This window comes from Amblyomma maculatum, chromosome 1 (assembly GCF_055883805.1).
Source record: "Amblyomma maculatum isolate TAMU_Amacu chromosome 1, ASM5588380v1, whole genome shotgun sequence".
Lineage (NCBI taxonomy): Eukaryota > Metazoa > Arthropoda > Arachnida > Ixodida > Ixodidae > Amblyomma > Amblyomma maculatum.
This window is the reverse complement of record NC_139344.1, coordinates 431,136,274-431,251,359: the sequence shown is the minus strand read 5'-3', so window position 1 is coordinate 431,251,359 and position 115,086 is coordinate 431,136,274. Positions and strand designations below refer to the sequence as shown.

Genomic DNA, 115,086 nt, shown 5'->3' with positions numbered 1-115,086 from the left:
TGCCATTGTGCTTGAAGGTTTGTTAGGGGTCCCTTTATTTAGGAAGTCCTCAAGAATCTCAGTGGCATAAATTGCTTTACTTGAACAGGTACACATCTTGTCGAGGCTTCGTAAAGGAAAGACAGACTGCAGACCTCGAAATAAACTCTCTATCATCACTAGGCTTCAGATAGTGGTCGGCCAAAATAAGTGAGTAATACAATAAAGATGTAGCACGGAAAACACGTGCAGCACACAGGCTTACACAGAGCAGTGAAAAAAGTGCAACAGTGACGAGCGGGCTAGTTCGGTGTTCGTAATGAAATCGTAAGCAGCGCGAAAGACGAGGACGCAGATAGAGGACACACACACTCAGAGCGCTGACTGACGATTGATTTTATTTATTATCTAGTTTGTTGTTCATGATAAAATAAAATCAGTGGTCAGTCAGCGCTCTGTGTGTGCGTCTTCGTCTTCGTCCTTCGCGCGTTTAAAATTTCATCAAAATGTTTGTTGACGGGAAGATAGCAGCGTTGTATACGGCGTTGTCACACATAACAGCAAATGTCTGACGTCTGTAATACTGCCGTCACACAGTCTGTACATTGTTATTTAAAAATATTTTTCAACACCACTTGATGTCGAGATGTTGAATATTAAAAAGCTGTTGTTCGAAGCGGCGTTTGTTCAAACATTGATCTGCCTCTAGTGCTGACCAGCTTTCTTTATAATAGAGCAATGATTTTTGTAAGAGTAGGATGATGTTACTGTCCTAAAGGCTGTCGTTTCGAGCTGTGGCAAGCCATTGGGTGCTTATCTTTCTTTCTTGCTGTTATTCGCTTCGCAAACTTAATAGACATGCACATCAGAAGAATAACTCGAATCAAAAAGATTGCCTCAAAAGCTCCGCTCTTCAAAAACTCCGGCTTGCGTGCCGGCGCTACCGTCGGTATTATAAGCGAAAATTCATAAACATGCCTTTGGCAGGTTGTAGATGGAAAGGTGGCAAGGCTGGGCGCTTTTCAGATGGAAGGGCTTATTACGTCACGAGACCGCTTGGCATAGCCCGAGCTATGGTTTTATTGCGAAAGCTATACTATTCGCACTTTCAAGCCTTCGCGTGGCCTGGGCATTACTTCTTACGCACGTAACGCTGTGACGTCATAGCCCACGTGACACAGTGGCTGGCAGGAGCTGCCAACTTGGGTGTCTCGTTTCATATGGGACGATTATGTCAGTATCAGCCTGCTAGGACCCTGACATAAACGTTATCCCTATAAGCCACTAAGGCACGTTCATATGGGTTGGTTAAAGCGGGGCTTTATTTGTGGGCAGAGGAAGAAGAAAAAGAGAAGAAGAACGCTCGGTCACCCGCAGCTAATGCTTTCGCTCAATATTTGGTTCAGCAGCATTGAGCCCGCGTAATGTTTACACTTGAGATGGGGAGGGTCAGGTTGGAACCAAGCCCTTCATGACTTTTGAAAACCTGGACAAAAGTACTTCCAGGCTACGTAGGCACTTTCGGCATAGGCACTACGCAAACACTGTCTAGCGGTGTTTCGTTTAATGTTTTGCTTATTACTGTATGCTAGTTATTATTTGTGAGATATAAAAGGCACAGATAAGAAAATTAGGGATAAGTCAAGTTGCACAGTATGTATACGAGCAAAGATATGTCACGAGAACAGTGAGACGCTATCGATTACGGTGCCATGCCGTAACCTTAAAGACGGCACTCATGTGTATCGGAAATTTTTCGCATTCCCGTGTAGATTACGTTTCTTCCCTTCTCCTTCTAATACAACTGCTGGTGCAGAATATTGAGACTTACTCGTCATAGATTTATCTGCAGTAATTTTAACGATACCGGAATATCGGCCTTTACTAACATCGTGTGTGAGTTAAGTCATAATCTTTTGAGTAGTACCTTACAAGGCCGATAATAGCATTGTCATGTTATGCTGACAATGCGCAAGACAAAAGACAGAGAGTGGAATGGCATTGAAAATGTTTATGCGGCGGCATTCGCGCCCATGAAATCACTTAAGTAACTTGACTTGGCGGTAGCAGCTGTCACGAAATCGGCGCACATTTTCATCAAGCCGGTACGGCGCGAGGCCCGCGCGGCGTCGCGTGGAAAGCATGGAGAGAAAAGCCTCCTTCCCCGCGCGGGAGAGCGCGTAGCTTTGCACGCGTTGCCGTCACCCTCTTTCCCATTGCCCGGGGAGGACGGTGGATCATCGGTCTGGAATACGCCAGAAAATTTCAGAATTTTCTATGGGACCTAGCCAATGACGACGCGCGGCTCGACGGGAGGAAGAGAGAGCACTCTAACCAGCGAAGCTAAGTGTGTGTGCGCGCTAGCTTTGGCGCGTGTTAACAGACAGACGCGGCGCGCCCTATTTAAAGAGACCGCGCCGCTCGTGCAGTCAGTCAGTTCGTCAGTGGTTGCGGCGGCGTGTTCGCCAGTGCTTCGGCTGGACTCCCGGGGATCACCCGCTGCTGGCAAACCCACGGACCTGCAAGGGAGCGGCGCTCGTCTCGTATGGCGTCCACATCGTGACTCTTGAGGCGTCGGACTGCAACAGTGCCCGGTGAACAATTTGGTGCTTGTTTATGTAACTCTCTCGTGTTTGATCTGTTGTAATGCCTCTGTGTTATTGAATCATTCTCTAGTTGCATGCTTAGCTTTGCATTCTTTGAACCTCTCGTCTGTGCATTTCAAGTGATCTTGTGTATTCCTTTGTATCGTCTCTTGCTGTACATAAATTGTGTTTTGTTTGTTACTTCTGACTCCGATCCTTACTCTGGCTTGAACCGGCGACAGCTGGACACCAAACGGCCACCCCCTTCTGTCACTACACGGTTGTTTAATTCCGGCTGAGCTTGCCACGCAGGTCGAGGGCATCTCCTTTGCGACCGGAACAGCTACCCCTACTCACTCTAAGGGTGTCTGGGAGTGTGCGCACCGTTAAGGGCGCATCGTTAATAATCCCTCCATAATTATTAACGGGTGACAGCAGCAAAGGTTGCCTTCGAACTATAAATACTCGTTGCGCTCGTCAGCGCTCAAAGTCGGTGAAGAAACATCTAGATAGATCTGCCAGGGACATCTGTACACAGTGACGTTTGTACCATCCTATTTTCGAAGAAGTAAATAATGAAAATCTTTACCTGCATTACTGACTAGCATCAGTGATACTATTTATTAAAGAGGTTCTTACAGCGTTAATAAATTGTGTACTGTGTTTGTGCCCAATAACCGACTTATACTATTTTGGGCTCCATTTCATAATACTGTTCGTAGTTATAAATAAGAAAATTGCTAACCATAATAGTTTCGCCTTTGGTTTTTTGTATGGCATAAATTAGGCGTTCTGGTGTTATTTATTGTTGTGAATTATAAAATCGAGAACAATGTACTATATTGCATACTGGATTGCAATACAGCTTGATTGTGGTTGTTGGCAGCTACATATATATATATATATATATATATATATATATATATATATATATATATATATATATATATATATATATATATATATATATATATATATATATATATATATATATATATATATATATATATATATATATATATATATATGGTTTGGTTTGTGGGGTTTAACGTCCCAAAGCAACTCAGGCTATGAGAGACATATATATATATATATATATATATGTTATAAGATGCGCGGCTGTATATCTCAACCGCAAGCATAAAGATATGTAGAAGTATAAAGAAAACCTGCCGCACAGAAAAAAATTGCGAGCTAATGAATGCCAGGCCTAGCTTTTTCTAAAGCAGGACTGCATTCGTGCGGCAGTTCAATATATACTGTGTCTATGCATTCAAAAAAAGCAGCTAAAGCAGGTTTGGAAAGACTTCAATATAGCTCAAATTTAGCGGTTACGAGTGCTACTTGAAATGAGCGCTGTCATACTTTCCAATATGTGGGATTACATGGCCACTTACGCCCCTTATCGCTCGGTGGGAGGCAACTGTCATGCACCAGTTTCACACCTTTCAAGTCTGTAATTGTGGCTACAGCCTCTTATAATCACCCTGCGATCCGAAAGGGCACACGTAAGTATACCTGGATTTTGTTCCTCACTGTATTGCGCTGCGACACGCGAAAGTGCATTGTTGTTCATGTGCAGTTCTTTAGTATCCCTGGGGAGCAAACATCCCCACCACAGTTGCCTTGAGGGCCAGATGAATGAAACATTGATAGTGTGCTGTCATTACAGTCGAATGTACTTCAAGAATCAGCGCCCGGGCTGTTGCTCTGTCAGCAAACTGCGCAAATTACTACGAACACTGAATGAATAGAGCATGACTCGGTATTTGCCTCCAACCAAGAGGCTACGTGAAATGTAAGACACCTAAATGTGTAGGTGCAGCGGTACTTCAGAAAATGTGCAAAATCATCAACAGAGAGGTGGCTCATGAGTCGAAAACCCGGGCTATCATGTCCAACTAAGCTGGCCAAGTCGGCATTGATCCATACGATACACCGAGCAAAAAGTAACTAGTGCCAATTGCCATTGTTCTGAGATTTAGCGATAACTGTGGTGAATTAGGACCTCTGTGAGCAGAGAGAGTAAATTATTGGACTGCTAGTGTGTGCTTTTGTTACAACGTATGTAGAATGAACAGAGCGTTACCTGTACAGCAAGGAAATACATATTTTTGCGCCTGAGTCGCTTATGAAGTTCCGGGCTGCTTTCCTTTTGTCGGCGCTCTGATAACGCGTTGCTGCGAACGAGAATGCTTTTATTTCGCACGTAACCGATTATAAAATTTATAAGATCAAAAGTGGTCTGTAGTTCGGAAACTAGCATGTACGGAACAATCCGTCTGCAAGAAACCTACTGGATGGCTTGGCTTCGCTTTTAACAAGACACTTACATAGACTGAAGCTGCAGCATTCTCGAGGAAACCGAAAAAATTCAAGGCGCACTTGAGCTCCACCTTTACATGAATGACGCCACCTCATTGCCTACCGAAGATCCCTGCCGATGTTCACAGTGTACATGCACTTTGCAACTGGTTTGATCACCAAACTTGATTTGTGCCTCAAATATCCAAAATACAGTCGCTAGCTACCGCATATTATGAAAGACCACTCAACTAAAATATAAAATATATAGTTACCCTTTAACCGCCTTATGGCTGAGAGGGTCAGTTAATCAGTGAATAAACAAATAAAGGATGCCAAACGTTACCCAAGCCATGCGAACGTGCCTGCATGGCCTTCGGAAGTACTCCTAACTAGACCACGCCAGGACGTTCGTATGCGGTTTGGGTTTATCAGGGATTCACGTCTATCCATAGTCTTAATTTGGTGTTTGAAGGCTCTACCCTAAATAATATTTTGGAGATAACAGATGCAAAAGATTGGGATTAATGATTAGGCATGTAGAAAAATGCATGTATGCGAACAAGATTCAGCAAGCCGAGGTAGAGAGAAACCATTAATGGCTGTTGGAACGTGCCTTTAAAGCGGGTCTTCTATTTTATGTTTTATTGCACGTCCTATACTATTGAAGGATTTTTGAACATAATAACTTAATAAAGTTTTTGCAGTGCAAGGCAACAGTCAATCTAAATTAGGATTGGATTTTCTTTGTGGAAACGCTAAATGCGTGAGCTGTTATGTCTGAATTGTCTATTTTGGAAGTGTTTATGTCTCCACTGAATTAGTGTTGTCTTTTTCACTACCACTATTAAACGCAGACGCAAGTGAGTGTTCTGTTAAATCTCACTCAGTGAAACCGACATGCGAAAAAGAATGTCTGACAAGGCACTTGTGTGATATTTGTGTGTAGCCTAGCTAGATGCAAATGCTGCCGCTAGCATTTACAATTTGGGCAAACTTTAGGTATTCCGTTCGAGCTGCCACATTTTGTATCAGTCAAGTACTTCCAATTCATAATCAGATAGGTATCGTGCCATAATGAGATCGTAATTTATAGTTATCATTCCTTACTGCGCTGTGTTGTGTTCAACAATATTTTGCCAAGATGCAAATATTGTGAATGGGTTACCCTATACCAACTGCTTAGTGCGTATACTGTGCGACGCTGTTACTGTTCGTTTGGAAATTTTTCTTCCAGTATAAATGACTGCATATCATCAAGACAGCATATGCCTTATGACAAATTTGATTGAATGCCTGCATTGGAGCAGCCTTTGAATTGGCGCCGAACCTGCTTTCCATGGCTGACGGTATTCGTGAAAGCGCGCTCAGTTAGGAAAATCACACTGACGAGCAGTATTTCAGAGCTCATGCATGACTAGAATAAACTAGTGTGGAGAGAGGATAAAATTATATCAGTTTAATGATCTTAAAAACGCAGCGCATTCTTTATGATAACTTCCGGTCTACTTAACAATTTCGCTCTTGGCTACATTTGGTCCACTGCGCAGGCAAATTGGGCACCCTGTGGCATAAGTGATCTAGGTAACCCTCTTTCTGATACGTATGAAAAGAAAGCATTCTTCTGTCTGCCAATTTTCTTACAAGAATGAGATGGATTGTTCTGCATGTGGCAAGCCTGTACTAACGTGGAGAGCTTCATTGTATGGAAGACCTTAAAACCAGTTGCTTGTTTGATTTGGTTTATGAGGATTAATTTACCAAAGCGACTTACGCTATCAGAGACGCCGTAGTTGAGGCTCCGAAAATTTCGATTACCTGGGGTTCTTAACTTTCACTGATATAGCAAAGCACAAGGCTGCCTAGCTTTTCGTCTCAACCGAAACACTTCCGTTGAGGCCGGGATCCGACCCCTTACCTTGGGAACAGTAGTCGAGCGCCTTCACCACTGCGCCAGCCGGCGTGGCTTAAGGTTGTTGTAGCTCGGTGAAGGAATTCAGGGACATAACCGTTTGTTGGCGTGTTTCGGTGGATGATGGCGAGTTTCCAAGTAAGGAATTTCAAAATGTCAATTACCACTGACTTGTGGGAAGCTCCGTGAATACCGAATTATACTGCCTCATAGAGGATAAAAAATAAAATTGAAGTACGGCAGGCACTGTTCACGTTCACGTGCGTTTCGTAAGCCGCTCTCAAGCATTATTAGATTGAACTTAGAAAACACATTGCCTCTTTGGTAATGGTGTTTCATGGGAGATTGAAGCATGCCGATCGGGTTGAGAAGAACGCAGAGGGCTATGGAACGAAAAAGGTTGGCTGTGGTTCAGCTCTCGCTAACACTAGTGGCATTGAGAAAGCAACGGCTGCATGGCTACGCTTGTGGCCAAGCGAAGGGTCGGATGCATCAGTTCACTCACCGGTTTTAGATCATTTTTTGCCCCAGCCCGTCGCGCACAGAACGCATTCTTTCAAAGTGGTTCGCGAAGTGGCGGTGAGACTCTCGCCTGGCTGACCCGTGCTCGCCCATTTTTTGTGCAAAGTCTGCGCGCAGACCACCTTCCACGTCTCCAGGTTCAACGAATAAACCAGCCAAAGCCCTCTTCCTTCTTTTCTCAAGAGACGTGCAGCGCGTTCTTCGCCCTTTCTTCTGCGCGCCTTCTCCTGATGGTTTCGTTGCGCCGGCCATTTTGGCTACGACATACGAGTGCGGAACGAAAACTTAGGATGCGGGCGAGTGAGCGTTGCATCGAACAAAATCAGTGTTTCGTAGAACGCATCAAATTTCACTATCGTTTAAGTGGTGGTGGTAAAGCCATTTATTGCGTCTAATTATGGGAGACACTTAAGCTCTACATTTAAGGGTGTGATGCGATAGCGTAGGCTACCAGCCCACATATAAAGCCCGCTTTAACCAAGCCGTATGAATGTGCCTCAGTGGCCTTTAGGGGTAATGTGAATGCCAGGGTCCTAGCAGTCTGATTCTGACATATCCCTCCCATGTGAAACGAGACACCCAAGTTGGCAGCTGCTGCCATTTGTGGCTACGGCAAACGAGCATACGCGACGAGCCGAGCTGGCTGGTGTAGTGTTGCTGTTGAAAGAAAATGGTAGGGGTAACGTTTAGAGATAGGAAGTGTACAAAGTGGGTCAGAAAAATAACTCAGGTTACTGATATTCCAGTGGAATTCAAGAAGAAGAAATGGGCATGGGCAGGACATGTAGTGCGAAGAGAGGATAACCGATTGTTGCTTAGGGTAACCAAGGGAATTTATTTATTTATTTATTTTATTTATTTATTACAAGTTCCTGTTGCGCCCGAAGGCATTATTGCAGGGGGAGAGATGACAAGTAATCTTGCTGGGAACGCCAGTGATAAAATACATAAAAATGAAGAAAATAACAGGACACAAGTGATAATGCGGAATGAAAAACATGCATCTAAAGGGGGCAACTGCGCGACGAACAAAGTGATGAAAACACTCAAAAAACAAAGTAATGAAGGAAACACACGCAAGAGAACTGGGCGTCAGGTCACACATCCGATAAAAAAGCCCGAAATAAATTTTCAGTGCAACACTCAGTGATGCCAGCTGGCAGCCGGTTCCACTCATTGATCGTCAGTGGAAAAAACGAGGTTTTATACATATCTGTCCGGCATTTTATTTCGCGGATCTTCCACTGATGATCAAGTCGTCTAGACAAAAAGTGAGGTTGAAGCAGGTACCGGTCTTCTCAATGCTGAACTTTCCAAAATAAATGCGATACATGACCTGCAGTCTGAAATGTTTTCTGCGGTGAGCTAAAGATTCCCAACCAAGATGATGTTTAATAGACGTGACACTAGATGAAAAATTATAATTATTAGACACAAATCTGGCAGCATTATTTTGGACGCGTTCGAGCATGTCTGATAAGTAAATAAACTGGGGATCCCATACAGGGCATGCATATTCAAGAATTGGCCTTATGTAAGTGAAATACAGGAGCTGCTTGACATTTGACTGCGCTTCGCTGAAATTACGCTTTAAAAAATTAAACATTCTGCAGGCTTTCGATGTAATATGCTCAACTTGTCTCGTCCACGTAAGGTTAGAGGTGAAATATACGCCGAGATACTTATATTCAGAAACTTTTTGCAGCGGAACATTATTTATTGAGTAGCAGGTCGGTAGAGAGGAACGCTTACGAGTGAACGAGACAAGCTTGCATTTTGAAATGTTCAAACACATTTGCCATTTTGAGCACCAGTGCTGGATAAGATTTAAGTCTCGCTGAAGTTTTAATGCGTCAGAAGAACTTTCCACAACATGATAAAGCACACAGTCGTCAGCATATAGCCGAACTTGGCAGGTGAGGTCAAGAACAATATCATTAATAAAAATGAGAAAAAGAAGGGGTCCAAGGACAGACCCCTGGGGCACACCTGAGGAGACGTTTACGGAATCGGAGTTACAACCGTTAATTACAACACGCTGCATGCGGTCCTGGAGATATGAATGAAGCCAGTCGAGGATATTGGGATGCAGACCAAGGCAACGTAACTTATGTAATAAAAGCACATGAGGTACAGAATCAAAGGCTTTTTTAGAATCCAGAAATACACAATCAATTTGATATCCGTGGTCAAAAGAGGAAAACAGATCATTACTGAACTCAAGTAACTGGGTGGTACAGGAAAAACCCATTCTAAAGCCATGCTGAACTGGCGTAAAGAAGTCATGAGAGTCAAGGTGTTTCATGACTGCACTGTAAATTATATGTTCCAATGTTTTACAACACACGCTAGTCAGAGAAATGGGTCGGTAATTAACAACAGACATTTTCGAACCGCTTTTATGCACTGGGACAACATTAGCATTTTTCCAGTCATTTGGCAAACATGCCGAGTTAAGCGATGTTTGGAACAAGGTGACTAAATAATGAGCAATTTCGTTCGCACATGATTTTAAAACAAAGGTTGGTACACCATCAGGGCCGCTGGCGGAGGCGGCCCTGACGTTATTAAGCAGTTTTGAAACACCCTGATAAGTAAAAACAATTTCAGGCATGGTTTCTGTAATAGATTCACGAGTGTTCGGAAGTTCACCGATGTACGCTGGCTCAAAGGCAGACTTAAAATATGCATTAAAACGGCAGGCTTTATCACCATTAGTACTAACAAGGTCACCATCAACGTCTAAGTTTGGGATTCCGACTGGTTCGCGTCCGTTGTGTTTCAGAAACGTCCACAATTCCTTGGGATTACTACGCAGTTTAGAACCCAGATTATTAAAGAAGTTATCCTTATGAGCTTTAATTTCAGTTTTTAGTGTACTGCCAAGGGCCCGAATTGACTGCAATACAGCAGGGCAACGATTCTTTTTATACGATTGAAAAAGGCGATGTTTTTTCCTGACAAGCCGTCTGATTTGTCGCGTGATCCATGGTTTGTCGCGGCGCCGCTTACCAGAAAGAAGTTTTGTTAGGATCTATTGATCAATTAGGCTGCCCAATTTATTTTTGAATACCTCCCAGAGTGAAATGCAGTCTAAACTCTGACTTAGAGTAATAAAATTGGGAAGGAAGGAAGCAAGTTCGTTATTCATTGATGTATAATCGCCCCTGGTAAAAACAAAGACTTTCCTAGGGAGACCTTTTAGAATTAAATAAGGAAAATGCCTAACATTAGCAACAACACAACTGTGATCACTTATTCCTGGTATGATAACAGTGCCGCGCACTACCGATGGTCGGTTACAGAAGAGTAAATCTAACACTGAAGATGAGTGCTGAGTTTCCCGAGTAGGCTCAGTGACGTACTGATATAGATCATTAGTAGTAATTAATTCACAAAAAGCCAAAGACAATGAAGATTGATTCGTACGAAGAGGTTTGTAGTCAACCCATTTGAAATCAGGCATATTGAAATCCCCGCCAAACAGAAAGTCATTTTTTAAGCCAAACAAGAAATCGGACAGTGATCTGAAAATGTCAGGGTTGGTAGTGGAAGGGAAACGGTAGACGGAACCAATAGTCAGGTCCCTTCCATTGCTTAGGCGTAGGTTACACCACACTGATTCGCAGCCAAGTAGGGGCGCTGTTATTGCTGAAGAACGAAAGCATTCCTCAACTAGCAGAAATACCCCTCCACCATGCAAGTGTCTGTCGGTCACGACGATACACGTTATAACCAGTTGGGAAAACTTCCGGGCTCAGAACGGAATCATCCAGCCACGATTCAGTGCTAATTATAACATGAGGCTTAACGGAGGAAACATGGGCAGCAAATTCATCAGTTCTATTTTTTATACTCCTGCAATTCACGATGAGAATTGTCAATTCAAAATTTGATGATGCCGAAGGCGTACAATGAAGATCAGGCCCATGCTGGTGAGCGGGCAGTTGTCTCCCTTTTTGCTATTCCCTAAGCTCAACAACTCGGTCATGTTCACAATCATAGACAAAGCACTTTTTATTTACGAAAAGCTTATCAAATCGCAACTTCGAAGGAAAAGCCTGATCACGAGCGTATTGTGAAAGCTTGAAACGTGCCTTTCTAACCGCAGGCGTGAAGTCTTCGCGCAAGGCGAACTTAGTATCCTTGAGCCTAAAACCACATGATAAGATATTGTCCTTGACCTTATAACTGCAAAATTTAACGACAATAGGTCGGGTTTTGCCTTCAACAAAGCGACCTATTCGGTGAGCCCTTTCGATACTTTCAGAAGGAACATCTTGGAGAAGAAAAGAGGAAAAGAAAGCGCGCACATTTTTTTCAGATTCAGACCAACTCTCTGTTGCGGAATCTTTTAGACCTAGAATAAGCAGGTTATTTCTGCGGGACCTATTGGATGCATCTTCAAAACAAGCCTTAAGATGCGCAATATCGCTGGATAAGGTGTCAATACAGGGTAATGCATTCGAAATACGAGCATTTGCAGTCTGCCGTAAGGAATGCAAGTCGGTCTCTAGCGCAGAGACACTGCCCAGGAAGCCTCGCAAAGACGCACTTGTAGCGCTCTGCTGTTGTTTGAGCATGTGGAGTTCCTGGACAAACTGCGTCTGACGTAGGTCTAGACGTTTCAATACTGCGTAAATCCCAGCAATAGCTTCGCTATCCGAACTAAACTGAGGAGCATCGTAATCGGGACCTGGGTTGCTCTCAACGTCACCAGATAATAACAGTAAAATTTGGCATAGGAGAGCATGACCATACTTCCACATAGCAGCACACTTTTTCATACCACAAAGCAGGCCGTCGGGGCACGACACCGCAATAATCCATCGATCGGAACTGCAATAGCATACAGCGGGAAACCGGTAACCAACCTGAGCAAGAAACAGCGGTGAGATGCGCTCACCGCTGTTTCTTGCTCAGGTTGGTTCTTGCTCAGGCACGACATCGCAGCCGCCATGCGGGCGGCTGCGATGTCGTGCCCCAGCTGGCTGGCTTGAAACTGACGAATAAATAACCGCCCCTCGAAGATAGTGCTGCACGTGCATCCGTGTTGCCAGATCACCAGCGTAGTCGGAGCCAAACTGGGAGGCAGATGCAGAGGCGGGACGCAGCAACTTGCTATCGAAGCATCATCGGCAACAATTGAGCTGAGGTTGAAATGGATAGGCGCATGCTTGAATGCCTCATCCAGTGATGATGGATCCACGGGAGACCAAGAGAAGAGGACGCAGGACAGCACCTGAGCAAGAAACAGCGGTGAGCGCATGGCGGCAGCGATGTCGTGCCCCAGCTGGCTGGCTTGAAACTGACGAATAAATAACCGCCCCTCGAAGATAGTGCTGCACGTGCATCCGTGTTGCCAGATCACCAGCGTAGTCGGAGCCAAACTGGGAGGCAGATGCAGAGGCGGGACGCAGCAACTTGCTATCGAAGCATCATCGGCAACAATTGAGCTGAGGTTGAAATGGATAGGCGCATGCTTGAATGCCTCATCCAGTGATGATGGATCCACGGGAGACCAAGAATGAAAGCGCAGCAGGGAAGGTAGAAAATTTGGTGGGCGGATGAGGTTAAGAAGTTCGCAGGGGTCAAATGGATGCAGCTAGCACAGAACCGGGTTAATTAGAGAAATATGGTAGAGGCCTTCGCCCTGCAGTGGCTATAGTCAGCCTCATGTTGATGATGCTCGAGAGTATGGGCTCCACCTGCAAAACAAAAATGGCTGAAAATAGTTGGCCACTCCTATATAATGCATTTGGCACTCGCTACGCTTAAGCACGCATAATTTGTTCTTAATGACCCATATTGAGTTTTTGGAATGAAGTTTTTGTACAGAGATTTATAATTTTTGGGGGGCTTAAAAATCGCACGAACCATTCTTGTGTGTGTTACTGCGGTGAAATCGTGGCTTTACAACTATTGCCAGAACAACTTTGCTAGCACAAAGGCTTTACAACTATTGCTAGCTAGCCTTTGTGTCTGGTACAGCCAGGTGTAATGGGGTGCGAGAGGCGCCTTTAGAGTGTCTCGTTGAAGAGAAACGGGCGTCGAAGATGCAAGAAGATGCACGAGATGTGTGACCATATACCAATGAAACAGCGGAGCCTCCCCGCAGTTATATACGTATATAGCTATATGGTGAGAAATAAGCACCAAGGAAGAGTACACAGAGTTTTTATACATAATTTCAGAGAAAAACAGAACCTATATAGGCCGCATCTTGCCACTGATGCAAATTTAATACTAAAGACATGGGCTGTCAGAAGCGAATGTACTCACTCATACCAAGCTTCAACATAAAAAGCTACGCTGTGTTTATACGTCGGCCTGTATCGTACGATCAGTACATCACCGTACATTTTTGTTTTTAATACTACGGCCAGGCAGTCGAGAGCGTAATCAATGGAGCCAACCTTTACACGCAGTATGCGGAAATATGCAAAAATTCAACAAAAAAGACCGCAGTACCTTTTCTGAGGGCATAGAAAAGAGACGCACTGATTGACAATATTAGTGGCGCTTTGTCCCGCTCATGACCGGTCCTCCGCAGCAGCTTGATAACGAAGATCACTGTAGCCATCAGAGTCATTTGTTTGTTGATACAAAAGCTTCAGCGACCGTGCCATCTTTCCACCCCTGAACCTGTGAAGCACTCTTCAGTGCTTATCGCCTGATTTCTGTGTACAGCCACATACAGCGCTTGGCACTCATTTTAACTTGTTCCTGAATACGCCGAAGACCTCTTAAGATTGGACTATAATAGATTTTATCATTTCACGAAACATAATTTTCGTTTCAGGGCATGTCACAGTTACAAAATTTACTTAGAGGCCTCTTCCTCGGCGTAGTTGTGGTCGATAAACATGGCTCATTTTAATCTATAGTACCCACTCGTGTGTGACAGCAGCTACAAAAGTGAACACCTGCGTTTTTTAATGCCCTTAGCTTAGAAGAGATTCAAAGAATTAATTTGGTCTAGAGAATTGTGGAGGCTAACGCAGAAAATATGCGCTTGTGTATTGTGTGTTCATTGCGGGGACAATAACACCTAATTTTCAGTAGTGGCATGGACAGTTCAAAAAGAATAAATTATGAACCCATCATTCTAGGTGTGCCCATGTGAAAAACCGCTCATAAATTTAAGCACTATTGCTTAAATGTATATTACTAGGATGATAAATAAAGCACAGTTAAAACCAGCGCCCCTGATTTGTAGCGCAGTGGTATGAAGGTACTTCAAGTTATGTTGCTGGTAACAACAACCAAACCTCTCTGTGTGATGTAATTGACCGTACGCATGTTTTGCAAGAGTGACTTCTAATGAACGTATTTTTTAGATAACATTAATTTGTCGTTTCTTACAAAAAGGCGGCACTTTTGGCATTTTAGAAATAATGGTTGAGGGAAGGGGAGTTAACTGCATAATATGTGCTGAAGTGCATGTGCGAGGCAGAATAAATAATGGAACGTATAGTCAATTTATTCCACTTTATTTCCAGTATAGTGCAAATTATGGGGGGGGGGAGCAGGCACGAATCAAAGCAACACACTTGACCGCCTGGAGTGTGCGGTGCCCAGTCCTGGTAGTAGTACAACGCTTTTGCCAAAAATAAAAATTAAAAAGAAATCAACTGTAGTTTATCCACGGTACACTTCGTTCTGGTCTTATGGCCAAAGTGTATGGGTATAAAAGTGTTTTTTGACAGCCAGTATTCTTTTAGAGGTGCATCTCGTTTGGAGCGGCATTGCTTCTAGTGCGACATTTCCATATATGGCTCCTAAAATCTCTCAAATGTACTTTCATTAACATTAAACCTCGAATATGTTTCATTTCATCATATTACTACTATGCTGTTCTGCAATGATTTCTCCTGATCACTTATAATGCTCGGCAAGGCATACTTAATTGCATGGCTACACAATATGTGTGGTACTTACAATCAGAGTGAACGAAAAGAATGAAAATGAATCATACGCAAGAGCGTTGGAACCGAAATACAATCAGCGGAAGCCAGGGGTTATCAGCAGGCTCTAGATTCACGGGTAAGGCAACTTTGAGGCATTTGATTTAGCTAATAATGCTTGCGTGAACAAGGTGCCCTACATAATGAAGATTGTGAAAGGCGCTGAAATGCAAAAATAAAGGAAACTTGAAGCGGCAGTCAGTGCAATGCGATAAAAAATACTCTGGATAGGATGAACAGCTGAAACTATCCAAGGCATATGCGGCCGAAAAGCGCCTCTCCAACGATGCGAGTAGCTACCCCTGCTGAGAGCCTGCCTGCCTGTCTGCTCACGGTAGTGGCGGAAGTCACTGGATTTTTCTACAATCGTATGCTTCGGTCCTAAGCTTGTTTTGTGCTAGAAGAGAGGTACCAGAGAAATGATATGTTGTGTTTTGTGTAAGTTAACTTCTTCAAAATTCCTCCGCAATTCTGAATTAGGAATGCCATATTTGCGTGTCAGAATGGAACAATGAAGTTATTTCGGACCCAGTGAATCGGCCCTTAATTGCTTTTAGTGGATCAAAGGAGTACCGCCATCTCTGCGACTCCGAAGAGATATCTTGATACGTGTGTTTGCGTCATCGCTGGACGTGTGTTCACTCTGCACGAGGACATTTGCAAGGCCTTGATTCGTGGGAAGAGGTCTTAGATCCTGTTGACACTGGGGGCTGCTTAGCCTGCTTAGACGGTAATGGGGCAGCATGAGATTCTTCCACCTGCGTGAGGATGGGCCTTCTACAGCCCCGCTGTCAGTGAGCTGGGCAGGCGCCGAAAGCCGGTGTGATGCATTGCCTCGAATTAGCCACAGCAAAGTATTTGTGAAGTTAGAGAAAACTTGTTAAAGGTTGCTATGTTCCTCGCGTTTTCTGGATTTTGGACAGATATATTTTGTGTCTTCTTAAATGAAATTATTACTTTCTCTTTCTCCCATAATGAGCAGGATATAAAATAGGCCGGGTGCTCTGATCCGCAGTTAGTGCAGCGTGGCTCTGCTGTACATCTCAAAGGTGTAGTCCTTTGAAGAGCATTTCGTACAGGATTGGTGACCACAACTTTGGGATCGGGGCCAAATTTTGATATTTGAAGCCGAGACTGGGGTATCGGATATATGGATGCACTAATATTTTTGCATATCCCACTGAAATTCATTCGAGCACTGTGGAGCAGGTGAATATCAGGACAAGATGCTTGGTTTGTATTTCTTTGTTTTCTTTTCTTTTTATAATTCTCTGAACTTTCTTGACATTTTGATTAGCAAGTTCATCTTGCATTTCTTCTTGGATGAGTTCTATGAAATCAATATATGAGATGACACTACGGACTGTATTTAGTGACCTATGTAGTTTGGTGGAAACTTGCATGTCTCCAAATGACTTTATGTTAGATTGATTGGTGATTTAAGTTTGGACAGTTGGTGTCTGTCATTCAGGTCCTGAAGATAATCGCCTCTAGTACGCTTGTAGACTTGTACCTGTTGCCTAAGGCTTTTTGAGGCATTTCGCAACATATTGTTACATTAGGCGGTGTATCCACTGATATCTGCATAAGGACGGAAGAAGAAAAATCTCGTATGTTTTGGTGAAGACGACGTTCGAGCAGTGTCGATTGGTGCCCGGTTGATGCTGCTGTGTTTCTGTGTACTGTGTGCGGTGTCATCTTGGACTTATCTTTTGGCCTTACCTTGCCACGTATCATCTTGGTGGAGGTGATGAAAGATCGCCGTGCGCACAGAATAGAATATAAGAGCAAAATAGCATAGAAAAAGCTGGAGTTGCGCAATGGCCGCCACCTACCTGGGCTCATAACGACGTCAGCAACGACCACTATGACCTCCGAGGCAGCCCCTATCATCGCAGCAACATCGGCTCAGCCAGTGGTACTCACAAAGATCCGCCACCCTGCCATCTTTAATGGCGAAGACAAGTCGGACGTTGACGACTGGCTAGATGAGTACGAGCGCTGCAGCAGAAACAACCACTGGAACGCGATCATTACGCTGGTGAACATAATCTTCTATTTGGCGGGAACAGCGCGGACGTGGTTTCAAAATCACGAACAAGAGCTAGCTAGTTACCTGGGAAATCTGTAAACGAAACCTATAGGACTTCTTCGGAAAGCCGATTGGGCGGGCTCTCGCAGCAAACACAGAACTTTCCACTCGCACCCAATTCGCCAAGGAGTCCTATCTTGCCTATATTCAAGACGTACTTTCGCTTTGCCGCAAGGTGAACAGCTCCATGCCAGAAAGGGACAAGATAGGGCATATCCTTAAGGGTATAGCGGATGATGCGTTCAACATCCTCTTCTGTACGGATTGCACTACCGTCGACTCGGTACTTCAAGTCTGTCGAACATTCGAGCAGGCTAAACAACGCCGTATCGTACATCGCTTTGACCGCCTTCCAAACACAGCGGCTACATCATCCTGCGCTGACCTGCCGCCTTTGGAACAGCTTTCTCATCCAGCGAACATCACTCGGATCATCCGGAGAGAACTCGAGGCCTTGGCATCCGCACCACTCACGTCTCCGCCACCCGACGCCATGGCCACGATACAGGCCGTTGTTTACCAGGAACTTGCCAAAGTCGGCATCTCCTCCAGCCCTGTGCCGCCACCGTCACCAACGCACCCTGTTCCTGTAGTGGCTGCTGTTACCGCCAGCCAGGCTTCCCCACGTCACTACCTTAGCCTCAATCCTGCAGAGTGGCACACCTCAGACGAGAGGCCAATTTGCTTCAACAGAATGGCAAAGCGGGCGAGTTGGTGATACATAGTTTAAAAATAAAACAGCGCAAAACACACAGACGAAAGAATAGAAACAAACACCACAAGCGCTGCTTGCTTGCGCAATTTGCTTCATTTGCTGTGGCGCCGGCCACACCTAATAATAATAATAATAATAATAATAATAATAATAATAATAATAATAATAATAATAATAATAATAATAATAATAATAATAATAATAATAATAATAATAATAATAATAATAATAATAATAATAATAATAATAATAATAATAATAATAATAATAATAATAATAATAATACTTATTTTTCCTTTACTACAGGGAAGGGAAAGGAGCAGCCGCTGAAAAGGTGCTTCGAAGAGCAGCTTGACGGGGCGGCTGCCCCTGCATATAACGGCATTTCACAGCAGAGAAGTAACGCCGACACAGTGAATAAACAATCAATGGAGAAATAATTAGACTACAAAAAACACTAGGTAAATCAGGAAAAATACATGAATATAAAACAGAAACGCCGCAAGACAGAACACCTAACTTAAAAATATGTATTTATAGAAACATTTCGCGGATTAATTTAATGGCAGGAAGAGAGAAATGATGACCGCTATTAGTAAAGTATTGATTTAATATGGTAGGAAGCCTGAAGCGAAGCATCTGCCTGCCATAGTTCATCCGGCACGCTGTAACGTGCCAAGGCTCCGGGTTACGGGTGTCGTATGTGTTTATGTTGTCTTGAAGCGCTGCAATGAGTGTTAGTGTGTTGTCCTTTTTACTGATGCCTTGTTTATATAATCGCAAAAGCCTGTAGTTATACAAAGATGTTACTTTAACTATTTTTGGCTGCTTAAATATTAGTCCTGTATGTTCGAGATAAGAAACTTTAATAATATTTCTTATTGCACGTTTTTGAAGGAGTAGTAACTTTGTAATGTTTTCTGCTGTTGTTGCCCATACTAGCAAGGAGTAGTTAAGAATAGACGAAAACAGTGAATTATAAAGCATAATGTTAATAGTAAGTGGGAATACACGGAAATGTCGGCGGAGAGAACCTATTGTGCGTGATAATCTGTGGACTAAATATTTTATGTGAACGTCCCATGTCATGTGCTCTGAGAAGTACACGCCTAACGTTTTCACAGAGTGAGCAATTTCTATTTTCGTGCCACTGAGTACAAGAGAAGGCAGCTCGAATGCTTTATTTCTGGGATGGAAGAGAACGGCTTTTGTTTTACTGACATTGAGGTTTAGACTCTTTTGACACGCCCAGTGTTCAATTTTTTCCAAGGCTATGTTAGCCCGACTAGATAGCTCTATGCCTGAGTGACCAGAGAAAAACAGACTCGTATCATCAGCGTAAATAATGTGTTTTGCAGATGAATCTATAGAAACAAGATCATTGATGTAGAGAATAAAAAGAAGGGGGCCTAAAAGAGTGCCTTTTGGAACTCCCGATATGATTGGCTTGACTGTAGAGGAGGAACCGTTTATTTCAGCATATTGTGTCCTATTGGCTATGTAGGAAGTGTTAAAGAGTAGGCTGTGCCACGTATGCCATACCTGTCTAGTTTATTGAGTAAAGTTTTGTGGTTGATGCTGTCGAAAGCTTTCGAGAAATCTAAAAATATGCCCCCAAGACGAGTTTCTTTTCTTTAAAATTAGTTAATATATACTCTTTTTGAGCGAGAAGGGCAAGCTCAGTAGATCTGTTTTTCCGAAACCAGAATTGAGCGGGGTTTAAAATATTATGATGATTAATAAAGGAAGTAAGACGAGCAAGAATTAACTTTTCAAATTTTTTTGAGCAGGTAGGCAGGATAGATATTGGGCGATGGTTGGAAAGGTCGTTTTTATCGCCTTATTTGTATAATACTGTGACCCTCGCCGAATGCATGTTATGTGGAAACACGCCTTTTGATAAACATAAGTTGAAAATATGTGCCAGGCAGTTGATATATCAAGAATAACAAATTTTACTAGCATTATCTGAACACCCGCGCTATCCTCAGATTTGCTATTGTTAAGACTGTTGAAAGCCGCCACCACCTTTCCCTCTGAAACTGGATTCCAAAATATTGTTGAGTTATTGCGATAATAGTTGAGCGGTACTTCTTCGCAAGATGACGAAGTTTGGGCAACAGAAGTGAAAAAATCATTGAAAGCGTTATCGAGTTCATGTCGCTCAACCTCTATACCATCAAGAATACGTTTGGTAATTGGTTTTCTTATATGCCCTATGATAGAGTTCCATTTCTTCCAAGTCACCTCCGGGTTATTCCTCGAAAAAAACAAATTCTTATGATACAGTTTTTTTGCAGCTGGAAACTCTGTTGTCACAATGTTTCTGAAAGATTTGAAAGCTTTCAACGCATCAGGACATTTCGTTATTGCCGTACCCGTGCCTTCCTAGCCCCTCGCACTTATTAACCCATATCAATATAATGGGAAAATTTTCCTGGCTGATTTTCCTGGCTGTTCGCTGTCACAATGTGGTATTTAGCATGTTGATTGTGAAAGCACTAAGAAAGACAAGGACTAAGGTAAAGGACAGAGACACGAGCGCTGAACGCTTGTATGTTTTTTTTTTACTTATTTTTGCCTTTCTTTGCGTTTACGTGATCAACATATTAACCCAACTTACTCAGATGAGCCTATTAATGGTATTTACGGAAAACTGTTGTTTCGGGGTAAAATTCTATAGTGACATTGGCCCATCCTCATTTCAAAGGACGGTCATGCTTACAAAATAGAGCGATAAAAATATTCTGCTCGACCATAGTGGCAGTCACCCACTACACAACTCAAATAAGAAACGCAGCAAAAACTTTGATATGAGTCATGCCTATGCCAGCCGTGCACCATGGCAATCACCCTATATGGCATAATAGAGCAAGTAAGCAATTGACAGCTGGCTAGTCTGTCATCACGCACATTGAAATCGATTGTATCGGTTACTCTCGGGCTACCAGAGCTGGACTTCTCGTTTTTGTAGCTGACCTCCCAGGGCGGCGGTAAAGCTGTGCTGTTTCCGCGTCCTTCCGGAAGGCTAACCTCGCTTCCTTAGCCCTTTTTTGATCTGCTTAATAAGGAATTGTTTTCCAACTCTGGAGGCATAACTGTTGGCTCTATGTCGGGCATTTCCGCGCCAACTGCCCTCATCCATCATCTTCCGATCAGCTTCATGGCGTTCCGCTATTGCAATTTCAATCGCGCGGTGCAAATCGAGCATACTGCCCTGAAAATGACCGCATCCTCTATATTTAAACAATACAATTCTGCCTGCAGCTCCTCTAACCACGCCTGTCCTGCTTTCAAAATTAGTCTTTTATCCATTTCCAATTCCTTTCTACCATCGAGGTATCAAATGAGAATATATCCATGCACATCCACGCACCCTTAAAACTGCCCTACCGGCTCGAACGAAGACATAGACACGAACAATGGGACCAGAAAAACTCACAGTTTTGATGTGTTGATCGCCTTTGAACACTCTCCAGTGTTGTCCGCCGCCACCTTCTGTGAAGCCTGCGATGCGCTGCCGCTCGCCTCGGGCCTTGGGTGCGTTGCCGCCTACTTGCGTAGACCCGCCGCTGCCCGACGCGCTGCGCTTCCAAACCGGCTGCAGTTCTGCGTCTGGTCCATTCTTCTGGTCCTTGCTGCTACAACTCCTGGTTTCCTTTGCTGTTGCTTCTTGCTGCCCGCCCCTGGTCCATCCAGGTAGTCGATTCCTTGACTTCCTGTAGTCTTCACTCCTACTTCCGCTCTCTACCGTGTCTCCTAATTGGCTAGTAGAGACAATCCTGTCAGAGTGCGCCAGTAAAGTTCCTTTGTTGGTTCTTATTCTCTTATAGACCAGGGGTTCGCCGATAGAGACGCTAACCGTGTTGCAGTGAAGGTTCCTTGCGCAAAAGGCGGCCCGTTGGAGACAGTATGTATTGAAGACCTGAGTGCAGGAGTTTGCAAGAATAACTGAATATTTATATACACGGCAAATGTTTACAACATTTACATCAGAGGTACAAGTTGGAACTGGCTATCAGGGAAGTATTCCCATCTCGGCATAGCCGAAGATGCAGAGCATCTTCCTAGCCCAGAACGCCGGACTGGGCCCTCGGGCTCGGTTTTAACCACCTGAGGGCCAGCCCTAATTTACATAACGGCCAATCACAACAAACATCAACCTGATTGGTTCGTTGTGACGTACAGCTCCCACTTGAGGACTAAACCCTCTCTCACAAAAAAAAAAGGAAAACCGAAACTCCTAAGGTCACGTCCTTCCTACATTCCATGGTACACCTGGCCGTTGCAACGTTTGAGTAAATGAGTACCGTTGCTACAAAAAAAAAAGCAGAAAAGAGCGGTCAGCGGTTCTGCCGCTGCTCGCCTGTCGTCCCGAGTGCAGCGCTTTTGTTGGGTGCTCGCCACCGCATTCTATCAGGTGCTGGCGGGAATAGGCGTCTCACCTGCGACTGCGGAGTCCAGACGCTGGTGTGCAGAGCGCTATGTCTCCCTCTTCGGACACTCACTGCCTGTCATTCAGCTAAAGTAACGAACACCGCGCCTTGCGACGCCCTTTTGTCTGCGCACCACCTGCGTCTACTCATGCTACGAGAACAATGAGGAGCTGGGCTCATGGCCACGTACTTTTCCCGACTTTCCGCGCTAATTCGTTGTGCCCGTCGGTCCCTTAGAGGAATAATTACTCATTGTCATCCACCGGAGCGTAGTCATACGGCTACAAAGGAAAGCTATACAGCTTTCTCAGAAACTTCGTAGTTAAAGAAAAATGCGACCATTCCCACTTTTGTATATATTAATCTGGATGCGCGACGATCTGTTTCAGAACGATGACATTACAAAATTGAAGTAATCGGGGAGTAATGGTCATACGGGCGAACGTTTTTTTTTCTTGCTGATATCACTGGACTGTGAATGGCAGAATATTTCTTTATTTAGCAATTCCTGATACATCGGTCTATTTTGTGCATATGTTAGACTTTTTGGACCCAAAAACGAAACTGTTCGTTCTAATCAGCAAGCAATATAGAATAAAGAAAGACAGGTGATTGAAGATTGCAAATGCCTTAAAATTCAACAGAAGAAGAAAGAATAAAGACGAAGTTGAAGGCAGCCTTTGGCGCATCACCCTAGGAGGAAAGTAGATACGTATGCGGGTGGTCTATGGCCATCAACGATGGTGCAATAAGACGGAGCACTACCGAATCAGGAGCATGCGCAACGAACGATCGCCGGAAGCCTTGAAGGCAAACTTTTGCTTCTTTCTGTTGACCCGCTTTAAAGGGACCTCAAGACTGCCCTCTAATTCCCCACGATGGTTGATATCAGAACGGGCCTTTTTTATGTTTGTTCTTGCATGCGAATGCTTAACCATGTCATAAGAGGAAAAACAAATGGCTCGTGTTTCCAGCATTACTCTTAAAATACCTTTTGAATCACGAGCACGTGCTTAAACGATCTTCCTTGTTTTTATTACAAATAGCGTTGAAAGCCTAGGCAAAAAGACTGCATCCATCCGGCTTATCTTCCCCACAGCAGCATACACAGTCAGTTCCCCTGGTTCATGTCCCTGAAGATGTGTACCTAGCTAAGAGCCTAATGCATTCTTACTTCTTTCGTTGTCCACACGCCTGAAAAATGACCTCTGATCAGTGTAGTGTGCAGTGGTCTGCGACTATATCTGGTTCCCCTATCTTCGCCATGTAGTATCTGAGGCATAAGATAACTTCTCAACCGCCAATAATAATGGAACTACAATTACGTGTTTTTGCTTTAAAGCAAGGAATATTTAAAAACTGGAAGGGCTCGTAGGCATAGCAGATGCCGACCAGCTCTTCGTCAGCAAGGCAGCAGTTATTCTGGAAGGCGTTAGTAGAAGGGTGAGAAGTACTTTATTCTAATTATAATGCAGCGATTTTTCAAAGAAACGTCTCATCTGCTTGTCTGCGTCCTGATAGCCCATGAGCCAGCGGACGAAAACAAATAATCATCGGTTATAATTTCATGTGTAGTGAAAGTTACCAGGCTCAACGGTTTCGTTCTCACTTTTATTATGAAGTCAAAAGGATTCTGAGAACATCATGATGTCTTAAGAAATGGAGACAGGGGCTCACCTTTATTTTGCAAAGATTTAATGTTTTAGAAGGGGTATGAATTCTCTAATGACTGTGAAGCAGACCTTCCAACCTGGTTACTTTTGGCAAAGACGGCACAGCAGCTAAACTAGGCAAGTGTTCATAACTTCGTAGCAGAAAAACAAAATGTCCTGGTCCGGGAACTTTAACTCTGAAAAAGCTACAGAGCTTTTCTTCTTAGCCGCATCGCGACACTTATAGGGGATGCCGACCAATAATCTTCCGCTTATCGATCAATTCGTTCTCTCCCTATCATGTGCAAGCCTTCCTGGTTAGCTCAGTTGTTAGAGCGATTGCTGGAAAATCTGTGGTTCTGATTTCGCTTTCTGGAGCAGTACAAAATATTAAGTTTCGGAGAAGCTGTGCAGCCTTTCTTCGTAGCCGTATGATGGCGCTGAGGTAAATGCCAATGAGTAACCACGCCCTTATTACAAATTCTACTCCACATTTCGGTTTTGCTCTTAACTCTGGACATTATGGCGGACACTTAAGTTCCGGCTTTAAAGGTATCACTCGATAGCGTAGGCCATCATCCGACCAATAAAGCCCCGCTTTAACCATATGGGATCTGAGCACGCCTGCGTAGCCTAGGTCTAGAGTGTCTCACTGGGCATTCAAGAGCACTGGAAGGTTGATTGTTCTTCCATATTCCCATCTCAAATGAGTAACCAGAGTAGGCAGCTCTTCCCAACTGTCTGGTATCTTAGGCTCTCTTTGAGTCGCGAAAACCGTCGAATAATTTCTGTTCGGCTACGTCCGCTGCCTTGACTAAGCGCCGGCTCAATGCTCGTAATTTTCCGCTCACATTACCGACGCCAAGTTTCTGCATAGCGTGCCCTTTAAAGGTATCGCTTTGAAATCGCGGAATAAAAAAAGCGGCGTTAAAGGCGTTATCGCACTCACACTTAAGGCGATAGTTCAGTGTCCCTCTGCTTTTTCACCGCACTTTCTATAGACGCAATGAGACGTTCGATAATAATTGTTCAACTACGCAGCTTCAGGCCTAATATGGGACAACACAGTTGTGCCTGCTTCATATTGGAGAGGAAGAGAGCAATATAATTTAAAAGAGAGGGAAAACAGCGACCGTCCGCTTGTGTGCACGTTTTTGACGCGACGTTTTTCAACTGCTCTTTTACATGCTAAGAAGTACAATTTGTTTGACTTTTTCTTTCTTAAGCGTTACTATTTTGTGCTCTTTTTCGTAGACCAGTAGCGTGAAACCAGCTTCGCCATGCCTGAATTGCGTCTGCGTGAGAACTTCGGGAACGTCACTCTTAGAATTACTGGCCACCATGTAAGTACGGGCAAATATTTTGGATGCACATTAATCCTTTGCGATTACATGGCAAAAGTGTGATATATATATCTGTTGAGAACTGAAATATGTGATCCGGAGTGCAATCATAGGGTAAACTAGAAGGTCAATGTAAACTACCAACCGGAAGTTCCCGATGGTTTTTGTACTGCCCTGAGTACTAGAAACAAATCAAACACACCCAAATTATTCTTTGAAAAAAATGGGAAAAGGGCACTGATTCATACGCCTGCTAGGGGACAATCGCCGTTCAGTGTTCAGCGCCGCATGGTTGCCAGCGCATTACCTGCTTCAAATTCTGTATTTTGTGAGCTTTTATTTGTTAGTAATTTAATAAAGTTTCTATTTTGTATATGTCTCTGCGAATAACTGGTATGACAGAAATATGCTCTTAGTCGAGTGAATTTCAGGAAGAGACAAATTTGATCTACAGAGTGGTAGGGTATTCACGCTTTCTTACTTCTATTTTAAAATTTGCTGATGAACGTGCTTAACAAATTGGATATTAGGACAATTAGATTTTTCACGTGCATTTAAATTGAATTTAAAATGCTTCCATGCTTCTGGTATGCTCCAATTTCAAATGATTGTGTGAAAACCATTAGAGAATTTATTATAATGTCTCCGGCCTGGCGATTGAGGCCAGCTGCACGTTATGGCCATTCTATTTTGCTTTGTTTTGTGCTCACCTGTGAGGCTTGCAGCGTATCGTGTTGGAAAAAATGTTTCCGCCTCTTCCACGCTATAAGTCTTGTAATAAACATTGATCATATTTTCTGCGCGTAATATGCGCCTGATATGCTTGTTCCAAATTAGAAAACACGTAAAGTCGCTATTGTGTTATGCAGCAGTATATATCAACAGAGCACTAAATTAAGTGCACCCAGGGTCACGTGAGCAGCGGTGGAAGTGACACCATTGAAATTTTATATTACGCAACTGTGTGATTCTTTTGGGTGTAATAATCCTATTAAAATTCAGTAGTTTTATGCCTAAAAGAACTTTGCAAGTGCACAACCTTTCTCATAACAAACTGCCGGGCTAAATGCCCGCTGATCGTAAGTCCTTCATTTTTTGCCATCAAAATCTCATTGGTTTTCAAATTCATTACAGCCTTCAATATTTTGTTATGTGGTAAATGACAGGAGGTTTTCCCACATCACTTCATGGAGGTTCTTGTGATGACATTGTAATGTTGGGACTCTCAAACCTAATTTTTTTCTCTTCATATATACTCTTTTGTATACTGATATTTGGGGTGAAGGTTTAGAAGTTTGTTGCCACTATGAAACCGTGAGACAATGTATAAAAGAGAGAATCCTTTCAACAGGAAAAGCAGTACATCTGCAACGTCGCTTTTGAAAGCTGCCAGTATTATGGCCGTCTCACATCGCAATAATAACACTATGATATTCTTTACTAGTAGTAGAAAAGAGGGCAACAGTCTTTATAAAAACTCTCATTTGAAGAAAATAGGGGGAAAGGGTTGAAACATTAGAGAAAGGAGCATTTTAACAAAGGGCCTTTTTAAGGGCCGCATTTTCAGCAGCGACTTCTTTACTGGTACCAACGCTTCAAAATGGCTTTTCAAATATCACCTGCAGAAGCATCGACAATCGTAATTACGGAAAACGCTGGTTCTCTTATGTTCAGCTGTTCCGCGACTGTGCGTGCATTTCTAGCAGTCTAGTGTTTTTTATCAGTAGCCACCGTCAGCTGTCATGCCTGGAATTACTTGCCATAACTGATACACATTCTTCCTCCATTTCGATTTGCATAACATATATTTTGCTTTTATGCCCAGCCGAATTTGCTGTCATGTTGCCTGAATTTAGTAGATTGGTATGATTTTCTTGGAACGCTGCGTTGCCTTCGATATTTTATATCATTTTCTTTAGTTTCAGTGTATATGCAGGATAAGTGAGTGAGAATAAATTTCAGAAAGGAACGCCTAAGGCGGTAGAACAACTGGTAGTCGCAGAGCTATCATAGTTCTTCAGCAGGCAATAAACTGCCGACATGTGGGTGTAGATGCAGAGGACCGAGTAAGGTCTAAAGAAAATAGGCAAACGTGCTAAAAATAAAATTATACAGAGGGATAAAACGCTGGTGGTCAGTGGTGTTTACAACATCAAAGCGAAATCGGCTTGCGAATGCCGTGGTTAACGGCTCTGGATTCATTTAGACCACACGGGGTTCTTTAACGGGCAATTATATTGCGCTGTATAAGAGTACTTTTCACTTCGAATTCATTGCAACGCGACCGCCGTAACCAGGCTCGAAACAAGATTCCTCAGGCTGAGAATTCGAGCACCCTAATCATTCAGCCAGCTTGGCGTGGCCAGAAAGGATAAATTATTGCGCGCAAGGCCAAGGCCAGCGAGAACATTACTACTATGCAATAGATATTGAAGGTAACATCGCCTTTCTAAGGAGCTCTAACAGTGGCGAATGTGATCGGAGTCTAGTAATTGGGAACATGATATAGAATGGTTCTACATCCCGCCAGCAAAGGAAGCTGCCAGGAAACCGTTACCGGAGGTACACAGTGTTAAAGAGACTCATGAAGATAAGTAGAACAGCGAATATTAGGGATGCTCGGTACATTTTCACCAGTGTACGCATGCCTCACTAACTTCGTCGGACCGGAATCTTTCAAGAATGTTAACGTTCTCTTAATTCAAGACAAATGGTATTTCAAAAATATGAAAACCTGAAAAGGAACAGATTCGTAGTCGCTGCCGAATCTTTCAAGAATGTTAACGTTCTCTTAATTCAAGACAAATGGTATTTAAAAAATATGAAAAACTGAGAAGGAACAGATTGGTAGTCGCTGCCGACAAATGATTTAGTAAGGCGCTCATAGAAGCAGGCTAGGCACAGATTTTAGTCAAAGCAGTGGTTTTGCTGGTTTCCTGAGAGCAAAATGTTTTCACATTAACAATCAGATAGTATAGAAACGCACAGAATATAGCCCACCTATTTACCTACGAGATATGCATAACACATCCGGCATTTTAGAAACATGAGAAGTCAAGCAGGCATTCAGGATGAGGGTGTATTATCAAATCAGGGGAAGTGGCGGCAAGTATTTGGTTGGTAAATTTTAGGCTGCGCTTTGAAGGGACAACCCGACAACAGCCTTCGGTCTCTTTGAGTGCTTCTGCAGAGACGAGAAACTCCACACGACCTACATATAAACTACAACTCGCAGTCAGCAATGCAAGCGCGTCTGCGTAGAAAAAGAGCAGCTTTCCTGGCTCGCAACCCTAGTCTCAATGGCCCTAGCCGTGCATAAAATTCTTGAAAATTAACTTTTGGTGGATATGCGTCGCAATATAAGTTCACGAAATATGGGACATGCGGCAACCCTTAATTAGCATTACGTATTACGCCCTATTAACACACCATGAAAAAGACGCATATGTATGTAGATGGAGGTGTCCACATGCCACGGCAATGCCGCAGTTGCGTGGACGCTGTCTGTTTCGCTGAAGGGTACGATTAAAAGATGTAGCATTAAAATACCTTCTGCTCCTGCACACACCTATCCTATAGCCGCCCTTAGATAAAGTAATCAGTTTCCAAGTAGATCTGGAATCAGGCAAGCAAACAAGATCGCTCCTGCACCTTACAAGGCGTCTTCACGGGAGGCATTCAGGAACGTGAAGTGGAAAATGTGGGTATGCATTGTATTTCGAATACCAGGTACCACATAATACCTGAGTATTTTGTTGTCGTTATTAAATTTTGTTGTTACTGTTTTTTCGGTGGAGTGAATGAATGCAAGTCACGTAAAATGTTTTACTAGGTGCACCCCCTCCCGTCACAAATGTGCTGCCCCGCTTTCAACGTGATGTTGGAAGCTGCGTTGGCCCCTCACTTCGAGTTAGTCACCTTTATCGTTGCATTTCTTGAGAAGACAGTGTGCAGCGCTATCGCCTGTATGCCTCGTATTTCAGTGTATTCCTTTTAAAAATGACGTGAAAAAATCTACTTAAGGGCGACACCGACGCAAATTTCGGTTGGCACTTTTTAGTCCTCTCTATCAGTTAACAACGCTATTTCGCCCATATAGTGCATTGGAGATATTTTGCCTAGTATATTGCCAAACATTACCCTAAATATTTGAGCGAGGTATGGAATACGTTGAATAGGCGCACATTACACCAAATAATAAGCGACAGAGCTCATTTAGCTGGACACCTACCGATTTATTTTGCAAGCTTAGACTGAAAGGAAAATACCTTGAATACCTCTATTTATTTAATGCTTGTTCACATTTCATTACTTGTTCAATACTTGTTCACAAGCACGAACTAGCTCATCTTGCAGTGACCGAGAAATAAGTATCTTGAAGTGGCATGGGGATGCGTGGAGGAATGCTCGAAAATGACGAGAGACAGAGTAGTGGGAGCACGGCGTTCGTATTGATGTTGTGTTGGCATAGGTGGTTTGCTAAAGTGATGAAGCAATCAGGCAAATATAATATATCCTTATATATAATAGAAATTAATTTAATTTTCCGACTCGGTGCAAACCTTGGAAGCTTAGGTGGTGTTTTTATAGCGGCGAAGTTGAAAGGGTGTAAAAAGTTGAATAAATAAATTGTACTGCATAGTTTTTAATGGAATGAAGGGTTCTGTTAGGGTTAATTCGATTGAACCTCACATAGAGCAAGCTGTCAATGTTTAGGAACAGGGTAAGAAACAAGAAAAAAGCGGACAGCATTGTGAAAGAGGGGACTAAGGGCTCGTTTCATTTTAAATACGAGAGAGGACCCGAAAGTAAATTTCATTTGTTTTCACATGAATATTTTATTGCCCGAACAAATACACGATGAAATAATGCAATGCATGTTTGCACTAATTTTCGACATAGTCACCACGGACATGCAGACATTTTTCAAAGCGTGCAATGAGTTTGAAGAACCCGCTTTGATAAAAGTCGGTGCCCGGCGGTGATACACTAAAGCCACAGAGAGCAAGCTCACCCAAGATTATATTCGTCGCTTGGGAAGGGGGAGACTGGACTACCCGGCCTACAGCCAAGATCTTGCTCCATCGGACGTTCACCTGTTTCTGGCATTGAAAGCACTACCCTCTGGACGTCACTTCCAAAGCAGTGCTGAGGGAGAGCAGGCTGCACGACCGTTCCTTCCAGCGCAGGATACCGACTTTTACCAGAGTGGATTTTTAGATCTCATTGCGCGTTATGACAAATGTCTGAAGTCGGTGGCGGCTATGTCCAAAAATATTGCACGGTGTACATTTCATGATTCAATAGAGTATTTTAAGGGGGGGGGGGGGGGGCAATAATGTTTTAGTGTGAACATAAATGACGAAACTTACTTTCGGAACGTCCCTCGTATAAGCAGCCAACGACACTTTACCCTCATTAGTAATATTCTCTACATGGGAGACTTACAAAATAATATGGGTGATTATTATTCTAAATTTTTTCTTCTAAAATACATTTACAACTAATGATGAATAGGGGTTTACTTTGGTGTAGGGAAAGACTGACATTGAATAAATGAGTTTAGATACGTCCTCTTTGATTCAAATCAACTAGATAGCGCACTAATTTTCGATAAGTTTAAAATCCCAATATATATGGTTTACGTCTCTACTGCTAGTTCAGTTCCGGTGTGTGACACAATCGTCAGTCAGCAATTTTACAGTTGATGACAGATTGCATAGGATGTAGTTTATATAAACAATAAATAAAACAGGTTTTATGGCAATACGTTGTGGTTGTTCTGAGGGTGCATGAAACACGGTAGAAGAGGAGATATTTCACCACACAAATTATTTGCTGTTTCTGGCAGCAGGGTTTAGCGAGATAAATACAAAGAAGATTCAGGCGCGATAGTTTTGTACCCAAACTTTATGAGAGATTTATTGAAATTTATCAAAGTTGGTGGAACGTACGATTACGGTCACGGTATTACCTTCACTTTAATTTTCTTACCCATTGAAGTTAACTGGGTAAAGAAAAAGTCTTTTCAAGAATTAGTGTTGATAGCGGTTAAAAGGGTCGGCATACTGCAAAAGCTTCATGATTTACAAAAAGTGGCAGGCGGTGTTATTTAGAAGTAAGTTCCGGAATACAAATTACATTCTAGGTTTTCCATGATGAAGGAGAACCAGTTGTTTCTCTTGCTTCTCAGTCAGGAATTACGATACTGGTGTCCCAAAGCGACTCAGGCTATGAGAGACGCCGCAGTGGAGGACTCCGGAAATTTCGGCCTCCTGGGGTTCTTTAACGTGCACTGACATCGCAGAGCTCACGAGCACTTTGCTTTTCGCCTCCATCGCTCAAGGATGAAGATGAAGATGAGGAGGAAAGGCAGGGAGGTTAACCCACAAAAGCAACCGGTTTGCTACCCTGCACTGGGGGAAGGGGATGAGTGGATATAAAAGTTGTAAGAGAGGGATAGTTGAAGTTAGCACGGTCACATAACAGACACGCCACATCACATCACTCCATCGCTCAAAGCAGGAGTTATACAAAGCGCTGAAAATTTGCTAGTGTATGTCGCGAGCATGAGATGAGAACATTAGATAAATCATCGTTGCCTTTCCGGGAAGGTGACGAGATAAAAAAGAGCAAATGTTAGATCTGTGCTTACAAAACCACTTTCAGATGTTTGCTCACATGACGATATTACCGATCATTCCATGTCATTCAAGAGAATTCGAAGGGGCCAAAAATTAGCAAACGTGAGCGCGTAATTATTGGCACTATTCATTGAGAGTATCGTAACAACACAATAGAAACGCCAGTGTTCGGAAGTCGGTACCAAGAACAGAAACCATTAAGACGATTACCAGCGCCTCCACGGGTCAGTGGTTAAGGCGCCCGACTGCTGTACCTATGGACGCGGGATCGAATCCTAGCATAGCAAGGCACCCGTGTGCTGTGCGATGTCAGCGCACGCTTAAGAAGACAAGGTGATCCATATTTCATGAACTCTTCAATTCGATGCCTCTAATAGCTTTAATGGCTTTGTGAAGTTAAAGCCCATAGCTAAAACCAAATCAAACTAATGAGGTAATGAGCGCCGGATTGAGCACGGGTCCCGAACTACATTTGTCGAGCAGCTGGTTAAACTATCCTGAGTCGTTGTCTGCACACGCCGCTTAGCCCTTTCTCGTGATCGCGATACAAAATACCGTCCTTAAGGAAGTAAGGAGACTTTTTCAAAGTGAGTAACTGAAGAATTCAACGAAGTTTCTAATAGCATTCAATTATTTTGTGGTGTTTATTACATGCCACATCGGTCTTGTTAGGGTTTATGGGGTCTAATGTCTAGAAGCGACTAAGGATTTGAGAGGCGCCATACAGGTCAAAAACGTACGACCTTTCAGTTTCTTTATCGTGCACTGACATTACATAGCACATGGACGCCTTGGTTTTCACCTAGATCAAAAAGTGGTCACCGCGACCGGGATTCGGTCCCACATCATTGGGCAAAGTTGTTGAGTGCCCTAACCACTGCACCACTGCAGCGGCGAAGCGCATAATCGATTTAATTTCAACCAAATGCTTTGCGTCTTTGTGTAGATGAGGGGGGCATATTTAGCGCAAGTTGAAAGCATGACGTGCTCTCTATAGCTACGTAATTTTTATAACATTGTCAATTCTGTTCGATAATTCTATTGGCGAAATTATGAACAAATTATGAACCCGACCGATCTGTCGATCTTCCGTAGTTATGGCTGAACATGAACTGGAGGTGGCATGCAGGATTTTGTTTCAGTACGCTTCAGGTGTGTTATGGAGCGTTCATTATTCGTTGCTGCAGGTGGAGATTGTTTTGTGCGCAGAAATTGCAGAGTACGAAGCTATTTTTGCATCTTTCCTCGATTGTAATACGGCCATTGCATTCAGCATTTGATCTTGCCCCATTGTATGCATAGTGGAACACAGTAATAACTGAACAATTGCCGCGACTTGCTTCGGGGTTGTAGCACTTCAAGTGCACTGAGTCTGTCATATTGAAAACAAAAAAAAATGCTGTGGAATGTACAGCCGGAGTACCGCATCCTAGACGTGCACCGCAGGTCATAAATTGTGGGTATCCCTCATATGCAACGGGCTTCCGGTACCGCACGAGAGGGCGTGGTCATGTCAACTTTTAGGGGGCTTCGCAATCAATGAAAAGCCCTAAGACTAGCCATAGTTTCTTGGTTTATACTGTGAGTTTTGTTGCCTTTGCCATGGTGGCGCAGCAGAATTCCAAAACTAGATAACTATTCAGACCCTGAGCCTTTCTTAGGAAGGGCTTAGAGGGAGCAGTTCAATGGGCTGGGTGGTCTGAGACGGAACAATACACCTCTTATATAAAGCAATGCGTTGAAGAAGGGGATATACCTATAAAAATGTGTGGAACATATGTAGAAACAGATGTAGTTTCGAAACATTGGGTAAAGAAAAGAAGCTGTTGTCTGTCGTGAATTTCGAAATGATGAGAATAAAAATGCTAAGATTTGCTATAATGCCACATTCTGCCCACAGATGCCTCCTATGTCGGCGATAGTGACGCAGCCCGATGGCACGCCGAAGTTTGCCGGCATCTCAGGGTTCATGTTCGACCTTGTTGTGCAGGCAATGCGATTCAAGTAAGGACCCTCTCATTTTTTTCTCCATCACAGCAAGGACCTCACGCCTGCTTAATCATTGTATATCATTAGAATATTCTTTAAAAGCTGAGGGACGTTCTTATATGATGTAGAAGAAAGGCAAATACACACATAGCATGAATACTTCTTAATTTTGCAAAAAAAAAAAAAAAAGAAAAAACCTGATGGGTTCGAGGAAAGAAAATCTTGCCCCAATCACTGCAGCATGATATATCCTGGTTGCAGGAAGTATGTGAGAGTGGAAGTGCTCAACATTAGGAAGTGACATTAATATAATTTGAGGAATCATTCATAGGCGCCGTAATATGCGGAAACACAAAGAGGCGTTCTGGATAATGATGGCGATTTGCAGTGTTTTAAAACATATTGGAGCTTCATAGCGAGGAAGTGTACATCCTTTCATTATATTTATTTATGAAATTGACAAGGAAAAGCATGCTAGTAACCTGTGTTATCTAGAAAAGAGGTACGATTAACATGTGCGTTCTCCATTACTTTACAAGTTGTTTTAGTTTGTGTCGCATCAGGACCATAGTAATATAGAACAAGTTGCCTTACACTTTGGGATGAATGTACCAATAACATATAATTGCTGTTGCGGGCACTGTCATTGGTGACTTGTGAAACCACATTATGAAGGATGTGCCTTGTGGTGTAAATGTATAAGCATGAGAAATGTTTCAAATTTGCTTTTTCACAAAAATATCACACGAGTGCTGTTTCAATTCCATTAATCTGCAGGTAAAATGAAGAATATTATTAGTTACGGAAGTCAAAATATTATCTAAGGAAAGAAGCGCACCTCAAACGGCACAAAGAATGGAAAATGCGTATACAACACGACGCTAACTAGCAACCTACAGCGCTGGTAAATCTTGTTCCTCCTAAACCAGAAGAAGAATCATAAAAGCAGAAGGTTTTTAAAGAGAACAAAAAATCAGAAAAGAAACGATACACCAGAAGAAAAGAAAGGAAAATAAAGGAACAAATAAGAGAAACGCCTAATAACAAGGCCAGCCCAAACCGCAAAAGAAAGAAGCGAATGGACTTGAAGTAATATTTGAAGGCGGCATCGTACAATTTTCAATTTAAAGTTGACTATAACAAAGCGGAGATATATCAAAACCATTGAGTCAAGGTACGCTCCTTTTCAGAAACAATTATTGCACTATACTCTATTTAGAAATTTATTACAATTAAAATCATAAGGGTACGCACGAAAAACTCGGCCGGCCTTTTCTGAAAAGAAAATGTGCTGTACGAGAAACTTACCTACTGTGGCCGGCAAAGAGAAGTGTGGAAGATTAACATACTGTGGACCTGCTTATGCAGTCCTTTATAAGAGCATTAACGAACCATGTCTTCGCTTTGGCTTCTTGTCGTTCGCTAGCACGTCCTTATCATGTGATTTACGGTGACGAATCGCATTGATATGCACATTGTATTTTTAGTTTTTATTTATAGCGACTCGGACAAAAAATTATTACGGTAACTTGTAAAGAATTAAATTAAGCCTAATATTTGTACGTCGTAATTTTGCTTTTAAGCTTATCAGCTTCGACATAGGTCCAGTACAAAAATAACTAGCAATTTTGTTGAGACCGCCCACTAACTAAAACATGCGGGCTACGTAGCTATTAAAATTCAGCGTTGCTTCTGTATCTTCCCTCATGAGCCGTTCCAGGATCCGACACTAAATCAAGACGGCATGTTGAGTTTACTAATGAACAACATCACCATGACTTTAAAAATGTGCGTGCGTGCATGTGTGTGTGTGTGTATGTGTGTGTGTGAGAGAGAAAGAGAGAGTGAGTGAGTGGAGTGTGTGTGTGTATGTGTGTGTGTATGAGTGAGTAAGTGAGTGGAGTGTGTGTGTGTGTGTGTGTGAGTGAGGGAATGGAGTGTGTGTGTGTGCGTGCGTGGGGTGTGTGTGTGTGTGAGTGGAGTGTGTGTGTGTGTGTGTGTGAGGGAGAGGAGTGTGTTTGTGTGTGGGTGCGTGCGTGTGTGTGTGTGTGCGTGTGTGTGTGTGTGTGTGTGTGAGAGAGTGAGTGAGTGAGTGGAGTGTGCGTGTGTATGTGTGTGTGTATGAGTGAGTAAGTGAGTGGAGTGTGTGTGAGTGAGGGAATGGAGTGTGTGTGTGTGTGTGTGCGTGGGGTGTGTGTGTGTGAGTGGAGTGTGCGTGTGTGTGCGTGTGTGTGTGTGTGTGAGAGAGTGAGTGAGTGAGTGGAGTGTGTGTGTGTGTGTGTGTGTGTATGAGTGAGTAAGTGAGTGGAGTGTGTGTGTGTGTGTGAGTGGAGTGTGTGTGTGTGTGTGAGGGAGAGGAGTGTGTTTGTGTGTGGGTGCGTGCGTGTGTGTGTGTGTGCGTGTGTGTGTGTGTGTGTGTGTGTGTGTGTGTGTGTGTGTGTGTGTGTGTGTGTGTGTGTGTGTGTGTGTGTGTGTGTGCGTGTGTGTGTGTGTGTCAGTTTCAATGTCTGCTCGCAGACCACAGCAGAAGCCTGCACAGGGGAATCCGAGGTATACAGGGGACGAGTCCAAGAATCGAGTAGGGCTTATTAAACAGCACCCCGCACCAGTACACACTTCGCCTCTATAGCATATACCTCCGTTATTCCTCTCCGCGTTACTCACCACAACCGTGGCGATTGGTTTCATTGAGCGCCAATTTATTTCATAACTGCTCGGATGGAATGTTTCAAAACGCTATCCACATCCTACCTGATAGCTTCACGAAGGTTTTAGGACGATGCTTGCACGAGTCTGTAGAAAACCGAGCGTAAAGGAATCTTAGGCTGAAAACGTTTGTTGTATGTGAACGCAACATCTTCCGCGATTCTGCGCAGGTACGTAATCAAGCTGCCGCCTGACTACAGCTGGGGGGCACGCGACGCCCAAGGACGCTGGGCTGGGCAGTTCGGCATGGTGGTTCGCAATGTAAGTATATCTGTTTTTGCAACTTCTCTGCGTACATATTTCAGAACGTCCTACACGTAGAATACTGAAGCAAACGACAAATACGCCAACCTCTCGCAGTGCGCTATACAGTTTCAAAAATGAGGTCTAAGGTAATAAAATACGGCACCTAATTGCTTCGTTCATGTCCTTAATGTTCTTTACTTTCTGACGAAATAGCGGCAAGTGTGTTGTTTCCTTTTTCGGTCCGCAGGGCATAGCTGTTCTGCCGGTTTTCTTATCGGTGGTGTTTGGATGGCAATTTCAGTTTAGTTGCTCAGGTGCCCACTAAGAAACAGACATTTTGTTATTCAGTCCCGAGTAACAAAATGAGCTGTAGTGGTTTGTTTCCGGAGTCGCAGACAACAAAGCCCGGGCCTGCGCGGCGGTTACGAATACGTCGATAAACGTGTCAGGTGTGTCTGCAAAGCACACAGCCGCGCCGCCTTAAGTTGTGATTTTTGCCGCTGCCCTAACCTCATTGCGCTAATCTTCTCTAATAGCGACTATATTATACTCATTTAAATCGGCACTGAAGGTAACTGTACCCAACTGCGGGCCGTGCGTAAATCTAGATCTCTTGCTCTGTTAGCGCTGCTCCAGCAGCAAAAGACCCACTTCTGGCCGAGAAAATTATATATAAAAACGGCCGCGCAGCTCGATTTATATTCATGACGTCATATTCGAAAACACAATGCACTGCCACCGTTGTCCTGTGAATGGCATAAAAGCGTAGCCACCGAGATCCACCACTGAAAAAAAAAAGACGCAAACAATGCTTCGTACGTGCGAAATAAGCGATTCATGAAGACACGTGCATTCTGTTTTAATAATAATCAAATGTCTTGGCATTCTTCGATTAGGCTTGTCATGTTCACCATGTTCACACTCTCGCCTGGTCAAAATAATCCCCCACGTCTTTCCAAAGAACCCGGTCAGCAGAAGTCTTGGCAATTGAGTGATGGGCTGCCGCCTCAAATGCGAATGCATATTTCCTTCAATGAGAGGTGGTTACTAGGCTCATAAGTGATCTATGCCATCTACTGGTGTGCCTTAAAGGCACCGGGAAAATAAAATCATTTGATCGATTAACATACTGAGATGAAACGTAGCGGCTAAGGAAAGGGGTTTTACTTAGGCGGAGAACAATGCTAATGTCTGGAACGGAAAATGGTATACCTTTAACGTTAAGAGAGAGGAAATGCGTAGGATGGGAAAGGGAAACCACTCGAGTTAATCACATTCTAATGGAAATTACGAAGAAGAAATTGGCATGGGCAGGGCATGTAGTTCAAAGAGTGTATAACCGATGGTCACTTAAAGTAACAAACTGAATTCCAAGGGAATGAAAGCGTGGCAGGGGGCGGGAGAAAGTTAGGTGGGTGGATGACGTTAAGAGATTCTCGGGGATCAACTGCATTCCGCTAATACAGGAGTGGGTTAATTGCACAAGTACAGGAGAGGCCTTAATAAAGCAGTGGCTATAGTAGGCATGATGATGATCGCTGTACGCCATTCCTTCAATTCTTCCGATTACATGTGAGATAAACACTGTTAAGCGGATAGCCTTTAAAGGCTCATGCTGTCGGCCTTTGTTCGTCCGGTCGCACTATACCTGTCAATGAAATGAAATCATCACCCGAAACCGAAACTAACGTCATCAGAAATATAAAAATCTGGTCTTTGCCAGGTATCGAACCTCCATCCTTTGAAACCCAATCGAGCACTTTAACCAACTACGCCAGGCCCGGGATCATGAAGTGCACATAATTTTCTTTGTCTGCCGTGGAGACCAGAGTTAAAAATAAATATTTAAATCCTGTCTCCATCAGGAATCAACCTCCATCCCTCGCATCACCAGCCGAGCGCTTTAATGAACTGCGCCACGCCAGCATTGTGAACACACATATCATAATTCGCCTTGCCTACAGTGCGGATGATAGTAGCAATGGCAGTGACGCTGCATTTAGCAATAATGGCAATGATGACATTAGCAGTGATAATAACGATTCATTTATTTGATAAAGATAATAAGATAACGGGAGCAAGCGTGATGCACCGCGTGCATTAATAACCCTCTGACATTGGCATTTCTGCAGTATAGATTTCATGGTGCTTTTGGGTCTTTTTATAAAATGAAGGTCTACCCAATTTATTGGTGCCTTGTGAACAGTTTCGATCACAAGATTCGGAAAAAAATCAGTCGAGATGTCACACAAATTATTTTGACCCGTTAACGTAGAAAGACGGGCTAGTTGGTCTTGATAAGTAGAGTGCATATTTTTTCAGCGCAAAATTAAAGACAGGACTCTGTCTGTCTCCTGTTTTAGTCCTGTCGTTAATTTTGCGCTGAAAAAATATGCACTCTACTTATTTTGACCTCTTTCTCAAAGTCATGTCCACATCGTAGCCCACGTGCACACAGGCTTAATTCGCGGCGAAATGCGGTCCACATATGCATCACTGGCGGTTAATAAATATCGAAGTGTTTTGCGCTCTAATAAATAAAGATGAAAAAAGAGGGAACACGCAGTAAATGTGCGTAAGTGCTAGAAATTAAGGTGCAACCGAACATATGCTTAGCTTACACAGCAAAATGAGCCTCCAAGCTCTTCGCGAGTGCTGTGATTGAATAATGCCGTTATAGGAGAATTATGCATCTCACGACCAATTTTCTAACCCGAGCGCTAGGCTATGTTTATTTTAAATTTTAAACTAAACCCTCAAAATAATCTTCAAGGCTACATCGATCCCTCCGCAATGAATAGGATCTATGCTTCATACCTAAGCTTCAGTTGTGGTAAGTACCTTCTAAACGGGGCTATATGTCGCAACTTGCCGATAAATTTAATTAGATAAACATGTAGATCCACCGACAATATATGATTACGGGTCTATGGGCTCAATTCCGAATGGTTACCCTAAAATATCTGAAACGAGGTTCTTGCCACCGCCGAACATCAACACAACGACACCCCATCTCATTGATAGAGGAGAGCTGACCAGGTGTAATCTTAAGTATTTACACACATCCGTAGTTACACAAGTGAAGCTCTAAATATTGGCTGTGGTATAGCTCTGGTTAAATCGGTTGAATTGCTTGAGCAATAATTCCATGGCGGCGTTTATGGTTCAGCATGTAGTGTACCTCATGGTGTAGCTGAGATGTTTAGCTTTGAGTAAAGTCATGGCAAACAAATGAACGGCTAGTTTTTTTTTCCTTCTGTGTCCAAGCCTGTGTTCGTGTCCATGGTCCCCTGGCAGGAGTTGCCAACTTGGATCTCTCGTTTCCCATGGGGCCGTTATATCAGAATAAACGTGCTAGGACCTTGGCAACCAAGTTACCGCTATACGCCACTAAGGCACGTTCATACGGCTTGGTTAAAACGGGGCTTTATATGTAGGCTGGCAAGAGCTGCCAACTTGGATCTCGTTTCAGATGGGGCGGTAATTATGTTAGAATCAGCCTGCCAGGACTCTGGATTTCACGTTACCCCTATAGGCAACTAAGGCACGTTTATACGGCTTGGTTAAAGCCGCATTTATCTCGGATGCGGCTCAAGGTCATACGTGGCCCTTCCCGGGGCTAAGCGACGGGCTGAAAACTGGCGCAGTACTGCCAACGCAATAAGAAGTGGTAACTCTGATGAACATATGCCAAACCATATTAAGGGCTTGTGACTGGATGCGCTGTACATGTTCGCAGGAGAGCGACCTGCTGGTGGGCCCAGTCGCACCAACTTATGACCGGGCATCGGCGCTGGAGCCGCTACCGCAGTTCTTCTATGCCGAGGCCATACACGGCGCAGGCCTTCAAGACCCGTACATCACGAACGTGTTTGGCTACGTAAATTCGTTCGACGTCGACGTAAGTACAATTGTACGAGTGTTGTAGAAAATTTAAGCATTTGGCATCGGCAGAAGTGGTTTTGTCGCTTGCTATCGCAGCCAGATACCAGTGAGTGCTTTCCTTTTTTCGAAAACACAAGAGAACCTACAGGGGGAAATGCGGAAGCCTGTGTGTTGGGCTGCTTTTGTGACACTGTATTCCTTTTTGACGACTAGACCCCTCTGTACTTCTTGGCGATTCTTTTCACTCTTTTTCATATTTGCTTTTTCTTTCACTCATTTTAGTCCATGTCTTGATAACATCATCGCCTTTTGTGCAAGTATATTTGAGGATATCTTTGTCACGTATATTGATGATACCATACTCTTTTCGAGCCATTCTGGTCATGTGACGTTCTCACGTGACTTCATGACATCATCAATTTTGCAAGCCGTAATGGTTATGTGACAGCCACATAGCTTGATGACGTCACTGATTTTTGCAACTCTCCTGGTCTTGCGCGTTTGTCGCGTTACTTGCAGACCACTTTTTGCAATTCATCGTGGTCAAGCCACTTTCACGTGATTTGATGACGTTAACAATTCTTGGAAGTAGTCATGGTTATGTGTCTTCCTCAAAAGAATGGACGGCTTCAATACCTTTATAAGAGTGGTACAGGCCCTCTGAATTAGTCACTGGCTTGATGACCTCCTTGCCTTTTTATTTATAACATGCTGTTTCCCTATTTTGAAAACTAACCCATTTCATATGACTGCCATGCTACTAATAGTGTCATCACATTCTGCAAATTATAGTCGTCATAAGACTATCCTAATGTAGTGGTGATCTCATTGAGTACTCATGATTGGATTTATTTAAGTCAATTGATTAAAGATCAGATACTGATCTATGACAACACGAATCGCACTTTTCCATTAAAAGCAAGAAAATAGTCTCAAGTGCCCCCGTATCGTTCCGGTGTACTCTAGTACGCAATGTCTTCGTCCTTTTTTTCACTCCCTTCTGTACTAGAGGGGACATCAACTGTGGCTTCATTTTCCTGTAACTACAATGCTACAATATTATAATACTATCAACCTTTTTGGTGTTTAACACTGCAGTTCGTTTCTGCTCTTTGCCTGCAGCCGCAAAAGTTACTAATTAAGAGTAAAAAAGAATGAAGGCATAATACTGATCAATATTTTATTCACTGCAAAAAAAGGATAATTTTCAGCACGCTACACTCATCCATAACATGCAGCATAAACTCTGTCGATAATGCCCGCTACAGAAATGCATTGAGGTTATATCAATACTTGATAGGGCGCCCTCCTTTCCTTTGGAGATCTTCAATTCTCCTGGGCAAAGATGCATAGGGTGACTCTGCTATGGCGGGTCTCCTCGAATGCTATTCCATTCGGCTTCTACCGCTTGTCGCAATGTTTCTGGACTCGCTGTGTCCGGATGCATGCGAGCCAGGTTAGCTTTGATAATCCTCAAAGGGTTTTCAATTATGTTGAGGTCCGGATTTCGCAACTTCAGCTGTGCAATTCCACCGCTGTTCAGTTATTCCTGCACTACAGATGCAGTGTGTAGAAGGCACCCGTCCTGTTTAAAATAAAATCAGCCGTCCGGGAAAGGTCCATTAATAGCATATGGCAGAAGAATGGTGTTACAAATTTCTACGTAAGCTTCAGCTGTCAGTCACCTCGGAATGCGGTACAGCGGGCGAAGACCTGCGTAGCTGATGGCACCCCACACATTCACCGAGATGCGTCCGCTGGCAGTAAAGTTCAGGACGTTTTCCTCATGTACCTTCCGGAAAATAAAAATAAAAAAAATAAAACTTGAAATGTTCAAAAAGCATGCGCATTCCAATCTTCCTATTTTACCGGAAGCTTCCCATACAAAAAATTTCTATGGTCAGCTATAGAAAAAATTTTGTATGGCAGGCTATACAAATTTGGCCCAAATAGCTATAGCCGCTTCTATGGCTGTCTTTAGGTTTTTGTATAGTCTGTTCTATAGAAGTCTTTAACTTGTTCTATGAACTTATGGCTTCCTATGCACTGCAGTCTATAGCATTTTCTATGGTCAGGTATAAACTTTAATGGTCAGCTATAGAAAATCCTTTGTATGGCCGGCTGTAGAAATTTGGCCCAAATAGCTATAGCCGCTTCTATGGCTGTCTTTAGGTTTTTCTATAGTCTGTTCTATAGAAGTCTATAACTTGTTCTATGAACTTATGGCTTCCTATGCACTGCAGTCTATAGCATTTTCTATGGTCAGGTATAAACTTTTATGGTCAGCTATAGAAAATCCTTTGTATGGCCGGCTATAGAAATTTGGCCCAAATAGCTATAGCCGCTTTTATGGCTGTCTTTAGGTTTTTCTATAGTCTGTTCTATAGAAGTCTTTAACCTGTTCTATGGACTTATGGCTTCCTACGCACTGCACTCTATAGCATATTCTATGGTCAGGTATGAACGTTTATGGTCAGCTATAGAAAATCCTTTGTATGGCCGGCTATAGAAATTTGGCCCAAATAGCTATAGCCGCTTCTATGGCTGTCCTTAGGTTTTTGTATAGTCCGTTCTATAGAAGTCTTTAACCTGTTCTATGGACTTATGGCTTCCTACGCACTGCACTCTATAGCATATTCTATGGTCAGGTATAAACTTTTATGGTCAGCTATAGAAAATCCTTTGTATGGCCGGCTATAGAAATTTGGCCCAAATAGCTATAGCCGCTTCTATGGCTGTCTTTAGGTTTTTCTATAGTCTGTTCTATAGAAGTCTTTAACCTGTTCTATGGACTTGTGGCTTCCTACGCACTGAAGTCTATAGCATATTCTATGGTCAGGTATAAACGTTTATGGTCAGCTATAGAAAATCCTTTGTATGGCCGGCTATAGAAATTTGGCCCAAATAGCTATAGCCGCTTCTATAGCTGTCTTTAGGTTTTTGTATAGTCTGTTCTATAGAAGTCTTTAACCTGTTTTATGGACTTATCGCTTCCTACGCACTGCACTCTATAGCATATTCTATGGTCAGGTATAAACGTTTAGGTCAGCTATAGAAAATCCTTTGTATGGCCGGCTATAGAAATTTTGCCCAAATAGCTATAGCCGCTTCTATGGCTGTCTTTAGGTTTTTCTATAGTCTGTTCTATAGAAGTCTTTAGCCTATTCTATAGTCTTATGGTTGCCTATGTACTGCAGTCTTTAGCATTTTCTATGTTCAGGTACAGTCATAGACAATTCCTTGTACGGTGGGCTAGAGATAGTTAGGCCAAAAAGCTCTAGCCTGCTATAGAAGTATGTAACCTATGGACTAATTCTGGTGTTATGAGGTATTGCAGTCTTACAAAATATTCGCGGGCGTGCGCGTGCGCACGCGTGTGTGTTTATGTGTGTGTGTCATGCTGTATATCTTCGGACGTTTATTTTGAATTCGATGCCTAAATAACTGAAAATTGGCCAACAGTCGCCCCACGACTAAAACCATCGTGGGTCGGAGGTACTCACCGCAGGCGTACTTCCATGCGGTGACAGTGCTCCCACCAGTTATACCAAGATTGTGGCGCAATCCATTTGTCGTACAGCATTGCGGTTGGTGACATATGGTTTCTAGTTGCATACAGCACACAACTCTTAGTCAAGCCAGAGGGCAGGTCGTACGAGGGATTCGAACCGACGGTATATGTACCTTCATAAAAGGATGTACGCCTACTGGTCTATAGCTTTTGGTACATACATTATTCTATAGCCAGCTAAAACAGGTTATATGGCTTGCAGTCTGTAGTTTTAGAGGCATTGACATTTCTATAGACTGCTAAAGATAACTGTATGGCTACCAGTCTATATCTTCGGGAGCATACACTTTTCTATAGCCAGCTAAAGCAGCTTATATGGCTTGCAGTCTGTAGCTTTATAGCCATTCAAATGTCTATAGACAGCTAACGATAACTGTATGACAAATAGTATATAGCTTTAGGAGCATACACTGTTTCATAGCCAGCTAAGGAGCTTATATGGCTTGTAGTCTGTAGCTTTAGAAACATTCACATTTCTATAGACAGCTAAAGGTAACTGTATGACTAGTAGTCTATAGCTTCAGGAACATACACTTTTCTATAACCAGCTAAAGCAGCTTATATGACGATGACGCCTGCTTAAAACTGGGTAATGAATATTCAATCTTAGGTCTCGTTGCCGTTCCTTTATAATTTACCAGGGTAAAAAAAAATCAAATATTAGCATATTTGGTTGTTTTTTATTGTCCCCATAGCATGAAAACAAAAACCACCATCTGTTCCGGCTATTTAGACCTCTTTAAGGTTATTAATTTCGAAAAGAGAAATTATGCAGTTTCAACTTCTTTGCCTCTACTAAGCAAAATAAGAAAAGGCATCGCGCAACAAAAGGAAGACCCTCCATCACCTCTAACCACAGGATTTCTCTCTGCGCATCTCGAACGTTCAACTACTACATGTGGGTTACATTGCTATCGCGCGGCGCAGGCTTCTCATAATGTTCCTTTTTTTTTTCTGACTCAGACACCATAAGATGAGTAATCGGCACACACAAAACTAGACACTCCACGGCTCACTCTCTGTTACCTTGTCTAAAGGTTGAAAGCCTGACACGTTCCGTGCTCGGCGCACAGGAAGGGCAGTTTTGACGCTCGTGACAGAGGAAAAAAATTTTGGCTGCATGTGTACACATTTATGATTAGCTAATTTTCTGTACCTACGCAATACCAGGTGAAGCATTCGGAGAAATTATTTCTAGATATCCTCGCTGAAATCACTGACGCCTTAGAAAGTATTAGCTGCAATAGTATGAAGCAACTTTGCTCTGCCGCCTCTGGGTTAGTGTAGCATTCACCGACTATTATTCGTTTCTGATAGCTATGGCTAATAGACCAGCACGTGCAAGCTGCGGGTGCTACGAGACTATAGCCCCATGTTTCTTGTGAGTGACGCACATACAGTGCCGAAAGATAGTCTCTCCGACGTGCGCTAGAGCGTCTAGGTGGACGCACAGGAAGGAAAATTCTACGTACCTAGCCTCGGCGATAATCGACGGTAAAGACCTCCCTGCGCTGCTCCACTTCATGAGAACTACGGGCCTGCTCGATAGGCTGATTGTGCCGCACATTATACTTACTTCATAATCCTGTAACTCCCTTTTATCCTTCACTTTTATATCCACTAACCCCTTTACTATCTTGCATGGGTCATGCCCTACATGTTTGTTTAACGTTTGTTACTTACGCAGGCTCTAAAATTATTTTCTTTACTGCAGGTGTGGATCGGCCTATTCTCTGCCATGATGTTTGTCAGTTTTGTGCTGGCCATGATCGACGCGAGTTGCCGCTGCTCCGAGCTGGCTTCCAAATACTATTTTGCATTCCTCGAACTCTTCGGCATCTTTCTCATGGAAGGTACTGGAAAACTTGTGGCTAATAATCATTTCCGCCCATACTGCATCCCAAATGAATGATGGAAAGGTGATAAATTTTGTTTGAATTTTCCATGCACAGGATACAACCAATAATATTCTTAAGTACCATAAAAGAGGCCTATTGATTTCAGTTCAAGAAATGTCTATATTCCAAATACCTATGGTCTTGTATCTGCTGTAGCAAAATAGTCGAACAGTGTTATATACATAGCCTTGACACTTTGGAGAGCCTACCCCTCTAAGCTTGCGGAAAACAACTGTCGATATGCACTAATGGTGATTCGATATCTGGGGTTTAATACTGGAACTGATGTGAAAAGTCTATTGAAAATGCATTCTGGGAGAGTGCGTCTAGAATGCAAATAAGGTAAGCAGAACGCTGACTTCATGCATGAAATGCTTGAGCTTTTACATGGAAAGTGCAATGTGGTTGTGAGACATAGGAGACTCTGGGTTATTATTTGGGCAGAGTAATTCAGAATTGTGCATTCATATGAGTTTTTGCGAAACTGAGGTGTATTGACCTTACACGTAAGCGAAAACGATGTAGACGAATCATTTCCCCACAGATAGCCTAGCATGTGATTGTTATTTTAATTCGAAAGAAATGTATGTGACTGCATTGGCAACGAAACACTCTGCTGTCTGGTTTGTAAAAGAATGGTGACTAATTCTACGAAAAAAGCATTCAGATTGTCGCTAAATTTATCAAAGAGGTTGCGGTAACCATAGGAAAGCGAACGGGCTAAAAATTTTGGTTAAGTTGGGACCAACACGAATGCAGCCTAGAAACGTCAAATTGCGTGAAGAGCACGCTACAAGAAAACCAAGAAGGCTCGAAGGTGCAAGAATAATGAACTTAACCTACTGACTACATCCAGTCAACAAAAGTGACATTCACAGCAATATTTATGAATGGTGATTGGTTGTTATAGAGATGTCGGGTGGTAGTGGCGTTATACCCGTCATCCTTTCCATCGGACCGGAGTACGCCTCGAGACCAATCTAGCGAGAAACTCGCCAACCAGTCATTCATAATGTCGAATGGGCGACAAATACTTTCGCACTCACAGAAGTAAAAAGTCTATTTGATTTCCGTGGCCCCTACTCCACAACCTCCAGCGTCGGCGTCGTGAGCGAGCACTCATTGGCATGGCTCTTGCAGGTGGTAGTTAGACAGTTGGCAGGTGAATTGCTGTGCACTAACTGGTCGTCGAGTTCTGCAACGTCGCAAGACCACATGGTATGACCGACTAGATAGGCCCTACCAACCATGAGATCGCTTTCTCATCGAAATTGCTTATGGTTCTTGGTTGGAACGATCCGTCAACCTGGACAGGTGTCTTACACATGAGTGTTCAGGTTAGATTTTTAGGCTAAGTATCGCTAAAAGAGCTCACTCATAATATCAGCGGTTAAATGAATGGTTTAAGACGATATCTTGCAATTGAAAACGTCGTTGCAGCACAGTGGCGCAACAGCGGCGTGGCGGTCACCGCTCAAGCTGTTGCCTGATACTCTGCGCAGGTGTATCGTCGTCTCCGACCAGCTTATGGTTGGCGGGAGCAGGAGACGACAATGAGGTTTCATAAGTGCTCACCCAAGCTTTTGCCATTGTCACGTCCAATGCCCAGGGTCATAGATGCCTTTCTTATTGTTACGTAAAGATTCGTTATGCTTGCAGTACATTTAAAAAACAGCTGTAACTGACATAGCAGCTAGTAGCACCACGGAACCATCCTCACTTCATCGTCGTCTATAGGCCTTCCGCGAAGCTAGGGCAGGAAACATTCCAACCTCGTCTCCTTGCAACATGCCCCCGGCGGTGTAAGCGCCATCCCGGCGGTGTAAGCGCCATCCCGGCGGTAGACTGGCAAAGTAGACATTTTATTTATTTAAAATACCCTAAGGGTGCAGATGTACTATCGGGGACATAAGTGCCCAGGACGCGGCTTCGCCTGCCGGAGCGCGAAAAACTGCATCGTTGCGCCAGCTAGTGGCAGTTCACCTGGTTCGAGATCAAGGAGGAGCGCATGAGCACCCTAGCTAGCACGTAAGCATGTACTGACGGTGCCTTCACTTGAGTTGCTCTTCACCAATGAGGCGGCCGCCAGATGCCGCATTATGGGCATCGCTGTGTTCGTTTGCTACACGTGCTGCTGGCCAGAATGACAAGACACTTGTCATGTCGTTCGTCAAAAGGACGCAATATTTTCTTGAACAAACCTGCATTGAATGAATTGCTGTTTTTATTCTTATTGTTTCCAACGGCGACTCTCTTCGCAGACAACCGAAAATTAGTTTTATGGAATGAGAAAGTGGTACACGCCCCCTTTGAAACCCTTATCGGTATTTAATAGCGCAAGATTTAAACCCACGAAATGTGCCGGTCAAGAGACATTGGTAGCGAAAGCTTTTGCAAGACAGTCACTGCTTCTCAGAGATGGCCCCTCCTATTCCAATTGAAGAGATGAAATTAATTGTGCGCTACTTTGTTGGAGGTGTGCCTCAAAGAGAGATCGCTCGGCTCACTGGCCATTCGAAGTGGGCAGTGACTCGTATTACAAAGGCGTTCCGTGATGAGCAGGGGCGACTTACCGACGCTCCCCGTTCTGGACGGCCAAGGGCAACTGTCGACGAGACAGATCTTATAGCGGGTGCCGCAGTCGCCGATCCATTTGTGAGCGCCAAAAGCATCAAGAAGGAGCTATCCTTGGATATCTCTTGCAAGACCATCAAAAGGAGACTGCATGAGTGCGGGCTTAACCATGTCGCTGCCCAGAAGCCCGTTCTCAGGGAAGCACAGCCACAGGCAAGGCTTCACTTCGCACGTACACATGAGCAGTGGAGTTCTGCCGACTGGTTCGAGGTCATCTTCGCAGATGAGTCTACCTTTTCGACAAGGTGGGACCAGAAGCGGCGCGTTTGGCGCCCCATGAATTGCAGGTATGATTTACAGTCCTTTGCATTACTGTCACATAGAACGAAAAAAAATTATCTGCCATTCATGGTACCAGAATCATTGTGGAGCTTTCTCAGTTCCTTTAGTTTTTGTGAAGCTTTATCTATTCATTCGCAACAGAAACTCGCTTTAAATTCATTCATACGCAAAATTGGCCTGTTACTGTATAACTATGCTGCTCTATAAGCACAAAAAGACGAACAATCATATTTACGCCTTTAGATCAATGAAAATATTAGCTATTATAACCCACCAAAAAAAAAGCTCGAACTTTGCTCAGTTTTCCCACTCTCGCATATCAAAAAGAAGATTACGCGCAAAAATACATGGACAAAAGAAGTAACTCCTTTGAGGCGCACTAACCCACTTTTTGCAGGATGAATGTCCACCACCTAGTACAGATTACTGCTCCCACTTCACCGTTTTCTTCTTCTCCTTCATGCAGGTACTTGCCGGAGTACACTCAAATTGTCCTCTCTAGTGGGCGCTGTGCTGTTGCTGTTTGGGGAGTCATAAGCAAGGAAGGAGTGGGGCCACTTGTAAGAATAAGTAGTCACTTCGATGCAGACGCCTACTGCGAGATCATAACAACCACACTTGTGCCGTATGTTCTTGACGGTCCGTTTCAAACGGGTGCTATCTGCTGCAGCAAGATCGCAGCCCAGTGCACACTGCCCGAAAAGTGAGCGCAACGCTTGAAAGTCACAGCATACCCGTGCTGGAGTGGCCACATAATTGCGCCAACATGAACCCAATTGAAAACGTTTGGGGCATCCTCAAAAGGAACTTGCTGTCAAAAAACCTCGGTGGCGCCACAGCAGACGGATTATGGAATGCAATACAGCACGAGTGGGAAACGCTGCGTGAGCATCCCAAATGCATAATCCGCCTTTACGAGTCAATGCCTCGCAGACTGCAACAAGTCATTGCTGTGGGGGGAAAATTTTCAAGGTATTAAACCAAAGCCACGGTACTTTCTATAGCTATGCTGAGCATGCCAAGACACTTTTGTTATTAGGCGAATAAAAAGTTTTATCGCCCCTGACTGAATTTTTTCCTCATATCTAAGGCATGAATTAAATATATTTTTCTCAGTCGGAAGTAAACGTGATGGTAACATCATAGTTACCAAGGAAAAGATAGAATTTTCAAGACATTGGCTTCCAAACTCGCTGCTTTTTAAAATTGAAAACAAAGCATCAGACAAAAAATCACCTAACTGAAGCTCAGTAATTTCTATACAACCGTTGCGCCCAGTTAGCGACAATCATTGAGAATGTGTGTGTTTTTTACTCACGAAATATAGAGCCGACGCTCGTATGAAGCTTTAACTTCCCAGAACAGGGAAGAAAACCACTGTTACAAACAATAATAAAAACAGCCTGCCTAACAATGCACGTTTCTTCAAGAGCATGCGTCCAAATGGCAAAAGACATATGACTAGTGCCTTGTCATTCTAGCGCAGCAGAACGTGTAGCACACGATCACAGCGATGCACATATTGCGGCATCTGGCGGAAGGCTCCTGGCTGAAGAGCAACTTGCGTGGAGGCATCGTCAGTACATGCTTACGTGCTAGCTAGGGCGCGCATGCGCTCCTCCTTCATTTCGAACCAAGTGAACTGCCACTAGATGGCGCAACGATGCAGTTTTTCGCTCTCCGGCCGATGGAGCCGTGCCCTGGGCACTTCTGTCCCCGATAGTACGTTGCAGAGGGGAGGGGCGCATACAGGATATATATATATATATATATATATATATATATATATATACAGATCAATTAAGGGGAAATGAGGGTGCTCGTTATAATACATGAAGGAAAGAAGCCAAAAGTCGGCGAGGCCTAGGAAAGCGTTGGGGGTAATACTTTATGTATTTTTTAAAATCTTTACTTGGATAATCACAGAAATTAGTAATGTAATCTGTTAAGGGGAAAGATAATTAAACACAAAGTCGAAGAAAAAACAACGTGCCGATGGTGGGAACCGAACCCATGACCTCCGAATATCGCGTCCGGTGCTCTTTCCAACTAAGCTACATCGGCCGCTGTCCCCCCTGCTACTTGCTTGGGTATTTATGTTGTCTGTATACGAACCTTGAGAGTGTTCACCAGCGCCACCCTCAACCATAGCGGTGGACGTAGAACGTCCTTTGTTACCGCCAGCGTCACGTAGAACGTGATCAAGAGCGAGGGCGAAAGCTGTGCTAGAACCCTCTTACGCTACCGATGGCTTCAAGACTGCCAGAACCGAGACCACGGTAAGCTACAAGCAGATCAATTAGGGGAAATGAGGGCGCTCGTTATAATACATGAAGGAAAGAAGCCAACAGTCGGCGAGGCCAAGGAAAGCGTCGGGGATGGTATTTTATGTATTTTTTTAATGTTTACTTGGATAATCAGAGAAATTAGTAATGTAATTTGTTAAGGGGAAAGATAATTAAACACAAAGTAGAAGAAAAAAGGAGCCTAGTGTTTCGATCAGGTACCGGATATAGTCTGTGCAAAATGCTACAGTGACACGCGCGCCGCAAAGCATGGAAAACACAATTCAAATCTCACTCATGCTCTCCTTTGGGAAGCCAGCTTCCCTGTTTCCTGCACTGGCCCGACGGGCCACAGCAATGACGTACGTACCGCGAACGACGTCCATTGGTCCGTCTCGCTGACTGACGGGAGAAGGATGGGTGTCTACCGCTCGCTGCGCGCTTTTCCCTCGCCACGGACAGACTGAATCCAGCGGCGCGCGCTACCTCGGCCGTTTATTTTTTTTTCGCGCTCGCGGAGTGCCACGCCCCACCTCCCGCCAAACGCGGAGGAGGAAGGGGAATTTGTCTTGCGGAGGCTAGACGACCTCGGGCAGGAGAGCGAAAAACCTTTGCGAGGGAACGGAAGGAGAGAATGACAGAATCGGGTGATTGCGGTGGCTGTAACTGCGTTATTAGTTACTCTTTTCAAAAACATTTTGCGGCCTTGCGTTCTAGGGGCGAGGTCTCACAGTCACCGGGGAAGAAAATATTTTCGACCGGAGGGTGGACAGTGGGCCCTTAATGTGCGGTTCAAGCGCTCGGTAAAGCCATTAGTCTGGGGAAGGTACGCGGTCACAAGCTTATGCTTTCTAGAACATGAACGCAGGATGTCTTCAATAACTCGGGACAAAATGTAGCGACAGCGGTTGGTGAGTAATTGGTGAGGAGCGCCGTGATGCAGAAGGTCGCTGTGTAAAAGAAAGTCAGCGACATCTGTAGCGCAGCTCATGGGTAAAGCTTGTGTGCTGGCAAAGCGTCTGTCATAATCGCTTCTTACTGCGAAGCATTTGTGACCTGACCGTGTTGTCGGGAACGGGCTTAGAAGGTCGAGCCCAACACTATAAAACGGATCCACGGGCACGTGGCCTGCTAGTGGCATCGGCCTCGGTTTTTTTCCTACACTGACACGTGTCGGAAGCTGCAATATAGCACCGGATGCTAGAGTGTAGTTCAACCGACTCTAATACTGGACTCAATAAGAGCCCAGCATTCGAAATCAGCTAGCCGCGTTTCCTTTCGTACTTTGCAACTACCCCGCCATTCTAGTTGGCGTCTTGATGAAAGCGACCTGACTTGTACACGACAGTGTAGGAGTATTCTTAAAGGCCTAGGAATAAATAACCAAGATGGCCGGATGGATCTCTCAGGGATGACAGCCAATAAAGCGCGTGATGGGCAATGACAACTGAGATAGAATGGCCGAATAAGATGGGACTTTAGGTGGCTAGCATATTCGATAACGCGGTCTTCGCCGTGGTAGTTTTGGGTCAGCCCTGCACCGATGTCATATCCGCAGGCGTCTATTCGAACTTCTGTGGAAGCTGAGGGATCGAAATGAGCCAAGAGGGTGGGAGACGTCAGTGGAGGTATAAGCGTTTAAAACGCATCTTGCTTGTCAGGGCCCTACCCAGTCGGAAAAAACTACAGAAAATTTTCTGATGTAACGACAGAATTTCTGCGTAGTTTTTGACGGGAAACCTGTTGTGACAACAGAACATTCTGTAGTAACATCAAAAATTTCTGTAGTTACAACAAAAAGTGCTACAGAACTACAGACAACAGAAATATACTACAGAAAAACCACAGAACTACAGATAAATCTGATGGTTACGACAGAACTACAGGATATTTTGTCGTATTTTTGACACAGTTCTGTAGTTTTTTTCGACTGGGTACGTGAAAGCGGCGTTGTTCTTTAGGTCGGTGAGAAGACGAGCGATACGGCCCACATCTGATAAAGCTGCGAATGTAAGAGCACAGGCCTACAAAGCTGCGCACATCCTTCGAAGGCTGGGGCCGCGGAAAGTCTTTGATGGTTTGCATTTTAGCCGAATAAGGTCGTACTCTGGAGGCATCAACATGTGTCCAAGAATGTTGAGTAGGCGGCGACCAAACTGGCGTTTCGATGAATTGAGCTGTAGGCCGCTGTACGGAACGCACTGAGAATACTGATGCGGCGATGAAAGTGCGAAGTACAGGTCGGCGAAAAAATCACGACGTTGTCGAAGTAACAAAGGCAGGTTGTCGTTTTAAATTCGCGAAGAGATCCCATCATTTGTTCAAAGGTTGCCAAACGTCATTACTTACAGTGGTACAAGCCATCTGGTGCGACAAAGGTTGTTTTTTCATGGTCGTCGTCAACAGCAATCTACCAATACCCGGATCGTAAATCGCGAGAAGAAAGGTATTTTGCTCCATGGAAGCAATCTAGGGCATCATTGATTCTGGGATAAGGGTAGGCGTCATTTATGTGATGCTGTTGAGATGACAGTAATCGGCGCAGAAGCGCCAGCTTACGTTTTTGTTTTTAACCAGAACGACTGGGGACGTCCATGGGCTCGTCCAGTTTTCGATGATATCTTGAGCGCGCATCTTGTCAAACTCAGTTTGGATTATCTGACGTTAAGCACCGCATACGTGATAAAAACGGCGATGAAAAGGAGCGGCGTTGCCAGTGTGCATGGGATGCTGCATAAAAGCGGTTACGGCTAAAGGGTGCAGATCAAAACCAAAAATGTCTGAAAGATGCCAGCAGATGGCAAAGTGCGTGAGTTGGTGGAGGAGAAAGAACGTTAGCGACCGTGTTGGCGTAGTCTTGCAGACTGAAAACTTCAGAGAGCAGTCGATGACGATGGGAAACCGGCAGTCATAACAGAGAGATCACGTTCATTTACAGAACAATGTATCGCGAGCGAGATGCCTTGAGGGAGGGGCTGGGCTAGCGACGCAAAGTTCACAGCAGGGAGGCTTGTTTGGTCCGTGGTGATAGTAAGGACGGTATGTGCAAGGGCAACACTTCGTATGAGGGGTTGGTTGGTGTGTGGGTTTTACCGTCCCATAGCGACTTCAGGCTATGAGAGGCGCCGTAGTGGAGGCTGTTGTGCCTGGCCAAAGCCGCCCAGAAATTCAGCCGGACGCCAAACTTCTTCGGCGAGCGCCTCCTTCACAAACTCTGGATACTTCTCTGCAAAGCACTAGTGCACTGGAGGCGAGCCGTACCAATGGGAGAGAAGCGACGTGTTTCAACATGAGCTGAACGTCCAGACAGCACGGCGCGCCGTGGCCCTGACGGTGAACCCCTTCTCGCCCCGCGGCATATTTGAAGCGAGAGCGCAGCAAGCTCTCCCATTGGCCCTGCGAAAGTGCTGCCGTCGGATTGGACCATTTTGAGCGTCAACGGTTCTCGGCGACGGAGTCTCAAGTGCTTCCGTTCGAGACTCCGAGTGTGAGTTCGTCACGAGCGTCCATCGGGAGCAGTTCGCCCCCTGAGAGTGCGGACGCGGCGGAATCTCCCCGGCCGTCGCTGCGCGAGAACAGTCGCGTATGGCTATGTTAGTTTTCGGCCCCAGAGCCGAACTCGTTGTTTAAATGCCTGTAGATAGTGTATAAAGCTTTTTCTTCATCTCACCAACGCCGACTCGGATTCATCGCTACCGCCTAAGGAGCTGACAGCCCTCGTTCACGAAACGGGTGACGATCGCTGCGTTACCAACTCCTTGGCACAACCCTGTTGACGGTGGGCTACTGTGCGATAACCCCACCGGCACAACAAGGCCTCCGGAAATTTCGACCACCTGGGGTCTTTAACGTGCATTGACATCGCACAGCACACGAGCGCCTTGCTTTTCGCCTCCACCGAAAAGCGGCCGCCGAGGCCGGGAATCGATCCCACGTCCTTGGGAACAGTAGTCGAGTGCTGTAACCACTGCGCCATCCCGGCGAAGTCTTCATATGAGTGGTGCATCAGAGTTTGGGGTAACGATATAGTGCCCATGAGGAATAGGGGGTACAGAGCAGAACGTGGCGTACGTTGCTGCTTCAGGTGGTAGGCGGACAAAGCCGACATTAGGAAGTATCGTAAGTATCCTATCGCAAGAAAGCTGGCTTTCTGAGGAAGATGGATCTTCAGCGAGGAGCTCAACAGCTACGTTCATGAAGCGGCTCTTCTCAGCAGCCGTGGGCGCCTAAAAGGTATCGATGTTGTGGCGGAGGAACGTCGGTGTTATTAGGGCAGTGTCCTCAAAGCTGAGTACATAAGCCACGTTTCATGCCAAAATGTCGTCATAAAGAAACATCTACAACTGCTGATTGAGTGCGAGTGAATCAACTTAGGATGTCTTCGCTCGGCATGGTGCAGCTTTAAGGCAACAGTATTTCCTGCACCCAATTTCACAAGTTTAATCGCCTCATGCACAGCCGTGACTGCAAAGCGGACTAGACGATGCGCTTCCCTTTCAAATGGTCCATGGTGCGTAGGCGAAGCACTCTTTGACTCAGGTGGGGTTCACTAGCGGAGCTCCTGGTATCTTTCCTAAAGGGTCGCTGGCATCCCAACTACTAACGTTGAGGAACGGCCAATTTCAGACTTCGCGATAACATCCCTCTCCTGAATTTCGGCACCAGAAGGACCGCAGACACCTGGCTGCGTTTAACTGCTTTTATTAGCACTACCCGACTGCCAGTATTATTCTCCTCGGCTCTCAACACTTCGAATGTCTCCAGGAACGTTCTAGATATACCTTCCTTTAACTACATTTTGGTTGGCTAGGGTTCAATGGAGGGACAAGATTTGAATATTTGGTGCGGGTCTAGGCTGCAAATAAAAATTAGCTGGGGTTTAGCCTTAGTTAAACTCGGTAGGCTGCGTAAGCAAAACCGAGGTAGCTTCCCTCTCTGTTCCTCCTCTTCCTCCTCCTTCTTCCTCTTCTGCGGCGCGGCGTAGCTACCGACCGGGTCTACCCGAAGGCTTGAAGAGGGGTCCCGTCTGCGGTCGCTCTAAAGGTCAAATGTGGCTAACGGCCGTCGTATTGCTTACGCAATAATAACTCATGAATTAAATTTAGTTCCAGTAAAACAGTTTTATGGCCGTCGCGTGGTCACGACGGAAAACCCGCTTGACCTCGAACAGCCGAGGAAGAAGCAGAAGAAGACTGATAACTTATGCTCGTGCGTCACACTCTTAAAGGATGAGCTTAAGTGTCCCCAATAATGTAGCACCTTACACTGATAGGGCGTGATAGGGGAATAATGTACCAGGCAAAAGAACCTTCCGCCGTTGCTATCGCAATTCAACAAGGGTTAGCCAGAGTTAAACCACAACTAATAATAAATATAAAAACCTAATAGTCTTTATTCCGCTTCGTGCGCCCCTGTTCCGGACCCAGTACGCTCTCTTCACTGCCCTCGAAGTTTTACACGCTAATATTCCAAAAGTCCATCTACTATGACGTAGGTCGTCTGAACGTCCGGATTCGCCTAACAGAATTTTGCCTGCGGGGATACCTACTTGCGCATCTTCGCGTGGAGTGAGTATCTTATTCCTGAACCTGAACGCGCCAATCTGGTGGTGCGCAACTAGCTCTAATGGGCCTTACGTAGTTACGGTGTCAGCACGGGCAGCTGTGGAGTGAGCCAGGTTTGGACTGAAACGCAAGTCTCCAAAGGCTGAGTTAGTTCAGCGCACAATGTGCAGTCCAGGGAGACTGCCACCCCCGTTATATATATATATATATATACATACATACATACATATTATCAGCTTTTTCGTTGTATGATTGGCCAGTTAAATTCCTCCAGCTTGGCCCTGTAAACATGTCGTTTCTAACGGTCCCTTTCCGAAAAGGAGAGCTTCGTACTAGCTTCCATTAGGCCGAGATTAAGGACATTAGCACGCATTTACACGGATCTTTTCATTAAAAGATATTTTCAGCAGAAAGAAGCAGCGAACACGATCATGTGCAGTGAAATCAAATCGGAACATATAAAAGAAGCTGCGTCTTTTTCCAATTGTACGAATTTCAAACATCAGTTTTAGAAAATAACCAAGTCGAGGTTTAAGATAGCTTGAAATGCCGGATAGAGTGTGAAGCGTCCGATTTCACCATGAAATCTAAATATGCCTTCAAATTCGCTCAGAACAGAAAAAGGACAAACTCTTGGTTTTTTTATTAACGTAAAATTCTGCTGCAGGAAAAATGATAGAGTTCTTCAATTATCTGTGATTTCTTATTCATTAAGTCCAAATTAAGAAACACTTAGCAGAAAGAAGATCCAGGTAGAACGAGAGGAAGAAGATGGATTACACAGTAGGAAAGAGCGCTGAACAAGGGTAGAGGGTCGGAAGCCTCACTTCGTAGGTCAAGACAACGTTCCGACAAGTCCACTTGTCGAAACAGTGGCTCGAGCCACAAGCAGAAGCTTTCCCCCTCTACTCTTGTTTAGAGCTCTTTCATACTAAGCAGAAAGAAAACTTTTGTGTGGATTCATTCTGCTGCGATGGGCATGCCGGCTTCCACCATAAATGCAAGGACTTCAAGAAAAACAAGTAAAAAAATTTTGAAAACACAGTCAGACATCTCTAGAAGGAAAGCTGCCCATCTGCGATGATAGGATATAACAAACCCCCGCCGTGGTGACGCAGCGCTCGACTACTGCTCCCAAGGATGCGGGATCGAGTCCCGGCCTCGGCGGCCGCTTTTCGATGGGAGCGTAAAATCAAGGCGCCCGTGTGCTGTGCGATGTCAGTGCACGTTAAAGAACCCCAGATGGTCGAAATTTCCGGAGTCCTCCACAACGGTGTCTCTGATAGCCTGAGTTGCTTTTGGACGTTAAATCCAACAAAACAAACCAAACCATATAGCAAAAGCTTGCCAAAAAGAACCTCAGCAAATCAGCTGCGAAAGGTCTTCCGGAATGAGGAGCTCATCAAATGAATTGATATTGCTACGCGATGAAGACGTTAGCCTCCGGCGTTAGCTTCCGCGCAACGGAACTCCGTAGCGGCCGCCTGCTTTCCTGCCCAAAGATGCCTAAAGATGTCCCCATACCAACGGGGGACTTGCCATCGGTCATCTTTACCATCCGCGCGATCCTGGCAGTTTCACTGGTATGGGCACTACGGGCGTGGACGAATGGATACGGAAGTACGAACGTGTGAGCACCTATAATTGCTGGGATCCGACCCTAATGCTAGCGAATGTTGTTTTTTACCTTGAGGGCACTGCGCAAGGCTGGTAAGAGACTCACGAAGATCAGCTCACCAGTTGCGATACTTGCAGAGAGAAGCTCCGCGAACTCTTTGGAAAGCCCCTTGGTCGAGAGCTTACAGCACAGCGAACCCTTGAGACCCGTCTCCAGACAGCTACTGAGTCATACGTGGCCTACATCCAGGACATCCTCGCCCTTTGCCACAAAGTAGATCACAACATGTCGGAGTCCACCAAAGGTGGTCATATCGTGTAGGGCATCGCAGACGATGCATTCAACCCAACCTGCTTATGTACAAAGATTGCAACACCGTTGATGTCATCTTCAAAGACTGCCGCCGTTTTAAAGACGCCAAAGTTGTCGCATAGCCCACTCACTTGCCCGCCTTCCAAATACTGCTCCGACTTCTTCGTGTCAAGATTTTCCGTCCCAACATCAGCGAACGTCGACCGAAAATGTAACCCGTATCTTCCAACACGAACTCGAGGCCATAGCTCCCACTAGCTTTGCGCCAGGTTTGGCCGACAGCCACCACCCGGACGTTCCCCTAATTCAGGCAATTGTCCGCCAAGAGCTCGCCACCTTAGGACTCAACTCAGTTGCTGCCGTCAGCCCGCCCACTGTCGCCGCCGTTCGCTCAGTTTATCCTGGCCGACTTGCTTATAACCCTGACGTTCGCAACCTTTATTCTGTCCAACATGGCTATGTTGCCCAGCGCCGACGCAATCCGGACGAATGGCGGACATCTGATAACCGACCTATTTGTTTTACTTGTTCCTGCGTCTGCCATATCGCCGTCTGCCATATACCCGTTATTGCAGAAATCGTTGGTTCCAGCCACAAAGGTCCCGCCTGCCACCCTCCTCTATTTACGATGACCACTCTCGTCCATTCCCACTCGTCACGATCCTTCAAGCACTGCCGCTGATACCGAGTTTTCACGCCTCAACCGATCACCCTCCCCCCCCCCCCCCCCCCCCCCCGCCGTCAGTCCCTTTCGCCCCAGCGACGTCGCTTTTCAGCTTTTCATCTCCCAGTCGATATGGCCGCTCGCCGACAGAAAACTAGGCGCTGCAGCGTCTAGAGGTATATGCCGCAATAGGGACCGCGATCTGAAATCCTTGTCTAGCTCTTCGTGCACACCGTAAGGAGGGAGGAGGAAACAACTTTATTTAACGCATTTCATTAAGCGTTAAGAATGTCCTGGGCCAGGGTCACCAAGGCCAACTGATCTTGAAGCTGGTGAGAGGCTAACCAAGCCCGCCACGTGAGGGGAGGAGGGTGTGGAAAGTGAGGAGATTGGAGGGCGACAGGGCATGAAAAGATGCAATGCTCCAAGTTTGCATAGTGTTCTGGGCAATTTGGGCATGCAGGGGAATGTGGTATGCGTCTAAGAATGCGGATTTGCGTGGTAGTGAGAGATTTATCAGGAAGAGGAAGTGTACGGAGAGTTTCTCTAATGTTGTCGTAGCCGTAATTTGCTCACCGTGCTCGTGGATGGCACAGCCGTTCTAGCCCAGATTGATACCTGTGCGCTAATTTGTCATGAGCCCAGAACTTCATACTCGCTTGCGAAATGTGCTGACCCCTGCCCGTATACCTGTTGTGCGTGTTGAAGATGGAGCAACGTCAAAGGACATTGGCTTGTGCTCTGCCAGCGTAACAATTACTGGCTGCCATACTACCGTCCTCTTCACAGTTCTACAGCATTTTCCTCGCGACATCATTCTTGGCTTCTACTTTCTTTCTGACCATGCAGCCATCATATACTGTGGTGTCGTTGAACTTGACCTGCCCTCTACTTTCGACCCACCCTCTCGTGGTGTCGACTTTGTCCGCCTGCCACCTGAAGCCGCAACTTATGTTACGTTTTGTTCTGTACCCTCAATTCACGATGGACACTATATCGTTACCCTAACCATTGATGCTCCCCTAACCCGGCGCATTGCCCTTGCTCATACAGTCGTCACAGCGAGCGCGAACCAAACATGCCTCCCTGTTCTGAACTTTGAGTCGCAAATCCAGCCCCTCCCGCAAGGCATCTCGCTCGCCACTTTGTGGCCTGTAAATGAATGTAATATCTCTGCTGTGACTACTGGTTTAACGCCCTCCTCTTACTGCTCTTTATCTGTTGAGTATCCAATCTCCAAGCCTGCGCCAAATGATCGCTCCGAGCCTTTCTCCTTCACAAGCTCATGCACTCTGTCGTCTGCTGGCATCTTTCAGAGACATTTTTGATTTTGATGAGCGCCCATTGTCTCGAACTGCTCTTGTGCAACATCGCATACACACTGGCGACGCTGCTCCTATTCATCGCCGTCCTTATCGCGTATCCGGTGCTGAACGCCAGGTAATACATAATGAGGTTGACAAGACATCGTCGAACCCTCGACGAGCCCTTGGGTGTCCCCAGTCGTTCTGGCTAAAAAGAAAGACGGCAGCTGGCGCTTTTGCGCGATTATCGCCATCTCAACAGTATCCCTAAAAAGGATGTGTACCTTCTCCCCAGAATTGATAATGCCTTAGATTGCCTCCATGGAGCTAAATACTTTTCTTCAATCAGTTTACGGTCCGGGTATTGGCAGATCGCTGATGACGAGCAGGACCGTGAAAAAACAGCCTTTGTCACACCACTTTAAAGTCATGCCGTTTGGTCTCTGCAATGCACCGGCGACCTTTGCAAGAATGATGGACTCCCTTCTTCGCGGATTAAATGCACAACTTGCCTGTGCTACCTCGACGACGTCGTCGTTTTCTCGCCGACCTTTTCTTCGCACCTTGAACGCCTTAGCAGTATACTCAATGTATTCCGTACAGCTGGCCTTCAGCTCAATTCATCAAAATGCCAGTTTGGTCGCAGCCAGCTCACCATTCTTGAATACAGTTGACGCCTCCGGAGTACGACCTGATCCGGCTAAAATTCAAGCCGTTAGAGACTTTCCGCGTCCCCAGTCGTCGAAGGATGTGCGCAGCTTTGTCGGCCTCTGCTCTTACTTCCACCGCTTTATCAAAGATTTTGCACGTATTTCTCGTCCTCTCATCGATCTACTTAAGAAGGATAACGCTTTCACGTGGGGCCCTGACCAGCAAGGTGCGTTTTCAACGCTTATAAGCTTACTGACGTCTCCCCCTGTCTTGGCCCATTTCGATCCCTCAACTTCCACTGAAGTTCGAACAGACGCCTGCGCATATGGGATCGGTGCAGTGCTGGCTCAACGCCAACATGGCAACGACCGTGTCATTGTATATGCTAGCCGTCTTCTCTCCAACGCGGAACGCAATTATTCGATTACTGAGCGCGGGTGTCTCGCCCTTGTATGGGCTGTCGCTAATTCCGACCTTACTTATTCGGCCAATCTTTCTCAGTTGTCACTGACCACCACGGGCTTTGTTGGTTATCATCTCTGAGAATCCCTCCGGCCGTCTTGGTTGGTGGGCTTTGCGCCTTCAAGAATACTCCTCCAACGTCGTTTACAAGTCGAAGCGCCTTCATCACGATGCCGCTTGTTTGTCCTGCTATCCTGTAGAGCCGCCTGATCTCAGCGACGCAGAGGCGATTCCCTGTGTGCTTCGCCCTTTCCAATCTCGCCAAGATAGCAGGCGAGCAGCGCAACGACCCATATTTAAGAGCCATCATTGAAGGCCTGGCATCTGGAAGAACAGATTCTTCTCTCCAGCTTTTTGTTGTACTGGATGGTATCCTCTATCACCGTAACTATCATAATGACGGTTCTCCCCTCCTGTTGGTTATTCCCAAAAATCTCCGCTGCTCTGTTATTCAAGAACTCCACGACTTGTAAACAGTTGGCCATCTCGGTGTGTCTCGCACTTACGACCGGGTACGGCGTCGTTTTTTTGGCCGGGACTATACTGCAGCATCCGGCACTACATCGCAGCCTGTGACACGTGTCAGCGCAGGAAAAACCCATCGCGGTCACCAGCTGGCCTTCTCCAACCTATTGACGTGCCCTTAGAACCTTTTTATCGTGTTGGGCTTGACCTTCTTGGAACCTTCCCGAGGTCACGGTCGGGTCACAACTGGATCGCAGTGGCAACCGATTATGCAACACGCTATGTCATCACCCGAGCGTTACCCACGAGCTGCGCTACGGATGTCGCTGACTTTTGTCTGCACAGCGTCATTCTCCATCACGTCGCTCTTCGTCAATTAATCACCGACCGCGGTCGCTACTTTTTGTCCCGAGTTGTTGAACACATCCTGCGTTCATGCTCTACGAAGCATAAGCACGCAACTGCGTACCATCCCCAAACCAACGGTCTTACCCAGCGCTTCAACCGCACACTTACAAACATGTTATCTATGTATGTATCACCTGATCACCCCGACTGGGACCTCACGCTCCCATATGTGACCATTGCTTACAACTCTTCTAAGCACGACACGACGGGTTATTCACCCTTCTTCCTGTTCTTTGGCAAGCTTTACCTTTGGACACGTTGGTTCCGCCTGCTGGACGCCCCATAACTACCTACGCACGTGACGCCATTGCGCATGCCACCGAAGCGCGCCAAGTAGCCCGTAGTCGGCACCTCGCCTCTCAGACGTCTCAGAAGACTGCCTACGATAGGCGACATCACCACGTAGCCTATGACCCTGGGTCCTTGGTTCTTTTGTGATCTCCTGCACGCGGCATTGGTCTCTCGGAAAAACTTTTCTCCCCCTACAGTGGTCCTTATCCGGTGGTGCACCAAGTCACTAATGTGACGTATGAACTTGCCCCTCTTGTGCCCGCGTCCTCCTCCTCTCGCCCCACTACTGACATTGTCCATGTTTCGCGCCTGAAGCCATACATATCCATGCGTTCTTTACCAGTTTAGCGCCGGGACGACGCTTACACCGCTGGGGGGTCATGCTACGTGATAACGACGACGAAGTGTGTCCTCTTGCCTCGCGGAAGGGACAAGGTAAAGAAGTGGGACTGGTTCCGTGTTTCTGCTCACTACTGTGCCAGTTCTAACTGTGCTGCAAAAATACTGTAAATACATCGAGTTTCCATGTAACAATAATAAGTATAAAATGATACTACTTGCGGGTGGTTCCTCTACCCGAGGTAGACTCAAGACACACACACACAGCTGGCCGTGGAAGCAGTGTCTTCATCTCACTGTAGAGGGGCATCCATGCACATGCGGGGGGTCAGGGGTCGCAGTCGTGAGAGCTGCCAGGCAGCGGCCAGCGGTAGATACAGGAGTGAAGAGAAGAGGGGCCACGGCGTGCGCCTTCCTTTATATCCCCCGTGATGGACCGGTTATCCCGGAAGGAGTGGGGAGAGAGACGAAGTAAAGGGGCGGCGCATTGGTAGCCGCGGGAAAAGCGCTCTTTTAAAATAAGGCTGGCGCGGTCCCCACATCCTCCCCCCTCTAAAAGTCCGACCTGAGATCCGACAACAGCCGGGGCATGTCCTAGCCCGGGTCGGCATCCAACGAGCAGGCTTGTCGCCTGGCTCTGGCGGCATGTCCGCCCAGCTGATCAGTGGAGCAGCGCCTCAGGCGCCGTCACCAGCTCCACTCAGCTGGTCCATCAGACGACAGGGAAGCAGCAGGAGTGGCTGGACAGGCAGATCCCTTTCAGGCAGTGGCCATTTCCTCGGGGTCACAGCGCAGCAGGGCTGGGCCTCGCACGCGCCCGGCAGCGGCCCGGAGCTGCTCCTCCACATAGCTGTCGACCCTTTTTCACGTGGCGTCGTGCTGGATTCACGGGACCCCGTTGCAGCAGGCGTTTCCGCGCTGAGCACACCTAGCTTCCTGAGGCCCGTATTTTAGCCCTGGACAGCGGTCTCAAAGCCAGCCTCTTTAAAGACGGCCAGCATGGCCGCGCTGGTCACAATTATGGGCCACAAAACACGACAAACTAGGGGGTGCCCCCGTTCATGTGGCCCCCTTGAACCGTGTGCCGGGTGGGGTTTTCCGCACCAGCGACGGTGTTCCTCTGGCTGCTGCAAAATCTTATCAGAATGCATTCTGAAAGAAGCGAAGACGTTAGAGGAGGTAGTGCACTACCTTGGATAAGATTGTAGCGTCGGGCAGATCGCAGCATCGCTTTGAGCTTCCGCAGCTTCGCAGTTATCATCCTTGCGAGGGCGGGAAGCTTTCAAGTCTGCGCCGCGCACCGACTGGCGGTTTCACCGCTCGCCAACAACCGCAGCTGGTAGGTGAGCGGCGTAGTCCGTGCCGTGACTTTGAACGGTCTAACCTACATGTGGGCGAACAATGCGGTGAAACCACGCGCTGCGTTACTAAGCGGGTGCGTTCTTTTCAGTACCAGGTCTCCCGTGTTGAAAACGACATAACGACGACCTTTGTTGTACTGATCCGCCTGCGCTATGCTAGCGACATCGAGGTTTTCACGAGCGGTGCGCTGCGCTGGCTCAAGGCGCTCGCGGAGCTTTGCCGCATACTGCGTAAGCGGAGGGGGAGCGGGCCCCGTCACTTCAAGTGGGGCGTCCTATAGCGGAAAAGCGAACTCTTTCCCAAAAGTCAAGTAAGAAGGTGCATACCCACCGACCTGCTCACGGTTTGTCTAGTGGCGAATGCCAGTTCGGACAGCCGTGCGTTCGAATCTCTGAGCTGCTCGGTCATCGCATACTCTTAACATTCCGATTCACTCTCTCAATTATGTTGCTGTGAGCGTGGTAGGGACTCGCTTTTTTGTGGCGGACTTGAACCGCCTGACAGAAATCCACAAAGGCTTTGCTTATGAAGTACGAAGCATTGTCTGTAATCAGCTGGGAAGGGAAACCGACACGAGTGAATTTCTCCAAGAGTTTCTCCCAAATTCTTTCTGACACAAGCTTCCTCCATCCGGAATAGCGGTTTGTTATTAAAAGGATATATTGGTTTCAGCGCGCGGAGCTAGGGAGAGGTCTCATGATGTAGCACGTGAAGACTTGCCAGGGATAGTTGATAACTACCGGCTTCATCATGCCAGCGCACTTCCCCGCCCGAGGCTTGGCTACCTGGCAAACAGGACATAAACGGGCGTAACCCAGCACATCCTTTCTCATACCTGGCCAAGTCGCGACACGGCATAACTTGTCATAAGTCTTGCTGCCGCTACCATGGCCTGCCAGCGCTGAGTAATGAAAGTACCGAAGGCATCGTTTCCGCAACCTTTTTGGCACCACGACTCGGAAAGATGATGCAATCGCCTCTTCCTCGTCAAGTTGGGGGATGTAGCGGAGCAGTAAGCCATCATCGTCACCATATACGCGTCGTTCTTGCCGTCAGCTTTACCGAGGCAAGCTGCACTATTCGAAAGCTCTCTCAGCGCCCAGTGGCATACACCGTCTGCTTTCTGGGCCTCAATCAGCTCTCTCTTAGTGACCGCTTCTCCCCAAGACAGATTTATTTATGCCTTGCTTCTTGGCAGGCGAGCAGTCGCCGCAACCAGCTGCTGCGCCTTCTATCTCTCTCGCAGTACAGCGCGGGACCTCTGTCCGCCTCCTTTATCTCTTTAACTAAGCAGGGCGCGACACTCTGTCCGCCCTTTCCTCCTCTCTATAAGCGGCGACCCGCTATCAGCAATGCTGGATTGCGCCTCCCATGCGCTTCTGCCAGCCTTCCATGGTGCGCGCGATAAAGCATCGGCCACCTTATCAATGCGGCCCGGCGGTACTAAATGGCGTACGCGTAACATTGCAATGTCAGCGCCCATCTCGCTAGTCTGCCTGCGGGGTTTTTCAGCCTCTTTAACCACGAAAGTGCCTGATTATCTGTCTGCACGGTGAAAACCTCTCCGTCTAGGTAGATGTCGAACATTGACAATGCGAACACTATCGCCAGGCATTAAAGTTCGGTCAGGGAGTAATTTCGCTCCACTGATGTGAGCGTGCGACTAGCGAACACTGCAGGGCGCAGCTTTCGCTCGTGTTCCTTCAACAAAACAGCTCCTGCACCGGCATCACTAGCATCTGTCTGAAAGACAAATTGCTTTTCAGGTCAGGGAGGCACGAACAAGCGGTATTCGCTATCGCGTGAGCCAAGTCAACAAATGCGTCGTTCTATTCCTTGCCCCAAACCCACTTCGAGCTTGTACGCAGCAGCAGGTTCAACGGCCTTGCTAGCGCTGAAAAAGGAGGGATGAATTGCCTACAGAAAGCAACCACTGCCGAAAACCTTTGCAAGCCTTTCACGTTCATCGGGCAGGGGTAGCTCAGAATTGCCCGCAGTTTGTCATCGTTCGGTCTCAAAATGCCGTCATCAACCAGAAATCCCAACAGGTTCACTCTGTTTGATGCCAACTGCATTTTGTGTGGGTTGATCGTTGGACCCGCACGTCTCATTCTTTCAAGAACGGAATTCAAGTGAATGAGGTGATCTTCGAACGACTGTGAGAATATCACGACGTCGTCGAAGTGCGCCATCGCGTAGTTTAACCTTGCATCCTCCAACACGATGTGCATCAATCTTTTGAACGTGCTCGGGGCATTTGACTAGCCAAACGGGAGTCGAATAAATTCGAAGAGCCCGCGAAGGCTGGTGAACGCGGTTTTGTGAATGTCACCTTCCGCCCCCTCAATCTGCAAGAACCCTCTGCTTGCATCCAGGACTGTGAAGAACTTTGCGTTCCCTAACGCGTACATCACACCCTCGATCAACTGGAAAGGGTACGCAATTGTAGTCGTCAGTGAGTTGAGCTTTCGATAACCAACACACAGTCTGACCGAACCATCATTCTTTGGCGCTAGAACCAGTGGGGCCACCCAGGGATTTTGTAAGGGTCTTATCGCGCCGGTATCAGTCATCTCGTCAAGGGCGCTGTCAAGAAGCTGTCTCTTATGCGCGCTTGACAGCCGCGGGTGACATCTGAAAGGGCGCGCATCTTCTTTTCAATCTCGTGCTGAAGCACCTCGGTTCTGACCGATTTCTCAGTGAAGCAATCCGAAAACGCCTGAGAAAGACGCGATATTTGCTTCTAATGGACAATCTTTCAGCGTCGCAGGGGAGCCATCTGCCACACAAGCGTGGACACTCGCCCGCTGGGCGGTGCATTCTTGCCAGTGTGCGCTAACCAAGGGAATAAGGAGGGTGAAGGAGCTGTAGCGATAGCCATAATCTCTTCCCAGAATAACTGGTATGGCTAAGCCGGGCAGGTAGACCAAGCGATGCCTCCACTTCCTGCGTTTAAAGAGCACCATGAGACGCACTGCTCCCTCCGCTTTTTCCGTCCCGGCTGCTAAGCTCAAAGGAGTTTCGGCTGGCGTAACACGGATGTTATATCTACAGCAGGCCTCGAACACGTCATCACCGATCAGTGACAGCATTGAGCCCGCGTCAACGAGTGCACTGCAGAGTAGTTTTGATCAGCTAACCGCACTATCATAAAAGGGCTTGAGCGCGACAGCCTCCTTGCGCTCAACAGGCGAGGGGAACAAAAGCCTCTGCGCCGCCGGTGCGGTCGCCCGGTGACGCGGCGCGGTGGTACACTCCCCATTTTTCGCAGTAGTTACAGCGAAATTCTCTCGCCGACGGCGACAGGGTGGTGTTACCAATTATCGCCGCCGGCGGTGCGCCTTTCCCTGCATACGCCTTGCAGGGAAAGGCGTATGCACGTGGCCCGACTGGTTGCAAATCCAGCAAAGCCGATTGTTTACCTGCCGCGCGGTCGGGGGATTCCACGTTTTACGAAGCGGTTGGGGACGTCTTTCCTCCCTCTCCGCGCCTACGCGGACGCCGCTGACGAGCCCAGCTTGACGCCTTTCTTGCCCTACCGTCATTACATCTGCGACTCTGGCGCGCCGCGCGAAGTCTTGGGCTCCGGCCCAGGCGTATCGCGGCTGTGGCCTGGGCGGGTGGCCGGTAGCGCAATTCAGCGAGTAAATCCGCCTGCACTACCTTCGCTTCCTGCGCTAGGGCCTCGAGTCTTGCAAAACAATGTCCCCGTAAATACGGCTTGAAGCGCAGATGGCACTGCCTGATCGCGCGCGCGACCTGATCAAGATCGGTTGTCGCGGAATCTGCTCTATTTGAGAGCTCTTGCCTTGCGCGTACATGCTCGAGGAGGCTCTCCTCTAGGTGCTGTGAGCGTAACGCGAGCTCCTCAAGCATAGTACGCTCGTAATCGGGCGGCAAGAACTCGGCGCGGAAGCGATCAGTGAAATCTGCCATCGACTGGAAGGCCGGCTGGCAGCGTCTCCTTCGCTCCGCGCTCTGAACAAGTGCTACGGGAATTACCTGCGCTAGCACAACGTCGTCTAGGGAACCCAGTGCCGTCTGATAATCCTCGAGTTCTTGTAAGAACTCGTGGACTGACTTCCCGTCCCTGTAGCCAGAAAAGGAGGGAACCTCTACATTTATCCGCGGACGCGAGACTCGCCACAGCTGCGGCATGGTTGGCGCTAGCCACCGAATCGAGCTGACGGGTGAACACAGACAGCATTGCGATCATGTGCTGCATAAGAGCGGCTGCGTCGGGAACCTGTGCGGGATCTGCCCCTTCCCTTGCTTCACTCCCGAATGCACCGGCATCCGAAGCGGTGGTCCTATCTTCCACGTCTTCCCTCGGTGGCATTTTCACTCAACAACTAAGGCCGGCAGGGAGGTGCAGAAGATCTGCACGCGTACGACTATCGCCTAGTCCGCGTCAGGAGGCTAGTCACAAAAACTAATCGCGGCGACAACACTTCGTAAAACTAACATACGCAAACAAATAAAAATTAAAAAAGAAACCACCCGACACTAAAAACTCCCACACATAACCCAACAAAAATTAAAACAATGTACAAACACCAATATACTACATTCCGCCTCATGCAAACACACGGTAACCCTAAAGTCAAAAAGGCGTCGCGCCTATAACACAAAACAGCGGCCCGTCGTGAGCACGTCGGCAGAAAAATTGTGCACATGGGTGCTAATTCAGCCCCAGTTGGGCTCCATTTTGTGGGCGATTCCCCTGTCCGAGGGATAAGCAAGACAAACACACACAGCGGACGGTGGGAGAAACGTCTTTATCTCACTCAGGAGGTGCGTCCATGCAGATACCGGGGGTCTGGGGTCGTCGCCGCGAGAGCAGCCAGGCAGCGGCCAGCGGGTCATCTAAGAGTGAAGAGGAGAGAGGCGACGGTGTGCGCCTTCTTTTACAGCCCCAGCACGGGACCAGTTATCCCAGAACGAGCGGGGAGAGGGAAGGATTAAAGGGGCGGTGCATCCCCACATACTTTAATCATTATAATTACACAGGAAATACCAATACGTTACCGGAAGATTCAACGTGCTCACTTCTTCAGTTTCAAAAAGCTTCAGGGTTACTGAAAGTTGATGGGCCAGGAGAAAGACGAAACTGACGCTCTGGCACCCGAGCGCTTCAGGAAGCATAAACCAACAAATACACACGAGGAAGTGGAAAACGCCTTAAAAAGGAATTAAAAAAGAGTGTTGAACAGCCGCAAGCCTCCCGTCTCCGTGCAGGCAACCAGGAACGAATTTTGACTGTTGAACATGAAGCTTACCATTTTGGCTGTGGTTTGCCGTGGCCATCGATTTTCTCGCTTACCGTCTGCTCTGAATAGATGGAGGCGTACAATCTGAAATAAGGACCTTTTCCTTGTTCCTTACATTAAAAACATTTCTAGTGGTTGAACTTTCCCCTGCCCTCCATTACAACGTTGTGCATAGAATGAGTCTCATTGGGGACTTTAAATCTTTATATCTTTCGGACCAATCCAAACCTGAAAAATCGCGCTGCTTCTTTTAAAGGGACGCTAAAACACTTTTTCGAGAATTTCATGAGATGCGTTAATTACAGCATGGGACACTTCTAGACTAAGCTCATGAATCAGTTTTAGTCTGCCATTAAAAAAACATTGGGGTTTAATTCTGGTTAACCCTAGTTGAATTGCGATAGCGACTGCGGAAGCTTCTGTTGCCTGCAATATTATTCCCCTGTCACGCCCTATCAGCGTAATGTGCTCCATTATAGGGGACACGTAAGGTCATTGTGTTCTTGTTCTTTTTCTACGCCTCCTCATCCTCGGCTATTCAAAGTCAAGCGTGGCCTCTGCCGGGACTACGCGAAGGCACGAAACCTGGCCCAGTACTGCTATGCAGTAATATATATATATATATATATATATATATATATATATATATATATATATATATATATATATATATATATATATATATATATATATATACTGCAATTAACTATAAAAGTCATTTCTCGAAGCTGCGAAGAAATGCTGAGAAAATTTACGATAACACTAGCAAAGGTGACGATTCAAATTGCATCTGCTTCCCCCAATAGACGCTATATGAATAATGCTTGGTCGTCTAGCAACAGAGCAGCCGCAGCTTCCGGTCACCATCTCGGTGTAGCCGAGCGGCCGCCTCGTCGACATGTCCTAGGTTGTGCCTGCTTTCTTGCTAGTGGGTAAAGCTGCCACGAATATATTGATAAGAATTTCAATAGCCACGTTTCAGCCTTTGATCTGCTTGTACGACTCATCTTTCTTCGATTGCAGGCCTTTTCCCGTCCTTTAATGAGCGACAGCATGCTTTCTACCGCATCTCCTGGTTTGCTTGAAGCATATCATTGACTATGGCAGGACTCGACATAGTGAATGGAACTAAAATAAGCCTCAGCCCATCTTGTTCTATGTAATGCACACATTTAAAAACTGGTTCAATCTTCGCGCAATATCATCTCCGTTTATTCCGAAATTTTGGTAAGGTAACGAGAGGCCATTTTACGCTGTGTGCACACATGTGTTAGCAGGAGCAACTTATGTGGCGCTGCATACTTTCGGTTGTGGGATTGAGCACACTTCAGACAATCATTCGCGAGCCTCGCCCTGCAGCGTAGTGCTAATATCTCTTTAAGTACGTCATGCGATGCCCATCGTTATTTCAGCCTCGAATTAAACAGAGACCGGCGAGTTTATTTTGTTTAGCTTAATTCAAGGGCCATATGGATATTTTTTGCAATATCGCATGCAACATCTCAGTTGTTTCTCTGATTTAGGTCCTAGTTGTGATTTCTTAAAGACTTTACCAACTGCCTTGAAAAGCCCGCTTTACAAAACAGCATGCGACATCTGCTCTTTAATGTCCTTCCTAGTTAATTTGTTGACTATACCAGGTTTGCGCAAACAGCGAACTGCTTAGTGGCGAGGCAAGCGATCGGCATTTGTCGCAACACATATAAAATTGGACGGCTTAAAGAAGCAGTTTCAGCAAACAGTTATACTTTTAAACGTGTGTCTCGACTACTGAAGTTACCGTGGACAATAGAGGCTTTACAAAAGTTTACGCCATCTAGTGAAAGAGACAAACTTTGCGCGGCGCCCATGTTTTGTTCTGTCCGCCCGCGCCTCCCATCGAGTGCGCTGTCAACGTGCGCCTTCGTGGAACCCGTACTTGCACCGCAAGGTGCATTGGAATGATCACAAGCGATTGTTTCATTTTTTTAACATCACAGCAGTCGCTGCTAGCACCAAGCTCTATTCGGAATGATGCCAGCATGTTGCTGTGTACCCTTCTGCAGCAAGCGCACCGTCGTAGATGCGAACGGAAACAAGGTATACGCGTGTATGCGACCGCTCGTTTGCAATCCTAATCGGCTTTACAAGTGTCACTTGTCTCATGTAAAGCATTACTGCACGTCCCTCTGACTAGAAGCTAGCTCACAGAACGTGCTATCACCTAAAACATCAAGGTTGTTCTGCGTGCTATGGAGGTTTGTTAACTTCAAGGATAAGCTTATGTTTCGATGGAGGACACGGGAGAAGGAGCAATGCATGTATACCGAAAGCTATAGTTCAAATACGTTCTTTGAAACCTTTTGTACATATTTTGCATTTACCATTGTGTATTTGATGTAAGACAAGGACATGATTACCGAAACTACTTTTCACAGTCGTACGAAATCGTAGTGCTTGGTTCAAAGAGCAATACGGCTGTCTAGTGCGCCCGAGGTGCTTGTTTCACGCTGCAAAAGCGGCTGCCAAACCCGCGGCGCCTAGTAAAGCAGGAGAAGATGACATCCCACTAGTGTGTTGTAATATGCTCACGGCCAGCCCGTTTCGAAAGGTATTATCACGTGATAATGCATGCGAATTCCGGTCCGCGGCCAGAGCGCGCAGCTCAGGTTTGCATTCTGTGCCTTCATTCTTGCCAGTGCGGCCGATAAAATAACGAAGTTTGCTTTTCACTTTTGTGCATAATATCGAGTCGCCCGATGGTTCGCTAATTGCAGCTACCTGAAATTCAGTTGATTTTGTAAATATGCCAATTTCTTGTTTATTCCCTCTGTCAGATAGCAGATATTTGAAGCCTTAACCTCATATGAAAGTGCTATCATGGGAAGCTTCGAGGAACTCGGAGGAAGAGGAACTCGGCTGAAACGAAAAGAAATTTGGAAAGTCAACTAACATTACTGCGAAGTGTCAGTGCTTGGTGCAACTGGCGGTATTCAAAAAGTGAGAGTTATATTATACAATACTGTTATAAAAGATTAGGGGGACACATAAACTCCGCCGTTAAGGGTATGACGCGATAACGTCTCTCTCTCTCTCAGACACACACGTTTTCTTTCTCCCTTTTTTGAATTTTTAGCTTTTATTTATTATATATTTCGGTTACATCTTTCTTTATATTATTTAATGTTTTATATTCTTATACACCAATACTCAGGGTAAGCAAGAATAGCCTTTCCATTCTGAGCAATTTGACCCCTTTAAACACATTCTTCAATTATTTCAATTAATCAGTTATAGATTCTAAGTTTTGTTCATTAGCATCACCAAGTAAAGTTTTTCCTTCTGAGCACTTTGTCACCTTTAAACCCTCAATTTCCAATTTTGTTTTATTTTTCTTGCTTTATTTTATCAATTGGTCAATTAATTACAAATATTTTATTATGTCATTATCGCCTATTGCACATCAATCTTCACTCACTGGAAGCAGAAATTACCATGACACATTTTTCTTTCTTTTTACGCAACTCCCGATTATTTCCGAGACCCGTGCCAATAACTGCGTCGACAGCATAGGCAGGAAAGAGCTAAGCGCCATTCCGACTAAAGTCAAATTACGCACGATTCCTTTATCTCAAAACAAATTGCATCCTCGCTCATTTCACCAACAAGTATCCCACTGGTAGCAGTGGGATGAGCGACAGTGAGGCGCAAACCAACTCGCAATCGTCTCTCATAGTCGTTAAAGTAAATAGCAAAGGCACACAGAGAAAAAAAATCTGCGCATTACAAAACTCTAGATATTGTACCTGGATACGGATGACGCTGCGCGGATCGACGAGGGGCCCATGCACGACTCGTAGACCAGTTTGTAACCGCTACGCCTCGGCTGTCAAAATACGCTACTTGGCTTCGCTAACAGACACCGCCAGGGACAGAAGAGAGGTCCAAGCACAGCATACTAGGTTACAACATGAAAAGCGGGGACAGAACAGCGGGCGCTGACGGACTGATACGAAGCGAACCAAAGCGAAAGGACGGAGCGAACAAAATATGGCTACTAGCGCGGGATCAGCGTGCCGCTCATGATTGCCAGACTTACTTTTGCGAACCCTCTATTACAAAAGAAATAAAACTAAAGCTGGTCAGCACGCACGACCATAACCACAACGGGATTAAATCAATATAAAATTTAAGATAGGCAGAAAGGAGAATTTTCCTTGGCAGAAAAGGAAAAAAAAACTTAGACAAGGAAAAAGGGGAGAGGATGTGTACATCTAAGCTATAAAGGCGTTTGAGATCAGCGTTAAAATTTGTTTTCATTTTGTTTTCATTTTACAAGTAAATGTTCGCCCTCTCTCTTCAATATCTGTGTCAATTTCATTTTTTTTTACTACTGCTTGATAACTTGCACTTTGTATGGTGCGGTAGGATGGACTGAGATAGACTTAATAATATCAGTGTCAAAATTTGGATGCAAATTGGCTATTACTGAATGAAAGGAGAGGTGATGGCTCAGTTATACAGTCGGTATTCATGGCACGAATAAAATTTTATTTACCCTTTCTAACGAACTTAAACCGTGTGAATAGAGATTTCACGAACCCTGAAAAAAATTAAACGCCGCTCATCAGTTTCTTAGCACTGAACACGTATCGAACTAAGCATAAACCATATCGTCATTATAAACGTAATTGCTCACCACATAACCCTTTGAGGCTTTTGGCTGGAGCACCTGGTGCTTATGAGCCCAATTTGCCAGTACATTGATTACTTTTCTTCGTGGCCGGACTGCAAGTTTGAGCAGAATAGAAAAAATAAATGTTTCAGTGGTGCTTACATGCGATGGAACATATATGCTTTGCCGGAGATTAATTAACATGCTAGCTGGCTCTTTTTTTTTTTTTTTTGCTTACTTATAACAAATAACATAGTCTGCATAGTATTTTTAACTCAAAAGGCCTGCAAAGGGTTGTGGACAATCAGCGAGCGCAGTAAACACTGTGAACTTGACGTAGTATTTATACGTTATAGCTCTATATGCGTTTGGTGAACGTTCGGGCACATTAAAAAAATAATAAAAGCAAAATTGGTACGTTTTTGGTCCATACATGCATTGTACCGTTCTTGCAGAGTGCATTGCGGAGCGCAAAATTGGACCGGGAATTAATTTTTTACACAAAGCATCGCTTGTGTAGCCCCTAAGTACAGTTGCCCATCGCAGGGCTGCGGTTTGGTAATGGCGGCTGAGCCAACTTGGCGGACGCGGTTCTCGAAGCGCTAAGACATAGTACTCAGCATTTCAGAAATATTTTATTCTAGTCACTGAGCCACCCCGGCGGGACAGAGCAGTGGTTAGGGCGTTCTGCTACTGTGCACAAGGATGCGGGATCGAATAGCGGCCTTGACAGCCGCTTTCCAGGGAAGGCGAAATGCTGCCCGTGTGCTGTGCGATATGAGCACACGCTAAAGAACCCCAGGTGGCCGAATTTCCGGACCTCTCCACTACGACGTCTCACAGCCTGAGTCGCTTTCGGACGTGAAACTCATTAACCAACCAACTAACCTTTTGTGAGTCACCCGATGCCGGCAAGCAATGCCTCGTGGCAGTTAAATTCTTTGGCGTTGGTTTTTTTCCTGACTATAATCTCTTAGGTGTTGGAAATGCATCACCTCCGCAGATGAAGTGTGCATCGCTGTACCTACTCCGCGTGCTCCGGTGAAGTCTGAACGTCGAAATAGATTTTTTGAACAATTACAGCGTCTACTTCAATACTGGCCCAAATCGACTAGGCGTGTTTACCATCAGTTTTCAAATATTCGATTCCTTTAACTCACCAAAATTCTAAATCGCTTCAGCTACCATTTGAAGGCACCCAATATATGTTACAGCTGTAAGATAAAGCGTCGTTGTTTCATTAGGTCACTTCCTTCATGTGTTCTTGTTTGTGCAGCCTCTCCACGGATCACCATAGGCTCCGCCAAGCGTTGGCTCATTGGCACCTGGTGGCTTGCTGTGTTCGTGCTGGCCGCGGGCTTCACGGGCCACATGAAAGCTAGCCTTACAATGAAGGACTTCCGTCCGCGTATGGAAACCCTGCGCGACATCTTGGAACAGAAGGAAGTGCTGCCAGTCATAATACGGGGAACTACTTTCGAGGAACGCTTCAAGGTAACGTGCGCCTGCACATCCCACACCACGTTCCCCTGTATTGGAAATGGAAGATCCGGAATCAAAATTGGCTCTTTTTGTTTTAGTTTATAAGGTTTAGCGTACGAAAGCGACTCAGGCTATGAGAGAGGCTGTAGTGGAGGACTCCGGAAATTTCTACCGCCTGGTGTTCTTTACGTGCACTGACATCGTACAGCACACGGGCGCTTTGCTTTTTGCCTCCATCGAAACGCGACTGCCGCAGTTTGGAATTGAAATTGGGTACAGAAATTCCTCAAGACTGGGTCAGATGACAGAGAAGATAGAAGATTTCATTGGTAACTAGGGGGAAAAGATTATATATTAGCCGGCTAGTAAACCCTCATTTCGTCTGAACCCAATACCCTAATAAACAATATACATTGTAAGGTAACAGAGGACATTCCAAGCCATGGGAGACGTAAAAAACGTTGTCTAAGGTCTGGAGACAGTGTAGGGTTAGAAAGCCTAGGGGGGCAAAAGGGTTCGAGCAGAGGCAGGCCGAAGTAATTATATGTGGATGTGCGAGGATATCGTGAATAATTAAACACGTTTGCTTCACGATGACGACAATACCGTGCATTCGAGAGCTGGATAGGACTAGCGGTGCACCTAACAGACATTTACCAATAAAACAGGCTGTAGTGGAGAACAAGAAAGAGTAGGAAGGGGAATGGAAAGCAAAAATTCTAAGTTTCTGCACTGGCTGCCTCTTTCGGCATGCAAATTTTACTGCACGCAGCTGGCGATGGTTTCCCAGAGTGGTACTTCTTTAATCAAGGTTCATTTCCTTGTAATATTTAAGCCCTGAAACCGATATACATATCCAGGATAAGGGAGTAATAACTTATTTTCATCCACCTAAGCGCATGCATACGGCTACAAAGGAAAGCTCCCCGGATCAGGACGAATTTTTCTTTAATTACGAAGGTTCTGAGAAAGCTGTATAGCTTTCCTTTGCAGCCATATGACTGGGTTTAGGTGGGTGATAATGCGTAACAACTACCTTATTAGAAATTTATTCCACCTTGGGAGTTCCCCTGAAATATTTGACTAACATCATTCCCAGTTCAAGTTATAGATCGATTTGCGCTCGCCCTACCATCTGATCTGCTAGCCGTCCTGGTTAGCTAAGTCGGTAGAGCGACTTCCCCGGAAAGTCGGTGATGCCGGGTTCGATCCCTGGATCAGGACGAATTTTTCTCTAACTAAAAAGTTTCTGAGAAAACTGTTAGCTTTCCTTTGTAGCCGTATGACTATGCTTAGGCGGATGACAATGCGTAATTACTCCCTTATCCGAAATCTACTCCACCTTGGGGGCTCCCCTAAAATATTTGACCAACATACATATCAAGCTTAGCGGTAAAATTATATTGCTATTTACCTGGCATTCATGTTCAGACCTACCATGCTAAAAATATTTCAAAGCAGCACATGATCATAACGTATAATAAAGTATTGTCGTTGTGGAAAGAATAAGAGTAGGGTTAAAATCAAAGCTGCGATTCCTAGAAATCTGCCTGAGTACTACAAATAGACGCCAGGTTGTGTTAGAAGAGGAAAGCATGTACCTGTATCCTGACGCAATTGGAATTCTATATATTTATGTTCCTAAACGCTGCGACAGACATTTGGAGTGTCATCGAACAGAACAGTATCGGGTTTGAAAGTCACAGTATAGAACGCCATGTTGCGCCACCAACAATACCTTTAGCACTGTCCTCCACTACGGCGTCTCTCATAGCCTGAGTCGCTTTGGGACGTTAAACAGCACAAACCAAGCAAAACTAATACCTTTACATTTCTGAAAAATGTGAAGAAGACAAGAAAGAGCTCCAACTCCTGACTAAATTGAAGCTTTAGGACTTGATAAAAACGATGTGGCTTATGAAGCAGAGACATTGCAGTTCACAAGACGATTTTAGCCGACAAACGAGGTCAGTGGAGCAAGTTATGGTTTTGCCGGTTTACTGCGCCAGTTTAGCACGCAGCCGCAATCGAATCACATGGAATAGATCTAGCCTGTGATAATCTTCTAACTTTTTGCAGAACTCAAATGACGTCTACCAGCGCTTGATCTGGGCGAAGTCGAACCGCCTCGGTGGAATAAGGCCCGTCAAAGAAGTCTTCACCAAGGAGACATTTGACGACGTGCTACAGTCAAAGAAGGTATCAAGTTGAGCTTTGATAGGACATGACCTGTGCGCAATGACGATTTAAAGCATTTGTTGACACTGTAAAATTCAATTATGTGCACAAATTTCAGGCTCCAAGACTGCATCTGACGACTGGACAGTCTACGGCGCAATGAGGCCTGCATTTTACTCTTTTAGAATGCAAAGCTACAGCTGGGTATCTTTGCAAACCAAGTATATGAAAAAAATTAGAGGTCTATCAACGCTGCTAAATCGAATGTGGAGCAAAAGCGGCTGCGGAACGAGAGTACCCAGCTGCGATGCCGACAGCTTGCAGCTGCGTTTCGATGAGGCGAAGTGGAGAAGCGTCCGTGTCCTGTGAGAAGTCAGGGCATGTTGAAGATCCCCACGCAGGCCTACCATATTTTAGTGCAGCGGATTTAGGGATATTTACTATTCTGCATGTCGTTACAATATAGCTGTACCATCTAACTTTAAAAAAAAACAACACTTGTAATGATTGTGTACGCCCCAAAATTGCACCTGAAAAAATTACTTGGATCCTTCCGTTTACTGTGGATTTTAGAAGGGCTAACACACCAAATCGAATTCAGCTGGCTGGCATTTACTAATTCATGACGTTTACCAAATGCGGCAAAAAAATAACATTTTCTGCAAACACTTTGTTTCCTAGATTTCGTAACCATATCGTATATATAGCGGCATCCGTTCATGAGAAAAGTGACCATAATACTAGACTTCATCGTAAAGTTGCAAACAATTGCCAAGCTGCCGCTTCACAATTCACCTATTCTCCGCCGCAAAGCAAGCTGTATGTTTCTAACATCGTTTTTGTTTAAGGCATAATCTGCGCTCAAAGAAACTGACTGCTAAAAATGGGTTGACAAAGAAGACACTCACACCTAGTGCGCTCCTCGGTCTGTCTGTCTGTCCTTCTATCAATCTGTAGGTCCGTCCGTCCGTCCGTCCGTCCGTCCGTCCGTCTGTCTGTCTGTCTGTCTGTCTGTCTGTCTGTCTGTCTGTCTGTCTGTCTGTCTGTCTGTCTGTCTGTCTGTCTGTCTGTCTGTCTGTCTGTGTCTGTCTGTCTGTCTGTCTGTCTGTCTGTCTGTCTGTCTGTCTGTCTGTCTGTCTGTCTGTCTGTCTGTCTGTCTGTCTGTCTGTCTGTCTGTCTGTCTGTGTCCGTCCGTCCGTCCGTCCGTCCGTCCGTCCGTCTGCCTGTCTGCCTGTCTGTCTGTCTGTTTGTTTGTTTGTTTGTCTGTCTGTTTGTCTGTCTGTCTGCCTGTCTGTCTGTCTGTCTGTGTCTGTCTGTGTCTGTCTGTCTGTCTGTCTTAGAACGTCGTATTTGAGTGACACTCATATGGAATCTTAGGCACATCCTAGTTTAGGCTGCTGAACGTTTGGAAATAAAGCGACTTGATTCCGCATACAAACAGCATGCCTGATAATTCGCGATACGTAACAAGAGGTAGTTCATTGTCAATTCTGTGCTGCACCTAACCCTCATGGTCGTTTGTCATCAGATTGTTATAAATATTTCTTAAAGCCGCTTGATACATAGAAGGTAAAGAATATCTTCCTTGTATAACCTCTTATCGGCACTTTTTCAACTGCTGCTTCAAAGCGTTTGCTATTCATAAAGACCTCTATTGCAGCTGATACTCACAGAAATGTTTATCAGAATTTTCGTTCATCTTTCAAAATAAGACACGCACTTGCTTCAGCGCGTCTCTTTATGTGTTGTGCTCTTTTTCCGTGCGACTCCGTGCTGTATTGGCCGAATTCAAAAGAGTTTCCAATTCGGTGGAAACAATGTCCCGCGCACTGCACTACAACGTAGCCTAACTGTAGCCACCATAAAAAAAACACCAATCAGGGGGTTAAGGTGCACGGTTGTAAGCACCCTCGTCTCACGCTTCAAGTCCCTTAATGAGCGAGTTGTGAGCAACCGAATAAACACAGCCTGTGTTCTGTAAATTGACTCCATAGACTGTTTTGAGCCTAATCACGCAAGATGTCATTAGGGTAACGATATTTTAGTCAGTGATCATTTTCCTTCGGCTGTTAAGGCAGATTTTTCGTTGTCTGAACTTTCCACGTTCTGAGGCAAAATTTCTCTTCATATCAGTGATGCATTATTCTGTGGTGACGTTTAGCAATATATATTTATTTAGGCGCAAAAAAGGCAATACAGAAGACAAGAAGGACAGGGGGACTCCGTCCGGTCCTTCTTGTCTTTGGTACCATCTTTTTTGCGCTTAAATATCGATGATCATGAAACAGCTAGACCACCCCCCCCCCTTTCCAAATCTATACTAAATTTTGCATTGAATCCTTGTACACTCCGCCTACATTGCGGTGTAAAGGACATTATCCCTACTCCCACGATTAGAAACGCTCCAGAACTACTAAGTAAAATCAGTGGCGTAATAAGAAAGAAAGCTACATTTGAATAAAACCATTGTTTGCACTTGTTTACGTGGAGCAGGTAGTGTTCCTGGACCAGACGCTGTTTTATACCGCCCTGGAAAGACTCTACGCTACAGAGCGCCCAAAAGGACATTTCTACGTAGGGCAGGAGATAACCATGAACCTCACCATGGGTATGTGGATCAAGAGGGACTACCCCTTGTACCTGCGCAAGGCACTTCACAAAAGGTACACAATGTTTAAACCTTTTTCTAATGGTGCTCAGCGCTGGCGAGTTCAAAATAGCCTCTATGCAGAAATATGTGGCAACTCCCTCACACAATTTTTCTTTTGTCTAAAATATTGCAATCTGTGGACAAAGCAGTGTAGTCAAGAAGCGATCAGTCAAACGAGAACAAATACAGGAAAAATAGACTTCAGAGCAAATAAATAATTCTCAACGATTACGTAACTTATTCATGAGAGCAGCTCATTGGCTCTTTCAGCTTTTCAATAGGTCGAGGCAAAGAATTCCAGCAAGTATGTACAAGTACAGACAACCTTTAGGCAGAAGGTTCGCAGTGGCGAACGGCTACGGCTATGCGTTTCGTCTCGGGCGGTGCACATATCGAGATCTGCCGCCATTTATCCGGCGCTGTGATTGCCGCTGCACAGAGGTGGCATTGGAGGATGCGCGCTGAGAGCAGTTAAGTTATCGAGTGGTAGCTGGAGGCAGCGCAGAGCCCATAAGAAACTTGCGCGACGAGGAGATAGCAGCCACTGACATACCGCTGGCGCCGTTAGCGAGGCAAGTCAACGGGGCTCTGCGTTTCGGCTTAGGATGTACGCACCGTGATCCGCTGGTGCCGAGCCGGCTCTGCGGCAACAGAACACCGTCACCGCCATGGAGGAACAGGGGAGGGGGGTTTAGACGCGGGAGGGTTTAGGGAGAGGGAGGGGGGGAGGGTGCACGCAGCGGCAAACGGTGGCAGCAGGAGTGCGCGCAGCAACGGAGAACACGAAAAGGAGGAGGATATACGCAGCGGCGAGCAGTGGCGGCAGCAGCGAGCACTGCCCTGGCTGCGAAGCGGGTTACGAAGGGCGACGCTGACGGCGACGACGACACGAACGCAGGCACGGGCGCCAAGGAGCTGTGCCCTAAAACGCAGATCAAGAACAGTTTTGTATGTCTAAGGAGAACTAAGAGAAGACAGGAGTGACAAGAAGTTTTCAGAAAATGATATCCTTCCCTCACCTAAGTAATTAAGTAAATAGACATGTAAGCGCCAGGCACAAGAAGCTAAGTGCAAGTAAAAAGCTTCATGAGCAGCCCAAACTGGGAACAAGTGCATGTCGAGTAAAATGAATCAGGACACTTTGTACGCTCCCGAAAACAGTAAAATAACCATGGAAGGGTACCAATATGCGAGGAAAGAATGACTTTTTAAACTCGGTAACATCACACACTGTTAAGACGAGAATATATAAAGTGTTTACTTGAGCAATACGCTCATAAAGAAGAAGTAGATAAAATATTTGCGCGTAAGAAGTGCAGCGTTAGCATATAGCCAGGAATATGTCTACCTATTTGATTCGTAAGGCACGGGCTCATGTCATTTCTAGTCTTACTCAGCGAACCTCAAGCTCTATGTTTCATCCATTTCCAAAGCACAGCTTGCTGCACCTCCACATCGTACTGCCCACTAGAAGAACAAAATTATTATCAAGGGTAAAATCGATAGGGAGCTATACACGTGAATGTGAAACTCAACAGCCTGTGCTCATAATCATGTTCAGCGCATCCCGTTGCATGACCACATGTTCTGTTTTGCGAAAAAATGTATTTCCGCCGCGCACATCCTCACCGAAAATGTTCTAAACGCGCCGGTTTTCTCTTATAGGATCCGCTTCAGAGCCGGCGCAGTTGGCCCCGGGCAAATGCATGCACCGAATGTAACAGCTGATGTTTTATTGTGCGCCCATGAGTTTAATCTGTGGGGCTCGTGCACCGCAGTATCTGCTAGCCATTGAAGAAATTTATCATAAGTGTTTTGTTTTATGTCTCTAAGTTCAGTCAAAGATTACTGCTTCTATTGATGACTGATTCGCTGAATGAGCCACTCTTTCATTTGCCGCACATTGTGGGGCGACGTAAGCTGATTTTGAACCCCTGATCAAAACGGGTTTTAATAAACCTGCAGATGCCGCTGGATCATCGAATCTGGACTGCCGGAGTGGTTTCGCCAAGGCATTCTCGAGCGGGCTAAACGAAAAAGCGAGAGCGGTTCAACGACTGGTCAATCCTTCACCTTCCACACAATTCGGGTGGAGGACGTGACAGGACTCTTTTACCTGCTTTTCGCCTGCTTCGCCATTTGCTCTGTGGCCATGCTGATTGAGTACTTGGCGTTCTTGATCAGCAAGTCCCGCTGTTGCCGGCGCCGCTATCGCGCACGCTGAGCGACGTCGCTCCCTGATCCATCGATCAAACATGCACGTTTAGTGGAGAAAGTAGAGTCTAGATGTTTTTTTTTCTGGTATTTTGTCAAACACGTTAAGTGCATTATAGCGCCACGAATATGATGCCTTTTTAGCATGTGAGGCAAATTAATTTCGGTTTTGAAAACCCGACAGCAAGAATTTATTTATAGTTGCCTCACCTTACGCGCCTAATGCAGCGGATTCAAGCTAGCTTCATGTGCTTGGCCTCCCATTTGTTCATCTCTCACATCTACCTCCTACTTTTTGCTGTAGAGGGGGAACAGGTTACTAAAATGTCCATTGGATTGCTGGTCTGATATCAATCTCGCCATCGTTTAAAACATGTAATTCGTATTATTTTTCACTCTGCACCGAAACGCACCCACGAAAGGATTGTGGCCATGCTACATACAAGAAGCTTCCAGTGGAGAGAATATAAATGTAGAGACGAAGAGGCCGTCGCGCAATAGTAGGCCTCTATATAGAGTGATTTTGTGCTGCCCTTCATTTCAAGCAGTAATTGTAATGTGTAAAATTATTCTACTTAATCCTACCCTTAAGAAAAAAAAACACAAGAAAGGGGAGGTAACGAAGATAACTAAGTTAAGACAGTTTGCTACCTCCGCACTTAATAACTACTGAACAGATATTTTTCCTATATATCATCGCCCTCTTACTAACTCCAGGTAGTATATGTAGAACTTATTAGCATTGCCACCTCACAAGCTAGGAAAGACCACTAGAGTCAGAAACAAAACGTAGTAAATGTAGAATTAGCTACAGTTGCTAGATCTCAAACCTGAGGAAGACCAATAGAGCCGTAAGCAAAAATCTCAGAATATTTCCTCATTATATGTGTAGTAAATGCTTTCGCATACGTAATGCGTAATATGCTCCCATCGTTTCTAAACAAACGAGTTGTTTCATAGCCACAACACTCTTTTTGCAAATATATTGCCTTTTTCTGCATTCTATCATACACGTAATACTTCATTGAACACTTTATCTTGCAATTGTCTTGATTTTGCACCAGCTCCTTCCATGTCTGATGCGTTCGGCTTGTATCGTAGTTTGTTGTCAATGCCTTGTTTAGGGGAGGTGAACCCCGCAAGCAATGTTACATGATTTTTGTTTACGTTTTTCAGCAGCTGCAATGTTGATGTTAGAATAAATGATAAACATGTCCTGCTAGGATCTCAAGGATCAGGTGCTATTGTGTCTTAAATACGCGGGGCGAGTGAAGGAAGAGGAGGCAGAAATCGAGAGTTTGTGGTGGGTTGGACATACGTGTGTCCGTATGTGTGTTGTGGAGGCGGGTTTGTTTAGAGTGGTTGAAGACGCCTGAACGAGTGGCAAAGGCATGTCCTGTCAGTGCGGAGTGGTCATGCCAGGAGTGCTTGTTCACCGTAAAACTTTCAAAGGTTCGATGCCTGCCTGAAAATTACTGGATTCAGCTTCAACCAGTGGACGTCCCGCCAGAAATAGATGAGCGGGGTATTATAAACCTGGTGTTTCTGAGAGATGTCTCGCGGAGTGACTCCCAGGAGGGAATTGACACTATTTATAATGTGGACTGGCTTCTGATCTGATTTTCCTGATGAATCCGTTGCAAAATAATAAAAAAGCTCCTGCTTGCACCACATATATATATATAGCAAGCAAATAGTCAAATGACTATAAAGGAATGAAGCTGTGAGCCAATTAATAAGTTTGAAAAAAAAACAGAACCCAAAAGAAATTGAATTATGTACTCTCATAACTTTTTTTTAGCTTTTGGTATGTAAATGTTTATTTTCATGTTTGCTGGCTATCTATTTTTTCTTGTTGATGTTCTTCCCTCTTTTTTCTTGTTTAAGATCTTTTTTGACTAACAATAAAATATTAGGTTGGACTTGTCGCATTCAGGCACTTCATAAAGTTTGCCAGTGCTGAAAGTTTGTATTTAATTTGCTGTTGCGAGGGTTGGAAGCTTGAAAGTCCTCGTGCTTCATTGTTATCAGATGCCTAGAAGCTGAATGTGCAATGACTCAATAATAATATCATTTCTGTCCCCTGCCCCCTCTCCGCCAAATTGGTTATTGCTTTCCTACTCCCACGATTTTTCCTTTTTCTTTCCTCTTTTAGAAGTTTGTTGCACTATATTATTATAAATAAGACTCTTATATTTAGATGATTTTGCACCGGCCTTTATTCTCTATTTTAAGTTTATAATTGAACAAATATTCCTGAAAATTAGGTCCATATTCGGCATATGTAACTAAGAAATTTGTTCAAGGTAATGACTGTTGACTTGAAAAAAGCAGCACTAATGAAGCCCTAAAGCGAAAAGAAGTTAATTAGCTATATAGGGTTTAGAGCGCATAAACAACTCTGGCTATGATGTGCCAAGCACAAGGTTAGAATAAATAACAGAAATGAGCGCTGATGGCCAACTAATTATTCTTAACGGACAAGAGGGAAGCAAGGATGTAGAGGCTGAAAGGAAAGGTAAAATGGAAACGATTGATAGGGTATCCTGAACTGTTCTCCTATTGTGGATCATTTAATTTATGCAGCAGTAGCCGCACATTCTTAGACATTGGGAGAGATGAAGTCCACTCCTTGCTATTGGGAGGGGGGCAAGCTTAAGTCTATAAATCAGGATGGGTTGAAGGAGTAAAATCAACTGCTGTAGTCTTTGGGATAAACGATGATCCATCTATTTTTTGCAAGATGTTGATGGGACAAACTCCAATCTAGAAAGATTTGAAAGAAGTGCTGGAGTTGAGACGACGAAGTGGAGGTGAAGGCACACATGTCGTCTTGTAGTATGCGAGGAGCTCTGCTGTATTCTAGGAGCTCGCAAGCCAATTCCCGCGCAGCGCCATGCGTTTTCTCGAGCAAAACAAGTCTTTGCAAGCTCTGACGCTTTTAACGCTAAACCAAACAGCATGGTTGCAACATGCGTAGCATACAGAAGCACAAAACCATTTGAATTCGTCACTGGTGATCATATTTCATAGGTGAGCATTAAAGCCGCTCTATCTTTAGTGAGCATGATATAGCTGTTGGCACGACGTCTGTTTTAAGCGATAACAGACTCCAATACTCCTAATGGTCACGAAACTCCCGCAGTCTACTACCCGCAGTCTAACGGTCTCGCAGATAAAGGTGTTCAAGTTGTGAAGCGCATAATGAAAGAAACAGATGATGCAGGAGACGACTTCTGGCTAAGCCTTCTAGCCTACCGCTCAACACCACTGGCCGATGGTCAATCCCCTGGTGAACTTCTTCAAGGGAGGCGCCACGATCTAATATTCCAGATTTCGGCAAAATCACGGCCACTGACGTGGTGAAGCATCGTCAGACATGCGAAGGGCGGCCGTTGCCACAACTTGCTAAAGGTGACATGGTGCGACTAAGAGATACGACTTGGTCACAGAAAGGGAAGATTGTTGGACAAGCTGCTCCGAGGTCATACCACGTCATGACTGAAGATCGTCGTGTTCTTCGACGAAACAGGAGACACCTGCTTCACACTGGCGAGAAGTATGCTGAAGCAAGTGACGACGACACCGACAGCATCGGTAGCAACACCACAGCTTTCCAGCACTGACACTGCTACAACACAGCAGCCCTCTTCCAGCCCACTTCCAGCCCATGGTGCCACGCCCTCAGCTGCAGTCACCCTTCCAGATCCAACCAGGACGACCACCACTCTCAGAAGATCGACTCGCACCATACGACCACCACAGCGTCTTTATTATGATGCTGCTTTTAATCAATTAACATGAACATTTGCTTTGATCTTGTGTTAACCATGGAAGGATGTATCAGGCTTGTGTGATAGCCTGATGACGGAGCACATGTCATGCGCAGTGCGTGCGCCGCGCTATGGAAACCTATAAATACGATGGCCATCAATAAACATCCGTTCTTCTTGTTCTGGCCGTCTTGCTGTCGAGTGCCTTCCTGTCGATCTGATACAAATTGAGTTATTTCTCTGACCCACTCTGCACGCTTTCTATCTCTTAATGTTACCCCTACCATTTTTCGTTCCATAGCCCTCTGGGTTGTCCTCAACTTAAGTAGAACTCTCTTGGTTAGCCTCCACGTTTCAGCCCCATAGGTGAGTACAGGTAAGATGCAACTGTTGTATACTTTCCTCTTGAGCGATACCGGTAAGCTGCTAGTCATAATGTGCGAGTGCTTGCCAAATGCGCTCCATTCCAATCTTATTCTTCTTGTTATTTCCTTTTCATGGTCCGGATCTGCGGTTACTACCTGTCCTAAGTAGACATATTCGCCTACTACTTCCAGTATTTCGCTACCTAATGTAAACTGCTGTTTCTTCCCGAGGCTGTTGAACATTACCTTAGTCTTCTCCATATTGATTTTCAAGCCTACCTTTCTACTTTTCCTGTCTAGGTAATCAATCGTTATTTGCAGATCATCCCGCGAGTTGCTTAGCAAGGCAATGTCATCAGCAAATCGCAGATTACTGAGGTATTCTCCATTTACCCTTACCCCTAACTGCTCCCATTCGAAGGCTCTGAATAATTCCTCTAAACAAGCTGTGAATAGTACTGGGGAGATTGTGTCTCTTTGCCTAACACCTTTCTTTACGGGAATTTTGTTACTTTCTTCATGCAGAACTATGGTTGCTGTGCAGCCTTTATATATTTCTTCCAGCACTTTCACGTACGGCTCGTCTACCCCCTGATTTCGCAATGCCTGCATCACCGCCGAGGTTTCAACTGAGTCAAATGCTTTTTCGTAATCTATGAATGCTAAATATAAGGGCTGGTTATATTCCGAGCATTTTTCTATCACCTGATTGATGGTATGAATATGATCGATAGTAGAGTACCGTTTCCGAAACCCTTCTTGATTTTTTGCTTGATTGCAGTCTAAGGTTGTCGTGATTCTATATACCTTATACGTAACAGTAAATACCTTATACGTAACAGACAGTAAGCTGATCGGTCTGTAATTTTTAAGGCCCTTAGAGTCCCCTTTCTTGTGAATGAGGATAATGTTTGCATTCTTCCATGGTTCCGGTACCGTCGATGACACCAGGCACTGCGTATACAGGATGGCCAGTTTTTCTAGCACGATATCCCCCCCGTCCTTCAGCAAATCTGTAGTTAACTCATCCTTTCCAGCTGATTTCCCCCTTTTCATAGCTTCTAGTGCTTTCTTGACCTCGTCCTTCGTCACTGGTTGAACGGCGTCCCTCTGAACCACCTTTTAAGTACCTAATAGCTAATTCAGAAATTGCAGCCGTAACCACATATAAATACCTTGGCCTTCACTTAACACATGATCTTAAGTGGACATACCACGTAACTCAAATTTCTAAAGAAGCAAATCGAGTTCTGGGGTATTTTCGGCGAACACTACGTCTAGCACCACCATCGTTAAAATCACTAGCCTATGTAACATTTTTACGGCCCAAACTAGAATATGCATGCGCTATTTGGGACAATAATCAACTTAATCTTTCTAACACGCTAGAAGCAATACAAAACCGCTCCGCTAGATTCATCTTCTCTGCATATTCTTATCATGAAAGCGTAACGAAACTAAAATGCAATGCTCATTTATCAAATTTAGCTAACCGGCGTAGCATCGCAAGACTATCTCTTTTTCATAAATTCTATTATCATCTTTCGCACGAATCTGTTATCATCTCTGCATACCGCATCTCCAGCCGCACGAACCACGAAAAGACAACCCATCCTCCGCAAGCCCGTATATCTGCGCGATGTGGAAAACCAGTTTCCTCCCCCTTCGCCGCGACCGACCACGTGCACCACCCCAACGAGCTTCATGGCAGCGCCGGCTGGGAGAGGAGGTAAATACCTCCCCTTGGGGGAGGGAGACCAGCGATAGGTGCGCCACCAAGACGTCTATGCGGGTTCCCGCGAGAAGACGAGAGGGAGCTTCTGGATCCAGCCGGCAACAAGAGCGGTCGTCTCCCGCCGCCTCTCCTCCCGGCAAATGCTGGGGGATAGCGGGCACGGAGTACGCTGCGCACACGGGAGGACCCGTTGTGCACGACCGACCATCTTCTGGTTCCCAACGGCGAAGCGACCGGTAAATACCGCACGCTCTCACCGCCTCATGCGGCAAACGCCGTGGTATGGCTTCGTCCAATGAATGCGGCGCGCACGGGAGATCCCGGCCGCCATATTCACGGCGCGTTCAAATGTCCGCCGCCGAAATCGCATCCCCATTCCCTAGCCGGTGAGTCAAAAGTCATTCTTATGTAGCCTTGCCCCTTCCAAGGAAAACCTTGTTGATGTATAGCTAGCCGGCATGCTCTGTATTATTTGCAAGTGCAACAAACAGCATTCGAGTAGTAACACTGTGTCGCCCCCGTCCTTTGCCCTTTGTTCCCCTCCGCGGGTCGCTAGCGAGGACGCAGCACCCGCGGAGTGTCGACGGGGCGGAAGACCGTTCCCCCTTGAACCCCTACAATGGCGCCCAACTGAGCTAGCCGGGCTAGCTCAGTCCCGAGACCGGTCAGCCCCGCCAAAAGGCAGGCGATTGACGCGGCGCTGCAAGAACTGATCGATGCGGGCATTGTTCGCCGCTCTTCAAGCCCCTGGGGATTCCCAGTGGTGCTGGTCCCCAAAAAGGACGGTAGCTCACGGCTGTGCGTGGACTACAGGCGACTGAATGCGGTCACACAAAAGGATGCATACCCCTTCCCGAGCGTGGACGACATTGTTTCGAACCTCGGCGGAGCGCGGTATTTTTCTACTCTGGACGCTAGCAAAGGCTATCTCCAAGTAGAGATGCGACCAGGCGACGAGTGTAAAACGGCGTTCACCTGCCACAGGGGTCTCTACGAATTCGTTACGATGCCCTTCGGTCTGTTCGGAAGTCCGAGCACCTTTCAGCGGCTGACCGACCGCGTACTGGAAGACGCCAAATGGCATCACGCTCTCGCCTACCTGGACGACATCGTCATCTACTCCCGCACGTTCGAGGAACACCTCGATCACCTCCGAGACTTTCTGGGAAAACTCAGAACAGCAGGTCTCACGCTGAACCCCGCTAAGGCACAGCTGTGCAGGGCTGAAGTCAGTTTGCTCGGCTACCGCGTTCAGCGAGGAAAAGTAGCCCAGGACCCTGACAAACTTCGCGCTATCCTGGAATTCCCGGTGCCGAACGATGTGAAGGCCGTGCGCCGTTTTCTCGGCATGGTGGGCTACTATCGCCAATTCATTCCCAACTGCATCCGCCTGCAAACCCCTCTAACAAAATTATTAAGGAAGGCAGCCCCGTGGGAATGGGGAGAAGAACAGCAGGCGAGTTTTCGTCAGCTCTCGCAAGCCATCGCCGATACCGCGTCACTGAAACTCCCCGACCTAAATAGGCCCTTTTTGATCCAGACAGATGCCTGTGATTTCGGAGTGGGAGCAGTGCTCCAAAAGGAGGACGAGAAACTGCGCCCCGTGGCCTTCGCCAGCCGCGCGCTGACGCCGGCGGAGCGCAACTACTCAGTGACGGAGAAGGAATGCCTCGCTATCATCTTCGCGCTCCGAAAATTCGAGATGTACGTGGAAGGTACAAGGTTCACGGTCGAAACCGATCACATGGCCTTCACATGGCTGACCCGTTTACGCGAGCCGAGCGGGAGGCTCGCGCGCTGGGCACTGACGCTACAGCGCTTCGAGTTCGAGGTGCGCTACCGGAAAGGTGCCACAAACGTGGTCGCCGACGCGCTGTCGCGCGCGCCGGTGAATGACCCGTCCCCAGCCGCGGGAGAGGAGGCGCGGCAACTTCCCCGCTCGTCGGGAAAGGAGGGCCGAAAGGAGAAATTCCTGCCTCCGGAGCACGCGCATCTCGTGGCAGCGAAAACGCCGATCGAGATTGCATTCAGCAGGGAAGAGCTTATCAAAGCTCAACAGGAAGACTCGTATTGTCGTGAGATGGTCGCCAGTCTGCGTGAAGAGACGGACCAATCGACAACCGCTGGTCGAAGAGCGCCCAGAATCCGCGGAGAACGCGGTAAGCGCGAGCTCTAGTGAAGCTGGTATTGCTGCGAGTGAGCTGGAGAGCTTCCTGTTGGACGCTGATGGAGGTTTGCTGAAATACGTGCCGGGCAAAGAAGACTCAAACGAGTGTTTCAAAGCCGTCATCCCCGGTCAACTGAGGCATGCTGCTTTGCAGCACTATCACGACGCAGACGGTCACGGAAGCGCACCAAAGACATGGAAGAAACTATGTCGGCTCACTACCTGGCCAGGAATGAAGGCTGATGTATGTAAGTACGCACGGACCTGCCACGTCTGCCAAGAAAGGAAGCCGCGAGGTGGAAAACCACCTGGCCTGCTCCAACCGATCGTGAGCACAAAGCCATGGGAAACTGGGGCGTGCGATCTGATCGGACCGCTGCCGCGCAGCAAAAGAGGGCACAAATTTGTGTTAGCGGTGACATGACACTTCAGCGGAATCGCTGAACTCTATCCGCTGCGAAACGCCACAACGAAGGAGATCCTGACGAAGCTCTCAGGATTGTTCTGTCGCTACGGGTTTCCGGAGAGGCTAATCACTGACAACGCCTCGTATTTCACGGCGAAAGTTTTTCGTGATGCGTGTGCCGCAATGGGCGTACGGCAGCAGCGAACGACGTGTTATCATCCGCAGTCAAATGTTACCGAACGCCGCAATCGCGATGTGAAGCCACTACTCGGGGCATACGCCCGGACGCACAACGACTGGGATGAGCACCTCGACGCGATCACCTTTGCACTGCGAACAAGCGAGAATCGCTCCACAGGTTTCACGCCTGCCTTCCTGATGTTCGGGAGGGAACTAAATACGCCAACGGACACCATACCAAAAGGCAGGATGCTTCGTCAGGCGAAACGGCAATAGCCGACTACGCGCGGCGCATGCGTGATCGCTTGCAAAAAGCAGTGAGCGAGGCCAGCCAAAATCGCGCTAAAGCAAGGGCTAGCCAGAAGGCTGCCTATGATCGCGCGCATCGGAAAGTAGAATTTCAAGTGGGAGACTTCGTTCTAAAGCGTAGCTATGTGCAGAGCGATGCGAGCACGGGGTTCGCAGCTGGCCTTGCGCCTAAATGGATTGGGCCGTTCATAGTTGCTGAGAAGCTCTCGCAGTTGAACTACAGACTGAAAGATCCGAACACGGGTCGACTCGGCAAGCCGATCCACGTCGGGGAGCTAAAGCAGTACTTCCAACGGGAAGTGGCTGGCAGGGCGGTAGCGCCGATTTCGCGAAGACGCGAGAAAAGGTCAGTGCCCCCACCTACCCCCAAGGCTCGCCCATACAACACCCGCTCAAGGCGAAAACGACCTTGACGGGGTGACTGGCCTGACAACAACGCGTCGACCACTTAGAAGAGCGGTCAGGTAGGCAACCGGTTGTGAGGAAGTGAGCTGGCTACGGGAGGGTCGTATCTAGCAATACTGTTGGTATGTCCCCTCGTCCCAAACAAAGGGGGGGGGAGGAAAGGAGAAGCGGGTGGTGGCGAAGACGCTACCAAGCTGTTCCCCCTCTCCACTCGCTGCCTTAGGGACCTAGCCAAATGGCAAGCAACTATTGGCTAGGAGCGCCAAAGGAAAACTAATCGGAAATCCGAAAGGTGTCTCCCAGAAGGCGCTGCGAAGACAGGCATCGTCTCCCAGCGACCTCGCTTCCGCAGTCGACATCACAAGCATCGGATAGTCAGCAGCAACAACGCCTTGGGTGCCAGCGACGGTCGCAGCTCTAGCCGCCACAACACAAGCGCGCACTCCCTCGAGACCGGCCGTGCCACAACCCAAGTCGCCGCCGCCCAGCCGTCAGGAAGCAGCGCCCGACGACGGTTCTGGACGGCTGTAGGAGCAGCAGCTGCCGGCTGCAGTGCTGCTTCTCGAGCGCCAGATCGCCATGGAAGGACACTTCTCTAGATAAGCGCTTCGGATATCGCCGCCGTGTTTCCGGCAAGTAGCGTGTGTGCGTGCGCGCGTGTGGGTGTGACCGCGGTTGTCGCAGCTGTGTGACAGCATTTCCATGCGGTCAGCGTACCGTCGAGCGGTGCAATGTGATCATCGCGAGCTTCGAGGCAAGGGACTTAATTCGTGCTTCACGGCAGACAGAGTAGCGGTGGAGCAGCGAACGGAAAGATTACGGCGCAACCAACCCTCCAGGCACTGGACGTCGCGAAGCCGCCGTGGCGGCGCTTACACCTGCGCAGTGAAGAAGTGTACGGAATACCAGACTACACGACCATCCCAACTAGCCACCCGGACAGCGGCGTTGGAGCGTTGGATGCAAGACAACAAGGCGGCAAGGAAGTCGTTGCCGGCCTACCGTCGCCTGATTTCAGGTGACGTTCGGTCTTTAGGGAGGAGGAGTGTAGCGATCGCGGAGAACCGCGCATCCCTCCGAAGCACTGCGCGCCGCGGAGGATGAAGGGGACAAAAGTATTCCTTCTCTTCCGAGGTTGAGTAACCCAAACGGGTTGCTCGATAGCGCCGCGTTTCCCTCTTCCCTCGCCAGGCGCAGGAGCACAACAGCTAGGCGTCGCAGACGCGACGCTCATTGGCCGAAAAAGGACAAAGGGCAAGATGCGCCGAAATCGGCGGGAACCGGCTACCGCCGGAGGGAGACGACAGCGAGCCGCGACAACGGAAGGACGCAAGGTAAATACCTCCCCGCTATACTTCTTTGTTGTCGCCATCTTGCCCTTCGAAGTGTCAGGCCCCATCCAAAAGGATAGGGTCGCCAGCAAGACCTTCACCAGCGTTCTTTTTGGGAAAACCCAATAAACATCTGGTTCCGGGCAAACTCCTGTTCTGTGTTGTGTCGTACTTCGCATTACCACTTTGCGGCCGTGAGAACGGCTGCCCGTGGTGTGTGATCGCGGGAGCTCGGTGTTTGCGGCCTAGACCTCAGAAGAGGCTCGACGGCGTAATAAGAAGCCCCACAGCATCTATATTCGTTTTTCGTTCGCACAGCAAAAGACTAGAATGACTTGCCTGCCGACGTCGTGCTCCATACAGACCCATCAATGTTCAAAACATCACTCGAAGCAATAATATGATCTGTAACCCACTCCCTCATGTAATACCCCTTCAATGGGGCCTTTGAGGTTGAAATAAATAAATAAATAGGGTCTGATGGTTTTTTCCTACCGCCAATGTTATTACGGTCCTGACTACTTTGGCTACTGTAGAGATCTGTAGAGATCTCCTCGGCTACTTTGACTATCTTGTTCATATTAGTGATGACGTTGCCTGCCTTGTCCCTTATCGCATACATCTGGTTTTTGCCTATGCCGAATTTCTTCTTTACCGCTCAAGGCTTCCCCCGTTCTTTACAGCATGCTCAATTTTCTCCATGTTATACTTCCTTATATCGGCCACCTTGCGCTTATTGATTAGCTTTGATATCTCGGCCAATTCGATCTGGTCTGTTGGATTGGAAGCTTTCATACTCTGGCGTTTCTTAATCAAATCTTTCGTCTGCTTAGGCAGCTTATCGGTATCCTCTCTAACTATCCTACCGCCTACTTCTACCGCGCACTCAGTAATGATAGAAATTATTGTTCTTTGCCTCTAGGGTAATGTCATCCTCAGTTAGAGCTGAATACCTATTCTGTAGCGAGATCCTGAACTCTTCTGCCCTCCCCCTCACCGCTAATTCGTTGAAGGATTTAATCTGTTTCGTTACTCTTCAGATTTAGACTAATTCGGGACCTCACCATCCTGTGGTCACTGCATCTCACTTTCCCGATTACCTCTACATCTTGCATAATGGCGGGGGTTGAACACATTATGAAGTCGATTTCATTTTTAGTCTCTCCGTTAGGACTTTTCCATGTCCATTTCCGGTTCTTCCGTTTGCTGAAGAAGGTATTCATGATTCGTAAGTTATTGCACTCTGCAAACTCAACTAGTAAATCCCTCATGCTACTCCTAGAACCAATGCCATAGTCACCGACATAGTCCTACCTTGGCATTGAAGTCGCCCATTAGTACAGTATACTGCGTCTTTATTTTTCGCATTGCCGATTCTACATCTTCATAGAAGCTTTCAACTGCCTGGTCATCATAACTACATGTAGGTGCATAGGACTGTACAACCTTCAGTTTATGCCGCTTATGAAGCCTAATTACGATGCCTGCAACCATCTCATTATTACTATAGAATTCATCTATATTACCCGCTATATACAATTGACAAGGAAACCTACTCCTAGTTGTCGCCTCTCTGGTAAACCTCGATAACACAGTACATGCCCATCCTTCAGTACTCTATATGCCTCATTCGGCCTCCTAACCTCACTAAGCCCTATGACATCCCATTTCATTCCCTCTAGTTCCTCTAACAGCACTGCTAAACTAGCTTCACTAGCTAGGGTTCTAGCATTAAAAGTTGCCAGGGCCAGTTTCCAATGGCGGCCTGTCCAACGGAGCCAGGCATTCTTAGCACCGCCTGCTGCGTCACAGGTCTGACCGCCGTCGTGGTCAGTTGTTCCGCAGCCGCTGGTGACTGAGGCCCGGGGTTTTATGAAGCTTATCTTAGAAGGTTGCGGCCAATTACTGCACAAGGGTGGCCAACTCCTTTTCTGGTGAGGGAGTGCGTTGCCGGAGGTGTTCACCGGCATCAGGTCGCACCCCAAACCTGTTTATGCAATTCCATTGACACGCGGATTTCTTTTTTTTAATTTTCATCCGGTGGAAAATTGCGCGGCACCGGGATTTGAACCCCGGTTCTCTTGCATGCGACGCGGATGTTCTACCGCTACACCACCGCTGCAATCTGTATGTAACACGCGTTGCTAATTTTATTTACACTGGCTTCACCATCCCTGTTACTCTTAATAAAGTCCCTTGTTCAATACGCTACTGCAAGCGTAACATTTTTTTTTCTTTCTGTGCTGTGTTATGCAATGTATATTGCCTTCAGCTCCCTTCTGTAATAGCATTAAGCTCTAGGCTAGTTTAAATGTATAATTATACGCTGTCAATGTTTTTGAATTTTCTCGTTGGGCATTTAATTGCACGGCCACTTTCAAGGCATTGATGTTCACTGAAGTGAAAAAATATACACGGAGCTTCAGAAATATTGAATTATGGTGCCATTTGGGGATGGACAAGAACAGGGGTTTGTCACCGTTAAATACCCTGACATTTTTCGAACATTTTAGGAACTGCTACAGGCATCAGTTATGGGATTTTTTCGAAGAAACAAGTTTCCCATTCGCTTCGAATTTATACTACCACGCGATGTCCATGGTGCCTAAATATTTCCCAATAACACACACGATTTGGGTATCAAATCAGAGGTCACAAACTTCTTTTTGATAGCTGATGCGTGTCCACGTTCGTCTTTGTTCTATACCATACACTAAGCAAGGAAACTACACACTTCGTTGTTGCTCCCAGAGCCGTAGTGCCAGCCTATCAGCAACAAGCTGACAACAGCGTTCACACAACGCAATGGCGTTACAAAAACAAGCGCATTCGCATACTTCGACAAAGCGCAAACAATAACACCTCAGAGCGAAAGCCGTATAAATCACTCAGCAACACATGACTTTTCACGCAGGCGCCGGCTACTCCGCCGTCTGCAAAAGCGTGCCTCTCAATCGACGCCAGCCCTGCCGTGCGACCGCTCTGGGCAGCGCACTAAGCACTTTTTAGATCTCGCCGCTAAAGCGTGATTTTTACATTAGAGAGATGAATGCTTTTTGTTTCCACCATTATATTTAAAGAAACTTCAAAATCACTTCCACAAGGTTAATCGTTCTTGTTTGTTTTTAAAAATACTGTTCTCTGCCTAGGCAAAAAAGTAGACATCCATTCTGCTTATCTGTTCTTCGAAGCTATACACAGTTAGCGCAAGGTAAATTTCACATGCAATATTGCCCTGAGGAAGATGTTTACATAGCGCGGGATCTAATGGCATTCGTGCTTCCTTCGCTGTCCACAAGGTTTAAAAATTCCATCTGTGCAGAGTGGTGTACTGTATTCTTCAATAAGATCTCACTTCCCGAACTTTCACTTGTAGTATCTGATGGATAGGATAACTTATCAAAGGCTGATGTTAATAATGCCATAAATTTCTTGTATTTGTTTTGAAGCCATCAATGCTTACTATAAGGAAGAGCTCCTCCGCATAATAGATACCCTCCAGCTCTTCGTCAGCAAGGCAGTAGTCCTTCCGGAAGGCCCTGGTAGTAGGGTAAGAAGATTGCTAAATTTAAAACACAATGGTATTCCGAACAAACATTTAAGCTGCTTGCTGTGCAAATCATAGCCTAGGGCTAAGACTAATTGTCCGAATCAGCAGCTGAAACTCATAATGATTGGTTACAGTAGTGTATATGTACAGCGGGTAAACTATGCCCTTGGTTCATGGTTTTAACTGCTTCTACAAAAAATATTACACGTAATATGTGCATCTTGGGCATTAGGCCTCAACGGAAAAAAAATTTTTCTCTGTGGGTTAGCTCTAGGTGGCGCACTCTGCCCAGCTTTTGCTGTGTGATACCTAAAGCCTCCAGGCTCTAGAAAGCAGTGGGGCTCGCGTCTGTGTCGATAATTTGTGTCCCGCCTCAAGAACAAGTGCAATTGCTGGATTAGCTGAATCTGTCACCTTTGACAGCGAATATGAGGTTTCTTTAGAACATCATAGACCTTTGAATTATCAGTCAGCCGCGCTTAGCACTAGTACATGCAGGCTTCGTTCAAGCGGGGCTTTCTGTGTAAGTCGCTTAATGGGCTAATGAAGTTGTTTTTCAATTACGCTAAAGAGTGAATGCTAAAGTGGAAGTGAAATTTGAAGCGCTGGTGCACCTAAAAGGATTTGGCCTAGTCATGTTAAACTGGTGGTCACTTTTTATCGCTGCTTATTCATCTGCCACTTACAGAGGAACTCAACAAAAGTATCTACCTAGAGAACAAAAAAAAAGCGCATTGCAGGCCGGTGCTATACCAAGTAGACGCTCTGGGTACTGACATTTAGTACAAAACCATTCTTAGACAGGTGAAACTCTACTGATCTTCTGTGTCGACTCTGGTGAGCTCAGAGAAACAAAGAGAATAATTTTGGCTCAAATTTCAAAGTCGTGTGATAGTGGTTATGCACTAGCTTTGTTTTTCTCTTCTGCAAGCTAATATTTTGTGCAGTGGGCAAAAATGAGAACTATATTTGTCCGCAGAATAATTTTCACCGTCTAACACCGTTTAATCTATCAAGGGCTAAAAATCCATTAAGGAATCAAGCGATTACCTTTCACATCGATTTACCTGGCAATTAAGCCTTCAGACACTGCCCGAGAATTTGTCAAAATATCAAACGTCCTATCTTGGTTAGGTTTTATCGATAAAGAAAGACTCCGCGTCTATCTCACTTCTTCAACGGTATGCATTTGGAGATACATATGTCATAGGTTCGAATACCTCCCGTAAATTGGCATTCAACTTGACCATCAGAGATGTTTTGGGCTAGAGGTTCCTGAATATGAGCAGTTCCGACTTTTCCTCTAGCCCTAAAGATCAGCATCGATCGACACGCAATCTCCAAGCCATCGAAAATTAAAATGCTTGGCCAGTACATACCCCGCCAAAACAGACCGACAGTGAAAAAACTCGCAACAAAGCAGCAGATAACCAGGATTCTCAGCTGCTTTTGCAACAAGCACCACGGCACAAAAGTAAATGACGCTATTCGTCTTGTACAAGCTTTTGTTGTTTCTCGGATAATGACCGGGACTGCCTACCTCCACCTCATCTCGTCAGAAATCGCAAAGCTGGAGTCGCTGATACGGGAGGCCAATAAAAATTCACTGGGTCTGCCGAAGACCGCATCAACATTGCGCCTCATGTCTCTCGGCATCCACAACACACTCCAAGAAATCTGGGAGGTGCAAAGACTGTCACTGCTTAGGAGCCTGGCCATCATTCCAACAGGCCAAGCCTTTCCGAACAAGATACACCTAAAGTACCCTACACAGTGGACCAAAAGACGGAACTTCCTCTATCAATCCACAAAAAACATCTATGTCCGTCAAACACTCAAAAACATGCATCAGACATTTAACACGGAGCGAAAAAACGCCAGAGCCGAAAGCCTTCGCAAGAAATGGGCTGTAGTCTTTGGGATAAACGATGGTCCATCTATTTTTTGCAAGATGTTGATGGGACAAGCTCCAATCTAGAAAGATTTGAAAGAAGTGCTGGAGTTGAGACGACGAAGTGGAGGTGAAGGCACACATGTCGTCTTGTAGTATGCGAAGAGCTCTGCTGTATTCTAGGAGCTCGCAAGGCAATTCCCGCGCAGCGCCATGCGTTTTCTCGAGCAAAACAAGTCTTTGTAAGCTCTGACGCTTTTAACGCTAAACCAAACAGCATGGTTGCAACATGCGTAGCATACAGAAGCACAAAACCATTTGAATTCGTCAGCGGTGATCATATTTCATAGGTGAGCATTAAAGCCGCTCTATCTTTAGTGAGCATGATATAGCTGTTGGCACGACGTCTGTTTTAAGCGATAACAGACTCCAATACTCCTAATGGTCACGAAACTCCCGCAGTCTACTACCCGCAGTCTAACGGTCTCGCAGATAAAGGTGTTCAAGTTGTGAAGCGCATAATGAAAGAAACAGATGATGCAGGAGACGACTTCTGGCTAAGCCTTCTAGCCTACCGCTCAACACCACTGGCCGATGGTCAATCCCCTGGTGAACTTCTTCAAGGGAGGCGCCTTCGATCTAATATTCCAGATTTCGGCAAAATCACGGCCACTGACGTGGTGAAGCATCGTCAGACATGCGAAGGGCGGCCACAACTTGCTAAAGGTGACATGGTGCGACTAAGAGATACGACTTGGTCACAGAAAGGGAAGATTGTTGGACAAGCTGCTCCGAGGTCATACCACGTCATGACTGAAGATCGTCGTGTTCTTCGACGAAACAGGAGACACCTGCTTCACACTGGCGAGAAGTATGCTGAAACAAGTGACGACGACACCGACAGCATCGGTAGCAACACCACAGCTTTCCAGCACTGACACTGCTACAACACAGCAGCCCTCTTCCAGCCCACTTCCAGCCCATGGTGCCACGCCCTCAGCTGCAGTCACCCTTCCAGATCCAACCAGGACGACCACCACTCTCAGAAGGTCGACTCGCACCACACGACCACCACAGCGCCTTTATTATGATGCTGCTTTTAATCAATTAACATGAACATTTGCTTTGATCTTGTGTTAACCATGGAAGGATGTATCAGGCTTGTGTGATAGCCTGATGACGGAGCACATGTCATGCGCAGTGCGTGCGCCGCGCTATGGAAACCTATAAATACGATGGCCATCAATAAACATCCGTTCTTCTTGTTCTGGCCGTCTTGCTGTCGAGTGCCTTCCTGTCGATCTGATACAAATTGAGTTATTTCTCTGACCCACTCTGCACGCTTTCTATCTCTTAATGTTACCCCTACCATTTTTCGTTCCATAGCCCTCTGGGTTGTCCTCAACTTAAGTAGAACTCTCTTGGTTAGCCTCCACGTTTCAGCCCCATAGGTGAGTACAGGTAAGATGCAACTGTTGTATACTTTCCTCTTGAGCGATACCGGTAAGCTGCTAGTCATAATGTGCGAGTGCTTGCCAAATGCGCTCCATTCCAATCTTATTCTTCTTGTTATTTCCTTTTCATGGTCCGGATCTGCGGTTACTACCTGTCCTAAGTAGACATATTCGCCTACTACTTCCAGTATTTCGCTACCTAATGTAAACTGCTGTTTCTTCCCGAGGCTGTTGAACATTACCTTAGTCTTCTCCATATTGATTTTCAAGCCTACCTTTCTACTTTTCCTGTCTAGGTCATCAATCGTTATTTGCAGATCATCCCGCGAGTTGCTTAGCAAGGCAATGTCATCAGCAAATCGCAGATTACTGAGGTATTCTCCATTTACCCTTACCCCTAACTGCTCCCATTCGAAGGCTCTGAATAATTCCTCTAAACAAGCTGTGAATAGTACTGGGGAGATTGTGTCTCTTTGCCTAACACCTTTCTTTACGGGAATTTTGTTACTTTCTTCATGCAGAACTATGGTTGCTGTGCAGCCTTTATATATTTCTTCCAGCACTTTCACGTACGGCTCGTCTACCCCCTGATTTCGCAATGCCTGCATCACCGCCGAGGTTTCAACTGAGTCAAATGCTTTTTCGTAATCTATGAATGCTAAATATAAGGGCTGGTTATATTCCGAGCATTTTTCTATCACCTGATTGATGGTATGAATATGATCGATAGTAGAGTACCGTTTCCGAAACCCTTCTTGACTTTTTGCTTGATTGCAGTCTAAGGTTGTCGTGATTCTATTAGCGATTACCTTAGTAAATACCTTATACGTAACAGACAGTAAGCTGATCGGTCTGTAATTTTTAAGGCCCTTAGAGTCCCCTTTCTTGTGAATGAGGATAATGTTTGCATTCTTCCATGGTTCCGGTACCGTCGATGACACCAGGCACTGCGTATACAGGGTGGCCAGTTTTTCTAGCACGATATCCCCCCCGTCCTTCAGCAAATCTGTAGTTAACTCATCCTTTCCAGCTGATTTTCCCCTTTTCATTGCTTCTAGTGCTTTCTTGACCTCGTCCTTCGTCACTGGTTGAACGGCGTCCCTCTGAACCACCTTTTAAGTACCTAATAGCTAATTCAGAAATTGCAGCCGTAACCACATATAAATACCTTGGCCTTCACTTAACACATGATCTTAAGTGGACATACCACGTAACTCAAATTTCTAAAGAAGCAAATCGAGTTCTGGGGTATTTTCGGCGAACACTACGTCTAGCACCACCATCGTTAAAATCACTAGCCTATGTAACATTTTTACGGCCCAAACTAGAATATGCATGCGCTATTTGGGACAATAATCAACTTAATCTTTCTAACACGCTAGAAGCAATACAAAACCGCTCCGCTAGATTCATCTTCTCTGCATATTCTTATCATGAAAGCGTAACGAAACTAAAATGCAATGCTCATTTATCAAATTTAGCTAACCGGCGTAGCATCGCAAGACTATCTCTTTTTCATAAATTCTATTATCATCTTTCGCACGAATCTGTTATCATCTCTGCATACCGCATCTCCAGCCGCACGAACCACGAAAAGACAACCCATCCTCCGCAAGCCCGTATATCTGCGCGATGTGGAAAACCAGTTTCCTCCCCCTTCGCCGCGACCGACCACGTGCACCACCCCAACGAGCTTCATGGCAGCGCCGGCTGGGAGAGGAGGTAAATACCTCCCCTTGGGGGAGGGAGACCAGCGATAGGTGCGCCACCAAGACGTCTATGCGGGTTCCCGCGAGAAGACGAGAGGGAGCTTCTGGATCCAGCCGGCAACAAGAGCGGTCGTCTCCCGCCGCCTCTCCTCCCGGCAAATGCTGGGGGATAGCGGGCACGGAGTACGCTGCGCACACGGGAGGACCCGTTGTGCACTACCGACCATCTTCTGGTTCCCAACGGCGAAGCGACCGGTAAATACCGCACGCTCTCACCGCCTCATGCGGCAAACGCCGTGGTATGGCTTCGTCCAATGAATGCGGCGCGCACGGGAGATCCCGGCCGCCATATTCACGGCGCGTTCAAATGTCCGCCGCCGAAATCGCATCCCCATTCCCTAGCCGGTGAGTCAAAAGTCATTCTTATGTAGCCTTGCCCCTTCCAAGGAAAACCTTGTTGATGTATAGCTAGCCGGCATGCTCTGTATTATTTGCAAGTGCAACAAATAGCATTCGAGTAGTAACACTGTGTCGCCCCCGTCCTTTGCCCTTTGTTCCCCTCCGCGGGTCGCTAGCGAGGACGCAGCACCCGCGGAGTGTCGACGGGGCGGAAGACCGTTCCCCCTTAAACCCCTACAATGGCGCCCAACGTGGGGCCCGAACCCACGACCCTGAGATTAAGAGTCTCATGTTCTACCGACTGAGCTAGCCGGGCTAGCTCAGTCCCGAGACCGGTCAGCCCCGCCAAAAGGCAGGCAATTGACGCGGCGCTGCAAGAACTGATCGATGCGGGCATTGTTCGCCGCTCTTCAAGCCCCTGGGGATTGCCAGTGGTGCTGGTCCCCAAAAAGGACGGTAGCTCACGGCTGTGCGTGGACTACAGGCGACTGAATGCGGTCACACAAAAGGATGCATACCCCTTCCCGAGCGTGGACGACATTGTTTCGAATCTCGGCGGAGCGCGGTATTTTTCTACTCTAGACGCTAGCAAAGGCTATCTCCAAGTAGAGATGCGACCAGGCGACGAGTGTAAAACGGAGTTAACCTGCCACAGGGGTCTCTACGAATTCGTTAGGATGCCCTTCGGTCTGTTCGGAAGTCCGAGCACCTTTCAGCGGCTGAGCGACCGCGTACTGGAAGACGCCAAATGGCATCACGCTCTCGCCTACCTGGACGACCTCGTCATCTACTCCCGCACGTTCGAGGAACACCTCGATCACCTCCGAGACTTTCTGGGAAAACTCAGAACAGCAGGTCTCACGCTGAACCCCGCTTAGGCACAGCTGTGCAGGGCTGAAGTCAGTTTGCTCGGCTACCGCGTTCAGCGAGGAAAAGTAGCCCCGGACCCTGACAAACTTCGCGCTATCCTGGAATTCCTGGTGCCGAACGATGTGAAGGCCGTGCGCCGTTTTCTCGGCATGGTGGGCTACTATCGCCAATTCATTCCCAACTGCATCCGCCTGCAAACCCCTCTAACAAAATTATTAAGGAAGGCAGCCCCGTGGGAATGGGGAGAGGAACAGCAGGCGAGTTTTCGTCAGCTCTCGCAAGCCATCGCCGATACCGCGTCACTGAAACTCCCCGACCTAAATAGGCCCTTTTTGATCCAGACAGATGCCTGTGATTTCGGAGTGGGAGCAGTGCTCCAAAAGGAGGACGAGAAACTGCGCCCCGTGGCGTTCGCCAGCCGCGCGCTGATGCCGGCGGAGCGCAACTACTCAGTGACGGAGAAGGAATGCCTCGCTATCATCTTCGCGCTCCGAAAATTCGAGATGTACGTGGAAGGTACAAGGTTCACGGTCGAAACCGATCACATGGCCTTGACATGGCTGACCCGCTTACGCGAGCCCAGCGGGAGGCTCGCGCTGGGCACTGACGCTACAGCGCTTCGAGTTCGAGGTGCGCTACCGGAAAGGTGCCACAAACGTGGTTGCGGACGCGCTGTCGCGCGCGCCGGTGAATGACCCGTCCCCAGCTGCAGGAGAGGAGGCGCAGCAACTTCCCCGCTCGTCGGGAAAGGAGGGCCGAAAGGAGAAATTCCTGCCTCCGGAGCACGCGCATCTCGTGACAGCGAAAACGCCGATCGAGATTGCATTCAGCAGTGTAGAGCTTATCAAAGCTCAACAGGAAGACTCGTATTGTCGTGAGATGGTCGCCAGTCTGCGTGAAGAGACGGACCAATCGACAACCGCTGGTCGAAGAGCGCCCAGAATCCGCGGAGAACGTGGTAGGCGCGAGCTCTAGTGCAGCTGGTATTGCTGCGAGTGAGCTGGAGAGCTTCCTGTTGGACGCTGATGGAGGTTTGCTGAAATACGTGCCGGGCAGAGAAGACTCAAACGAGTGCTTCAAAGCCGTCATCCCCGGTCAACTGAGGCATGCTGCTTTGCAGCACTATCACGACGCAGACGGTCACGGAAGCGCACCAAAGACATGGAAGAAACTATGTCGGCTCGCTACCTGGCCAGGAATGAAGGCTGATGTATGTAAGTACGGACGGACCTGCCACGTCTGCCAAGAAAGGAAGCCGCGAGGTGGAAAACCACCTGGCCTGCTCCAACCGATCGTGAGCACAAAGCCATGGGAAACTGGGGCGTGCGATCTGATCGGACCGCTGCCGCGCAGCAAAAGAGGGCACAAATTTGTGTTAGCGGTGACATGACACTTCAGCGGAATCGCTGAACTCTATCCGCTGCGAAACGCCACAACGAAGGAGATCCTGACGAAGCTCTCAGGATTGTTCTGTCGCTACGGGTTTCCGGAGAGGCTAATCACTGACAACGCCTCGTATTTCACGGCGAAAGTTTTTCGTGATGCGTGTGCCGCAATGGGCGTACGGCAGCAGCGAACGACGTGTTATCATCCGCAGTCAAATGTTACCGAACGCCGCAATCGCGATGTGAAGCCACTACTCGGGGCATACGCCCGGACGCACAACGACTGGGATGAGCACCTCGACGCGATCACCTTTGCACTGCGAACAAGCGAGAATCGCTCCACAGGTTTCACGCCTGCCTTCCTGATGTTCGGGAGGGAACTAAATACGCCAACGGACACCATACCAAAAGGCAGGATGCTTCGTCAGGCGAAACGGCAATAGCCGACTACGCGCGGCGCATGCGTGATCGCTTGCAAAAAGCAGTGAGCGAGGCCAGCCAAAATTGCGCTAAAGCAAGGGCTAGCCAGAAGGCTGCCTATGATCGCGCGCATCGGAACGTAGAATTTCAAGTGGGAGACTTCGTTCTAAAGCGCAGCTATGTGCAGAGCGATGCGAGCACGGGGTTCGCAGCTGGCCTTGCGCCTAAATGGATTGGGCCGTTCATAGTTGCTGAGAAGCTCTCGCAGTTGAACTACAGACTGAAAGATCCGAACACGGGTCGACTCGGCAAGCCGATCCACGTCGGGGAGCTAAAGCAGTACTTCCAACGGGAAGTGGCTGGCAGGGCGGTAGCGCCGATTTCGCGAAGACGCGAGAAAAGGTCAGTGCCCCCACCTACCCCCAAGGCTCGCCCATACAACACCCGCTCAAGGCGACAACGACCTTGACGGGGTGACTGGCCTGACAACAACGCATCGACCGCTCAGAAGAGCGGTCAGGTAGGCAACCGGTTGTGAGGAAGCGAGCTGGCTACGGGAGGGTCGTATCTAGCAATACTGTTGGTACGTCCCCTCGTCCCAAACAAAGGGGGGGGGGGGGGAGGAAAGGAAAAGCGGGTGGTGGAGAAGACGCTACCAAGCTGTTCCCCCTCTCCACTCGCTGCCTTAGGGACCTAGCCAAATGGCAAGCAACTATTGGCTAGGAGCGCCAAAGGAAAACTAATCGGAAATCCGAAAGGTGTCTCCCAGAAGGCGCTGCGAAGACAGGCGTCGTCTCCCAGCGACCTCGCTCCCGCAGTCGACATCACAAGCATCGGATAGTCAGCAGCAACAACGCCTTGGGTGCCAGCGACGGTCGCAGCTCTAGCCGCCACAACACAAGCGCGCACTCCCTCGAGACCGGCCGTGCCACAACCCAAGTCGCCGCCGCCCAGCCGTCAGGAAGCAGCGCCCGACGACGGTTCTGGACGGCTGTAGGAGCAGCAGCTGCCGGCTGCAGTGCTGCCTCTCGAGCGCCAGATCGCCATGGAAGGACACTTCTCTAGATAAGCGTTTCGGATATCGCCGCCGTGTTTCCGGCAAGTAGCGTGTGTGCGTGCGCGCGTGTGGGTGTGACCGCGGTCGTCGCAGCTGTGTGACAGCATTTCCATGCGGTCAGCGTACCGTCGAGCGGTGCAATGTGATCATCGCGAGCTTCGAGGTAAGGGACTTAATTCGTGCTTCACGGCAGACAGAGTAGCGGTGGAGCAGCGAACGGAAAGATTACGGCGCAACCAACCCTCCAGGCACTGGACGTCGCGAAACCGCCGTGGCGGCGCTTACACCTGCGCAGTGAAGAAGTGTACGGAATACCAGACTACACGACCATCCCAACTAGCCACCCGGACAGCGGCTTTGGAGCGTTGGATGCAAGACAAGGCGGCAAGGAAGTCGTTGCCGGCCTACCGTCGCCTGATTTCAGGTGACGTTCGGTCTTTAGGGAGGAGGAGTGTAGCGATCGCGGAGAACCGCGCATCCCTCCGAAGCACTGCGCGCCGCGGAGGATGAAGGGGACAAAAGTATTCCTTCTCTTCCGAGGTTGAGTAACCCAAACTGGTTGCTCGATAGCGCCGCGTTTCCCTCTTCCCTCGCCGGGCGCAGGAGCACAACAGCTAGGCGTCGCAGACGCGACGCTCATTGGCCGAAAAAGGACAAAGGGCAAGATGCGCCGAAATCGGCGGGAACCGGCTACCGCCGGAGGGAGACGACAGCGAGCCGCGACAACGGAAGGATGCAAGGTAAATACCTCCCCGCTATACTTCTTTGTTGTCGCCATCTTGCCCTTCGAAGTGTGAGGCCCCATCCAAAAGGATAGGGTCGCCAGCAAGACCTTCACCAGCGTTCTTTTTGGGAAAACCCAATAAACATCTGGTTCCGGGCAAAGTCCTGTTCTGTGTTGTGTCGTACTTCGCATTACCACTTTGAGGCCGTGAGAACGGCTGCCCGTGGTGTGTGATCGCGGGAGCTCGGTGTTTGCGGCCTAGACCTCAGAAGAGGCTCGACGGCGTAATAAGAACCCCCACAGCATCTATATTCGTTTTTCGTTCGCACAGCAAAAGACTAGAATGACTTGCCTGCCGACGTCGTGCTCCATACAGACCCATCAATGTTCAAAACATCACTCGAAGCAATAATATGCCCTGTAACCCACTCCCTCATGTAATACCCCTTCAATGGGGCCTTTGAGGTTGAAATAAATAAATAAATAGGGTCTGACGGTTTTTTCCTACCGCCAATGTTATTACGGTCCTGACTACTTTGGCTACTGTAGAGATCTGTAGAGATCTCCTCGGCTACTTTGACTATCTTGTTCATATTAGTGATGACGTTGCCTGCCTTGTCCCTTATCGCATACATCTGGTTTTTGCCTATGCCGAATTTGTTCTCTACCGCTCAAGGCTTCCCCCGTTCTTTACAGCATGCTCAATTTTCTCCATGTTATACTTCCTTATATCGGCCACCTTGCGCTTATTGATTAGCTTTGATATCTCGGCCAATTCGATCTGATCTGTTGGATTGGAAGCTTTCATACTCTGGCGTTTCTTAATCAAATCTTTCGTCTCCTTAGGCAGCTTATCGGTATCCTCTCTAACTATCCTACCGCCTACTTCTGCCGCGCACTCAGTAATGATAGAAATTATTGTTCTTTGCCTCTAGGGTAATGTCCTCATCCTCAGTTAGAGCTGAATACCTATTCTGTAGCGAGATCCTGAACTCTTCTGCCCTCCCCCTCACCGCTAATTCGTTGAAGGATTTAATCTGTTTCGTTACTCTTCAGATTTAGACTAATTCGGGACCTCACCATCCTGTGGTCACTGCATCTCACTTTCCCGATTACCTCTACATCTTGCATAATGGCGGGGGTTGAACACATTATGAGGTCGATTTCATTTTTAGTCTCTCCGTTAGGACTTTTCCATGTCCATTTCCGGTTCTTCCGTTTGCTGAAGAAGGTATTCATGATTCGTAAGTTATTGCACTCTGCAAACTCAACTAGTAAATCCCTCATGCTACTCCTAGAACCAATGCCATAGTCACCGACATAGTCCTACCTTGGCATTGAAGTCGCCCATTAGTACAGTATGCTGCGTCTTTATTTTTCGCATTGCCGATTCTACATCTTCATAGAAGCTTTCAACTGCCTGGTCATCATAACTACATGTAGGTGCATAGGACTGTACAACCTTCAGTTTATGCCGCTTATGAAGCCTAATTACGATGCCTGCAACCATCTCATTATTACTATAGAATTCATCTATATTACCCGCTATATACAATTGACAAGGAAACCTACTCCTAGTTGTCTCCTCTCTGGTAAACCTCGATAACACAGTACATGCCCATCCTTCCGTACTCTATATGCCTCATTCGGCCTCCTAACCTCACTAAGCCCTATTACATCCCATTTCATTCCCTCTAGTTCCTCTAACAGCACTGCTAAACTAGCTTCACTAGCTAGGGTTCTAGCATTAAAAGTTGCCAGGGTCAGTTTCCAATGGCGGCCTGTCCAACGGAGCCAGGCATTCTTAGCACCGCCTGCTGCGTCACAGGTCTGACCGCCGTCGTGGTCAGTTGTTCCGCAGCCGCTGGTGACTGAGGCCCGGGGTTTTATGGAGCTTATCATAGAAGGTTGCGGCCAATTCCTGCACAAGGGTGGCCAACTCCTTTTCTGGTGAGGGAGTGCGTTGCCGGAGGTGTTCACCGGCATCAGGTCGCACCCCAAACCTGTTTATGCAATTCCATTGACACGCGGATTTTTTTTTTTTAATTTTCATCCGGTGGAAAATTGCGCGGCACCGGGATTTGAACCCCGGTTCTCTTGCATGCGACGCGGATGTTCTACCGCTACACCACCGCTGCAATCTGTATGTAACACGCGTTGCTAATTTTATTTACACTGGCTTCACCATCCCTATTACTCTTAATAAAGTCCCTTGTTCAATACGCTACTGCAAGCGTAACATTTTTTTTTCTTTCTGGGCTGTGCTATGCAATGTATATTGCCTTCAGCTCCCTTCTGTAATAGCATTGGGCTCTAGGCTAATTTAAATGTATAATTATACGCTGTCAATGTTTTTGAATTTCCTGGTTGGGCATTTAATTGCACGGCCACTTTCAAGGCATTGATGTTCACTGAAGTGAAAAAATATACACGGAGCTTCAGAAATATTGAATTATGGTGTCATTTGGGGATGGACAAGAACAGGGGTTTGTCACCGTTAAATACCCTGACATTTTTCGAACATTTTAGGAACTGTGACAGGCATCAGTTTGGGATTTTTTCGAAGAAACAAGTTTCCCATTCGCTTCGAATTTATACTACCACGCGATGTCCATGGTGCCTAAATATTTCCCAATAACACACACGATTTGGGTGTCAAATCAGAGGTCACAAACTTCTTTTTGATAGCTGATGCGTGTCCACGTTCGTCTTTGTTCTATACCATACACTAAGCAAGGAAACTACACACTTCGTTGTTGCTCCCAGAGCCGTAGTGCCAGCCTATCAGCAACAAGCTGACAACAGCGTTCACACAACGCAATGGCGTTACAAAAACAAGCGCATTCGCATACTTCGACAAAGCGCAAACAATAACACCTCAGAGCGAAAGCCGTATAAATCACTCAGCAACACATGACTTTTCACGCAGGCGCCGGCTACTCCGCCGTCTGCAAAAGCGTGCCTCTCAATCGACGCCAGCCCTGCCGTGCGACCGCTCTGGGCAGCGCAATAACCACTTTTTAGATCTCGCCGCTAAAGCGTGATTTTTACATTAGAGAGATGAATGCTTTTTGTTTCCACCATTATCTTTAAAGAAACTTCAAAATCACTTGCACAAGGTTAATCGTTCTTGTTTGTTTTTAAAAATACTGTTCTCTGCCTAGGCAAAAAAGTAGACATCCATTCTGCTTATCTGTTCTTCGAAGCTATACACAGTTAGCGCAAGGTAAATTTCACATGCAATATTGCCCTGAGGAAATGTTTACATAGCGCGGGATCTAATGGCATTCGTGCTTCCTTCGCTGTCCACAAGGTTTTAAAATTCCATCTGTGCAGAGTGGTGTACTGTATTCTTCAATAAGATCTCACTTCCCGAACTTTCACTTGTAGTATCTGATGGATAGGATAACTTATCAAAGGCTGATGTTAATAATGCCATAAATTTCTTGTATTTGTTTTGAAGCCATCAATGCTTACTATAAGGAAGAGCTCCTCCGCATAATAGATACCCTCCAGCTCTTCGTCAGCAAGGCAGTAGTCCTTCCGGAAGGCCCTGGTAGTTGGGTAAGAAGATTGCTAAATTTAAAACACAATGGTATTCCGAACAAACATTTAAGCTGCTTGCTGTGCAAATCACAGCCTAGGGCTAAGACTAATTGTCCGAATCAGCAGCTGAAACTCATAATGATTGGTTACAGTAGTGTATATGTACAGCGGGTAAACTATGCCCTTGGTTCATGGTTTTAACTGCTTCTACAAAAAATAGTACACGTAATATGTGCATCTTGGGCATTAGGCCTCAACAGAAAAAAATTTTTCTCTGTGGGTTAGCTCTAGGTGGCGCACTCTGCCCAGCTTTTGCTGTGTGATACCTAAAGCCTCCAGGCTCTAGAAAGCAGTGGGGCTCGCGTCTGTGTCGATAATTTGTGTCCCGCCTCAAGAACAAGTGCAATTGCTGGATTAGCTGAATCTGTCACCTTTGACAGCGAATGTGAGGTTACTTTAGAACATCATAGACCTTTGAATTATTAGTCAGCCGCGCTTAGCACTAGTACATGCAGGCTTCGTTCAAGCGGGGCTTTCTGTGTAAGTCGCTTAATGGGCTAATGAAGTTGTTTTTCAATTACGCTAAAGAGTGAATGCTAAAGTGGAAGTGAAATTTGAAGCGCTGGTGCACCTAAAAGGATTTGGCCTAGTTATGTTAAACTGGTGGTCACTTTTTATCGCTGCTTATTCATCTGCCACTTATAGAGGAACTCAACAAAAGTATCTACCTAGAGAACAAAAAAAAGCGCATTGCAGGCCGGTGCTATACCAAGTAGACGCTCTGGGTACTGACATTTAGTACAAAACCATTCTTAGACGGGTGAAACTCTACTGATCTTCTGTGTCGACTCTGGTGAGCTCAGAGAAACAAAGAGAATAATTTTGGCTCAAATTTCAAAGTCGTGTCATAGTGGTTATGCACTAGCTTTGTTTTTCTCTTCTGCAAGCTAATATTTTGTGCAGTGGGCAAAAATGAGAACTATAGTTGTCCGCAGAATAATTTTCACCGTCTAACACCGTTTAATCTATCAAGGGCTAAAAATCCATTAAGGAATCAAGCGATTACCTTTCACATCGATTTACCTGGCAATTAAGCCTTCAGACACTGCCCGAGAATTTGTCAAAATATCAAACGTCCTAACTTGGTTAGGTTTTATCGATAAAGAAAGACTCCGCGTCTATCTCACTTCTTCAACGGTATGCATTTGTAGATCATATGTCATAGGTTCGAATACCTCCCGTAAATTGGCATTCAACTTGACCATCAGAGATGTTTTGGGCTAGAGGTTGCTGAATATGAGCAGTACCGACTTTTCCTCTAGCCCTAAAGATCAGCATCGATCGACACGCAATCTCCAAGCCATCGAAAATTAAAATGCTTGGCCAGTACATACCCCGCCAAAACAGACCGACAGTGAAAAAACTCGCAACAAAGCAGCAGATAACCAGGATTCTCAGCTGCTTTTGCAACAAGCACCACGGCACAAAAGTAAATGACGCTATTCGTCTTGTACAAGCTTTTGTTGTTTCTCGGATAATGACCGGGACTGCCTACCTCCACCTCATCTCGTCAGAAATCGCAAAGCTGGAGTCGCTGATACGGGAGGCCAATAAAAATTCACTGGGTCTGCCGAAGACCGCATCAACATTGCGCCTCATGTCTCTCGGCATCCACAACACACTCCAAGAAATCTGGGAGGTGCAAAGACTGTCACTGCTTAGGAGCCTGGCCACCATTCCAACAGGCCAAGCCTTTCTGAACAAGATACACCTAAAGTACCCTACACAGTGGACCAAAAGACGGAACTTCCTCTATCAATCCACAAAGAACATCTATGTCCGTCAAACACTCAAAAACATGCATCCGACATTTAACACGGAGCGAAAAAACGCCAGAGCCGAAAGCCTTCGCAAGAAATGGGATTGCCACCCGAATACGCTCTACGTGGATGCAGCCGGTTCAATCCAAGGGAGGATTCAACTGCGCATCAGTCCGCACGTCCAACCCTGCTCACGCAGAGGAGGCAGCCCTTGCACTAGCGCTAGCTGCCAACACAAACGCTATTGTACACATAGACTCCCGAAATTCGTGCAGGAATATTACACCACCGAAGCACAAGATATAGGCGCGTCCTCCCTGAGGACCCTACAGTTCTCGGCGCCGAAACAAATCATCGCAGCCATCGTCGATAGTATCCTTCATACTTCATTTGCTAAACCAGATGTCGTAAGCAATTGCTGTTCCCGCCACCTAGAGAAGGTAAAGATCGGCGCTCAAATTTCGCATTCGGGAAAAACGTGATAATAAATTTTTTTATTGAATGGACCGTAATAAAACCAGTCCGACTTATTTGCGTCCTCAGATATCGTTTCTAAGAACGCGGGCTCAGGCTAGGGAAAAGAGTTCAGAGCTGTAAAATAAAAAGATTCAAACGAAAAATGAAATTGTGTGCGCGTGACGGTTCTAACGTGGTGCCAGAGAAGACAAGCCACTAATCTCCGCCAACAATTCAGTACAGACACCTTATTCGTCCTTCACTACCATAACTGCGCTATTGCGAACACAGCATATAACTAAAACTAGAGTGCAGAAATTGGGGTCATAGTAAAGTGAATTCCTTCTAAGTATGCTGAAATTTTTTTTGGGCTGTCAGCAGATGCAATTGATGAATCGCAATGATCATAAATTTTTGGCCCGACGTTTTGAACTATTCTTTAAATTACGAGAAAAAACCGACTTCATTACCTTCTATTTTCTTATGCTTTAGCATTTTATGCTGTTTTTCGCAGAATAGTACATTGTAACATGCCTCACCATGACTGAACTGCGTCTGCGCGAGAACCATCGGAAACGTGACTCTCCAAATTATCGGTCACCATGTAAGAAACGAGAAAGTTCTGGATGGTTTGTTATTATTTTGCTTCGCAAAAGTGGCATCATATCGTTGCTGAGAACCCCTAAAACAATCAGGAGTTAATTCATAGGGTCATTTAGAAGGTCACTATAACTAGCCTCTCTGATCTTCAAGGCGGTTTATGTTTTGCTCTGATCCGTGCACAAATGAATCAAACAAACCGAATTTGTTTTTTTCAAAATAACGGTAACAGCGCAGTTACTACTGCACGTATTAGGCGACTGTCGTCGTTCACTTTTAATACCAATACTTCAGCAAGACCGCCTATCGCTGACATTGTGCATATTGTGCTCTTCTATTTGGTAAGCGATTCCCTAAGCCTAATGTACCAAGCTTTCTGTATTTTTAGTCTACAGCTACTGCCATAACAAGAGCACATTCATTTGTCGAGTGAATGTCCGGAAGAAACGTTGCTCTAAAGAGAAGTTCATTCCGTTTTTCATTGGTTTTGGTTTATATGGTGCTAAATATACTTTATGATTTGGATTGTAGGATAATTACCTTTTTGTCAGTGTAAATCACTTTTCTCACAAACTGACTTGCGACTAAAACGCTTCTGTGGTTCTGGTACACTTGAATCTTAAAAAAGTACGTGCACAGTACTCTGAACTTTGACGGAACATTTTCGCAGTCTTTATAAATTTCAGCCTGTACGTTAAAACCTTTCTTTTTGGTTCTTTTAGTGATTGCTTGTGAGGCTTTCACCAAGTTGCTTCAGGGATAAATGACGTTTTAATAAATGAAATAATTACATTTTTAAGAGTAAATAATGTCCTTAAAGTTTTCATGCAAAACTGAAAAGCAATTAGGCTATATAGTAGTGAGTGGCGGCAGAGTTGAAGCAAGAATAGCGGATCAGTGTGTGTCTTCTTGCGTAATAATCTTGCTCGAATGCATTGGATTTAGTGAGTGGAAGGATTGTAATATAGCGCACAGCCTTTTCCAAAATTACCCGCCATT

General features: G+C 46.2%; 1 protein-coding gene and 1 non-coding gene across 2 annotated transcripts; one reads left to right on the top strand and one right to left on the bottom strand.

Moving 5' to 3' along the window:
* The first annotated feature begins 17,854 nt into the window (after window positions 1-17,854).
* Window positions 17,855-83,545, top strand: LOC146209386 (glutamate receptor U1-like). Its single transcript, XM_084580192.1, has 9 exons — window positions 17,855-18,067; window positions 34,052-34,155; window positions 37,017-37,107; window positions 40,832-40,993; window positions 46,263-46,401; window positions 76,288-76,505; window positions 78,573-78,692; window positions 81,165-81,334; window positions 83,287-83,545. Exons 1-9 carry the CDS (start codon window positions 17,855-17,857, stop codon window positions 83,543-83,545), a joined length of 1,476 nt encoding a protein of 491 aa, XP_084436318.1.
* A 19,907-nt stretch (window positions 83,546-103,452) lies between these two features.
* Window positions 103,453-103,525, bottom strand: TRNAK-CUU (transfer RNA lysine (anticodon CUU)). Its single transcript has one exon. It is a non-coding gene; the product is annotated as a tRNA-Lys (tRNA).
* Window positions 103,526-115,086: the final 11,561 nt, after the last annotated feature.

What these genes read in the sequence shown, in the direction of transcription:
- LOC146209386 (XM_084580192.1), top strand. Translation starts at nt 17,855, where the DNA reads ATGGCCACGATACAGGCCGTTGTTTACCAGGAACTTGCCAAAGTCGGC. An exon ending in CGGCATCTTTCTCATGGAAG is followed by an intron (nt 46,402 to 76,287) that starts GTACTGGAAAAC and finishes TTGTTTGTGCAG; the next exon opens with CCTCTCCACGGATCACCATA. An exon ending in ACGTGCTACAGTCAAAGAAG is followed by an intron (nt 78,693 to 81,164) that starts GTATCAAGTTGA and finishes TACGTGGAGCAG; the next exon opens with GTAGTGTTCCTGGACCAGAC.